The following is a 136,635-nucleotide window of genomic DNA, read 5'->3' on the forward strand; positions in this document are numbered from 1 at the left end:
TTGATGGGTTACGTTGCCCAACCCCGTCCCATCCCCCGTTTTCAGCCCCTTCGTCCTCCGGTCGACGGCAAATCCGATAAAAGGGCGCGTGGAACAATATTGTGTATACGTGCGCAAACATCCAGATATATATGTAGAGTCCACTATGTATGTACGTTGTCGAGAGTATCGTAACTTCGAGTTTCGACCGAAAGACGAAACTCGCGCAACTTGTTGAAGCGCTCGTTTTCAGTGACGTCCACTTGAGAGTTTGTCGAGTTTGCCTTTCAAAAATTGTTACATACATATAATGTTGGTTCGTATATGTGTGCATGTTATATCTTTGAACGTGTTGGTAATGTGAGTGGCGTAGTAATTAGGAGTAAAAAAAAATGTTTTTTGGAGACAAATCCTAACCAAGTTTTTAATGAAGAATTCCGAGCGATCTTAATTACGTGAAATGATATACATAGTTATTTTGAAATATATAATGAAAATATGAGTGATTTTTTAAATATAATATATGTACGAATAAAACACCATTGGCTTTCTTTAAACAGCTTGATAATGAAAAAATAGTTTAATTGAGAAATAAATCGTGTCCGAGATATAAATCGATTTTTTTTTACTGAATTTGGTGGAAAAATTCGTAATTCGTTAAAACGTATATCTACACTAGAAATTTGATTAAATTTATTATTTGGTGTATTTTTGATTTGCTGTCGATTGATTTAGTGTATGTAAAACGTAAAATTTTCATTGAACAGTGATTGATCACTAGGAAAATATCATAAAAGACAGTTTAAATATAAAATATCTTAAAATTTAATTTTAATATACAGAGCGATTTACAGTTCATTTAAAGAATATGCAATGTCATTTGGAGATAAAAGACAGTCAATAGATATCTTCGTTAATATTAATCTTTATTTTATTATCTTCAAAATTTAACTAAACCGTTCAAAATCTTAGTCTTCATTTTTAAAATTGCAGATTTGACATGTTTTAGAATGATTGATGTATTGTGACTATTAAATTAAAATTTTTGTCACTAACTTGATATCGATTTCGTGTGCTCATTTTTCTCCAAATCCTTGTGAATTGTAAATCTCCTGTTAATACAGATAATATATTATTAAAATTACGCACATAATTCTACAAGAGTAAGTAATATGATACTAGCATTACAAGAGCACAACATTGAATAATAAATGAAAACGTAAAGAAATTGTGAATATACCAATAAATACAAGGCAGGATTTAAAATACAAAGGAAACTATATATTATTGATTTTTATTTACTGTGATTGTGCAATTAGGAATGTTTATAAATATATAATAATAAATATTAAGAATGCGATGATAGTCGAATGGTGGACGCCACATTTGCCTATACACCAAAAGGAATACAACATGAGGATATCGTTTATTTATTACTTGTTGGAAAAATACACATTTCGAATCGTTAAATAATCAACTCGATTGTGGCGTGTGTTGAAATCGAATTAAGGTGGTTTATTTGTATGTATTCTCTTTGTTGATTATTGAACGTACGAATGACAATAGAAGAGTTGGATTAAAAATGGATTAATGCTGTTTCAATGCGGAAGAGGACGACAACAATACTGGTGGCAAAAGTTGGGTGCTCCGTGCTAGAATTAAACACCTAGAACAAGGGTGATGTGTGTGAATTTTAGAGAGATATTGGGCATTTTTATTTCTTTGGATGGCTTCTCCTTTGACGTACCTTTAATTTAGAGGAAAAGTGCTAGAAAAATCTGTTATTTTGTAGCCGGAACATGATTTTTGATGAAAATAAGGAAGAGGAAATCGAAAGGAAAAGTAAATGGATTTCGCCTCTGGAACGTATCGTATGCGTTCTGAAAGCCCTTCAAATTCAGTGTAAAATATAATATAAAACAATAACTTTCAATAAGCAATTTTCATTCATTTCATTCTATGCTCATAGCTTTTATTTGCTATTTTACTTCAATGTAAATTATTTTACAATAAAATACACAAAAATAAAAAAAATATTTATTCAGATAATTATTTTATGTAGTTTCAGATTGATTAAATGGAACCAGTGTTTAATATTTTCATTAAAATGTACAGTTAAGAGCATCAAGTTTAGGACGAATAAAGTTAAAGTCAAAGTTAAAGATAAGCGAGTTTGGAATTTGAATTATACTGAGGCTGCTCGTGTTTGTTGTTCGTATTGTTAGAGAAATGTGCATCTAGAAACTTTTGAATATATGCAAGTATATGTATGTACATATGTATATTTAAAAATTTCATTAATTTTTAAATAAAGTACACACTGATGCATATAGGAAATTTAAAATTTAAACACCGAAAATGTTCAAGAGGCGATGATTTGTAGAGGCGATGTGGAACAACTTGGAAGTAAACTGCTAGATGTAAGTCTGCTCGCAGGAGTTTTGCCGAACTTGCTGGATACCGTGTAGAGAACAGTTCGAGTAGTATCTCGATGAGAAGCGCTGAAAAGTTTAAAAATAAACAAAAAATAATAAAATAATAGAACAAAAAAAATTCATACACACACACACACACACATATACAAATTTACAAATCAAACGTGTTCGAAAATCGTTTTCACACTGCAGTTTGAAAATTGGAAACGTACTATTTCGCGACAGGTGGTGTGTGATTAAATTTTGCGTTCGCGGAAAAATTGATAGTCCGAAATTGTATTTACGTATAATAGGTATGAGGCGACGGAAATGGCGGTCAGATTGACGCCGCCGGAAAATTCAGCGGAAAATCGCACGACCCGAATTGCAAATTTTCCTTTGAAAAGTCGTACATACCCCATTGTCTATAGTAAGTTAATAAAATTCCGTGAACCGAAGGCAGAAAATCCTTTTCTGCGAGCAAACAATGGCCGGTAGTCGTTCACGGTCAGAGTCGAACGCAAAAATGGACATAGAATGTGCTCAGTCATAAAACCTTTTAAACGTTGTGTTGTTATTATTTTCACGTTTCAGCATTGTAGACTAACGTATAAATTACACGATTATATGAAAATTTTATATGTGTATAATATAATAATTTCTTCGCTTTCTTGATGTTACTAACTTGCAAGTTGCAACTTAAGAGTGGTGCGCTCTTGATTAACTCAGCAGGATAGTTTTTCCTGTAATGAACTTTATTTCTTGATGCAAAGCTGAACAAGTTCTATATAACTTTAATAAATCTACCAACTGAGAAACGTATCGATTCACTAATTTAATTAATTAAAAACTTAAAATCATAACCCAGTAGCATAACTTTGATATTTGTCATTTTTGTTTGTCAATTAATCGGGTTTCATTGTTGAAACGGTTACTCATAAAATAGGCAAAAACAATCCTAAGCACTATGTCGGTACTACTTGAATATGATTTCAAAATTTATAATGTATAAATTTTATAAAATACAAGTTTAATACTATAGATGTCGCTCAGGAGCAACCCCATAACGGAATCACAAAGTATAAATAAATAAATAAGTTAAAGCAAAGATTAGTATCTTTTACCACAAAACTTTTCTCACATAATTAATATTAAAAATTTTAGACATAAAAGCATTCCAAACATGTATGTACAATATTATATTGTTAGTATAAATATAGATATGTCACAGTTGAAGTGAATCTTCCAGTTAATATATTGTGACTAGTTGGAATATATTCCATCTAACTTAGTACCAAGTTGAAGTGTATTTTCAGTTGTAATATATTTTGATTATACGGAATATATTCCGTCTAACCCACGTAAGTTGATTTATATTGCGAATTACATTCCAATTGAAAATACAGCTCAACTATAAGTTAGATGGAGAGGTTAGGTTTTAGTAAAACGTCACTCGATTAGTAAATTGAGTTGGAAAGTCACATTTTTGTTTTGAACAAATTCGTAGTGTTATCGTAATACGGTACTCATTACCTTTATTCGTAATATCTAGCAAATATTAACGCATTATTGAACTATAAAGCATTCTTAAAAATATCAGAGCTGTCAAAACTCAACTGGTTATATTATAACTGGCGCACATTGTTGAAAGCGTATTTGCGCTTGTAGAGCTATATTTTACCAGTTGAATTGTATTCGAATATGATTACCAGTTGGAATATATTACAACTAAATGTTTATTTGAGGTGTGCGTGCATTCACACGGCACATTTCAGGTATTGTTTCCTAACGCATGCGCGCTTTATGTGTTCATGCGTTGATGTTTATTTTGTACTTGGTTATGTACAGTGTGGTATTTTTTATTAGAACAGTGATGTGGGGTTGTTCTTGTGCGATATTCATGAACAACCGTCTCGTTCTCCGACGAAAGGGTCTCTTAGACTGTATTCGTTGGGGGGGGTGGTGGCCCCATGTTGAGGGCTTTAAGGGTTAAATTCCTTGACCTTTAAAGCGGACTTAGAATAACAACTAAAAATACACTTCGACTGTATCATATACATACAATAACGGTTAAAAAACGTGTCGGTTTTCAAATTTGAAATAAAGTAGGTTACATTTTTTTTTTGGTGCAGGAAATTTATTCAAAGTCCCTTTATTTTATGAACAGAATCCTATTCATCGTGTGTGTTAACTTCTATTCTATTGTGTAAATCAGTCTAGCCATGACTTTTGATTCATCAATATCATCCATCCAAAAATCATCCAAATGTCTAAATTTTGGCTTTGGCTTCCAAAAAAATTAAAACTCGGTCTATTGTATCACTGTAAAATTAAATTTATTTTATTAAATGTTAATATTCATATTTTTATGTAATTGACACACTTATTACAATTCAAAAAATGTAAAAATAAAATAAATTTAAATTAGTCACATGAATGAATTTTAAAGCTGCTTTTCCCCGAGAGCTTAATGCCGTCAACAGAAATACAGCACGCTCTTATTGTACTTTAATTTAACCGAGGAAGTTATCTGCTTTTCATCTGCGCGAGACTTAACACCGCATCCATTTTTCTGTTATTATTATTATTATACATCCGTGTTTTTGTCACACAAAAACAATCCAGTTAATTTATAATTGCACTCCAAGTTTCAAGGCAATTAGTGTACGGCGAGTTTCAACGAAGTTTCCCCCGAACAACATCCCACCCACTGTACCCATCTATGTGGGAGGTTGGAGGCACTCAAGGGGTTAGCGCGTGCAACTTGTAAAATATAATTGCGCTGTACGGTGGTGGTCGTAAAATTCGTTTAACGTCGAAGTTAAACTGTCCGCTTTAACGACAGGTGATAAATACTCAATATAAGTCGAATATCAATCGGCTCGTGTGATACAATTTCATCGCTATTGTAAATTTAGTTTAGAGACCATTTATTTGTATGAGAAGTGAAATAAACGAAAAATAAAACACGGAAAAATCTAATAAAAATTCTAAATACATTGTACATACGTACACCTAATACAATTATTGGAGATAATCAACTTTGACGTCAGCCATTATGCACTTATGTACTCCACTTTGAGCAGCTGTTCTTTTTATTTTTCCATAAAGACTTCAACCTTTCTATATGTATATTATACATCGCAGTATATAGCTTTGTAAAAAAAAAAATTAGTAAAAATTAAAAGTAAAAAAAAATTCTGATGTGACCAACCCACGACTTTATCTACATATTTTAGGAATATAAGAAGTATATAAAACAAAATTCGAAATTGAAACATACACAAATACATGTTCACGCATACCGGCTATGAGAGCATTTTCAATACAAAATTTACTTTTATAGGATTTTGTTTAAAATTTAGCATCAAAACAAATAAATATCAAGAAGACAGAAATAATTTGTCAAATAAAATATTGTTTTAAAAAAAATACTACTTCCGATTTACAAATTCTAGCCAAAACCTTTTCAACTCTAAGTCAGTACATAAAAAATACAAATATAAAATTTTCAGCTTGATAGGTGATAATTCAATGGTGTGGAAAAAATTGTGTGGTTCCAATATTTTTGACTTTTCTAAAAGGAAAAAATCCCACTTTCGTTTGATTAATAAATAAGATAAAAATTTAATAATTATCATCACATGTACATATACATACGTATTAAGATTAAGATAGTATTAGGAAGATGAAAATATTTTTGATAACATCAAAGTGATATTAAATATGTCGAATAGTTTCGTCATACGCGAAGATTCCAATACCGGTACTACTGAAACCAGTTCTAATAGGTTTTTGGTCAAAATTTGACCATTTGTACTACAGGTAGCACCGAAATATAATGAGTTTAATGTTAGTTGAATTTAGAAAAAAAAAAAATCTTTTACCGGCTAGTTTGTATGGATTAGTCAAAAAATGAGTCAACACTGAACATACTTTTTGAGCTGCTATTCAAAGAAGCCGTTAAGTGTATCATAAATTTGAAATAAAAAAATCGTATGCCTGAGAACATGTTCTAATATGTACATATACATATATAGTATATTGATTTAATAACTGACTGTTAACAATGACAAGCCTGGCCGCCTCTCGATTTTCTTCTATTTATTTTTACCCTACTATTGTTTTAATTCATATATAATATTTTAAAAGTATAACCGTTCCTTCCTCATAAATCTTTTTCAAAGCAAGGAGCACTCAAATTTTTTTTGACTTTTTTTGGCATTGGCTTATCGGCGATTCGCGCGGTGTAGAAGGACTTAACACACTATTTTATAATTAAAAAAGTAATTGATTAATTATTAAATTAATTCATTGAAGTAATTAATGATTAACCTACAAATAATTAATTTATATATTTATTGGTATTTCATTAAATATGTACTAATTACTAAAATTAATCATTACAGGCAGACACCAACGGTAGAAAATGTTTCCTTAGATGTCATACACTACATTATATTATATATCCATATAAAGACGGTAATATGTGTGTGTGTGTGTCCTAACGCTAACCGAACATAATGAATGAATCGATAAAAATCGCAAACTTTGTATAAATTCTCATTCGGAGTCGAACCGGCGGATTCCAACACGAACACAAATATCCTCTTATATGTATACTGTAAAATTATCATATTTTTATTCGAAGCATTGGTTTAGTGTAAATATGCACTATAATATCGATTAAATTTCGATTCCATCATTGTATTTTTTCGGCATTTTATTTTCTTTTTGGTCCAGTTAATTTTTCATCGTGTCGAAAGGCCAACAATACACCATCGGAGGCTGGCTGGAGGTGGTGGAATGGTGACGGTTGTGGTGGTGAAAACTTTAAATTGATTTCTGATGACTTGGACAATTTGAAAACTCGAGGAGACTTGTTGATGTATTGGTTTGATCCGACGCGGTTAGGGTTTTCCCGGCCTCAAAGTTGAGCCGTTCAGGCGCGGCCAACCGTCGGTTCGCGGTCGCGCAATTAACTCACCCATAGCTACATACTTCTCTCCCTCTATCACTATACAATTCCCAAACCCCCCCCTCGTATCTCTGTCTTTCGGCCTAACTCCTGTTTAATTTCGACCAAGGACAACGCGAAAGGGTTATCTTAATTTGGCGATCGATGTAATCGACGCACGTTGGTCCTAAATGACCTGATTTTTTCCCCTTTATGTAAGTATTTTTACAAGACATATAACGCTAACATGGAATGGTTTTAATATTTTATTTAAATTGAATTTAATTAAAAAAATTGTCGTTTAGTTTATTTTTAACATACATATTAGCCACAGTGTCATAATAGAGAGCTCTAACGCGTCACCGTGGCTAGTCATACAATCATAACATCATAATAATGATATCCTTAATCATAATAATAAAAACCTGTTATATATTGATCGAAAAATACACATAGAGTGAAAAAAGAAAAACTTATAGGCGTTTAAACAATATAAATCTGACATAGCGAGATGGCGGCGAAATGTAAGAAGAGGCTAAAACTATCGATGTGAATGATGAATATGAAAGAACAATGTGACAGATAGACGTCAGGAAGAAATACGAGGGAGTATTTTCAAATGTGTCTATTACGATGTTTTTTCACCATCGTAATGGCGGACGTCATTTACACTTATATTGATAACCAAACCGAGCAAAATGGCAATGTATGAAAACGATCGGATAAGAGCCCAAATTATTTTGTTTGACTAGTGATTGTAAGTGAAAGTAAGAAGAGATTAGTAAATATAATTGATAAAATCAACCACTGCCGTTGCTCAACAACCATTCAACCAGTTTTGCACTGTTTACATTGAAGAGGACAATTTCACCAACAACCTGGTTGAGCAGATATATCGCTCTAGATATTGGAGAGATTTCCAACATATTTGTGCGAGCCACAGGAAGAGAAAACAAATCACTTAAATTAATTAAGAACCTGGAGATTGTGTACTATCCCATTTAATAGCGTAAAAAGTGCTTTCCCAGAAACATAACACGACGTGACTCCAATGATTTGAAGCCAAATACCCCTAATAGGAATGCCTTAGTATATATCCAAGGATAATAACCATACAATTTCATATAAAGTTATCTGAGAAACCGTTTTTGGATTATCTCAATATTCAATGAATGAGTCATAATATAATGGAAGAAAATTCTAGAATGCTACGTACTAATGATTCATAAAGAATTTTAAGCACCAACGCACTCTGAAAAGGTTTACTAACTCGTAGTAAGAATCCCAGCATTTTTGTGGCCCGCAAACACATATTGTCAATGTACCGTTTAAAATAAAAATTATTTGAGAACATGACCCCCAAACCGCAAAATTCATCCACAAACTTTAATTCAAAACCTCTTAGGTGATAGGGATAAACCAAAGATTTAAAGATCTTATGTGGTGTTTGAACTAATATTTTAATGGTGATATTTTTTGAAATATTTTATCAAATGCCTTTTTTGATCTTAATGTTAGGGTCATAAGGCGTCACATTACATTCTTATATGTATTTAAATTAGTGACACTGCGGGTTTTGCCCCCAAACCAATACCTATGCCCAAATTTGTAAATATGAACACATGTACTTTATATGAATTTATAACGTTATTATTATAAATTTTAAATTATTGTTTTATTTATTTATTTATTTATTTTATTTTATTTCATACCAGGAAGGCATTACAGGTAAACCCCAATGCGCCTTCCTGGCCAAATTACAAACAATACAGCATTTTTTATTATATACATAAGTCGCTAAATTACGAGACACTGACAAACTCGACAATTAACGAGACATCTATGAATTGTACATACATTTTTATTGTAATATTTACATTAATCATACTCAAATAGTGGTGACATAGTGGGTAGGAAGGATTTTTAGCCAATTTTTAATCTGGAATCGTTTCAACAATGAAATCAGAGAAAATTGGCAAACTCTGATAGGAAACGATCAACCAGGAGTCACAAATCCTGGTCTGACCAGCAGCATTACAGATATACTCAGAAAAATTCTTTTTCAATCGAGGTCAGCTCAAGGGATCGAACTCGGCGCCTCTCAGTGTTAAGCAGAAGCTTAACGACCGAGCCACGCTGCTGGCTCGTATTAAATTATATTCGAATATGGTGATAAATGAGATTGGGGGGGGGGGGATAAATAAGGTCAGGTTGCCAATTTGTTTGGAACCGTTTCAATAATGATATCAGAGAAATTGGCACACTCTGATAAGAAATGATCAACTTGGAGTCAAAAATATCCAAGGTCTGGCCAGCAACACTGGGCAAGGGATTGAACGCACGATCTCTCAGTTGATTATACGCAATATGGTAATCACCAAATTATTTTGCAAATTATATTGTTCTATTGTAAGGTATTAAGGCTATTTTTTTTTATATTTGTAATACTATTTTATTTTAGTGCTTAAAAAAGCCCAAAAATCAATTTACAATTTTTATAAATGTTCACAATGCATTGTATACACATACAATATAATAAGTCATAAATTCTTAAATCTTAGTCTTGTAAATTTACATAGTTTACCGTTAGAAAATTTTCATATTTCTATATATATAAGGGAGATCTGTCATCGAATGTCTTGGGTATGTTTGCGTAAATTATGTCATATTTTTCCTCTAAAAATTTACTTTTCTGAAATGGATTGTGTTACGTTATGTATCTATTAAAATTTAAGAATATAAATTTTGTAGGGTGTTTTTATTTCAAGCAGCTATGTATAGTTAAATTTCTAATAATTTAGCAAAAACTTTGATCAAATGTTTTAATTGCAATTGAATATACATATACCTATAATATATAGGTACATACATACATATGTACATATGATAAAATTATTCGTATGTGAGAAGTTAAATGAAATTTTAAATATATGTATGTATGTAATTGGATTCCGCTACATTTTTTTATAATTGAATTCCTCAAATTATCCTTTGTAATATGTTTCATGATCCGTAATTTGCTGAGCATGCTGCAAAGAAAAATCTAGCAATCTAAGAAATTTAATCGATACTACTACAAACATACATACATATACCATTGCTTCTATTTTTTTTTAATCAAATTAAAATACTCATTCAACTCTTAATTTGAGAACAAAAATTTAAATTTAAATATAAACTCAACTGAAGCGAATGAATGTTTCAATGATTTCCAAATATGAACATACATATGTATGTACATTATAGATATAAAATTCAATTTATATTTAAAGTGTATGCTTTCTTTGCATTCATCTGTTTACACTATTTGACAGAAAGACACAACCAGACGTTAATAAAACTCAAGGTGACACTTTCAAAAACGCGTACCTGTTCAAATATGTTATACATACATACATATGCAAAAGTCCACACCCCCGAGAGAAGTGGAAATGTGTGATTTTTATGCGACGTATCAACCCCATTTTTCCATTTTCCCTTTGCATGATATAAAAAATGATGAGACTTTGCACGCGTCAGTGTTGCCAAAGTTTGATTGGATCCGTGATTTATGTCAACGGTTTACGTCAGCACAGAAAATTTCCGACATAATATCGCAGGAACAAGTACATACTATATCGGTATACTTAAGGATTCCGAATTGCCGAATTTAATCCTCAAAAACAGTAAGAAACACGGGGAAAACAAGAGGCGAGCACGTATAAACAATAAACATTTTGATCGGGCAAGGTCGACGGAAAGTCTTAAATTAAAACGGGGGTAAACAATAGGCGCGTTGTGTTCCCGCGTCTTCGGCTTTCCTAACGAGAAAAGAAAACATGGAGAACAATGAGAAAACACGGTGAAACAAAAATAAAACGAATCATCGTATATGTTTCGTCCGTTCGTAATACTATGTATGTAAATATCTAGTTCGAATTTATTACAATAGAGATTCATTCCGCATCAATGACTTTAGAGATCAAGTCAGTGAGTGATCAATTGCTAACCAGTGTGAATTTGATCGATACTGGTTGAAGCTTTACCAAGTTTTCCTGAAGCATATTTAATTTATGTATATATGTACAAATAAAGTACGTCTAATGTCTAATGTTTATTTACATAATTGTATTACAAACATTACATTTAAATATAAGCAGTGAAACAAATTCAAATCATTTGTTTTATTTGAAATAGTTTGTAGTGAATATTTTTTTTATTTGAAAATGAATAATTATTGAAAAAATACATATATACATAGATAGTCATGAAATGTATCAATGACTATTTTAGGTTATAAAAATCAAAGAATTTTTATTTATATTATATTTCAACTAAAAGTAATTAATTTGTTAATGTATCATATCGATTAAACACTTGTTTTTCAGATTATTTTTTAATATTTACGGGTAAATGCTCTGAATAAGCTCAATTTCATAATTTGAAACACGCGCATACAGGGGTACATTGATTCTTTAGACGAATTTAAAGAATCCTTACATTGGAAGAAGTTGTGAATGAAATTTTGATTTCAAAATTGAGAGAATAGAGGGTATATTGCTAAATTTATTTCAGTAAGTTCGCTGTCATCCTCTTACAAAGCTGGGCATCATTTGAAGGGGCATAATTTCAATGGAAAATAATCGCATTTAATTTTAAACCGAAAAATTATTGTTGTAATTATTAGAGCGCATGCTTTGTGAAATTTCATTGAATAAGTGTGCGATTTTCCGTATACGGATGAACATTTATTTGTGACTCGGACACGTTTCCAACTTTCTATTTTAACGCATCTTTACACTCACAAACATACAATGAGGACGAAATTCAATAACGTGAAATAAGCAAAAAAGCAGTACGAATTTCGGTGTTAACTCACCTGGGAAGCTTTGGAACGAAGCGCTGGCTGGTATTTTTTTCGCACTCTCCTGGGACAGCAAACGCAAAGTATCCGAACGAAAGCTCTGAAATTAAAAAAAAAAAAATACAGTTACATAGGATAGGTAAAAATAGTATATAACGCATACGTTTATGATCGATTTATGTGTTTTTATCGTAAATAAATCTAGACTGGTTTTTATACCGTCAATTTTACGTTACGCTTCGACTAAACTCAACAAAATTGAGCAGTAAATAATGTCAGTCAACGAAAATATCTTTCATACTTGATAAGAAAATAAACGAATTAATCGATTATGTTTGGCGGTTTATTTTTGTGACGGAAGATTACAAATTGATTTAAGAAATAAAGGAATCAGGTCAATTTTCCGCCGATGTCCAAATAAATCTCGATTATACCGTGTGAAAATTCTTTTTGTCCTCTTGTTACGCGTGAAAATGATTTTCACGCGATAACAATGCTTCCCAGACGAGTTGAAAGAAATTATGTCAAACGAAAGAAGAGGGGTCGTTCGAAATGTTCTTTGAAACGTTTTCTTTTCCTTTTTTGCATTAAATACTTTACTCCACTCCTCGTCTCATCTCCACCTCCACCCCCATAGTCCGCCACCTGTCGTCTCGGAAAATAACTTAATTTTTGTTTAAAAGGGAAATCATCACCGTTTTAATACAGTGCCGACGCCTTTCAACCCCCACCCTCCCAAGTTCTAATTAAAACAGCCGCATTATAAAAGAAAAACTGTGAGTCGTAGAGTCAAACGAGTTTTTCTTGCAAAAAAAATCTGAAATGGCGTTGCGATGGTTGCCTTTTTAATTTTCCGACCGCTTAAACGATTTTTTATTCAGCTATATATAAATTGAGTCCAAGAAAATATTCTACGAAATGAACGAAACGCTCTTGTGTGCCCAAAAGAAGTAAAACATCTGATACTCGATATGCTTTGACGAAAGATAGAGTATTAAGAAAAAACATATTTGAAATTACATTTGAAATAAAACAAAAAGTTTGTGTAAAAAATAATATGAAAAATAATTATGAAATTAGTAAAATCGTATCTTGAGTATTTTCAAGAAAAATATCGCCTAAAAAATGTACAAAATTGTTGCTGATCTATCGACAGTTATTTTAGCTCCAATAAGGTAAACTTTAAATATGAATTTTCGCTTAAGAAGTGCGGTCAGCATAAAACTTTCAAGTTTTTAAACAGCGTTTACTCCAGTAGAGAAAAATTTCTTAAGATTCATACATACTTATGTATATACATATATACTACATAAATTCAAAGGAAGCGGAACATTACATAACAATAAGAAACATCTACATAATGTCGGCAGATAAACAACAAACTTGAATATGTACATATGTAAAATACATTATATTCAGAAAATAAAGTAAAAATTGAAAAATATGTTTTAAGAGTCTGGTTCGTAAATATAAGTTTAAGTATATTATTAAGATCGTTCGAAAATATATGTATTTTTTACGTACTGTTTTTTTTTTTTACATTTTGAGATTTTTCTTTTCAAAGGTTTTTTCGTTTTCAAAGGAAACGGAAAACTGAAGAATCTTTTATGCTTAAACATTTCATGCGCACATGCATTAAGATCTCACACCTATATGTATGTACATAGTTGCTCTCATACTCTTGTAGTGATGCAAGAACTTAAAACATTCACAGAGTGTGAACTGGAGCATTTGTATTCGTTTGTCGAAAAGACGCTTCACAAAGGACTTTTGAAAACAATCGTTTCACTCGAGAAAAATACATCTCGTGTTCTTCACACATGTCGTGAGTACCACTTTCAGAAATAATATGAGGAAATATACACATTATTTGTATATTTTATATTCACATGATATGTACGTATTTATAACCGTTTCGATAAAGTGTATGTCACTATCGCCTCGTGTGGGTTCGCCAAGTTTATTGTCGTGGAATTTATTATGGTGGTGGCACGTGGAGATGGCCGAATTTTGCGCAGTGCAGCTAGTTTTGTGCAACCAAGGTCCTTTCAATAATTTAACACTTTTTTTAAGCTATTTTCACAAACGTATACGCGGCAGAGTTTTTCCGGAAAACGTCCGACTATTGAATTACAATCGATGGACGAAGAATAGAAGGCTAGATGCTAAGATTTTTACAAATCTCCTTACCATTTCACTTACGATTACAATTCAGGAAAAAAATTGCCTCTTATCCAATCGTTTTCATACTTTGCCATATTGCTCATTTTGGTCATCAATATAAGTAAATGGATCCTCCGCCATTACGATAGAGATAAAATATCGTTTAAGACGCGTTTGAAGTTTGCAAATTTGAAATCAGGGTGACGTCTATGTTGTCCTTAGTTTTATACATAGATGGCGGTAGTAAAATAAAATTATTGGTATTTTTATTCAAAATAATAATTTATATATCTTAATATTATATACAAAACTAAACAGTATTGATTTATTATTTGGATTTTTTTTAATATACATACATACATATGTATGTACATATTTACATACATAGTTAATTTTGTATTTAGACCAGAAATCTCACAATGACGTGTTTTATATGGTGTTAAAACGGCGAACGACACAACTTCCCCGATAAAATGATAACGCGACATAATATGACATTCATATGTTTTAAAAATGAACTTATTAAAGAATTCCATAAAACGTGTGATGAAAGATCTATACACGTCCTCTGACTTATTAATAAATGAGTATCAGATAAGCCAATATAATCGAAATTTTTTAATTATTTTTTACTGTAAATTTTTAATGTCAATGCTTTTCACAATAAACGGAATTACATAATATTAGAGTATGTTCAATGTACGTTCGATTCATCATTTTAATATAATGAGTTATTAAAAGTACCAATATGATCTTAAAGATTTTAAAATACCTAATTTACGCTATTGCTTCGTAAATAAGAAGAGAAGTAAACTTCCTTAAAATTCTAGCTTCATATACTACCATACTCGAGACATTTCAAATTAAAATTAATAACATGTATCGTACATTTTATTTAATTGTAATGAAATCTGCATAATCGAAAGCAACCCATGACCGATTTGTATGCAACAGATAGAAAAAAGTACTTCGAAGAAAACGGTTAATGATTTATTGTAAAGCGGGACTTTGTCGTCTTTGCGATAAAATCAATTATCGTTTCTTCTTAAAACAAAAAAAAATTGCAAGAAATATACATTTACCCACAAAAATTTTGTGGCCTTTATTGCACGTGTTATTCCTGGAATAATTTAAAAAAAGTCTAGATAAGGATTGACTTTGTTTTGTTGAAAGTCAACTATGTATTATGTATGTACATATATGTTTTTCCAGTTATGTACTCCAATTACATAAGTTACATAAAATATCGCGCAAAATTGTTTGGATGGCTTTTTTTCAATGTAGAATGTTCTGACATCGAAGTAATTGTGGTAGAAATACTGATTGCAATCTCATTAATGAGTCGATAATTAAAAAAATAATTGCTGAACCACCAGATAATGTCATTGGTGAATTATAAAAGATGCACCAAAAGGAATTTTAGATGTTACAATCATCACAGATCACGAATCTAAATCGTCTACATATACATACATATCATTATCATTAGCGTTATCATTTAGTTCGTAGTCGTTATGTAGTTCGTCGTTTTGTCCAGAGGCATTCATCGTGGAACCGTTTTATATACTACATATATAATATTATTCTACAAAATATGCTTTATAATCAATAACTATTTGAAATAACTAGTTAAAAAAACTAACTTTATTCTTCAAAGAAGAATCCAAAATAATATATATTTTAAGATTAATTTTCATATTAAATCGTCTGTTTATTTTGATTTGTAAAAGCATTATCTTTCATCAAATATTATATTTTATGTACATAAGTATGTGTGTATATATTTCTAAAGTTTTGCATGTTAGCCTTTGTAAGGCTTTTAATGTGTTATTGTTAAAATATATATACATATGTATATGCAGTGGCGGCTCGTGGATAAAATATCTGGGGGTGCTGCGGTTGATTAAAAATAAAAAAAATGTTTATTTGGATTATATTTTACTATTAACATCAAAATGATGAAAATTAAACATTAAATGTATTTTATTTCATTATAAAATTGATTCTTCTGTCTTTTTTCCTTGAAAAAAGGTCATTTATATCACCTTTTCGTTAAATTTTTCACTGTTCAGCATCATTTTTTTTCAATTGACAGCATAGACAAAGCCGTCAATCTTTCCTGAACCATTGTGTTTCTTATATATATGTATGTCGTATGTCTTTATTCTATTTATTTATGAAAAACACCGTTCTAGCTCAGAGGTAGTTTAAAAATATTAATAAATCATTAATACCTACTATGCATTTCTTTCCTTGAGTAAAACACTTCTAATTCAGTTTGAAGTTTTTCTTTATCTAACATTGGATATGATTCAACGGTTAGTAGTAGATCTTCCATTGGCATTTTCTTTCAGTACTTTTCAAAATTTCCTTTATTAAATAACTGCACAGCTTTTAATTGATTAGAAAAAGTATATTTTTGTTTTATATCCTTAATAATAACATCACACATATTTTTGGCTTCTATAATATGTGCGATAAATATATGCATATAATATATGCATCACATATTTTTGGAATCTCATATTTGTATAATGACATTAGTAAAACTTTTTAAGTTTTCTTTAATTGAAAATGCATCGATATTACTATGAGATTGCATTTGGTTATAAATAATTTCTAGATGCGGCATTAACTTGTGAAAAAGTTCTGACTAAAATAAAAAATTGTATTCAGTGAATTGGTAGAATCTGTTATTGTTTTATCAGTATTTTCGGAAGAATATTTAAGTTCTAAATGAAAACATTGGCTCAGCTTCTCTTGATTTTGATACCATCTTAAATACTTAAAGTGACGTGTAGAAACGTAGAAAGTGTAAGTGGTGTAGAAGGAAAGACAAAAGGTGCAGAAGAAATGACGAAAAGTGACGAGCGTGAACGCAACAAGAAATGTGTATAGTGCTGTTGGGAGTGCAGTACCGACCAAGCTTCTAGCTGCCCCCCCCCGCCCCTCCTTCGCCCACTCGGCATATTCCACCGAAAACCGTACTGCACAAAATCATAAACGATGCCTCACTTTCTGATATTAGTACAGCGATGTATGATCATTATTGGATGTATCGGTGTGCGGGCAGGCTTAATAATACTAATAATATTGATATTTTCATATAATATACATACATAAATTTATGTATATAATAATATTAAATTTTTCTCAATTTCCTTGGGGGTGCTGCAGTACCGCAGTGCGTATGGACGAGCCGCCACTGCATATATGTATGTACCAATACAATAGAAGAAAATTGCTTTAAAAAATTTTCTAATACAGAAATAAATACATAAAATGTGTCTCAAAATATAAAGCAATACATCATACTGGCTACTCAAGATCGAATGAATATATGTATGTTATACATATTACATGAATACTTAAAACAGTGCTGAGACGATATAACACTTAGAAATTCATAATGTGTTCAAGAAGAACAAGGTGAAGGCCAAATTCAGCTGCAATCTGGCTCTCATCCAAGAAACTCAAACTTTAAAACCATTATCGATTACCATTTTTGCAAGTACAAAATCTCACATACTTAAAGAGTGCATACTTCAGAACGAGAGATAACCTTCGTTTTAGAACTTTTTAGGTAATATATTGCAGCACTTAACACTTCACATTAAATATTGAAATATAATTTTACAGCATATGTATTTTTAATCCGAGTGCTAATTAAGAAGTTTTCCAAATGTTCGCAAATGAAGAGTGCGCACAATCGTCAAAATGTCATTAACTTCATGAAAAAAGGGGCGGAGGCTTTCATAGTTAGATTGTGCAGAAGAGTGCTCGGTTTAAACTCACTTCCTCTCTAAACACAATTAATTAAAGCGGTTTTACCGTTAACAATGCGGCTATTAGCCGGTAACAAATAGCCGCTATTGTAACGGGACAATATAGACCGCAAACGTTTGATTTACAAGTGTTAAATGCGTATTCAATAATATCGCTGACTATCCCATTCCTAGCACCTGAACCTTTGTCCCAATGTACATTGAATAATATTATAAATATTCAGAATTTCTAAATATCGAAAATAAAGACAAACTTATATACATAAGTATACGGTGTGTATGTATGTTCGTTGGTATAATACAATATTATTATTATCATGTATGTACATATATACTCTACTAAAGAGGATTCAGCGTTAACTATTGGATCAGCCTTTATGTATTTTTTTTTACATAAAGTACCTACGTAAAGTAATGAAAAAGTACGTACCTATTATTTGTTTCATTATGAGTTTTGTCGTCACTTGTCGAATTTTCCAATAAATAACCGAGTTGATAATTTGTTAGGCGTATTTTCAATCAAAGTATTACTTTCGGCATATGAGAAACGTGAACGTAATATATGATATTACATAATAGATTAATTTTTGGGATTTATTCTGAAAGAGTACATATGTATTATTTGCACGAATGTGTACATTAGGCTGGAGCGAAAAACGCGAATTTCGGATTTTCATCCTTGGGAAACTTGCGTCATATCGTGGAAATGTGAAATAAAAAAAATCTATCTCGAGGGAAATTTCGTAAAAGTGATTTTTTTAATTTGTACATACATATCTTGTTTTTAAGAATAGTATTCATTTTTTGTTAATAAAAAAAATAACGATGAATTTTCACCTATTGCAGGTTGATTGGGTCGACACTAAGTCAATATTAAGCCATACATTCCAAGACAAGATTTCATATTATTATAACTTAACTATTCGGCTAGTAAATATATATTGTATTAAAAATACGAATTCAACACCAGTAACAAGATAGTAATTACTTTTCAGATATAAAAACCAAATGTGACATTACATTTATTGTCGAGTTTTAACACAAAATAGTTTAAATGCCAGAAGCCATTTACATATTTATTTGAAAGGATATTTGAGCCGTTATATTTGAAAGTGGTTCAAGTCATTCACAAATCTTTATCACTTCTTATAAGTCGATATGTTCGAGGTAGACTTAAGCCATTTTCAAATATAACGGCTCATATGTTGTATGTAAATAAAATAAATTGAATTAAATACAAAAAGTGGTTTTATAGTTTAATTGTACTGCTAGATTGAAGTGTGCGGAATATCAACACACTGAATACAAATTACATTTCGGGAAAATAACTACGATTTTTAATTATTTTTCTCAGCTTAAATTTTCATCAAGTACTATGGCAACCCGACGAGATCGTGCAATTTCTTAACCACATTACAAAACTCGTAGCGGAAAAGCGTTTTTGCGAGCATCCAACACGAAAAAAAGATTATTAGTGCAAATTAGACGGCAAGGGGAAAGGAAGGAGACATTTAAAACTCATTTTGATATTCTTCCAAAAGGATAGATTGCAAGGAGGAGACAGAGATTGTAGGTGAGAGAGTTAAGCGTTGATACATAAAGTTTTCTCATTAAAAATGTACAAAATTACTTTTCTCCGGACGATTCGCAGTCAGCGTTATGATTCTACTCGGGCAATAAATTAAATGGTGACTGTCAATGGAACGAAATCCTCTCGTATTTAATACGAATAGGTGTCAATTACACAAAGTAAGCGAAAAAAGATTGTTATTCACTAGAGTTAACTTTAATACAAGTATTTGACATCATTCTCCGAGTACTGCCAAAGCGATCCAAGGAAAAATGTTTCAAAAGACTTATTATCTACCACATTACATATATACATATAAGTACACGTCTAAACATATTATGTTTGTATTGGGGTATTAATATAAAAGCTTATACGCATAAAAAGTTTAATCAATATGTGACCTGTTATATTTGAATGTGGCATAGATCCACTTTTCTTCATTTCAAGAAATATGTCTCAAAACATTAAATATAATCTTTTGCGTTTAACAATATCTAAAAAATATTGGTGGCCTGTAATACGTTTATTATGCTTTTCCGAAATTCTGGACATATCGAATTAATAGAAGTGATAACAATTTATGGATTAAGTCAAACAAAAATAGTATTTTTGAAACTGATATGTTGTCAATGATACAAAAATTTCAGATATTGATAAATATAAGGTTAATTGAATTTGAGAAAATATTGTAATAACATAAATTTTCTAAAAATAATACAAACGCTCGAGTGCTGCTGATTTAAATATTTTATAGGTATTGATTGAAATTTTCTAGAAAGAAAATGTGCCAAATTTAGAAGTAAAATAAATTCCGAAAAAACCATACATTTGCAAATGAGAGAAACGAAGGGTTAATTAGAAACGAATAAATTAATAAATTTTCGTTTGGCGTATTTAAATTCAGTACATTGGAAAACTTAATTAAAAGGTTGAGTTTTCCATATAAAAGTAGACCGTCGAAAATTAAAACGATCGAAACGTCGAACGATTATACCTATGTATGTATGTATATATAATATTGAATTCATTTTATAGCATAACGATGGAAATAAGCAGAAAAGCATAATAAAATGAAAAAATTGTCAGAAAACGATTCAATAAATATTTCACCATCAATTCATTATCTATATAAAACTATATATTCTTCAAAATTGATAGCGTTTATTCATTGTTGATCAAAGGAGAATACTCGTAGAACTTATTATGATCCAAAAAATGCTATACATATATTAAAATTATCAAATTATTGAAATTTATTCAAACTTAAATCGGAATTGAAATTTCGATGGTGACTGGCGAAAATTAAAATGGGAACCTGAAGAAATTTCACGGCGATTTCAAAAATCCAATCAACCCTACTTAAAACTCGAAATTAGTTTCGGTGTCAAAATTGTATTTTAAGACGAACACAAATACAAACCGATGGGGTACAAACGGGGTTTCTTAAGCAAAGTTTCTCTTGTGTCACGCGAAGAAGCAGCAATGGCTCGGATTTGCTTTGCTCAAATCAACACAAATCCACCAGTCCTGCGCGGGGTTCAAAGCCCCAAAACTCTCCGGGGCGCCGAGATTTGTGGACCGGAGAAAGTAAATAAGCAGGATTTGCCGGGAGAATTAAGGATGTCTCTATGCAAAAACAATTTTCGGATAAAATCCCTATCTCTCCCGTCCCTGTGCTCAACGGCAGGTGTCTTTGCTTTCCATTAGCCGTTGTGTATTTTTGCACGTGAACATTGTATTTATAGTAGAGTTAAGATTTTACACTGAATATGTATACATATATAAACATAGGTACATACTAGCATTGGGTTGTGGGATGCGTCTGACAATGGATGCGAGCGTATATTCTAAAGTGGATTAGCTAGATTAGCCGAATTTGTAACTAGGTACATATGTACATACTTACAAATGTACATATATGTACATGTACATATATGTACGCACGCTTGGTTCGTTCTTTTCCCTATTCATTACCGATTACCGGATTTTCATAATAATATAGAAAATAAATTATGAAAATCCGAATTTTTGGCAGGGATAATATGTAATATGAATAAAAATTTTCAGTCAAAAGTTACAATTTTTACTTATTTTAGAGGAATATTTGAGTTTCAAGTATTGAGCACTTGTTGCTTTACGTAAGTTCAATATTCAAAAATGTAATTTTAATAAATGTTTTAACGGAATTTTAATTAAGGTCATTATATCTTTCGATGATTTTACGCGGCGTATAAAATTTTAATTAAATTGAAAAAAACATCCAGTATATGAAAACACTTAATACACGTTATATCATCTCATGGATTTTAATGAAATCATAAAATAAAAAATCTGAATTTATTGCGGCTTATTTTTATGTTATATCATGTATGTACATATGTATATATTTATATATGTATATATATATATATATATATATATATATATATATATATATATATATATATATATATATATATATATATATATATATATGTATACATATGTATATAATATTGCTATTCTGTGTCTGTGTGCGATAATGCTCGCCGTACTATAATAGTCGTTTCGATTCGACATATGTACGTTTAGTTAAAACACTGCCAACAAAATGTACGAATTTTATTTTATTTTTCAATTAATCATGCACACTCGCCTAACAGATTGCTCCAAAGCGGCGAATGTGCTAAACAGATTAGGAATCGATAAATTATATATTACATATATTATTAAATACATAATTAAACATACAGACAAATCGAAACAACACCTGCCATCTATGACAGACATTATAAACATCGTAAACAATACGAATAATAACATTATTTATTATGGAACAATGCGAAGTATTTACTTACGTATATATATATATATATATATATATATATATATATATATATATATATATATATATATATATATATATATATATTTCAATAATCATCCATAGAGACATCTATGGAGAAAATCTGTCGAAACCTAAGAGATAATAATAACTCAAAGTTTTCGCAATAGAAAATTGGATAAGCAAGCCAATTTTACAGGAATCGTTTCAAATCAGATAACTTGACAAATTCTGATAAGAAACGACCGACCTCGACAAACCAAGGTCTGGCCAGCAACGAGACTCCAGTGGGAAGCGAACTCATGACTTCTAGCACGAGAGAATATAACACTTACCACTGGACCACGCTGCTGGTTATAATATGAATATAGTACGAATTAAGAAAAAACCTGTATATATACTGTTTGCTAACAATGTTTCCCCGAGGAAAATGTCACAGAGCATTTAGCGCCATTTGTTGAAAATTAATTAATTTTTCTATTGCTGTTTTATATTGTATATACATATGTTTTTACATATAATACACCCGATTAAATTTTCATCGGGTCTATCACTGTTACCGAGAGTTGGCGCGTTCTCATACTCGAAAGAGACAGAGCGTCTCTTTGACGAGACTTTTATTATTATTAAATGCAGTGTAACAGCATGCTATGCACCTACATACATATGCACAGACACTACACAAAAGCGCATTTGTTCGCGCCAACTTTCGGTGACAGACCTATAATAGAAATTGCTTACGTCATGCCATATAAAAAATACGTAACGGTGATTTGAACCTTTTCTTCATATTATACAATTAAATATAAATATTAAATTAATTATATTTTATAGGTATTTGAAAAAAATATGACCGCGATGGGGATCGAACATATAACCATAACTCATTGGGCACAACACTAGTTATATATTATATAATATGCTGGATTGAATATTCTGATTTTCATACCATACTGAATTTAGTACGGTAAATTAAATGCAACGAGTTAAAAATGCAGTAAAAGCTGCAGATAAAACGAATTTTCCACATTTGTTCAACGACCACTTCCGGTTGACTGGTTGAAATGAAATTCTGGTTTGGAAATTTTAATTCGATATATTGGATTTTATCCCTACATCAGTGCAAATTTGTATATATGTTGTTAATAGTGAATATCAAAAGATAACTATAAATTTGGTAAATAGAGGTATCAAAAAGGTGTTGTATTCAAAATAATTGAAGTTTCAATTAAAAGTAAGCTTTTCGTTAAAAGCTAGACTGGCTTACTGGTGAGTCTAATCGGAGATTATTGGGTATAAATAACGCTAAAGCGATTCGAATTGATTAATATGCTAATAAAGTAAGACCCTTGCTGCAAAATAATATATACCTTGGTACTCGTTTGCGGCAGAGACGCGATTTCATAATTCGAATATGCAAAGCGGGCTCGAAAATAATTGGCACTCGGAATCGCTTCACACGTTCCGCAAAACCCATCCCCACAGTGCCAATTTTTGCGGCGTTTTTAATATTGTTACTGGGGAAAAGGGTGGGTCGAGGCTTTGAAGAATGACGGCGGTAAGGTTGTAATGGACCATTTCTACAAGAGGTAATTTAATATTTGAAAATTTGAATACGCCTCGCCCAACTCAAAAGAATTGAATTCCGTTGAATGGATTTGCCGCACACTGCAAGTACTCGAAACGAGATGATTTCGCATTTAAAAGTGTATGCAATTTGTTTAGACATATGGTCCTAAAATTATAAATTACATAGTCTTTTTTTAAATAAAGATACATACATGTATGTGTGTATGTATAAAAAATTAGTATTGATTATTTGAATGTATTTTATTGTTTTTCATTTTTCACATTTTCATCATTCGAATAAGATTCTATTTTCTCATTTAAAATGTTTAGCTCATCTTAAGATAATTTAAAATACTTAAAATACTAAACTAAAAAATATGTATTTACTAGCTAGCAACTGCTTGGGATATGGAATTAGCTCTTGAAAGTATTTTGTGTTGAAATTCGCGGTAAATTTTCTGTATAAATTATACAAAGACTTTCTTATTAAGCACATAAAACAATGAATCAACATTTTTTAAAACTATTCAAAAATTTTTGTGGTGTGGTGTCTTACAGAAGACAGTCGGAATTTTCAAAGATTAAGTAACAAACAAAAAAGTACGAGATAAAATTACATCTTTCAGTTATTAAAATTACAAAGGAATTTCCAGTTTAGACGTAGACTTTTTAATTTCATTTTAACAAAAGCATATATATATATATATATATATATATATATATATATATATATATATATATATATATATATATATATATATATATATATGTATATGTATATATATATATATATATATATATATATATATATATATATATATATATATATATACATATGTATATACATATATATATTATATATAAAATATAATATTGCAACTTAATAATTAATTGAATTATTTTCGCCACTGAGTGTTGACGCGAATGTTTTCACTTGGACAACTCTCCTTAATCGTTCATGGAACCAACTGTACCTTATCATTAAGATCGTTGCCAAATGATTGAACGAATCGATTATCCAAAATTTTGTTTATATGTGCCAATATATGATCCGTTATATTAAAAAAGTGGCGGAAGTCCAATTTTAAGTTCCGTATACACTATTTCTGTTTGACTTAATTCTTAATTCACAAATTGTTATCACTTCTTTTATTTCGATATGTCCAGATTCTAGAAAAAGCAGAATAATATTTTTAAATATTGTAAAACATTATATATTTAATGTTTTGCAAAATGTTTTTTGAAATGAAGAAAAGTGCACTTATGCCACTTTCAAATATAACGGCTCATATGTGCTTATATTATGACGATATTTGGATTATTTGAATCATAAAAATTATGAATTTTATTTAATATGCTCAAAGTGAGAGTTTTATACGTTATGCCATCTCTCTGCAAATGGAGTAAAGGGGTAATCCGATTCTCATCCCTCACAGTCGCGTTTCCTTTTAGCGAACATGCACAAATGCAATTGTAGGTCGCGCTGGCGCATCTACCGCAAAAAGAAATTTTAAAAATAATTCAACACGTCACTTTTTAGATAAAACTGAAAATATTTTCGTACGAAATGAGTTTCTGAAAAATTAAATTTGAATAATACATATAGTGGAAATTACATTTTAATTTGTAGAGTACCTACAGTGGTAGGGTATTGCATTCAAAGCAAGAGTTGTCTCAGTGAATGCATCAAAAGAGGTAGAAATTCTAAGATTTGAAAACGGAAAAGCTCGCTTTGGTTTTTCATTGGTGAAATACGAGTTCGAGGAAGAAACTTTTCCAAGTGAGATGGCGGAAAGCTGAAGGCGGAACTAAATTACTGTCGTTTGTTCGGTAAAAATCAAAGAAGAAGTAATGAAGTAGTAAATAGAGTGTGTACTAATAAAACGATTCATAATTGACTGAATGTATACTAAACCTGGGATATATGTGGATACCGTGGGATCAGCGTTTAGCAGATTGAATTGTATCTATTCGAGCTAAATTCGTCTGGTGCACAATATGCTAGATAAGAGAATTTCCACGCGGCGTGAAAAAATGACGATAATATCAAAGGAATAAAGAAAACTCTGTGTTTGATGGGCATGAAAAACGTTCAGGGACATCTAAAAGGATCCGAGCTATACGAACAGCTAAAATATGGAGATATTTGTACGTAAGATATATGTATCTATAAAGCACTAAGCGATTTCGATTATATTCATACATTCTATACAATCATGTTCGTGAGATATTTTATGCTTCGCGTATTTCACACAAAGGAAGTAAAAATAACAGGAAGAAGTGGGCACATCTGTTAAAATAAATTTATATTAAAAGTTTACGTAAGTTTTAAAGTCAAATGTGAAGTAGAAGCTAAAAGCAAAGTCGTTAAAAGTTTAAACAGAGTATAAAAACTTATATAAAAATTTTTGATATGAAAATTGTCGTTTTTTATATAATTGCGATCCACATTTTAATCCATTGTTAAAATTTGCGATGTAAATACTTTTTGCGGTTGCTTAAAGCATCGAAAATAATAATTGGAATATATTAATAGTTTCAGTGAATTTTAAAGACGGAAAAAGTAATGGAGAAAACAATGCGAACTAATATGTTTTTATAGAGACCTCGACGACATAGTATGTATTTGCGTCACCATAAAAAAAGTTTTTTTTACAACCAGCTTTGGGTCCCCGAGGCTGGGTTTTCTCGAGAATTTTCATTGAAAAAGTCTCTAAAAAATGGGAGAAAGCTCTAATATAAATTTGCCGCGAGATTGTGTAACGATCTTTGACCATGTACGTGTTATGAGCGCGAATCAGAGCTGACTTTTTTCCTCTTAAACGTTTCCTCGGCTGTCCTCATAAATATTCCTCGGGCGAGCATCCGCAGTCGTCTGGAATTTGATATAAAGTCTCACAAAAAAACTTTTTTGTGTCAAAAAAAAAGATTTTGACACAAAAAACCTTAAAAAAAAAAAACTATGTACGGTAAATATAATGCGTAGAGAGCAGGTGAGAACGTTCGATATCACTTGACAAATGCGAAAAGCGCGGGGCCAATAGACGATGAAAATGCAAGTCATTGTTCGCTAAAAAGTTGCTTATAAATCATTTTTTCTTCCATAATGTGTTGTCAATATTCTCTTGAACGAGTAACATAAAAAATTCTATACTAATACGGTTTGGATTTGAGCAAAAAATTCCAAACATCAAAAATTTACAAAACATTGTGTAAAAATCTCGATTAAGAGGGAACTAACTAATTTTAGAATCTATTAATAAGAATTATTTCATTTTTCCTCAAAGAAAATGACCCTTGAATTTTAGGGTTTAATTATTTTTCCGGAGTAATACGAGCAGAGATTGTTCATTGAGCGCTTAAACGAATTTTCAACATTCATTAGCATATCGGAAAATACAATTCATTATTTTCAAATACTTTACAAATTTAACATAATGATTTGAAAGTTATTGATGAAATTATAATGTTATATTCATAAACTTTACTCACGGTCATATTCGATGTAGAATACCAATAAATTATATTTAAAATTCAATATTATAGAAAGCATCATTTAATGTTTGCTTTTATTTATATATAAATTTTCATCAAATTTACAAAGAAGGAAAAGCAATCAAAACAAAATTCAAAACGGAGAATCGTTTAAGTTCAATTTAATTAAATAAATGATTTTGAAACTCAAAACATCATATTATCGGCGTGTAAACAACAAATAAGTACGCAAAATCAGATTCAAAATAATTCTTATGTACTACAAATCCTTTGTTTGGCCAAGTCACTGCAAATATTTCCACTTTCGTATGTACACATGTATGTACAATATAATATAATATTCAGAAATGTCCTTTGGTGAATATTAGGGCTCCTCGTATTAAGTGGCGAGTTAAAGCTACGCGACCAAGGGGCGCCTCTTATCTCGTAAAGCAGGAGTTTCCAACAATTTCCCAGCGAAAGCTCCATAAAAGCTACATTAAGTTGCGATACCATCTCCCAGTCTCATACGTGAGATCAGACCGTGATCGAAATCGAGAGATATTCGCTACAATTTGGACGATATCGAACGGGCATAAAGATCTCGCGCTAACGACATTAATTGAAAGTGCTTGTACAAGATATATGTATGTGCTTTATTAAAGATATTTTTTAAATTAATTTTAAGCTATTTCGTGAACCATTTTTCCCTATGTCTGGTTACTAAAATACGCCCACAGCAATCGTATAACTTATAGCAGGCGCGTTCGACGACATCGCCCGATAATTTATTTCTAACAATTGATTCATTCTGACCGAATCGAAAATGCTATATTTTAACCTTTCGGTATAACGATTGGGTGTTATACATCACATTTTCACTGTTCTCAATGCAATTTATTAAAGTAATTTAGATAATGGAGATGAATTTCGGAGAGTTCGACGCACGTACATACACACGTGAGCTTTATGCGATTATCTTATATGTATGTACATTTTATATATGTATGTATATATCGATATATGCATGTATACCTTTATGTAATACTAGCTTTATGCCCGTTGAAATTTTAATGGGTGCTTTCGGATTGATACATGATTTAAAATAAAGTTACAAATTAATAATAATAATTAATCGGAATCGGAACTGAAACAGAAATCGGGAATCGGTTATGCCAATTAAATTACCCAATAAAAAAAAAAAATTATAACACCGTAACAGTCGAAAGTCGAAAAAAGTTCGTATTTTTATATCGTGTGGCGTAAGCAAAAAGATTTGTGAACTATGTGTTTAATTTGCAAAACCCAATACCCACAATTATGTATGTATAAAAAAATCCAGGTAATTGAACTCGCAACCTTGAATATTATAAATTACATATATATATTAAATTTAGAACGGTTCCTTTGTCAGCCGTCGTGGTCTAATGGTTTCCAGCGCAGTCGAGCTGGCGGATGGGCCCCAGGTTCGACTCGCAGTCGAAACATGTCGAATTAATTTATTTTTTCGAATATCACTAAAATATAATTAACTTTAATTTTAATTAAAAAATATATATTTCATTGTTTAATATGAAAAAAAATGGTTCAAAGCCTTGCTAAATAAAATTATTATAATTATGAATTTTTACATACATATATGGCGAGAGCGAAAATTTTTCAATTAATCTTTTAAAAATCAGCTGACAACTAAAAATAAAACTATCACTGTTTGATCTGTGTCCATATGTATATCAAGCTTGTATTGGTTAGAAAGTTTGTTTTGGAGGAATAAACAATGAAATTTGAGGTTATGAGTTGCTGCCGGAAATACATATGTATACTCATTTATGCCGGGAACCTTACAGTTTAGAATAGTTTATTAATACTAAGATTTCTTTAATGATTTGCTATAAGAATAGTTTATCAATGTATGACTGTCCATAAATGAGTTTATGTATTAACAAAAATGAACTTTTCAATCATCAGATAAATTAAATCAGCTGATAAAAAACTAAATATATGTAAGCTTATTGTAAATCATATTAACAATTAGATACAACATAACTTCTTATTGAATACTTATCTCGCAGATAAAACTCCGTGAAGAGATATACTTTTAGCCATGAAATGTCAGATCTGACATCTTTGGCCAAAAATCAATATATATCGTGTATTACATTACATGAAGCTAGACGCCAAATTTGAAATTTATATATACATATGAGAGTTAAAACTATAAATATTTAAATATTAGAGATAACGAGAACCTATGGAGCAAATTTTATAAAATATAGAGTGAATTATAGGCGTTTAAACAATTAAAATCTGATATGGCCATATCAAGGCGAAAAGGTTGAAGATACATTATGGTAGCTTGCCGTCACCGTCATAGACGTCACCGTCATAGATGTCACCGTACCCGAAATTCTGGATATTTGATACGCATTGTATACGATATTATATCTCCAACGTAATGGCAGACGATACATTAACGTATATTGATGACCAAAATGAGCAATATGGCAAAGTATGAAAACGATCAGATAAGAGATAAGAGATATAAAAAATGAACACTAACACGAAAACCATGTGAACTGTACATATAAGGGTTAAGTAAAAAGCACGATTTGGATTTCGGACGATGGCAGAATCGGTTAACTCCCAACTCGAATGGGTCTACCTCACGGGACCGAAAGTGAAATGCCCGAAAAAGTAAATATTGGAAGGCAAAGATCGAAAATCGAAAGATCAAAAAAAAAAAGGTGCATGGTAAACAGTACAATGCATATGTATATAATATATATGAGTGGCATGATGTGAAATTATCTCTCTTTTTGTCATACAACTTTGTTTAATGTGCGCGCGCAGGATTCGGGAGGAAAAGCCTGTTCCTCTTGTTCCTGTTGTATCCTGCTCGCGCAAATTAAGTGAGGATGTATGTACGACGGGGAGAGAGAGAGTTTTACCGCACGCCACTGATATACATATGTATATATTATTTTACTGTTTTTCATATGTATGCATGGTAAACGAACATTTTCGACTTTTTAACATTCGGTGCGGTGACGGTCACCCCATTATAAATAGTGTCTGATTTAGTGATCAGTGTCTATTTTTCAATATATTTTTTTGACTAAAAAATTGTGAAATGTAAGGAATGAATGAATGATTTCTTTTATAAAATATCAATTCTGGTTTTTTCATTTACGCAAGAAATTGTAAGCTGGGGGAATTCGCAATGATATAATACATTTAAGCGCAGCAGGAGAATTTTCAGCTCTTGTTGAATATCAGGGCCCTTGTTAAATATGTTAAATAAATCAAACGTTCATTAAAGCAAACCAGCAGTGTGGACCAGTGGTTAGCATATATGCCTTCGAACATAGTGGTCACGGGTTCAAGTCCTACTGATTGCTGCTGGTCAGACATTGGTTTGTGGCTCTGGGTCGATTATTTTCTATCAGAGTTTGGCAATTTATCTAATTTTTATTGAAACGGTTCCAACAAATTGGCCAACCTTTACTCATTTCTCGCAATTTTAGAGTTTTCAGCATCTTGAATTTCGCTAATTTGTATAAAAATACTGCAAATTTGTCCATAAATGTCTCGCATATTTTAAGTTTTTCAGCTTGAAATGCTTTGTTAAAATTATTCTGAAAAATTGTATATCGATGTTTGTTATTGGCCAGGAAGGCGCATTGGGGTTTACCTTCCTGGTATATACATATACATATACGTATATGTTTGTAAAATAAATTTATAATATACTAGTTGTTTTACCCGGCTTCAGTATTTGTAATATAAACAGCTTAAACATGGCGAATCTAATAGTAAATATTCATTGTTTTTTTATTAAATTTATTTAAATCGAAAAAAAAAATCGAATCGTCGTCATAGAAACTTTGAATTGTTTTCGACGTTCCCAACCAAAAATACTTACATACATACATAAATATACACAAAGTCTCTTTCGAAATTATATATTAGCCCCCCATTATGCCATTACAGGTTGCCTATGAGCCACACTTATTGTATTAAACTTGTGCATAATCATATTCAAATAGTGGTGGGATGGTTTCACCAATTTGGTGACGAACCGTTTCGATAATAAATCGGATAATTTGGCAAACACTGATAGGAAACGATCGTCTTGGTGTCAGAAATATTAAAGTCTGACCAGCAGTACTGCAGAAATACTTCCGAATAAATTATTTTCAATCGAGGTCAACTCAGGGCTTGAACCCGGAAACCTCTCCCATTATCGCAACTACCGAGCAATACTGCTGGTTAATTATATTGTTACGTATACTAAAAAGAGCCGCCGGTTAAGTGCAATCGGATTAGGCCGAGGCGCATCCCTGACACTGTGCGACCGTTATAATTGGTTTCAAGGATTACTAAGTGCATGTAGGCTAAACAATGGCCACCGTGTTGGCCGTTATTGGTCCTTTCTCAGAAGTGACCAATACCGTGATACCATGGGACTGGGTGTCGTGGGAATACATATCCGGGTACATGCCTAAACAATAGGGAAGAAACCGGATGCCTTGAGCGACCGACCCGATATAAGGCGGTACTTAGGCGATATCAAGACATTCTGGACGGAGCACTGCCAGTGCGTGTATCTCCTTAATCATCAATAAATGCTGTGACACGACTTTGGCCTTTTACTTGGATCCTCCACCCACCCCTACGCAACAATATGTATTTGTATATAACACCTATAAAATAAAATAAAGTTCTATGCTAAGATTTGGGTCAACTTGTGGAAATTTGACCTTGGCTTATTTACAAGTCATGGAATTAATTATAATTTTTACACCTAACGATGATCCGAGGCAAGATTCGGTACAATGTCGGTCCTTATTTTCTGGGTCGCCAAGCTTTAAGCTCGACTCATCTGGTGTGGCTTTAAGGTCGCACCGTGTCCTTTGAGAACCTCTTCAGCAACCGGCAAGTTAAGAAAACCGATTAGTTTAACCCACCCCATCTACAAACAAGCCCCCGTCAAGTTTTCTCATACAATGTAAATGAAGTTTTCCGCAAGTGAGGGTCATCGTGCGTCGTTGAGTATATTATATGTAACGCCGATATTAAACGTATGCTTTTGACAGCATAATGTATAGTATTTTAATGTTATACATACATATAATTAACAAAATAATAAACGGTATTGATTTTGTCAGTGAACGTTGGATAAGATCATCAAAATGTTTGTGGGAATTTGGCTGGACGGAGGTATAAATTTGAAAGTGTTTGAATCAAGTTTTATCGTCCTACATCTTTATTCACATAAAAGTGTCGTGAAATTCGAGATTTTTACGATTTTTTTCTAAATTATTACCGAGCCGAGAGTTTGGGACACAAATTTTCTTTAATAAGTCTATAAAATTTATCGGGGAATTTACGTGTACTTACATAAAATAAAAACTCTAAGGTAGTTAGAGCATACATATAATGAATTATAGCCATGATTTGTTTTTGATTTATGTATCATTAAAAAAAATGGACTTGGTTGATTCATTGCGTTATTTTGATATATTCAAAGATTACGAGTACGTGCACCAAATTTTTAATATTTTTATTTATGGAATGAGTGAACGTTTTCACTATTTCTTAATAAATAAAAATAAAATACGGAAAACCGGGAAGATTGATAAACCACTCTATTTGATTTAAAGTGAGATATATGTATCTGGGAGTTCGGTCTTTCGTGTCATGTGAGGAGGACGTGCTTCTGCGTTCCTCCCGCTATTACTCGCTTAAACCCGGCTATTGCACGAAATTTAACTTAACCATCTAATCACTTATTTTACTAATTGCATCCTAGTATAATTTAAGTGTAAAAATAAACAGCAAATCGGTCGTAAAAAGCGGTTTTATATCAGTTATTTCGAAAAATTTTGTGCTAATTTTTGTGTCAAATCGGTGTCAAACGAGATACATCTCCCTACCTGAATACAAAAAAAGGGTCCTTCGCCAGCCAAGTCGGTCCCACAGAAGCAATAAATCTTCCACATAATTGCTTCCAGCCAAAAATCTTTAACGAACTTTACTTAATAGAATAATAGCAAACAGAAACGGTGTTTCCCAACTGTCTATCAGTTCTTTTTCATATTTAAATTATATTAAAGTAATTCGTGTAATTTTATATACTTTACTAAAGTTATTATTAAAATATTAAATTGCAAACCGCACTCACATATATAAATCCGTTGTCTCCAAAGAGGCGTCTCACGATAAAGATCTGTAAAAAAGTAGTATAACAATTGCTAATCTATTATTATCATAACTAACTACTTTCACTTACAAAGTAACCCTGTTAAATGGCATGTAATAACTCATAAGTGATCCAAGTGATACCTAGGATGACTATATGTCAAAGCTGACCACAGAGAAGAGTTTATGGCGGTAAGAACTCACTCCTTGAATGGAAATCTCTCTCAAGTACCGCCTTTTTCTCAACACATCTTGGATAAATGCGAGAAAAATAATATCCAAACCTCCAACAAGGTAAGAGTGACGATGGATGATAGCTTAGCTAATAGAAACCTGTATTTAGCCACGTACAATGTAAGAACGTTATCGAGTGAAGGAAGTGTGCTTGCATTAGAGAATGAACTAGAAAGTATCAAATGGGATTTAGTAGGACTTAGCGAAGTAAGACGAAAACAGGAAAACCAAATAATCCTAAAAAGTGGTAACTGTCTCTACTGGAGAGGGCTACCAAATGGTAGAATAGGAGGAGTAGGGTTTCTTATCAATAAGAGAATAGAAAGAAATATTATAGAAATAAACGACATATCGGAACGTATATGCTATGTAGTATTAAGAATCTCGAGCAGGTACACTTGTCAAATCTTCCAAGTGTACGCCCCCACATCTAGCCACCCAGACGAGGAAATAGAAGACTTCTACGAAAAACTACAGGGCGCATACGATAATAGCCGCCACCACTTTAAAATAATCATGGGCGACTTTAACGCAAAAATAGGACAAAAGGCAAACACAGAAAGAGCAGTAGGCAATTTTGGTACCGGCCAAAGAAACGACAGAGGCGATCGCCTCATAGAATTCGCAGAACACAACAGGCTCTTCATCACTAATTCATTTTTCAGGAAAAACACCAACAATAAGTGGACTTGGGAGAGTCCTAAAGGAGACAGAAACGAGATCGATTTCATCCTAACAAATGCCCTGCACTCCGTTAAAGACGTTAGTGTTTTAAGTAAAGTAGATATAGGCAGCGATCACAGATTAGTCCGTGCCAAGATGGCCATTAATATAAATTGCGAACGTAGGAAATTAATAAAAGGATGCAGTAACTCTCCAGATTTCGCTCAACTAAGGTCTAGGAAAAAGGAATTCGAACTCGAACTTGGAAATCGATACGGGAAATTAAACCCAGAAGCAGACATCGAGGAATTGAACACTGTAATTAGTTCGGTTCTAACCTCAACAGGTAAGAAATTAGGTGGTTTCAGGAAACAGATTAAATTAAGCAAAATTTCAGCGGAAACAAAACCTAATTAAGCATAAAAGGAATTTAGATAGGGATAATAATAAGCAAGAATACAATCTAGTAAATAAGGAAATTAAGAAGAGAATAGTCAGGGATGTCAGGGATTTTAACAGCAAGCTAATAGAAAATACCATTAAGAATAACCGTAGCCTGAAAAAGTGCAAACAGGATCTTTTCTTAGGCAAAAACCAAATGATCGCAATCAGATCAGAGAGCGGAGTAATAATTAGGAATAGAGAAGAAATCATAGACAGAGTTTACACGTTCTATGCAAAACTATACGAGAACGACAACGGCCAATTCCCCACTCTGGAATCGACACACGGCCAAAGGGTTCCTGCAGTATTGCCTAGCGAAGTAGAGGCCGCGCTAAAAACTGCAAAGAATGGTAAAACCCCAGGGGAAGATAATATTCCCATCGACTTACTAAAATGTGGCGGCCCCCCCCTAATTAATATCTTAGCTAGGCTTTTCAGCAAATGCATCCAGAACCAAGCTATACCAGAAGGATGGAATAACGCAACTATCATTTTAATACACAAAAAAGGCGACAAAAGCGATATCAAGAACTACCGACCCATTAGTCTACTTTCAGCGGTCTACAAGCTCTTCACGAAGGTTATTACAGAAAGGCTGAAGAATATCCTCGACGAGAACCAACCTATAGAGCAGGCAGGGTTTAGGGCAAATTTCAGCACAATGGACCACCTCCAAGTAGTTGGCGAACTAATCGAGCGCGCCAACGAATATCAACGGCCACTGTGCCTAGGTTTCGTCGATTATGAGAAAGCCTTCGATACAGTTAGTCATAATGCAGTACTTAACGCTCTAAAAACACAGGGAGTGCCGGAACCCTATGTGGGACTGTTAGCTACAATATATAAGAATGCCACAGCTTCAGTTAAAATTTTTTCAGGTACAGATAGATTTAGCATAGGAAAAGGAGTAAGACAAGGAGATACAATCTCGCCCAAGTTATTCAATGCGGTGCTTGAGGGAGTTTTCAGGAAATTGGATTGGGATACAGCCGGAGTAAGCATCAATGGTCGCTTTTTGAGTCACCTTCGGTTCGCAGACGATATAGTTTTAGTAGCTCGTGATTCAGCTGACCTACTTATCAGACTAACACAGCTGGACAGGGAAAGTAGAAAAGTAGGATTAAAAATTAACGTAGATAAGACTAAACTAATGTTCAATAGTTATTGCATGCCTGATAGCATCCCCTTAGATGATAAACCAGTAGAAGTAGTAAATAATTATTTATATTTAGGTCAAATAATTGACATGTCTGGTAGTAAAAATGAAGAGATAAAGAGACGTATGAAATTGGGGTGGAGTGCATTTGGACGGATGAATGCTGTTTTTAAATCAAAAATGCCACTCTGCCTGAAGAAAAGGATCTTTGATCAATGCGTTTTGCCAGTGATGACGTATGGATGTGAAACTTGGACACTGAACGCCAAGATGCAAAATAAAATCCAATGCACTCAAAGAAGTATGGAACGCTGTATGCTTGGCATAACGAGGAAAGACAGGAAGCGGAACACGTGGGTGAGAAATATGACAAGGGTAGTGGACATAGTGGATAGAGTGAAGAGATTGAAATGGCAATGGGCGGGTCACGTAGCTAGGAGGATGGACGAAAGGTGGACAAAAGAAGTGCTTGAATGGTACCCGAGAGAAGGCAAAAGAGTAAAAGGAAGACCGCAAGGAAGATGGGTGAACGAAATTAGGAAAATGTGCGGAATGAGATGGATGAGTGTTGCGCAAAACAGAGACGAGTGGAAGCGTGTTGGAGAGGCCTTCATCCAGCAGTGGATGGCGAATGGCTGTAAATGATGATGATGATGATATGTATCTGCTTCAAGTGGTAGTGCTTGATCCAGATAAATGATTTGTTCATTTTTGGTCATACGCCAGAATTGTTTTTACATACGATATAAATATTATAATTTCTTCTATTCTAAGGAGAATATTTCCCTATTTAGCATAATTCGTATAAAGAGAGAAAATTTCATTATGGCGAAGTTTTTCTGAAGCAATTTTTTTGCGTTGACGTAAAATTGAGCCTATCGTAATCCAAGAAAAAATAATAAGGGAAAGAATATTTTTGAAATTAAATGAAATAAAGAGATATTCTTGATATTTTTCATTTTTAATACATTTAAAATATTATATATAGAAAGTGAATTTATATACATAAATAATTGTAATATATGTAAACACATATGTAATATATATTTCAACTTTCATTACGGTAAGGCACACATAATATTGAAATTTAATTATTCAATGTTTGTTATTCAAACTGTGTATAGTCAAGTTAAAACTTTATTTTACTACATAATTTACATAAAATTCCTAATTATGTGAGATCAAAAATACATAAATCCTTCTAAACCTTAAAAAAATTAATTACTGAGCAAAAGTTGAGCATAAAATTTTATATTGGCATAATATTACATACATGCATACAAAAATGTTAAAAGGTCATTAAAGCACTTAAAAAAAGGTCAATACTTTGTCAAACTTTGGGCATTAGTCGTTTAATGTACATAAAATCGGCACATATGAACAATAAATTCCAATAATTATTTATAACACGATACCACCGCGTAGTACATCTTTTGTGAGACCAACAGAATTTTGAATAGTACCAATAAGACATTCATTGATCGATGTCTTCAATTCTCTTATTTGAGAGTCATTAGTCCGGGATTTCCAGTTGCGGGCTTCGCGGCCCTCATTATGCTGGGTAATTAAGATGACTATAACTGGCAAACAAATAGACAGTGTTTCCGGTACAAACTACATACTACGAGGGAAATTCCCGTCGCGCAGTTTCAAATCAAACACCATTAAGTGTGTGAGAAGACGATATGTGTTAAGTATTGAGTAAATATAAACACCTACTTGCGAGGCGAGCGAACGAATTCATAGGAACAGCTGTTTACTCCCGAAATGTGCTGATTCGAGGGAAAGAAAAATATTCCCTATAATAAGGAAGGGAATTGTTAGTGAAACAACGTGTCTTTGAATCCTTATCAATTGAGATTTTTAATAATTGAATTGGTATCAAAAAGGTGTCCAATTGTTTCGATTGAAACTTGTTAAATTAATTATTGTTTTAATATGTATTTACAATTGGATTGATTTTAAAAGAATGGAAAAATGATAATTTACTTACTCCTGCTATGTCTTTTTTAAATTGAATGTCTAGTAGAGAATAGGAATGGAATAATTAGAGAGAGATATTGATTTAGCGGATTGATATCGGAACCGTTTAGTGTCGAAACTCGAAGCATATAAACAGAATCATATAAATATGCATGTATATGTATGTACATAATCATATAATCCTATAATATATATTTGATTCCATTTTATTGAAATTTATGTCATTTGCGTGATTTTTCATACAGGTCAACAAACTTATTAGTCAACAGAGCCAAATCAACAGTACAAATATTCAGATTTCTTTTAGGAGCTAAATTTCTTCAACTTAAACTATATATGTATGTAGGTACACAGTTCATTAACTTAATAAGATTTAATTAAAGTATTAAGTCTTAATTAAAATATAGGTACACTGAATTAATCTTGATTTCATACTTAATAATGTTCACATTTGCTTTTCTCCAATATTTGCATATCACCAAAAAGACGTTCAAATTTAGAGCTGCAAAATTGTTTGTTTTTTAAATCCAGCAATTGTATTTTAACGTTGCCAATGTTAACATTCTAGGGAGAAAAATTTAATTATGTTACCGTAGCATTAAGAGGCTTTTTAACAAAGGCTAACGTCGCTTTGTAGTTTCTGAATTCCTGAAACCTGTTAAGAAAAGCTTTCCCATATTTAAAATTTTTGTTTTGAAAAAGCAAATGTCAATATCAGAGTTATTTTCTTGGCAATGTTTCAGGAGGCTTGGGAAGTGAATCAAAGTTTCTCTTCCGAGATCTTGAGCAAAAAGGGAAAATTTGTTTTTGAATAACTTCTTCTAGCATCGAAAACACTGTGTTTCCTTTCCCCTGTAGTTTACGATTAAGCTTATTTAGATGAGACGTAACGTCTACCATGAAATAATAACCTTTTCAAGGAGATATGTTTTAATTTATGTTAATAAGGAAGCGAAATATTTTGAAACGTTTCCTCTTGTTAGCCAACGTATGTACTTTGTTATGCTTCATAAGATTTGCGTACTCACTCTCATTGGCGATGATAAAAGCTTTAGCTGTAGTGGGGTTGATAATCTTAATCAGCAATTCCATAACTTTGCAAATTTCTTCTGGAAATTTCTGCGCGCAAAGCGCTTCTTGATGAACGATGCAATGGTCAGCAAATATCTCGTGATATTTTTTTCTTTCAAAATAGGTAGGTCATTTGGGGCAGAGCCGCACTCTACGGGTTAAAGAGTCGTATTTTATTTTATTATTTTTTAATTAATCATGCACATTCACATAACAAATTGCTCCAAAGCAGCGAGTGTACTCGAGAAATTATATATTACATATATTATTAAATACATAATTACATACATACATATCGAAATATACTAACATATCGAAACAACATACATACATATCGAAACAACACCTGACATCTATGTATGTTCAGACATAACAAGCATCGTAAACAATACGAGTAATAACATTTATTATGAAACAATACGAAACTTTCTCCATAGAGACATCTATAGAGAGACAGAAAAATCTGGCAAGATTTGCAATGGAAAATTGGATGGGAAAAGCCAATTTTACAGGAATCGTTTCAAATCAGAAAATTTGACAAATTATGATAAGAAACGACTGACCTCGACAAACCAAGGTCTGGCCAGCAACGAGACTCCAGTGGGAATCGAACCCATGACCCCTAGCACGAGAGAATACAACACTCACCACTAGATAACGCTGCTGGTTATATGTATGTATGAAGTTCGCGAGCTACGCGGACTGTTATATGTCATCATCATCATCATCATCACTTACAACCATTCACCATTCACTGCTAGATGAAAGCCTCTCCAACATGCTCTTCAAGAATACCTCTGCATTCGTCTCTTTTCTACGCAACTCTGACCCATCTCAACTTACACATTTTTCTAACTTCGTCTACCTATGTATTTATTGCGTCTACCTTCGTCTACCTATTTATTGCGATCTTTCTTTCACCTTTTTAAGTTCTCTCGGGTATCATTGTGGCACTTCTTTTGTCCACCTTTCTTCCTTTCTTCTAGCAATATAATCCGCTCGTTGCCATTTAAATCTCTTCACTCTCTCCACTGCATCCACGTTCCTTATCATTCTTCTTAACCCACGTATTTAATTTCCTATCTCTTGTAATGCTGAGAAAACAGCTCTCTATATTTCTTGAGTGCATTGGATCAATAAAATATTTTAGAATATTAGATTTCTAATAAATAATGAATAAACAACGAATACGAATTGTAGAGTTTTGTTTTAAAAATACCTAATGCGATTTAATAAAATTAATATGTACATACATTGTAACTTTGGTATTGATTAAGCTATATGGCATTAAAAGCTTTTGTTCTTCAGGTCGTACTTTTTCAACAATAATGTTTTCTGTAATTGCATTTAAACTCGCCATTGTCTTCGAAATACATCTATGGTTGCAACATTAAGGAATACATGTATGTTTGATACAATTACAAAGTGTAAGAAAATTCTAGAACGCGAAAGTAATAAATATTGAAACGCATTCTGCAGAGATAAATGTCGTCGTTTGAAACTAGAACGTTACCTCCCAACTTCTCGGTCGGTTGGTTTAATTCCAAAATGTATATTTATGGATAAACATAAATGAGTAGTTTTAGGGAAATATACAATCGGTTTTCTATAAGACCGGTGTTTTGATAATCAAAACAGCGCACAAGCATTTTTAAACGAGGCAATGCAAATGTGTTGTTGTTCATTGAGAATGGAAATAAATCATAATAAGCTACGGCTTTATTATTTTATGAATATAAAATATGGTGGAAAAACGGGTTGATTTCAATATGAACTACCCATTGTTTTTGAATTTTACGATGTATTGGAATATTAATGTTGTTTTATGCGTTACTGTTTTTATTAATATTAAAATAAATTTCAAGGAAAATTTTCAGTTTTAAATAATTCATTCAAGGATGTTTAGGTAGTACATATATTACCACTATACAAAATATTAGAATAATATAAAAGGAATACTCAAACGATAAGTTTAGCTTAAATATACAAGCAAAGGTCAAGTATAAAGTTAAATGTCAATCATTAAACACGTCGATGACTGATCGCATTGTCAATTGGCACAAACTTGGCATATTGTTCTATGTATGTATGTATGTACCTATACATACCATTAATATACACGAACTCAAGACGACAAAATACAATACGATGAAATTTGACAAGAGACTATTCGGAATATCCTAGATGACAGAGATGCTGTACGGTCATGAGATGCTGCCAATTTAGCATAATTGAGGATATCTCGTATGCGAAATAGGACAGGACGAATACCGCAAATTAATTAAACTGTATTACAATACCCACATATTCATACATATGAATTATATTTCATGTAAAATATACAAATTCATCGTCACACGCTTGCTGGCACATAAAAGGTTAAGAAATACACATCAATTCTCAATTTAGAAACGAGACGTCCGACATGTGACATTTGACAAAGGTACGCGACATTTGCGACTCCATTACATAGACATTGAAAAAATGGCAATAACCAAAAATAAAGTCAAGGGTACCCTGTAATTTACTTGAAGAGAGGCTCTATTAAACTTAAGATACATATTTTGAATGAAAATGTCGAACGGGTTAAGCCTCCCGGTCATAATTAAAACGCGCTATTAGTAAATATAATATAATTTGAAATAAGTGGTGATAAAATTGTTTACGATGATCTCAAACTAAAATGAAGTAATTTGAAATACCCTCTAAAATCTTGATGTTAGCGTCGAAATTAAACAATAAAATTAGTTATTTGGTGTCCGAAATGGCATCCCCCATATTTGTTCATTACGTGCTTTAAGTGAATATTTGAATTGTATTAGCATACATACAACATGTGTATAATATATCGATATGTTTGTTTGTTTCCAGGTATTGCATCAGATTACTGTATATTTATTGCACATACATACATGTACACATTGTTAGTCAAAAATACATACATATATTTACATATAGTAGCTCATAACTACACGTAGAATCTTATAAATGCAAAACGATGTGAAAAAATTGTTGCTTTCTATTTTAAAGTAATCAAGTGAGTGTATTTTCAGATATTTAATGTATATACGTATGTATAATGTATACATTTTTTCAAGAGACATTGTTTAAACTTTTCGCCCAATAAAATTTTCTGGAAGGTTTTGTACGTATTTTAGGATATGATCTTATTTAATCTAATTGCTTCGTTTATTTTCCATTTTATTTTTTCGGAAGAACGGGAGAAGTGACAGGAAAATTTTGATTGATGAACTCATAAATCCAACTCGAGCGTAACTTAACAGCCTTCTTTCATTTTTGATAAAAATGTGAAGAAAAAAAAAACAAAAAACATCACAAGAATGTATCCGTTTCAAAGCCATTCAAATATATCAGGATACGAAAATGGTATTTTTATTTTATTACATGCAAGAAATTTTATTCGAAAAAACAGTCGTTGATTTGCCGCTTTCTAAATTAGCAATTTTTCGCTTTTTAAACATAGTAGTCTGAAGATCCATGTAGGATACGGGAGACAGCAAATGTGCGGGATTACAACAAATTGAGCTTTTCGAATCTCGAAACCGTTCGTCCTTTTATCCGTTCCAGCAGTACAATCTTGTACAATGGTCCGTGAGAATTTATCCTTTTTCTGTTAATTCCCCGAAAGAAAGCGATAAAATTTGCGTCTCAAGAGAGATTTCACCAATGGACATTTCAGAATTTAACGAAGAATATTTGAGTCTCGAGGATTTCAATTAAAATGTCATCAAGCGTTCAGTCATACCCAATCCTAATTGATATTAAAATTTTGAAATTGTTCCTAATTTTTAATCAGAAACATCACTTTCACCGAAAGATCGGTTGCCTGAGGAGCTTTCTCGTTACTTGTGCTGGAGGATTCGTTTATTTCACTCTGATGATTAGATTTAATGAAAATTATATCTGCTTGTGAAGATATACCCATATTTGGTTGAAAAATTATCAAACTTATTCGCTTCAGAATATTATTTTGTACTTATATCGTATTAAAGAGATTTAATTTATTAAACGTAATGACTAAAATTTGCCTGTGAAAAGTACTTAACATCATTTTGCTTATAAAATAAATTTTACGACAGAAGTTTCTACTCGTATATCTCAATAAATATATATTTTTAAAATTAATATGAATTCGAGATTTTAATACTCTTGAATTGAAAAATACTGCACACAATTGTACATAATATAATGATTCAAAACCTACATTTCATAAATAAATAGGAAAATACATTCCGGGTAATCCATTTAGAAGTACGTTTGATCATATTGAATATGAAATAATAATGGTTTAGAATACCTTAAAAAAATCAAAAAAACTAAAAGTTTTTCGAAAACTATGACATATTGTTTTACCTAATTGGATGACATACTAAAATTTGAAATAATATAAAAATTGATAGGACAAAACTTGATCCGTAAGAGTATTTAAATTTTTAATAAGACCACCTATCGAAGCCTGAAAATTTGAATATCATATGCACTTTTTGCTATTGAATATCTCCTTTTAATTAGATTTTAATTTAAATTAATTGTACTTCACATCAATAAAAAAAATCCTATAGAAGGAACCGAAGCAATAATACAAAAAAAAAAATCATTGTTTCTACAAGAATTTCAATTAATTAAAAACGTCAAAATGAATATAGTAATCAATACAAACAACAACAACAATTGGGTGTGTGATACAGATAGAAGATGGGGGCTCACGAAATATGTTCGATGATAAACACTATGCAAATTTTCCCGATTTTCACCCAAGAGGCGTCCTCATAATCGCACAACCATGTGCGCATTTTCCAAAGCAAACGGCCTGGACGACATCACCTGAGAAATTTGAATCATTCGAAGCGTACGAATAAAGGTGCATATTTCATTAGGCATATCTGGCCAGGTCCAGTAACCATTTAATTCTATTTCCGTTGCCGTTCCAGTCCCTATCGTGACGATAATCTAGCGAATAAGGGAGAACCGCCTTCCATGCTTACGTATATGGGTATGTGTAGATCAGTTCGTATATACGTGAATACATATGTATGTATACACACCCTCGGCGACTGCTTGACTTATCGTGACCTTTTCGTGATCCTACTCTAAATTTTAAAGGGTTGGTCGCGCTCGTCTGCAATTATGCGGCCGCAATATCGCAAATCTCACCGCTTATTTAGGACTATCGAGGGGCGATATTAGAATGCAATGAGGGGTACTTGAGGAATGGATATGAGGAATGGATATGAGTACAACACACTTTGGAGCTTCTAAAAATCATAAGTATTATTTTAAACCGAACGTTAGGTGACGGAATAAAAACATCTACCAAACATGAATACTTGAAATGTAATATTTGAATCGATATTAAATTTTTCAGTTTTTTCATTCATCTTTCAGGAGGATAAACGACATGAAAATATATGACTAGTAAGTCGCTCTAAATCCGAGATTATTACGCAATAATATGTATGTACTTATTTCGTTGAATAGAACAAAACTGATGATCCGTAACTGTAAATAAGTAGTTGCACTAGTGATTCGAGTTAGTCTGTACTACGTAAAAGATATGCAAAATTAATGAAATTTAATGTCGTTCCGTAAATGGCCGCAATATACTAAACTATTGTTAAAAAAATGTACAAGAAAATGTTGAAAATGATGAATAAAATGAATTTTTTTCTAAGCAGAAAATCTGGTATTTTAACTTTCGTAATAAGAAATTCTAAACGAAGGCAAAATCTAAACCCAAACTTAGCAAACAATTAAATAGATATGTATAATGCAAATCAAATAAATGTAAAACAGGATTTTTTTTATTTCTGAATGACCTAATTTATTCATATTCATCCTAATTTAATATGCGTTTTTTATTTTATTGTTACAATCAATATACACTCGCTCGATCATTACAGATCGCTCCAATGCGACGGGTGTACGATAACGAAATACAGAATACAGAAATCAGAAATACAATAATACATATACAATCAGAATACATAGCATATAACAATTAATCAGAAATAATAATCATAGAGACATCTATGGATTATTATTATTTTTTTTTTTAGATTTTGTGTACAATTTTTTTTATAAATGTATGAATATATAATTACTTTTGCACATTCGTACATTGGCAGGATGTATGGCAATTGGTATCATTAATATATAAGATTATCCCTATATTATATTATTCATTTATTAGTTTTATTGAATTCTCACATACATATATGTACATATATGTAGGTATGTATGTACATATATTCCACAACCAAAATAGGTATCTATGTGTATTTGTGTATTAATTTTGTTTATATGTATATATGTACATATTTTCCAATGAAAAAATATAATATATGACAACGGCATCTGTGTCGAATTCAAGCCCACCTTTGTCAAACTGAGAGAACGAACTTTTGCTATTGTATCTTTATATTATGTATATGATATAAATATATCCACATACAAAGGGGGTGCAGATATATCACATTTTTATTCAAACGACTTAACACATCTGTCACGTGCAAACGTACATATATTTATATTATATACATTTTTTCCCCATGTATCAATGTTCGATTTCCACACATTATTCGCGCTCTTTCTCAGCGTCACTCGGAAAAATCACAAAGGGTCGAACCTTCGGCGCGGCGCATTTGTCGCGCAAAAATGTCAAAATATAAATTGCCGTCTCGCACTGGTGTTATTTATTTTTTTTACGACCGTCTGTCTATCGGGCATGATTCTATTATATTGAACCACCCCACCGTCTCACGTTTCAATATTGGTTGATGGATTGAAACCGTGCCCTTACCGCTGACCAGTTCGCGAATTTTCCCCCGAGATGAATTGCGCGAAGACGGAAAGCCGTGAAAAGATACGATTCCATTTTCTGCACATGGCAGCCCTACAGCCTTTTGACAGCGATACTGTATCACAAACTTATAGGTCGATTAAGCTACATACATACATATATATGGTGTATACAGGTCTGTTTCTGTCAATGTCATGTATTAATACAAGCTGAGGCTTCTATTACCATTATTCAGCTTTGCTTGAATGACAAACGTAATTGGATTTACCTTGTTGCTAAATGGTCAAGACGAAACCTTTAATTGATACTTCTATATTTGAAAGTGCAGTTTTTAGTTCCAAAAATTTGTTTGACTTAATTCAAAATTGCAATTACTTATTTTAATTTGATATGCCCAGAATCTCGGAAAAGCAGAATAAACATTATATTTAATGTTTTGCGAGATATTTCTAGAAATAAGGAAAAGTGGACTTATGTCCCTTCCAATTAAGACGACTCATATATAACTATAGACTCAAATATAAGCAGAAGTATTTTTGTTCTTTGAACATATATGTATATATTATATACGAACACACGAGGAACTCAATGCACAGGTGCATGTCACATCCTTGTAGTTAATTTATTGTGGCATTCAATTCGATTAGGGTCGTCTCTGTAACCTACAATATACATATGTTTATATATATATATGTATGTATGGGTAATATACAGTATCCAATGCTCCATATTGGCGTGATCCGGCTCACAGGGAGACTTTCCTTGAGACAAGCGAGCACGGTTACGAATCGAGTTTGGCGTGTTTCCCATTTAGGCGATTTTAAAGTGAGATATATACAGAATTAAATTCAAGAACTTGCGATTCAATTAAAGCTCCCTCTCTCGCTCTTTCTCTTTTGCTCTTCAGAAGGATCCGGGTTGTGGAAATCGCTTTTCCGTGTGCGCGCGGAAGCACCGTGTTGCAGTCTCGACCGATTTTCCTCAGCGCGCTCCTTGCGAATAATTTGCGGCGTCAGCCAACTTTTCTCGACAGATTTATCAACGAAAAACTATTTTATAATTATCGTAATAATTTATACATTGTATAATTTGAAGCACTTATATGTTTATGCAAAAAATATTCAAATTTTATACCACTTGAGTAGAGTAGTAATTGAAATTAGCATTTCCATCAGTCAAAAGCTTCTGATTTCACTTAAATTGGTCATATTTATACATTATTGAAAACATCATCAATCAAAACTAATCTTTTATAGGTATATTTTTGGAGAAAGGTCATATATAATGTTCATGATAGGGAATGCAAATTGGCGTGTTGAAAGATTACAGGCTTTATATATCTATTCATTTGTGTAGTATTATTACGTTGCGTTTGTTTGTTTATTCCAAAAGGTAGTATTTTTTTTTGTTGTAAAATTTAAATTTCTCAACAACGTAAACGCTGTAATTACAAAATAATTTTCAAAGAATCGGAAAAGTTTGATTAATGAGATTCGATTTCGTCTAGCGTACAGGCATCTAATTCAGCCGAAGTTTTCCAATTTCCTTATTGATTCGATGCAAAGGAGTACAATTTCCAGATTCGCTACTTGTCGGATGTTGTCATTACGGATAAATCAACTTGAAAATATGAGCACAGATGCAAAATTATATAAAGTAGAAAATATATGTGTGCAAACTTTTCTCCGACCGGATGGGCCCGTCTTCTTTTGCATCCGTAGGAAAAATGAAGCATTAGATACAATGCGCCACGGCAAACGGATATCCATTATAAACAGAGTTTATTAACAATTTATACGAGCGAGATACTTTAAAACAAATCCGGTAAAAGCTCAACGAATCTTGAAACGAATATACACTGGATTAACTGAAAAAAAAAAGATTCAGCTCGGTGAGTGTTCCTGAAAAACTTTACTCCCCTTTTTTATCTACTTCAGCATATACTTGAGAATAAATTTTAATAAAAATCAAATTTACAAAATAGCCCATATTAACCCGCGTCACTTTTCCTTTTACGTTTTTTGCCTTCCAAATCACAGGTCCGCTATAACGACTAACGTTGAATTGCTAATGGTATTGAAATGACACGGGATATACATACATATACGGAAGGAGAGTAAAAAACCGGAAATTTTCCGGAATATACGTGGGGATTTGATGGATGGTTTCGGAACTGCGTTCAGTTACTAAGCTACCATTGCCAAAACACCACTTTTTACAGACGGTTCGGTCAGAATGTTATATTATACACACCTAGATTGTACAAAAGTATTTTTTGTGTACAAAAATAAGATACTCAATTAAATAAAGTTAGAAAATTAGTATTTTTTTATGATATATCATTATTCAACAACACGCGAAAAGCGGCGTGCGAAACGAAATATGCTGAATTTATAAAGCCGAACGATTACATTGTTTTCGCTTGAAAACTCGTTATATTAAACGGTAGAATTCCGTGAAAATATTTCAGAAGTGGTTGAAAATAATTGAAACCATTTATTAAATTCAGTAACGGGGAAAACTCGCACCCCCTTACTTATCCTGAACGTGGAAAAATCATACGCAGCGTTTATATCTATTATATTTCATAATACGCAGAAATTAAAATTCCCCCCTTATTATAATCTTACTTAATTTTACATACTATACATATAACTAGAAGCATAGACTAGTGATTAACATATAATACTTTCGAACAAATTGGTCACTGGTTCGATCCCACTGGTAGCTGCTGGCCAGACTTTGGATATGTGACTCCAGATCGATCGTTTCTTATCAGAGTTTGCCAATTTATCTGATTTTAATTAAAATCCTACAAATTCCTGTCCTTTTTCTCTTGCGAAATTTGAGTTAATCAACAGCTCAATTTTTTGCTGATTTATATAAATGCTAAAAATTTGTTCATATATGTCTCAGTGGATGATGACCGCATTTTCTTTGTTTAATGCTTACAATGCGTCTGTATAATTTTTGATAGTGTTTAATCTAAAATATATAATTATCGTGTTTAATGTAAAATATGTAATTATGTATTTATAATTGATATTTCTTGATCTGTATAGTACACTCGTCCCATTAGAGCGATCTGTAAGACGAGTGGGCATGATTGATTGAATAAAATAAAATAAAATATGTATTTTATTTTCTGGTTCTGTTAATAAAATGATTTTTTTAGATTTGCTTTTTGTTTACTATATCAGTCGTGTTTTTGTTGTTTCAAATTAGATGAAGGCTCTTTATTTTGACGTTTGAAAAATTACAACGGTAGTATTTTGTCAGTACATGGTCCTAGGAAAAGTTAAGCAACATTAAAAAATCAATGGTTACTGATCAATCAAGCGTGACAACTGACCTCGAAAAAAAAACCGAATAGGGGGCGAAATTAGAATTTGCCTTTCGTGCTGACACTTGAATGGATGTTTTCTACCTGATAATAATAAATAGGATTTAATTGTGTTTACACGAATAAGTGAGCTAAAAATCGACTTGGTATAGTAAATAAGATGTTAAGGGTGTCCGATGAAGCGTATGTTTTCATTAATGCAATGTTATTCTCTGTGGGAAAATTCACGTTGATAATGGTATCTCACCTATGGAAAATTCACCCTCATTGTTATAGAACGAGGGAAAAAGCTTTCTTGGGCAGTTTGCGTTCGAGTCTGTGGAATTTTTTACACATCTTGTTCGGGTATCGTCGTGCGAAGCGCCGCCTGGGGCAGTAATACAGTCGGACAGACGTACGTGTCGGTCGAAAGAAATTGCCTTCGTCTCGGAAATTATACCGGCAAAGCATTTCGTGGAAGATAGATGGGTAAAGAGGGATGCTGCAGGCACCCGCCCAAGATAGATAGCCGCGGATGTGCTTTATTGCCACGACTACTACGACTATGGATAGCTCTACGGAGTCTCGTCGTAGACGCCCCGAAACGCCTAAAATATTCCCGACAGTGTTTTTCCGTCGATCGTGTCACAATTACTCCAACGACGATTGAAAGTCTACAAATTACTCGTTTCAACTAGAGAAAAATAACGAAAAACAAAAAAGTTAAAACGAAAATTCGACATACACAAAGTTTTTCGCCAGAATCAAAGAGAAAGAAAAAGTTAAATTGAAATGAAGTTCACATTCATATTTGCAAACTTTGTATTCAAATTTAGTATATTCATTTTATTTTATATATTCTTTGTTTTAAATGACTACTAGCTTTCTTTCTTAAATGACAAATTCCCCTATTTGACATTCCTCGAAATTCACCATATTTTTAAATTTTCGTATTATTTATTTATCTAATATATAATTTCGAAAGAGACTTTGTATGTATATATGTAACCTTCGTTCGTTGGTTCGTAGATGACACGTTCGATTTATTTTTTTTTCGATTCATAGGCGCCGATTCGATGTTAATATTGCGCTCGTTGATATATCAGCGGGTGTTTTTATGAAATCAATTGCAATATATGAATATAAAATATCTAAATTCTCGCAAGCATTGATGGTCGTAAAATTCGATGTTATCTGACTTGTACAAACCCACAAAAAAATACTGGACATCGGAGAGCACAATATAATTTTAAATATAAATAATAGGATCACGTGAAAATTTTAACGTTTGCGATTAATAATAGATCCCACAAGATAAGACGAAATGTAAATATGGGGCCTCGGTAGAGCCCAGATAGCAGCAAACTGAGAAGCGCCAATTTGGATGTTGCGTTGGCCGCTGCATAAATCAACGTGCTACGACATCAACAACAATGGTGTTCTGACACCGCAGGTAGTACCAGACAAAAGCACCAAAACAACTAAAGCTCGGCTGAAATTTAACGAAGATTATTCCGAAGAAGTCTTCATTTATTCCCTAGCCAAAGCTTCTAGCAATCGTGAAATCGACTGAGCGAAAATGTATCGGTCATGATTTTTTGTTTAAAATTTTGTGATTTTTTGTACAAAATCAAAAATTTTGTAGTGTATTAACCATATTATATAATATTACGTTTTTTTTAATACTAAGCTTTATATCAGCTTTCTGTACATACATACATGTTCTCAAACTCTATATTATCTATTGATATAATACTAAAAGATTACAATCACATTTTAGTACCATAAATTTGGATTAAAGTACCCGATATATAGTACATACTTTTATCTGAGATGAATTTATATTTTAGATCTAAGATTCTAAGCTATATATATATATATATATATATATATATATATATATATATATATATATATATATATATACATATATATATATATATATATATATATATATATATACATATATATATATATATATATATATATATATATATATATATATATATATATATATATATACATATATATATATATACATATATATATATATATATATATATATATATATATATATATATATATATATATATATATATATATATATATATATATATATATATATATATATATATATATATATATATATATATATTACTTACCATATCAATATACATATGTATGTACATATGTGTGTAATTTTCTATAATACACGTTTATAATAATAATATACTAAAAAGTATAAATAATTACAACGTTGAAATCATAATTACTTTCAACAATATTTCAAACGGAAAATTTACTTTAGCAAGATTGTGAAATTTTAGTCGGAAAATTCAAATTTCTGAATCAATTCTAGTGTTAAGGTTGTATTCAAAATTTGTTAATTAATTAATTTATTAATATCTTTATATTGCTAAACGCTATTAATTTATATTTCGTACCCTTAGTATACACATATATAAATATTATTATATGAAATCTCATCTCCTTTTTATTTTTTAATACTCAAAAGTAACCACGATTAATTACACAAATTTAATTAAAGCATTCTACACACATAAAGCCATATATTATCCGATATTTCACAATATAAATATATATTTCATGCACGTCGTCATACACGTCGCTCGCCTATAATATTATGCATTACTAAACCATCCATCCCAAGAAGAAGAAAATACAAAGTCGTCACGAATAAAAACGCAATCTTTATAGTATATTTATTTCTTTCAACGACATCTCATGTGCCATGTACGTATATATTTTATTTTTCATGTATATGTATGTATGTATATCGATTTCGAATAAATATCGTACGTCACTCCGAATGCTAAGCTAGTATCTGCTCGTCGTGAAAAACCAACGACAACCATAATTTCCCCAACTTCTTGTAAGCACGTATGTATATAATTCGACAATCCTTATCTCGGCACTATTTTTTTCTTCCTGATTCCTCTTCTTTGCTATGTCGCAGCGATAAAGTTCGACATATGCCTTTTATACGACTGTTTTTCATTACAGAGTCGGTTATACGGCCACTCACGAATGCGTTATTACTCTTCATGGTATAAAATCTACGACATGCTCTCGTCTAAGTCTAAATGCATGTCAGCGTTCAACCGTAAAAAAGCTATTATAGGGGTTAAGACACTCCATCAATGTCCGTCACCCAGTCCCGAGTTTCCCTGACCCCAAACCCCCAGAACTTTCCACAACTTTCCCTCGTTTCCTAATAGATACGACCCTCGAGGAAGTCGACCGGTCTTCAGTACACGTGAAATTATTCATCCAGACAAATGATGCAACATTAGAGAAGCGTCGGGTTGCATAGTCGGCAACGTTGGCGAATACATTTGTTACAAATACCTTCTGTTTGCGAAATTTATGTTTTAATTTTAATCGTTGTGACGAAACTGCGATGTTTAGTGCATGCAATATCCTAGATGAAACATGGTCTTTGTTTTAATATTAATGTAAGTAAGGTGAAGTGCTAGCGAGCAGGAGACGAAAATTGCAGCATATTCATTAAAATAGATACGCAGTATAATGTAGCATGTACATATATGTAACAATTATTTTGTGATAAATTTAATATCTATATTTAATTTTACATAGTTATTATGGTATACATATATGTATATATACAATAGGTATGTTTGTATTATATGTATATGTATATTAAATATACATATGAGGTCCGAGAGTGAATTAATCTCATGTTTTGAAATTAAATTCTAGTGACAAAAATCAATTTTGAGATATAATGCGTATCCATTAGTGGTAAAAGCTCAAAGATTTTAGTTTAAATTTAAAATTCAAACTAGATAAATTATTTATGAACAAGTAAATTTATTTTAATATTAATAAGTAATTTTGACGCGCATGAATTTCGCTCTCCTCCGAATTGCACATTATATAATATTCACTCCAAAATATAATATAAATTCATCAATCACTGTCTATTAACTTATAATTTATATATTGTATTTTAAATATGAATAATAATAAAAAAAATCTATAAAACTCGACTGTTAATCATAGCCATATTTACGGTGACGTTTTCAAGCGTCTTTAAAATAACGACATCAAAAGAGATATCAAATTATAGTGAAAATAGGGATACGTCTTTACTTTATTTTAGTGCTAATATAATATTCGGAGCGGATCGTTTTCGCGGACTTTTTTTAATATTTAAAGTGGTCTGGTGATTTTATTAATTTTCAAGACAAAGAAAAAATACTTCTCTTTGGTTGAATATCGTCTGAAGTTTTATAAAAATAAAAAAGCGAACAAAAAAAAACCGGATGAAAGCTTTGAAATTTTCTTCAGTTTTCAGTTACCTTTTAATTAAAGTTGCAAGGAAAGGAAGAGAAAAATTGCATATTCTTTAATTAATACTAAGCGGAAATTAACTTCATCGATTTTTCTTCAATCTAAGACTTTTCTAAATTGCGCTCACATAATTTTTTTTAATCTTTTTCTCAACATGCCTTAACCCGAAACCTTAATTTCGTTGCCGTTCCTTTCTTCGATATATATATTGAGTGAATGTACATATATGTAGATATATTGAGTGAATGCGACAATATATATCAATATATATATATTGAGTGAATGCAACAGTTGCACTTCAACCAGATAAAACGTATTTAAAATTGACAAAATCGAGGTTTCGTATTCTCCTATTTTCTCCTTCGAAACTGGGCCAATTTAAAAAAAAAATCATCATCGGTATGAGAAAGATATTTTCTGTGCAACTATGCGCGTATTTTTTTTAAAATCGACCGTTAAATAAGCACGCTGGACTCTTTTCGTGGGTGTAAAAAAGAGGCGATTTTATTGATGTTTGGCGGCTCCTAGCTTCTAGAAATAAAAATAACTAATTAAAAAAATAAAACGATAGATGCAACCCAATGGTTGATATCCATAGCATATTATAAAATAATTTGTCTAGTGCCATAATTGAGGAAGGGAGAAGTCTAATACGTTTGTATGGACAAGGCGCTGGTGTCCAGCCCTCTTAAGTACTATCAATAAAATTAGAAATTAATTATGAATATTAAAAAAATTTTAAAAAGCATGTAAAAGAGATTTTAATCACTGGATCAATATCTATGAATTCTCATAGATATTGATCCACGTTTTAAGATTATTCAATCTTAAGATGAGCTATAATCGTAACAAAAAAAATGATGGCGCCCATTAGAGATTCTTAGTTTGATGATTTAAAAAAAGTAGTTTCACACAACAAATTCAAGTATAGAGTAAGAAAAAACATACACGGATGGCATAAGAATTTTAGTTAATCTTAATCTTTTGAAATATTTATCGAAGTCATATATTTTGGGGACGAAACATAAAAGGGTAGTGTTTTCCACTATAGCACACGCGCAATATTAAAGCGCTCTTCGCGACGGGGTTCCACGACGGAAGTAACATTTCCAGCAAAAATAAATTTTCCCCGGATGGTGGAACCCTCCGTCGCATTGTTGTTGTCCGAGGGAAATATTTTAATTTCGCCTCTCCACGTGGATCATGCGAAAAATTTTCGCGTATTTGGGTCACACACTCACGTCGCAATCGCGCCCTAATAAATTTCACCGCGATAAAATGAATATGTTCTGCGTTATTATTTAAACGAATAATACACCCATACGCTCACACGCGTTTGGGTGCTCGTGTAAACGATTTAATTTATGACATTAATTATTACATTATTTTATATACATATGTACGAAAAATACCCAGTAACGTTGGGAAAATCGTTAAAGTTTCATGGATGCAGTTTGTTTCGTCATATCAAATTTATTACATACTATACATAAATACAAACATTGTATTTATGTATAGTATAATAATTATTATATTTATATTCATAAAGTAGGAAAAGGTTCAGCTTGGTTTAATGATTTTATTTTAGAAATTCAATTAAATTTAAATTTACATGTTATTGAACACACGATTGAAGCTATGGAAACAAATCATATGATTTTATATATTAAGTGTTTTTTTCGCCTCATATGAAAAACCGTATGCGTTATTTCAAAGAGTCAAAAATATTATTTATCTATTTATTATATATATAAAAATGAATGTCTGTGTGTGTCTCGAATAGGCTCCTAAGCCACTAAACCGATTACGATGGAACTTTCAGGATTTGTTGTATGTACATATGTCCATGAAGATTACTGTAAAAAAAATTGTCCAAAAACGGGAACGGAAACGGGAAAAACGGGAATGAGTGTCATTGCAACGCAATAATTTCAAATGTTTTCGCGTCGCGACCAACGTGTTCGCCGCCTGCGTTTTTCCGACAAATGGGAACGAGAACGGGAACGAGAACGGGAACGGGAACGGGAACAAGAACGGGAACGGGAACGGGAATTGCATGCGTTATTGTGGCGTTGCAAACGCATGCCGGGTTCGGCTAGTTTATCTTCTTCTAATCTATAATTTGGAAAGAGACTTTGTATGTATCCTTGGTCGTCGTCGTCCGTAGATCGGTGACGTCATCGAACACGTGATTCGATTTTTTTTTTTCGATCCATGGGTGCCGATTTGTTTTTTTCGATTCAATGGATTTACCCCGCGGGGGCGCAAGGCGAGTATCTTCATGGGGCCCCGCCAGGGGCGCCACAAGGGGCGCAGCCCCGTGGGGCCCCGAAGGGGGCGCAGCCTCATGGGGCGCAGCCCCATGGGGCTCAAAAGGGGGCGCAGCTTTATGGGGCACAGCCTTATCGGCCGCAGCCTTATGGGGCGCAACCTTATGGGGCGCAACCTTATGGGGCGCAGTCTTATGGGGCGCAGCCTTATGGGGCGCAGTCTTATGGGGCGCAGCCTTATGGGGCGCAGTCTTATGGGGCGCAGTCTTATGGGGCGCCGCCTTATGGAGCTTAGCCGCATGGGGCCCCGAAGGGGGCGCAGCCCCATGGGGCCCCAAAGGGGGCGCAGCTCCATGGGGCCCCAAAAGGGGCGCAGCCTCATTGGGCCCCAAAGGGGGCGCAGGGGGGCGCAGCCTCATGGGGCGCCGCCTTATGGGGCGCTGCCTTATGGGGCGCAGTCTTATGGGGCGCAGCCTTATGGGGCACTGCCTTATGGGGCGCCGACTTATGGAGCTTAGCCGCTTGGGGCCCCGAAGGGGGCGCAAGGGAGCGCAGCCTCCTGGGGCGCAGCCCCATGGGGCCCCGAAGGGGCGCAAGGGGGCGCAGCCTCCTGGGGCGTAGCCCCATGGGGCCCCGAAGGGGGCGCAGGGGGGCGCAGCCTCATGGGGCGCAGCCTTATGGGGCGTAGCCTTATGGGGCGCAGTCTTATGGGGCGCAGCCTTATGAGGCGCTGCCTTATGGGGCGCCGCCTTATGGGGCGCCGCCTTATGGAGCTTAGCCGCATGGGGCCCCGAAGGAGCGCAAGGGGGCGCAGTCCCATGGGGCCCCGAAGGGAGCGCAGGGGGGCGCAGCCTTATGAGGCGAAGCCCTAAACGGCAACTGATCATGGGGGCGAAGCCCTTGACGGCATTTAATCATGGGGGCGCGGAGGGGCGAAGCCCTAAAAGGCATTAACTAAGGGGGGCGAAGCCCTAAACGGCAATTAATCTTGGGGGCGCGGGGGGCGAAGCCCTTAAAGGCATTAACTAAGGGGGGCGAAGCCCTAGTCGGCATTTAATCATGGGGGTGCGGAGGGGCGAAGCCCTAAAAGGCATTAACTAAGGGGGGCGAAGCCCTAAACGGCAATTAATCTTGGGGGCGCGGGGGGCGAAGCCCTAAGAGGCATTAACTAAGGGGGGCAAAGCCCTAGACGGCTTTTAATCATGGGGGCGCGGAGGGGCGAAGCCCTAAAAGGCAATTGATCATGGGGGCGAAGCCCTAAACGGCAATTGCTCATGGGGCGTGGAGGGGCGAAGCCCTAGAAGGCAAAGGCTCAGGGGGGCGCCGAGGGCGAAGCCCTAGAAGGCAAAAAAAAAATTTTGATTTTTTTTTTTTTGATTTTTTTAAATTTTTTTTTGATTTTTTTTTGATTTTTTTTTGATTTTTTTTTGATTTTTTTTTTAATTTTAAAATTTTTTTTAAATTTTTTTTTTTTAATTAAATTAGCTTAGTCATGTTTAAGCGGTTTATATTATAAACACTGAGCGAAGCCGGGTAATACAGCTAGTAATAAATAATTGCAACTACAAACTTTTCGGTTAAAGTTGATTACTTATTTGATATTATATAAAAATTCTATTCTATTTACACCTGAGCCGTTATATATGAAAGTGAGGGAAGTCCAATTTTCAGTTCCAACACTAATTATATTTTTCTTAATTCATAAATTATTCAGAAGCATGTCTCAGTGGTTGCGTTTATGTTTAACACCAAGATGTTAGCGGGTTCGATCCCATGCTAATCTTAAATACTGCTGGTCAGACTTGGATATTTGTTGACTCCAAGTTGATCATTCCCTATCAGCGTTTGCCAATTTATATGATTTCATTGTTGAAACGGTTCCTCCATCAAATTGGTAAAAATCACCCTAGCCCCTGTCACAAATATCTGAATTTACAATATGTAAAAATGTATGTACAAGTCTAAGTCCATAGATGTCTATGGATTAATTCATTAATTAATTTATTAATTTCGTGTTCTTCAGCCTCTCGAAATACAGCCTTTCTGGTGTATATATATCTATATAAAATAAAATAAAATATGTGAACAGAATTTTCATCTAATTTGAAACTTCTTCATACACATTAACTCAACAATACCAAGCACTTATAGCAATTCCGGCACACATACATATAAATCTGTAATATTAAAAGCAAACGTGAATATATTATATTCAGATTAAAGCGTGAAAATTGAACACGGCGCATTTTATTCGAATGAAAAATTCGCTTACTGCTTTTCAAAAGCCGATGCTTCAAATGCAGACATATCAAAAGCACATGAAGAAAATTCTATTTTTATTTGTGAACCACGGCTGATCTCTATCTCTATCTCTTTCTAAAAAAAAGAGAATGCCTCTCTCATACCCTTAAAAAAGCCCTCTTTTGGTTTCCGTTAAAAAATATGAAAATACAAAAAAAAAAAACCCGATCACCAAACAAAGCGGTTCATACCAAAGGAACGAAGTGATTCGATAAAAGCGACACGATATAGAACACCGACCTACCTTTCACGGATTAAAAATGAATGAATAAATAAACACAAAATGACGAATTCACTTACTTTTCACCGTGTTGACTGACGTTATGGTTTTTCACGCCGTTTTGCGTGCTGACGATAAAACAATTACCGTGTAATGTACAATCGTCCCTTTTTTCCCCGGTTCGAATGGATGTCGGCCGCAACGTAATATTTACGTATGTTTGCGTCGAAAGTCGAAAAAGATCCTTTTTTCATGTGGCCTAAATGGACCCTTCACCGCCGGGGTCCCGATTCGGGACACGCGCCGAACATTTGTTATTCTTTCTGGCTTTGTTTTGTGTCGGGAATCGAAGTGAACCAAGACCGTCTACGGGACTTACATACATATACATACAAAGTGTTGGGTGCTCGTGTTTTGTCGGAGTGAGTGGTGGGAAAATCCGGAAAATGCTTCACCATTTACTATGAATTTGCTCCCATATCTATACATATATAGTTTAAATATATATTTACATGGTAACTTTTCTTTGGATTTGCTCTCAATGTATCGCAAAATATTTTCTAGTAATAATATTATTTATTATCAAATTAGGTCATAACGACATTATAACTGACTCGCTTTGTTTATATAATTTAAAATATAAACTACCAGTTTTTTTACCCGGCTTAGCTCAGTATTTGTAATATAAACAGCTTAAACACAGCGAATCTAATAGTAAATATTCATTTGTTTTTTTATTAAATTTATTTAAATCGAAAAAAAAAATATTCATACATATCGAATCGTCGTCATAGAAACATTAATTTATTTTTCGATTACCACCAAAACCTTAAATACATACATAAAAAGTCTCTTTCGAAATTATATATTAGATTAATTACATTTGAAAAAGAAAAATAGTAAAAATATAAAATGTCAATATATCTATGTACATACATATGTATGTGTGCATATTAAATATATATAAATAATTTGGAAAGAGACTTTGTATGTATTTTTTTATTTTTTATTTTATTTTATTTTAAAAAATCAATACCACAGAGACTTGACAGGTTGCCCCAAAGCGTCAATGTGATTTTAATACAAATAATAAAAATCATAAAAATTACAAAAAAAACATCATAAAAAAAATAATAAAAATCATAAATAAAAAAAAACATAAGAAAATAATAAAAATCATAAATAAAAAAAAAAAACATCATAAAAAAATAATAAAAATCAAGTAAAAAATATGTACACAAAATAAAAACAAAGAAATAAGATTGAAAAATTTATATCGTGCTATTTAGGATGTGTTCCACCAACTCAACATAACTGGCATCGAATAGGTCCAAGTAATTTGGAAAAAGGAATGTTAACAAATCTTAGTTTTAGCCATACACATTCATGAATGTCCTCAAGATGACTAAGTCTTTCAACCGAAATAATATTTGTATTTTTAACTGCTAGAAGAACACCACCACCTCTGGCAGATCTATCATGGCGATATATATTGAAACTGCTGTCAAGTACTTCGGCATCATGTACAGATGAGTTTAGCCATGTTTCAGTAATAGCAAGGACGAAATAGATCTAGAAGCGGCGTTGTTGTAGAATTCCTTGAGTTTTGTATTTAAACACCGCACATTTTGATAATAAAGTTTAATGTTACGGGTCACGGGTTTGGGCAATCGGTTTCGAAGAGATTTTTTTGAGAAATAACCATTCTCTTATGCCAGTACCCATAGGCCAAAATTCAGGATTGATAATTATATTAAAAGTTTCAGTATCTACACTAATTTTAAATGACGAGCACATGTCAGTTTTAGCAATCTGAGAAACGTTGATTCTTTTATTTTTAATTTTATTTAATATGAACTGTTTCACAGTATCACAAGTGCAGTTATTTGCCAAATTAAAAACGTGTACATTCTTCAATTTCGGAATAGTGGCCACCTGTAAAGTTTTATCAGGTGCTCCAGATCCACGAGTATATGGCAGTCTCCCGGAAGAAGTCCCAGCGACCTGACTGAACGAATTTGAAGGATCTACAGTAGAAGCAGAAGCAGGAGCACAAGAGACAGGAACATAATCAGATGTTGAAGCAGAAGCTGATGTAAGTGTAGCTGAAGATGAAGATGGCAGAGGTGAAGCAGTAGAAGATAGCGCTGCGACCTGACTGTAAGATTTCGCAGGTTTTATAGGAGAAGGAGGAGAAGCAGAAACAGAAACAGTAGAAGCAGAAACAGTAGAAACAGAAACAGTAGCACACCCAGGAGTAGATGCTGAAGCTAAAGCAGACGCGAGTGAAGTTGAAGCTGAATAAGGCGGAGGTGAAACGGTAGAGGATGCCGCTATAACGTCATACGGGCATCTGACAGGTGTTTGTTTATGTACTGTAGTATTGTTACATTCAGTTGACAGTGTGGAGAGTTCTCGTAATGTTACCTCGCCCGATTGCAGAGTTGTAGGTTCGACAAAAACAGCTGGAGCCAGAGCTGCTGGAAAGGGACGACACATCATCCTCTTTATTTCACCGACATCAGAGTGGATAGTCTGGTGGGACTCCACAGCGATTTTTAGCGAGGCCAGGTTATTAAAAGCGACGCGTGCGATGGATACTATATTTTTAATTTCGTCGCTGATGTATCGCACCCTGTCCTTGGTAAGGACATTGGCACCAGATCCTTTTTTTGAAAGGTCCGCGAGTATTCTCTGGCTTATAGTAACAATATCCTCCATGGTAGAATGCGAACGATTTAACACGTCCAGACACAACGATAGCACACGATACAATTATGATATGTAACCTTCGTTCATTGGGTCGTAAATCCGTGACCTCATCGAACAAATAATTAGATTTTTTTCGATTCAAGGGATTCAAAGTCCCCGGGGGCAAAGGCGCCGAGAGCGAAGCCGCCTTCGCGCCAAGAGCGAAGCCCTAGGGTATACATATAATTTTGTATTCATATAATTTTTTATAAGAGACACTATATATGTTTGTTTGTTCGTGAGGGTCAATTTAATAAAGTAAACAAATGAGTATTTAATAAATTTATATAAAATAAAACTATTCAAATAAATTCAATAAAATGTTTACTATTAGATTAGTCATGTTTAGGCAGTTTATATCACCAATATCGAGCGAAACCGGTTAATACGGCTAGGATTAAATATAATGACAACACATTAAGAAGATCAATCAATAGCTTTTGACAGAGGCAAGTATGTACATTAGTTCTGGCAATATGAATAGGTCTATTATATTTCATATTTTTATTCATCATTCTAAAACCGATAACATTTAAAATTTTGTATGGAATTTGTGTACAAGCATTCAAATATAATATTAAACTATATTTTCAGAATTTTATCAAAACCTACATGCATACATGTCAACATTAAGGGTCATATCCGACCTTTCTTCGGATAAATATGGATAAAAATATATTAATTTTAATTGAACAAATTGTTATGAATATATACACATTGTTTGATCTCCAGTTAAAAATACACGTGTTAGAATAATTATACTCCTAAAACGAAAATTAAAATGAATTAAATTATTTTTGAAATACAAAAATTAGCTTTAAATGCTCAAAGATTGTATAATTTTGCAATTATTTTATTTGTCACTGAAACTGATTTAAGCGATTAATTAAAGGCTATATTAATTGATCACAATTTTTATAATAAATAACAATATTTGTAATAAATGTCGACAGATGTCTCACTTAAAATAATAGGTTGGTAGTGGTTTTAGTAATTTTCGACGAGCAATTTTACCATTATTAAGTAGACTCAGCTTTCAAACTATTGCAATACAAGATTGTACAAATATCACGAAATAGACGCATTATCGTTAAACCCGTCACGTCATGATAAATGGTCACAAACCGAAATATTATACACACACGTGTGCACACGCTAAATATAAACAATCAAAAAATACGGAATAAACGCAACAACTTATTTTATGGAAATATATTCAAATGAATGATCGCTTACGAATTCGATCAAACAAGTTCAAATTATTTCTTTTAAGATGAGAGGATGGGTTACAACGTCCGCAAACCCTTCGTCCTCACTTTAGCGTACGTACAGAAGCAAAAAATGATTGATTGAGCTGTGTGGCTGTAGTTCTCTTTTTTCGATTGTTTTTGTGGAAACTTTTTCTTTGTCGATTGAAAATATCCGTTGCGCAGGTTTCACCGATTTTCCACAACATTTAAGCGGGACGCGTCCGGAGGCCGGAAAAATCTGTCAGCTGTTATAACAGTCAAATGACGATGACAACTTTGACAGATCATTCATTTGAAAATCGGTTTTGGGAATGAATACAAACAACTTATGTAAATAACAACTTAAAATATTAATTATGAAGTAACATGTAAGACCCAAAATGCTTTATAGCTAAAAAAGCATTATTATATTAAGCATATACATATATGTACCTTAACACGCAAAGAAACGCCGAGAACTTTAAATTGTATCATTTTTGAGATATGTATGTATGTATGTATGTACATACATATATTTATGTACGTAAACAAACCCTTAAGGCGAATCAGCGCCACCGTAATGTTAATTAAATACATTCAATCTAAATCACGTTCTTATAAAAGCAGTTCTGTTGCCTGAAATAATTAAACCGTTATATTTGAAAGTGGCGTAAGTCCAATTTTCAGTTCCAATGATTTTTAATGATTTTTAGGCACATATTTGTAGTAGAAATATACGAAACTTTTGAGTCATATGATTTATTATACATATATTGTATTTAATGTCAATTCAAAAAATGTACATATAGTTTGAAATATATACATACATACATATATGTACATATGTATTGAATTGTTAAAATTTAATCGCGTAACCTTTCGAATCAAAATCAAATTTGGCGCAAGTTGACGGTTAAACGGCCGTGTCTCGAGTCTTACCTTACTTAGCCTAGAGACCCTACATTGAATTTATGGTTCAACGGATTTTCCACTAGAATTTAAATTCGTTCGCCTCGTATGTTATTATTATTTAAAATGCGTGGATTCATTCGAGAGAAATTTAATTAATGAAAAAAAAATTCCAACAAAGATCTACACTAAAACCAAATCATTTAATTAAATTTGTAGAATATATCTAAATATATTGATATATTTAAACAAACACCCACTAACATACACCAATATTATCACTGAAATGGTACGCTATATAAAAACAGCTCAATCACTAACGTCACAGTGGTAATGGACTTCGTGATAAATATGCATGATGTATAATTTCAATGTATTCTAGATAAAGCCATGGACTATTAAATGGACAAAAGCTATACATACATATATACACGTACATACTTATCGAAAAATCTGGAATATTTTATATCAACTTTTTCATATTTGTATTAAATTAAATTAATTAAGCCAATCGAACCCATATTTACACTACATATACATACATACATATACGTCAAGTTTATGTTGTAAAATTTAATATGTGCTAATGATAAACCAGTCAAAAAGCAACAATAGAATTTAAATTAAATTCTCAAAAACAAAAATACTTATAATTTAAAAAAATAGCTGAAAATAAAGACTCAGATCATTTAAAAACTTTATGATCGTCGTATCATATAACGAATAACACGAGATTATATAACGAATAATCTTCTTAATATAAACAAAGTTTTTCCAGCAGAACATACACATTTGATGAAAACGATTTTATAAATGCATTCGTTCAAAATTATATGTGATAAGTATTAATTTGGTCAAATAAAATTTCAAGTATGCAAATTAATTTTAATTTAAATATAAATTTACAATCAAAACAATAACGTTTTAATCGCTATGTAAATAAAAAACAATAACAGTTCCAAAGTTGATTCACCTGTTGTGTTTATGTATTTGCGTATTTTTCCGCTTTTCAATGATTCATTCCATGAATATCATTGGAATTAACAACATTACGACTTAAATCATTCAAAATTTAATTCATGCTTCGCATACTGTAAACTAAATAAATAACCATACCAACTAATTACTAGTTTCACAAAGCTTCAATCTTACGACAATCAACGATAAAAAGATTACAACGATAAAATCGGATTAATGGAAAATTCGCCTACCACTTAGACGTGTCTTTTTGTAAAAAAAAAACAGTATAAATTCCACCCAAAATAATTATCTTCATTGTAATTTGAACGCATACGTGTGTAATTAGCTTGTAACTCATCGATAGAACCGGATCGATGTAATATTATTAGTACAATACCCAAAGTCGTTACATATGTACATAGGTCGATACATGCCCCGAACGCATACATACATACATACATAGAGTGTGTGAAGTCTCAGTCGTTATTACGGAGACCCAAACGAAGAAAAAACCTTTGACGTGAAATGTAAATAGGCGGACAAATAAAACCGGGCGGCGGAAGTGGCCCGGCTTTGATGTCGGCCGGGGCGGTCATATCCATCGGATCGGAAATAATCAAAATACTCAAGGGGAGGGATGATGTGGAGGAGATCGGTGTGAGAGTGGAGAGGAGGGGTGGGAAGGAGGCGGGGCTGAGACCAATATTTGGGTACCCTTGTGAAACCACCCCCTGTGAAGGTTCTCAATATACGCGCACTTTTCATGTAAATTTCCACAGTACTAACTATTCTCGTGGGCCACCCTCGAGACTGGCGGCGAGCCGAGATCAATCGCCACGAAACGTTGAGGGTGAAAAAGGAAAAGTCGAGAAAAACGACGCATTTTCCGACCCGAAAAAAAAAATATATTACAGTCGCTCTCAGCTTACCGAGTGTTTATGATATTTATTTTATTTTCCGCTTTTTTTTCTTCGCCTTCTAATATAATTTGGATTTTTATCGGACGCAATTCTATAAGTGGGCATGCAAACGCAACCCTTCGACGAAGGAATAAAATCGTTCAAAATTATTTTTGATATGCAATTGTGCGAATAGTTTTAGCACATATTATTGGTATGAGCGACATTTATTTCAATATATTTGGCAATTTATTTTAAGAAAACTGTGTGGTTTCTTATAAACGAAAAGATACCTATGTAATTATATGACATTTGAATTCAGCGAAATGTTTACTTTTTATTTTTGAAATTTAAGTTTTATATAATAATAAAAATAAATCAATTTGAAAGGATTTAGTTGATCTTGACTGAAATATCAGGCAATGATAAAAATACTAAAGATTGTATATGAATTTTGAACTTTTGGCTATATAAGATTTTAATATACAAATTTGAATCAACAAAAATGAAAAAAAACTCAATTGAATAGTGTAATGATATATGTATGTATGTACATGCGTATCTGAATCAGGATTATACACAATACTTTTCATTAATTTCAAAACGTAGTTTCCAAACAAGAACTGTCATTATTTGCAGAAAACTGTAAATATCAAAGCAAAATAGAAATTTAAATAATACAAATTGAACTTTTGTAGAAAAAGGATATATTATGACTGTCTTCCTATAGAGTAGTTTTGAGATACACACTATCACAACTTTCAAAGAGTAAATTGCAAGTGGAGCTTTCATATTAACAAAACTTTCTGCTTGAACTTAAGTATGAAATTTATTTATAATTAACACATATTATACGTATGTATATTCTTACAATAATAGCATAGAATTTTTTTAGTAATATATAACATACAGGTATACAACATTTTGCGCTATTTACAAAGTTCAAATCGACAGGAAAAACACCAAATATCACAGTTATTCCTTATTACAACGAATCTTGAAATAGAAAATAGAAGATCGTGTTTTCGACATTTCTCCCATAGTAATATATTCGCCGTTTTCTCACACTCGAGGAATAAGTTGAAGAGTTATGAAGGTCCGACTTATCGATATCCGTTGCAAAAACCAAAGTCGCGAAGGAGTCCTACTGGTTTTACAAGACGAAATAAAACCTTCGGAACGATATCGTATCTAGTTTTCAAATACGACAGAGCCACCCTTCGAATGGAATACATTTGCGACAAGTGTTACTCATGCCTCATATTCCAACCTATTTTATGTAACGATTTTATCAACTCGCACTCTACATTACACCCCCCCCCCCAAACAATATTATATCTAGATGGAAAAATAGCCCGTCAAAAAATCTTATTCCGCATATTATACGTGTAATATACATGTATCACAGCAATATTTCAACAAAATTGTACATACATATATTTATGTTTGCGTTGCGGTGAACGTGTGTGTATTGCGTACGTGCTACGTTCGTTATGTGAAAAGGTTAATTGGACTGTCGGTTAAACTTGTCAGTTAAAGCACTGTTCAACCCGTTATTGTATTCTTTGCTCGTTGTTATTATTATTAAACTCGGTGCCGAAAATTTAATACAAAACCGCGGTTAAATTAAACCGTACCTTTGCTGGTTTTGATTGCGCAATCGGAAAAATCATGTCGTGGTTTTTAATGAGCGTAAGTGGAAATTTGACCGTTTTGCGCTATTTTGTATTTGCTTGGTTAAGCTGTTTCATTTCACGTTTCATTTTTATGGTAATGGAGGAATCCTTTCAGAAAATTGACGGACAGACGAACCCAAAAAGGGCCTAATGGATGAGTCGCGGCCGCATTCAAGTGTTGTCGACAAAAAAAAGCATATACATACAATGGAGTGTTAAAATTGACGACCGGATGACTTTTAACTATCGAGTGTGCGGCACCATTTATTTGCTTGTCGGAAAAAATTCAAGTGTTCTTTTTGTGTTGCAAATTGCGTTGTTTATTTTGTTTGCAAAATAAATTTCTTTATTAAATAAATACATACATACGTACATTCATATGTATCTAAGTGGAATGATAATTTACAAAATACAAACACGATTTAGTTATCAAACCCCAGAAGAGTGCATGTACATATAAGGGCGAAAACATAATGCACGTGTTTTTTTTTAAATACTTTTGAAAGTGCAAAAAAAACCCAAGCACTTGAGGCACGCAGTCCCAAAAACCACCCCCTAGAGTATTTTCAGTTATATTTTGTCGTTGTATTAGCAACGGTGAATCCCATATTTGAAGAAATGTAGCAGAAACTGTACAAATTAACAATTAACTGGGAACGCCCTTCCTTGACTGGAAGCCACGAAGACGTGCCGTGCCGTTCCTTTCGGTGTGTTTTCACCTTAAATGATAAAGTTGGCATGCTTGACTCAGAAAATGATTGATAATCGCTGAACGAGTATGATTGGTCACCTTCTACGTATCCCTGCACAAATGGAATCATATAAATAAAATTATTTATTGTTTGGAAAAGGTGGCAACACCGATGGCCCAATTTTATATTTTCTATGGTATTAAACTTATATGTAAATATATACATTTATGGATTATAAATTTTTAAATAATGGTGAAATAGAGGGGAAGGAATTTTTGCCAATTTGATGAGGAACCGATTCAACAATGAAATCAGATAAATCGGCAAACTCTGATAGGGAACGATCGACTTGGAATAAATTCTATTCAATCGAGGTTAACCCATGGGATTGAACCTGGGAATCTTTTGGTGTTTAACTTTAATGCAACTACCAAGCTATGCTGTTGACTTAATAAGAACAAACTTATGCATATGTTTTCTGAAAAAAAAAATGCAATAAAAATTCATTTGTGAAAATAGTTAAAAAAGTCCCAAAAATCATATACGTATTTATGTATAATGCTACATATGTATGTACATAATATTAGATGCTCATCTTCAAATCTGATAATCATAATTCATCCAAAGGCCAACTTCTCAATATATAACATATGTACATATGTAAACATGTTTTGAGATTTTCAATTTTAATTTACATTACGAATTCAATTATGCACGCAAGTAAAAAATGCGAAAAACCACAAATAAGCAAATGTAATTTAGAAACAACGATAAAAGTGTAAACTGTTGTAATTTAGTCAGACATAAACAAATTCGAGTAAGTAGATTGATATTAGTGGGTTCAGTTCGCCGGAAACTTTTCCGAAGCACCGTCCGCACAAGTTTCAGCTCAATAATACCGAGGAAATTTATTTTCTTGTCGTAGAAATTTTCTAAAAAAGAAAAAACGAAACGTATGAAAATCACGGAAAGCGAGCGCAACAATACAAAAAAAGGCAGTCACGTCCAAAAATCATTTCTATCCGAGGCAGTTAGTGTAAACAGAGTGCGCTTTTCGCAAATAGATTCTCGCCAGTGAAAAGCAAAGACGAGGGGTGGAAAGGACAATGTAGAAAAACTATAAAGGAAAAGTGTATGTGGAATAATCTAGCCGTGTCGCGGTTTCAACTCACTTCACACGCTCGACTTAAAGATTTTTCCTTGCACGCTTTGTTCTCACGGTGACATGAATACTAATTTTTCCGCGTCAGAGAAAAATCTTCATTCCGCTTTCATATTATCTACTTACATATATTATATTTTGTATGGTATCATATACGCCGAGAACGTCTCGATAAAACGCGCACGTACCAGCATCCGTTGTTAATTGAATCATCTCGCATATCGAATCACGTTAACCCGCAAAAATACGAACACTCTTATCTCTCGCCTGTCTGTTAATGTGTCGAGAAAGTGTCTCCAGCACGTTATAACGCAAAACCTAATCGAATTCAATCATACTTATACATTTTTAATAATACAAAATCTAATAACGGAAAATACCGAGAATCATGTGGCATGTCATACAATATACATAGATAATTAGAATACCTCATTGGCTTAAATCAATTTAAAATTACCATCGTAAATCCGAAGCAGTTCGAAGTTAACCATTATATATTTAAATCGAATTAAGCTTGCATACATTAAGTAATACTGGAGCATAGAATCTATTAGGGCCCATTCACGTAGAGATCTATGTATAACGATACAAGTGGTGACACATGATCTGAGATTTGTATCAATTAACAATGTTCCCATCTATTTTATAATATAGATACTGAGATGGTCAAATACACATTCAGATTTGTATCGTGATGGGTTACTTACGACATGCATATATCGGTACATATATGCACATATGTTATTCGAATGTTATTCATATGTATGTTAAGCGATCGTTTGCCAATTGAGAAGTCATGGGATGAGGTCCCGGCCGAAATCTAAAAATATCATCGATTTTCTTAATGAATTTGTTTATCGTTGTTGGTGATTTCATAATCTGAATAATTCTTCATCATCATCATCTGAAGCCATTCGCGAACCACTGCTGGATGAAGGTCTCTCCAACATGCTTCCACTCTTCTCTGTTTTGCGTAACTCTCATCCATCTCATTCCACACATTTTCCTAATTTCGTCTACCCATCTTTAATGCGGTCTTCCTTTTACTTTTTTGTCCATTTTTCTAGCCACGTGGCCCATCCATTGCCATTTAAATTTTCTTACTCTATCCACTATATCCACAAACCTTGTCACACTTCTCCCCCACGTATTCCGTTTCCTGTCTTTCCTCGTTATGCCAAGCATACAACGTTCTATACATCTTAGTGCATTGGTGTAGCAATTTGACGTTCAATGTCAAAGTTTCACATCCATACGTCGTCACTGACCTAAATATAAATAATTATTTACTACTTCTACTGCTTTATCATCTAATGAAATGCGATCAGGCATGTAATAACTATTATGAAATCTAAATATGAGTCCTTTTCCTTACATACATATATTGGTTTGTTTTGTCTGAAAAGAACTGTCGAAACGGTTCCATATGAAATTGGCAACATTAAATAAATAAAAGCTCTTAAAAACCTACCCACCCGCAAAAGTTATAATCAATTCCCACAGACAAATTCATGAAATATGTATGTACATATGTATTATATATGTTAATAGAAATGTTTGACACTTAATTCTGCTACAATAAAAATCGAGTATGCAACAAAAAATCAAAGCTAAAAATACTAATTTATGTAATTTTATCATGCCTATGTATTTATTACATATAATAATGTTTCAGTCCAATCCATAAGGCGGCTTAGGAGATAATTGATTCCAAAACCATCCAAAAAGAGGAGACCTACATATAATGGGATGTACCACTTCCGATCAACCGCAACTAAGGTACTAAGTTTTAGTTTGATATTAATAACGGTGTTCAAATTATTTCCAAAATACAAAAACACACACATTTTTTATCTACACCTTAAAAACGTGACCGGTGATCGATTTCGAGTTCATCAACTTAATCTATTTTTACTATCTACATTAAAAACTATTTTATTTTAAATATAATACGACTGAAATGAATTACACATTGAAAGACCCGATGTAGAAAATAAGACTATTTCATGCCACAGTTTTTCATTCAACAGTTTATCAATAAATAGATTTTAATATGAAAAAAAGTTATTTTATTACAAAAATTTAAACCAAAGCTTATTAAATAAATTATTTCGTATAAATTTAAACATTAAGTAACCAAACCAAACAAAAAGATTTATATTTTCAATTCAAATAGATTAGATTCATTGAAGCGAGCCGATTTCCACCGTATTGCCAGACCGAAGTTTTCCATCCTTTTAATACACGTCTGTGAATTTTTTACAGACGACAAGCATTATTTTCCACAACGGAAGTCATCGGAGGAGAAATTCGTCTTCTTCTCAACAATGCCGTTACGACGCTCGAACGGAGAGAACGGTCCCTTTAATTAATTTAATTTATATCAATCCATTCCCGAAATACAATAAATACGACATGGCGAAATGCGCGATTTACGTCGTATTCGTACAGAAGTCAACCCTTCCGACGGCCGGCGATTGTCCCCCGATACAGCGGGGGTTATTTTAACCCAGAGCCACAGACGGGGGCGTTAAGCGAGCTGTAATTTATTCGATTATGGCCGGCCACGTGATTGCACCCCCGGCTATAAATAATTTATGAAATGTCTCCTCCGACACCGGGGGCGAATCGATTTATAAATACGGGCACCCTCGATTTTCGGTATTATTAGCTCGACGCGATGAAAACCGTCGCCTTTCCCCGAGTCGATATTTGCCTCTGCAAGAAGACGACGAAGGTTTAGTGAATCTATTGGCCCTCCTACTGTCGCATCTGTCAATTTTGCTACTAATGAAAATCCCAAGACCTATTTTTGTTGCGACTGTCCGTTTCAATTGGAGCGCAACAAAGGTGGCGTGTCCGTTTCGCAGTCAATGCCGACTGAATTTTTGATAGTCGGCTTTTGTAAACATTTAGATGGTGTACATATTAATATGTGCAGATTTAAGTTATTTGGTATTCTTATGATTGATTTTTAATAGAACTGATATGTATTTCGTATTGACACAAAGTTATTGTGATATTGGATAAACAACTTAATTAGTTGTACCTATATACATATGTATATCGATTAAGCTACATATGAGCCGTTATAATTGAAAGTGACGTAAGTCTACAATTCTTCATTTCGAGAAATATTTCGCAAAACATTAAATATGTATATTTTGCGTTTAACAATATTTAAAAATACTGGTAGCCTGTAATACGTTTATTCTGATTTTCCGAGATTCTAGACATATCGAATTAAAATATGTCATAACAAATTGGGAATTAAATTAAACAGAAATAGGGTTTTTGGAACTGAAATTTGGACTTCCCCAACTTTCAAATATAACGGCTCATACATATGTAAATATGTATGTGGATCACCTGACGTTGCTCAGGTGAGTTCAAGTTTATATATGTATGTAGGTGCATCTCAACCCCTTTCAAAGACTAGCCACGGTCTAATTTCAAGTACCATGACAATATGAATGAATTTTTCAGAGTATGCTGTTGGTCAGACCTGGATTTGTGACTCCAGGTTGATCGTTTCCTATCAGAGTTTGCCAATTTTCTCTGATTTCGTTGTTGAAACCGTTCCCGGAAAAAAAAATTGGCTAAAAATCCTTCCTACCTACTATGTCACCACTATTTGAAGTATGATTAATTTGTTAATTTGCGAGTTTTTCAGTGTCTCGTAATTCAACGACTTGTAACAATCCTGCATTTGTATTTGTAATTGTAATTCGTAATGGGCCAGGAAGGCGCATTGGGATTTACCTGTAAGGCCTTACTGGTATATATGTAAAAAAAAAAAAAAAAAAAAAATTATTAATACAAAATTTGGCGGTTTTGTATTGAGGAATGTGGAATTGTGTGGCGAGTAAATAGTCACAGGGCATTTTTTTATGAGAAATTTTCAATCCATGACATAGAGCCCTTCTAAAATCAACTAATGTTTTAAACTTCAGATAGTAAATCAAATTTGGTAATCCCAAATTGTTTTATATATATTAAATATACAAAATACACCTCTGTGAAAAGTATCGTTTACTATAAATGCAATTTTAAATTGATGTATTTTATTTAAATGAATTTTTGCTAAAATTATCAAATTGGAATATAGACAAGATTACACTTAGGTTTAATTTATTTGAATAGTACGTTACTTATTTAAAAAAAAAATGCTATACATACATATGTTTAGAAAGAGTCCAATGAAGAATTACAAAAATGATTTTCGAACTTGAATCACTTTCATATGATGTGAGATTGAAAAGAATGAATCTCCACACTTTGGAGACGAGAAAAATAAGGGGCGACCTAATTGCAGTCTATAAAATTAAATATTTCCCGAATATTCGTAAATTAATAAATAATTGTTAAATTAACGAAAAATTACTATTTATGGCTATATTCAAATAATAACAATTTCACAATACATATATCAATCAATTTTGATTAATTTTATATTAAAATTTAAACAGTTTAAATTGAAAAATTCCATTTAACGAATAGTAATACATACATATGTATTTAGTTCGTATAAAAACGTAAAAAATAATCGCCAAGAAAATACGTGCATTGAAACCATGCATAAAATTTTATTCACATTGAAACTGGTTTACATAATTTTTATTTTTCATTATTATTTCATTTGCAACTGAAAAATGCTTTCCTTCAGATGAGCCTACGCAAATTGTACGTTTTAATTACGTTATTTTCGAACGATGAAAACCCCATTTCAAACAATGGCCGAATATTTATCATGGGAAAAGAAGCTTGCAGGTTTTCTTTCGTGTCATCATTTCCACTCCGTTTTAATTGCGAAATGTATTTATATATTTTTTTTCGTTTCACTTTTCAGAAATCAGCCTGAAGCTATGTTTAGGAACGTTTCAGCATGTGAAACAACAAGGCAAAATATGATTACGAATATGCGTGTATGTACTCAAAATTAGGCAATGAAGCGTTTTATATTATAACTTCGTTACGACCAAAATTTCGACATCGTTGCGATAGCAGTGCTGAAAGGCTTAATGATGTATGCAAAATAAATGACTAAAATCTTGTTTTACCCTAGGATGCAAATTAACACGCAATAGTATTTTTATTTAACTTACAAACATACGCATAAATACTATTGAGGTACATATTTAAAATGAAAATCAATTCATTCGCATTGTAATGGGATTTAAATTATTTTGGTGGGGCAATAAAGGAGCTAACCCTACAGTGGAATTAGTTATTGCCCCCTCCGCGGTTATTATAAAGCCTTCGAAGGCAAATTGACCCGTTTTGTAAACGCTAATAGGCTAATTTCGTTTGAAGCTTTCCAACTCCCGATCCCTACAAGGGAAATCACTTAGCGTGAGCCTCGAGAAAATCGTTTAAAATTATTCATATTTCAATTTAAACGAATTGACGACGAAGAAAAACTGAAATGACTATGGCATATTAAAATTAATGATTTTTCATTTAATCTGAACCGGAACGAGATAAATCCAATCCAGTACATAATATAGGTGCATATGTATATATATATGTATATATATATATATATATATATATATATATATATATATATATATATATATATATATATATATATATAAAAGTTGAAAGCTGGTTAACGTGGGTTTAGCGAAACGCGGGGAATCCTTTCATACCTTTTCGGACACACCGTGCCTAATCGCGGCAGAGGATCTAATAATACTAAACGAGAAGCAATAAGTCATTTCCATTCAAAGCGTTTTATTCAAATTAGTATGAAAACACTTTATGAATAATAATTTTGAAGTGGAAAGTGGTAGCAGCGAGAGGAGGTTCGCCGAGCACGCAATTCGCGCACAACTAGCACATCGTGAATAATAAATTCGTATTAGGTGCTTCTTCGGCCAAATATTGGATTTTTGAGAATCTGAAGGTTTGCCGAAAAATTCCTCATTGTAGAACCCGTGTTCTGAATTGAATAGAATTCCTTTGTAATTAAACGATGCTAAAACCCGTCCGTCGAGTAAAGAATATAGACAACACGTTTAATACTCGAAATTCCGCTGTAAATGAATCAAGTTAATAGTTTATGAATAGTTAAAAGTGTGGAAAGTGTTTTGAATAGTTTATAGTATTGTTATAATGAGAATTGTTTAAGATTTGAAAAGCGGGAAATGTAAGAAGAATTTATAGAACACTCTTTCAAAGGAGATTATTCAAGAATTTTTATTTATAAAAAATATATAACGACAAAAACTGAATTGTATTCGACGATAAATTTGAAATGATTTACTTCAAATAAAAATCTGAATTTTATCTTTTTTCCCTATTTTTTTCGGTTTGGTTAAAAGTTTTCCCATATTTTTGCGATAAGCGGTCGACGAATTCCCAAAATTTTGCGACCACGAAAAAAGTCGAAGAAAAAGGGTTAAAAGAAGTTAAATACGACTATAATATAGACGACTCGACTTACACCGAGAATGAAAATGTATTTTTGAGAGTTTCTCTGAAAAACGAGAACGGTTAAAAACACTATCACGGAGTACTTGGCGGAAGATTCTTCGAAAGGGAAAGACATTCTGGCAATAAATCTCCTTTAAGTGAAACATCATACGGAAAAATTCCTAGGTACATTACACGAGCTAGTGAGTGACTCGGTTTGTGTAATGAACGCGAGTGGATCCACATTATTATTATTGTTACATACGTCATAAAAAATTCCATGATTCATTTAGGTGTAACGTGTGTTTGTAATAATTAAAATGTCGTGGGTGAAAAAAAATGGATGTGAGGGAGCTACCGAAATAACTAAACGCTAAAATATTTCACAGTTGGAAAAAAAGGTCTGATTTATGGTTAAAAAACAAGGAAAGCCCGAGCAAGATAAAACAATAGATATAAAACGCTTATACGAAAGTCTTCTGCAGTGAAAACTGTTCTGTAGTTCTTTGACTAAGAACAAAAAGCATGGCTGGTTGTATTCAAATGTTTCCGATCCTCCGGACAGATTAAAATTCATTTCCGAATCGAATTAATTTAAGTAAAAAACTAAAAACCATGTTCAAATAACAAAATGTTAAAGAAAACTCTTATGAGAGACGTCGTCCTATGCGATCACATGTAACTGAGACATTTGGCAGCCGTTTCCACACATTTTTTTATTTTTCGTATAAAAATCACATCGTGTACCGCTCAAATATGTAGAAAACGGAGAGTTTAAGAAAACTTTAGCGATGATAATTTTCGTTTAAACGTTCCGACGGAATTCTTTTCGGAAGTCTTATCGTTTATTTCTGTGACAAGTTGACCTTAATCGACGTTACGAAAACGTTGAAAATTCACCCCAGAATTATGTGTGAAAAACATCAATTTCCATGTGGAAAACCGAACGATGCTTTTAGGTCACAATTTTACGATAGTGAATAAACAGCCTTGAACTAATTCGCGGCTGAAAGAGTGTTGAGTGAAAAAGTAATGAATGGATTTTCAATAACGTGACAAGTTGATGGTAATGTAATTTGAAAATATCATTTATAGACATTTTCAGTAGAACGGGCGTGTACTAGTGTAATAAAAGAGCAAACTTTTTTTTTATTTGTTGCATACAAAAAAATTGGATGTGATCACGACTTTATCTATGTATTTGAGGAATTTAAGAAGGTCGAAAAACAAAATTTGATAATTAAACATATGTACATGATATATATTATACGGGTTCTTTTTTTACAAACGGTACATACTCACTTAATTTGCATGGTAAACGGTACATACTCACTTAATTTGCGCGAGCAGGATACAACAGGAACAAGAGGAACAAGATTTTCCTCCCGTATTCTGCGCGCGCACATTAATACGGGAGAAAAAGCCTGTTCCTCTTGTTCCTGTTATATCCTGCTCGTATGTACCGTTTACCATGCACCATTTTTTTTTTTGATCTTTCGACTTAAGATCTTTCGATTTTCGATCTTTGCCTTCCGATATTTGCGTTTTCGGGCGTTTCATATTCGGGCCCGTCACGGAGACCGATATTATACACATGATATAGTCTAAAATTAAGTAATGAAAAAATCGTGTGGTCACAACATTTTTGACATTTCTAAGAGGAAAAAATCCCACTTTCGGTTTATTAAATTTAGTGATTTGTTTTTTATTTTCATCACATTGATACAAGGATTATACTTGATATTTTTTCGAGAAGAGCACACATGTTTAAGGGATCAAAAAAAAAAATAGTGGAAGAAAAATCAATCGAACAAGAGTAAACTGCCATTTACGGCTGATGGATGCTCACCAAATTTTATTTATGACTTTGGTATTCAGCTTAAGCTTTTAGATATGAAATTTTAGTTCAATAAACCAAAAGATTTCTGAGAACAACCTAAATAACCTAGATTATCTAGAGTAAAAGTACTGCTTCCGGTTGCGATAAAAATATTTAAAAAATATTAGGGATAAAATTTATAATTTCTATAACATGTAATTTCATTTTCAGTCTGATTCAATTAGCGGTTTGGAAGATGATTGAATTAAAAAACTAATAAAATATAGAGTAAAAAAAGAAAAAAATATAGGCGTAAGCAATTAAAATCTGACAGCGAGATGGGGGTAATAAGAACCGTCTTAAACTACCGATGTGAATATACCGAATGAATGTGACAGATAAGCGTCACCGTGTAATACGATGCAGTATTTTCAAACGTGTCTATTACGATTATTTCACCATCGTAATGGCGGATTACACTTCCACTTATATTGATGACCAAACCGAGCAAAATGGCAAAGTTTGAAAACGATCGGATAAAAACCCAAACTTTGTCTCACGACCAAATCGTTTGCAAACTAAGAAGAGGTATGTAAAAAAAAGACACCTATAAGGGGAGGTACCATTTCCGGTTAATCTAAAAATTGGAACAAAATTAACGTTGTACCGATAAGAATTTCAGTAACCGATACTAAGTTTTAGTTTGATAGGACGAACGGTGTTCAAAACATATTCAAAATACACAGACTCGCAGACACACACAGCCCCAAACAAACACACACACACACACACTGTGAAAATGGCAAACTAAGAACCACTAAAAAAACATGTCAATCAACAATTTCGACACTTAATCTACAATATTGACGAAAGTTCCGATAAGAAAATTCAATGTGGTATTTGAAGGCCTGTACGTCATTAAATAATCATTCTACGGATATGAGTGAATTAAATTTTATATTTTAATGTATTTCGTTAATAATGCAGCAGAGTGTATGCTTTTTTTTCAATTTGTCTATTTCTTTCATATAATATTTATTTCAAACATGTTAATTACATACATATGTTACATATTGTTGATAAAAGTTTGCATATAATTTATCAAATGCAGACATATTAATTTTATATGCCTAAAAGGTTTCGTTCAGCGCACATTAAGTCCTCCTCAGAATCACCCACGCGCAAAAAACATAAACGTATGTAATTAACATCGAGTGAATTTTACATATGAAGACGTTGAACGTATGTATGAACGTGCGAATAAGAGTCTCCCCAAAGAGATTTCTGTTCGACAAGACGGTATCGTTACGCACGTTTTCCCCGGTAAAACCCTTTGTCACAGACACGTTGCCGGTACACGGTGTGAGTAATGATCTCGATGATTAATGGCCTACGGGCACCATTTTCTCGTCTCGGTCGAGCCAAGAAGCATCGCCGACGAGGCCTAATTTCTTCTTATTTTCAAAAGTAATGGCAGAAGTAAGTTCTGGAACATGCGTACATATGTTCATATAAGATATGTGGAGAGAAAACGAAGCAAGACAGTATCACCATTACGATAAATCGAAATTTGAGTAACGAACCGAGACGCCATTTGTGTCGCTTTAACGACGATGTTTTTAATAAGAAAACGTTATTAACAATACACAACGTGTAATGAACCTTGATTGTCTTTTCGCGGATTATATCAAAACAAGCACGTATGGATTTTTTTGACAATTATTATACATACCTCGTAACTCGAGATATTATGATATAATCACACAAATGAAGGTGAAAAATGATTCACTCGTTTTGAATGTAGGCCATTTCAATTTTGAATATCGGGTAAATATACATATATACTATTCAACACGCGATTGAATCTATTATACAACTTTGTTGACCCACGTGCTTACACGCTTTTTCGATTAACGTCGTTTATTTCTTTCTTTTTTATCAGGAAAAATTGAAATAAGCCAAATATAACCGTTGATATGTTTTTGTGAATTAAAATAAAAAAATATTATCATGTACGATATCTATCAACTAAGCAATTATCATCTCATGGAAAATATTTCATTTGAAAACTCCATTAGGTATATTAAAAAAAAAAAAACACATGTATTCACTAAATATAGTATTCTTATTAAAACCATTTCAATTATATTAAAAAAGCACTTGCGTATTTATTTATTTATGTAAGATGTAGCTCAATAGCTAATTAATATTCAACTGCACAAATACACGAATGCACACAATAAATAAAAATACCTACACATTCATGTAAAATGTACATATGTACATATGTAGGTTTTGCCTTACAGCTACTAGAAATCGATCAGTATTACTCTATCACCAGTCTAAAACTAACATTCATCAATAAATCACTAACATTCATCAAATTTAAATCAGCTAAAATTTATCTTATACAAGTATATATATATTTACAACATTCAGTAACTTATATTTAATTGAAAAATTCATCAAGTATATAATAGAGTCAGAATACATAAAATGTGGTCGGACAATGAATATTAAGATTTTAGCATTGTTTGACAATTTTTTTCTTGATATACAAATTAGTCCTACTTTCTTAGCTAATTTTTTACAATAAATTCCCAATGTAATTTAAAATCTAACCTATTATCTAATATTATACACAAGTATTTCATGTTACCGAAAAATTCTACAACTTGTCATCTATCCTCACTCATCCACACCACATCCACGTTATTTTTATTTTACTAATATTAATTTTCAATTCATTTACACATTACCAATTATTTATACTGCTCAATTCTTCATTTAATACATCACATCACTCTTATTTTAATACCTATGATAAATACTAATATATCATCCGCAAAAAGATGAATTTTACACATATTAACTACCTTAGCAATTTCATTTATATATAGGATAATAAATTAATTGGTGTAAGCAAAATAAAATTTTATTCATTTTTAGCAATTAGTACGTGTACGACTAGCACCAAAATTCTCTTAATTTCGTATTTTCAGTCATTTAATTTATATATTTATAGAGAAAAATACAAAAAGATTTAATACTTTAGATTCAGGGTGGACGAACGAATTTCCATTTTATATGGAATTGCGCATAAAAGATTCAAAAAGTTCCACGAACCACAATAATACTCATTCGGGTTTGTTCCATCAGACAAAATTACGTTCAAATGTTCGATTGAGTAATGTAAACTCACTTTTACAAGACCACTTATTTTACTTCATTCGCCAAACCTGCAGCCAGATTGAAAATACGCCACTTCTACAAAATTATTTGAACAATCTTCTAAAACACACTCTTGCGATATCCACAAACTGAAACGTGTATCGTATAGAATAATCTAATATATATGTAATTTTGAAAGAGACTTTGTATGTAAGTATGTTTATATCTTTGGTTGGGAATTTCGTAAACAAGTAAAAATTTCTATGACGATGGGTCGATTTTTTTTCGATTCAAATAAATTTAATAAAAAAATAAATGAATATTTACTATTAGATTCGCCATGTTTAAGCTGTTTAGATAACATATACTGAGCGAAGCCGGATAAAATAGCTAGTACATTATAAATTACTTTTTAATTTGTTTTCCTTATATTTATCTTTTTCATTTTTGTAAAAATCTATTATTGGACTCGGGTGTTACATATATTATTTATTTACTTTTTGTGTTTTTTATACCTATCTCTGTACATCCTGTCTGTTGATTTTTCAATTAATAAAATAAAAAAAATAAAATAAAATAAAGCAGACGACAAGATGGCTTCCAGAAAGTCTTTGAAACTGAATGTGCATAAATAATGAACATGTTTACATCTCAGAAATACGTGTTGTGGAACAAATTACCGCTGAAAGATTCTTCCAACTACATGAGAAGATTCTCCGACACGGAATATCACGCGTCGACTATAAATAAGGGAAATTTTCCCGGAAATGCTTCTAAATGCAATACCCATCTTACGGTTTACACTTTATAGTGCATATAAAACGCAATTTCTAACAGAAACGCTCGCTTATAATCCTCGAATCGAATGCAACCAGGAATGCCGTTCGCATGCAATATTATTGATGCTCAATTGCAAGTGCACTACCACTCGAATAGATTGAAATCCTCAAACTGCACGTAATGCAAAAATATTATATTTTTTTGAATTCTCATTAGACCAGAGCAAACTTTGCAAACACAATATATCTACCACTCATTTCAAAACGCGTACGAAAATATATTTACATACATTCATAACATAATGCAGAAATTAATCAACTCGAAATTACAACAAACTTTGGACTCGAACTACCCATACTAAACTGGAGAAGAGTCATTATTCGACGAGATGAATAACGAACGTGCCAAATGTGTGATATCGAGATAGAGAGAAAGAGAGAGAGAGATAGAGAGAGAGCGTCGATAAGATCGAACGATAGATGCAATGCGATAAGAAGCTTTCGTCGTTCGAGGAAATTGAACGAATTTCATTCGTACATCTAAAATCTAACACAGAGATAGATATTACAGTTCGAAATCCAAAGGTACGAACATAATCTGGATGATGTATGCTTAAATATTTAGCCGGGTCCGTTAGTGAGCGTTGCGGCCGTGTAGATAAATGGCACGCGACAATAATGGGCTAAGATTTATATGTATATGTACATATGTATGTACATATACGTATTTACAGATACGGTTTTCCTACCCTTCAAACACTAGAGTGTCACACCCATCCCTGTGGGCTCGTTGAAGAGGTGTGCGATGTGAGGTTGTATAGGAGGAGATGTACCTAAGCTGACCCTGTTCTACAGACGGTTAACTGACTGTTTATTATAGCGTAACAATGTTGAACGAGCCCCCTCAGACGTTTGTACGGTGACAGTGTAATTGACTTAATTTGTATTCAACTGGAAGTCCTCTCAGTATTTACATTTATAATAAACGTCCGAAGTGTGGATGCTGCCCTTCGTTTGCACTGTTGTAAAATGTTACAGAATCTCCGAGTCGTAGTCGTTAACGGTGGCTCAACGTTTTGTAGTATTTTAAAATAAGTTGTTCCCATTTGTTTGTGTTCACATACACATAATATGAGAACATATAAATTATGCTTTATTATCTGGATCTAAAATTTTCTCAAGCACGATTTTTTTTAGTTACGATTGACGATTATACGACAGTTAACAATTCCATACAATATTGGAACTATATTATGGCATTCATTTTTACTCATTTTCATTTAACCAATTAACTTTGATGATTGGAACCGAGACATTGCTACAATCACTTTTCGTCTCGGCGATGTCTTCCAGTTGGATTACATGCTGACGAAGAGATATCAGAATATGTATGTATGGTTATAGCTTATATGGACATATTATATGCATACGTAATGTATACAGTTTTAGTTTCACGTACGTACTTTATATCAGCTTTTGATATGTCCTTTTGAACGATTATCTGACACCGTATAAAATTACAAATACACATTCTAAAATCTCTAACACGAGGAATACATACATATGAACATATGTATGTATCTTTGTTTGAGCATATGTACGCATATAAAGCTTTATTTTACAACATATGTTTATTAGTTATATCATATTACATTTCACGATGCATACTCGTACATGTATTAGATTAGATCCAAATTTGTACAATTTATAACTGTAATATCGTCGTTTATTCGACCGTAAAACGAACAATAAAATAGAACATTGCAATTCATTCACAAATACCCCGCATTACCATCGGGTAATAAAACGCCTATTACGAAACGGCAAACTAAACGCAGGATTGCGGTTTAGCAACGATAATAACGAATGAAACGCGTACACGTTGCAGTCAACGAAACCCGAAATTTCCAATCCACCGAGGAGAGATAAAATTGTCTTTACGGGCAAAAGAAACAGAGGGGGGAGGGGGAGAAAATGTTTGAATCCGGTACCGGAGATCTAAACAAAAAAATAGAGAGAAAATCGCAATAAAAAACAGATCGTTTCGGATTCAACGGGGTAAAATTGTCGGAATGACGTACCGAGAGCGAGAGAGATTTCCGCGGAAAATCCTCGTGGCTTATTCCCGCGAATAAATCGCACAATAAGCGACCTGGAAGGGTTGCCTCCGATCAACCGCGCCAAAACAGATTTATTTTAATGCTTAGTCATCGACGTTGCGACGAACGAACGATGCGTGCTCAGGGGCTGTGCCCGTCGATTTAACCGGTTCGACCGAAATTTTAACCGTCTAATTGTTGTCATCATCCCGAGCGAATCGCTCACGCAATCGAATTTATCCTGAAAGATAAAAGATTTAATCTTGCGAATATTTGCTAAATTTATCGCTCGTATGCACGAGCATGTTTGTTCGAAAGAATTGAAATTACAGCTGTTATACGTATATTTTGTACAAAAAATATTGTTTAAAGCAGTTTATCACAATGAATTTAACGAGCCATTAAATTCACGTATATGTCATTAATTTTATACGAAATCTTCCCTATCGCCATTAAAAACTTTTGTTTGTATTGAATAATAAACAATAATAAGCAATAATAATTGGAACTGCGAATATTCGCCCCATTAATATAAATTATAAACATATGTATATATATGTACATATAGTAATAGTAACACTGGACAACAACAAAAAACACGCCAACAACATAAACACACTTATTTTATTATTATATCTGTGATTTATTAAAAGCTTCCACTTAGATTATTTCGCAAATATGTATGATTAAAACTAAATTAAATTTATTATTTTGAGATCAAAAGAAAAATAAGCTCAAAAACCAATTTACATTACATTACATTCTTATAAATGCTCATAACACATCTAATACATAATATTAATTAAAGACTCTCTAAAGTCGATGACCTAAAGCAGATTGTGTTTAGGTAATCTGTGTGTATACCTGAAGGGTATAGACAATTTGTTGTAATCACCGATAACTCCACAAGTGGGTTGGTATGGTTATTAGTGATTCTGTCATAGAATCTACTGGTTAGTTTGTTATTAATGTCTGTAACTAATGGAATATTATATGGGCCATGCAATTTTTTCAAGTTAGTATATATTGGTTTATTATAAATTATTTTTAGGGATTTCTTTTGTATTATTTGGAGCTTGGAAAGGTGAGTATTCGAGGCGTTATTCCATACAGGTGAAGCATAGGTTAATTATGGTAATATGAGCGCGCGATATAATTTTATTTTATTTTGAGTTGATAAAGAACTATGGCGATTAAATATTGGGTATATTGAGGATATACCCCGCATCGCCTAGCATTTCGCTACCTCAATGTGAGGTGCCCATCTCATTATCGAACGTTACTCCTAAATATTTTATTACTGACTGCCATTTCAGACTTTCTCCAAAGGGGAGCATAATTTCATTCAAATGGTTCAATTAATGTGAAATTCTAGACTTTATTTTGTATCGTGTATTTGAGGTGGATTCCCTTCACGATACGATAGTTTCACCCTCATCCTAAAAGGTAATATATAATTAACCGCGGTTATCAATTTCATAATTAATTGACTTGCGTACATAAATATCAATAGGTTGATTAAGATTTCAGAGAGGAAGGCAGATCAGGGAGGCTTTCAATTTCCGACTAAATGCATGGTTTGATTATCGGTTCTAGACGCTGTGAGCTGGTAGATATGAAAAACATAATAGAAATGTAGCTTTTAATAAATAAAATTTATTTTAAATTTAGGCTAGGTTTTAGAAGTTAAAAGTTGTGTGAAAAAAAAATTCGGATGTGACCAACCCATGAATTTATCTATGTATTTGAGGAATATAAGGAGGTCACAAAACAAAATTCGATATTGAACCGTACAGACACATTCACACATACCGGCAGCATTATGAAATACTAATAGCTATGACAGCATGTTCGATACAAATTGAGCGCAAATGTATGGAAACTTGCACAAGGCAAAAGTTCTATTTCAGGTTGTCGGATTTTGTTCGTAAATTTGAAAAAAAATAACGTAGTATCGATAAAAATTTCATTCACCGATACTTAATTTCATAGGACGAACGGTGTTCAAAGAATCTCCAAAATACACAAACACACAGACACACATTTTTTTCTAGATCATGAAAACGTGATCAGTGATCGATTCTGAGGTCGAATCAGTCAAAATCTCGAGTTCGAATTTTCGCATGATCACAAAACTTCATCTATTGTTACTACGTACACAGATAAAGTAATAATGTCATATTCGAATTTAATGGCTCAAACTTAGTAAAAGTTGACTAGTATTTATTTATCTGCTCCGGTATTTATTTTCTGTTGCTCAGAATAATTAGAATACTCTCACGGCGTACATACATATGTAAATTAGGTTAAGTAAATAAAAATTTAAATTTTTAAAAATGTATTTTGACAGGTGGCACATATCATGAAATATGATTACAATAGCTTGTAAATCACAAACTTGAAATTCAATATTTTCAGGGAAGAATAAAACTTTATTTTTAAACTTATGGTTTTTTTTATAGTTTCCCACAAATTTGGATTTGGAATAGTTATAAAAATGTCTAGTGAAAAAAATGGTATAAAAGCTCAAAAATTGATAAATCTGAAAAGTCCGAAAAATGATTATGCACGGGGTACATTTATTTCTTGCGTACAAAACCCAATAATAGATAATTATCCAATAATTATAAATCGATGAAATAGTTTGATAAATGTCCGAAATGAAAGCATTTTCCGGACCTCACTAAAGGTATGGTAAATGTTAGGATTAAAAAAAAACCCAGTGCGTACCAATTTTCATGCATTTTTATATAGAGTAACACACATAGGACGTGGCTACAAGAATGGACAAAAGGTGACAAAAGAAGTGCTGGAATGGTATGTGAGAGAATGTAAAGGGATGAAAAGAAGGTCGCGAGGAAGATGGATAGACAAAATTGGAAAAATGTGTGGAGTAAGATGGATGAGAGTTGCGCAAAACAGAAACGAATGGAAACGTGCTGGAGAGGCCTTTATCCAGAAGTACATAGATGATGAATGCCTGTAATGATGGTACACACAAAGTAACATTGTATGATAATTAAAATTTGATTAGTTTCTTTAAATATTTTATTATTTTTTTATTTTAGTGTTTTTTCTAATTACCTTGCTTAATTTATTACCTATTTTCGTACTTCGAATCTAATTATTATTATAACTGTAATCTAGGTTATTATTTTTATTATTATTAATATTATCATCTTACGACTATCACTGGTACTATATTATTGTTATCTCTTTTTTTATTTTTAATGTTTAAATTTTTTTTTCTCTTACCTATCTATTTACATACATACATATATATATGCAAAAAGTTTAAAATGGTTTATCTTCAAATAATTATTATCATTTGTAATAATTTGTTAACATTTGTAATTCAATAAAACTGTAAATTTTCGAAACAAAATAAAATTATAATTAAAAAAAATAATAACAAAAAAAAACTTTTTTTGACAAATTAAGCGACCGATGCAAAATTATAAATACTAAATTCAAGCTAAGCATTAAACCATTATTCCGCATAATGCTGTGATATGACATTTTGGAAAACCTGTAATCTGAACCCTTCCTAGGAATTTATCGCCGTATATTGCGGTATTTACACTGGCAAACACAAACACGACGCTAAAAATATATTAAAGCGTTATAGAGAGAGCGAGAGAGACCGCTTCCATTGTGCTCGAGCGAAGAAAGGACCCAGTCTGTTATGCTCCAACAATTTCTCAGTGTTATAAAATGAAACACACACATGTGAACATATCTACAAATGTACATGCTCATCGGTATAAACGGACCCCGGATCATTGTCACCGTTTGCACTCTATTGTATCCCACAATCGCTTTACACACTTATCAAATTCAACTTTCATCTAATATTCAATTCTCATCACTTTTCACGCAAGCACGCACGCACGCCAATGAGAAGTGTACTTGCCAAATGCACGAGACTAAGAAAGGACCTAGTTTAAACATCCTTTTAACCCGTTCGCGCCGTGAAAACGGTCAATATTTGCATTGGCCACCAACGTGAGTCGCGCTTCCCGACCCCTCCCATTTGCTTCCCTTTAAATGGATTTTCCAGGCATTCCGTAATGGGATATGAGATGTACGATTTTCCGTGTATCGGCTTATTGCCCCGCGTGTGTAAACACGTTTTACGGGCCCGAACCCTTCCTTACACGTCCGAGCGAAATCACGCAACATCCTCTTAGAGACTTTGCAATGACAACATTTACTCGCGACGATCAAATGTGGCGCTCAAAAAACAAACATCGGGGGGGCTTTTCACTTTCCACGTATGGAAACTATGTACCTATGTGTGTAAATGAATCGTAAAAATGACGATATCCAGCATAATATTGTTTAGAGGCCTTTCATCAAAACTTTTCAAATATATTTTAAATTTACGTTCAGCACTCTCTCACCGAAAAAGACCGTCTCGTGGAAAACCTTATTTTTTCTTACGACCAACTAGAAAATTGGATTTTTTACTTCTCCATATCCTTTTATAGTCTGTCGTTGTGACTGAATATTTAATACTTTCAGCAAATGTGTAATAGTTTTACGTACAAAAAGTTCAAGTTTCCCACCATTTTTTAAATGATTTTTCATTACATATATAAAAAATGGGTCTACCTCACGGGCTCGAATGTGAAACGTCGGAAAACGCAAATATCGGAAGGCAAAGATCGAAAATCGAAAGATCTTAACCCTTTGGCTGCTACGAGGTTTTTCAATGTCCAAGCGAAAAATGCTAACATTTGTAATTATTTTGAAAAAAAATATATATAATATTTTTTTTTACATACTTACTTCGCCGAACACTCGTAATTTTTATAATACTTTATATACATTTTTAAGAAGCAGTCGTGGACTCGTGCTCTCTCTTTCTGTCTTGCTTTTACATGTGTGCGTGCGGAAGAGATACCTACATATATACACTAAATAAGTTTTGACGATTGTTTTCCGACGCTTTATTTTTTTCAATAATCTATTTTTAGACATCGATGTATCCTTACAACATGCGATATATTCGAAACAGGTAGCGGTCTTTCTCTCTTTCTTTCTTGGTTTTAATTGTGTACGTGTGAGCGAGACACACAAGGATGCGAAGTTTCTAATAATCAAATAATTTTTCAACATGTATCATAAACATTTTGTATGCATTTCAGTTGCATTTGATTGATTGCACGAATTCGTGACGTCTCGTGACCTATATAATTGAAAGCGGATTTCTATTGTTTTTTGCCATTTATTTTAACTCTGCAAAATGATATCAGACAGTGAAAGTGATTAAAGCGAAATAATAGCTCCTCGCCGAGGAACTCGACAAATCAGCAGCTCTACTGATTCTGAAAATGAATTTATCGATAATAATCAATTCCCAAGTAATAACTCCTTATATGACATTGACAACGAACCCGAAATTTACTTTGATGATGAACCCGAAATTGATTGATTTTATATAAAAAAATGATAAATATTTATAAAGCTTGATTGAAAAATAAATATAAATACGTATATAAAAAAATGTTTCGTGCCACTGATGCGCTGGTGGCTCAAAGAAAGTATTGAAATACGACAATTAATGACGACAACAACGATCGTCGTAGCAATCTTCACCGATTTCAAAACAACGATTTATCGTTGTTGTAGCAGTCAAAGGGTTAAGTCGAAAGATAAAAAAGGGTGCATGGTAAACGGTACATACTCACGTACATACTTACTTAATTTGCGCGAGCAGGATACAACAGGAACAAGAGGAACAGGCTTTTACTCCCGTATTCTGCGTGCGCACATTAATACGGGAGGAAAAGCCTGTTCCTCTTGTTCCTGTTGTATCCTGCTCGCGCAAATTAAGTGAGTATGTACCATTTACCATGCACCCTTTTTTTTTGATCTTTCGACTTAAGATCTTTTGATTTTCGATCTTTGCCTTCCGATATTTGCGTTTTCCGGCGTTTCTCATTCGGGCTCGTCACGGAGACCGATAAAAAATACCTACTCGTGAAAAATTCAAAACACATATACAGCTACATATTTATATAGATTTTTCAAGTTTCATAATTTTCAATACGATTACAGCACTTAGTATAAATGTCTATATGAAACTGTATTTGGACCAATATTTTCATTACATTAAATTTTTTTGCGATTTTATTACAGAACGACTTAAAAATAATAATACTGAATAATTACCATTTTAATAAACATAAAAGCATTCAACAATTTTATTAAATCAGGGAAAACGTTCAAGCAAATGATTCACCAATTTGTTTTTATTTACATAAATATATAAATCAATCAAAATGTAATAAATTAGTAATGGGAAAAATTTCCGAATATTTCAAAAATTTCAAATAGAGTTGGCAAAGCTCGGCGAAGAAATCTACCCATATTTTATATGATCTGTCATATACATACATACATATATTACTCAATTTTCCGTTGGAATACAAATCACAATTTCGCTCCGTAGTTTAACAAATGGACATGCTTCGCTGTTGAATTAAACGAATGGTACAGCACAAGAGTGTTCACACAAGTACGTAAATACGTACATACAAACTTGCGCGTAAAAATATACATATATATTATAGAAACGACTCTGTTTTTCTCTCGGGAGTAATATTCAGCAGTCGAGAGACCTCGGGCACAGGGCACGGGGATAAAAAGAAATGGGCAAATGTAGCAAACAAAAGACATTTAATCATTCCCTTTTAGAGGATTCATTTACAGTACATAGAGGGTCAACGCGGCTAACCGAAATCTCTGAGGGTAACGAGGGGTTGCCGCCCATAATTATTACACATATGTATAATGTATGCCAAGACGTTATCTATACAATTTTTTTTTTGCACGAACTAATTTGATATTTAATTTGGACTAACATGAAACGTATCTTCGTAAAAGTTTTACAACCGCACGTGATCTTAGAGCTTTCAGTTAGCCACGTACATGCTACATATTTATGTATGTACATATATACATTCGTATATGCATACATATGTATATACTACATACAGTACCTAGAGGCCAAGGAAAACGTCACCGTCTTTAAAAATTTACTCATATTAAAACAAAAAATAGTAAGACAGCTTATTAACTTTAAACTTTTTTATTACTCTCAAAAAATTGAAACTCGGAAGAAAATTTTCACAAAAAAGGATTTTAGAAGATTATGTTTAGAGCATTTTTGTTGTGCAATTGCTTGAAGATTTCGAAGCAATTATAGTATGTATGTATGTATGTGGATTCATATTAGCCTATTAAAAAACTGAGGATTTAGATTAAAACTATTATATCGTGCTAAAGAAAAATAATTTTACTATTCCTTATCTCTCGTTTCCTAAGCTATTACATAGTTTAAGAGATAAGAGGTCTCAAATACATAATGTTTTGTTCTCAACATCGTGTCGTTTTTATTTGCACACAGTGCCTATCTAATATACAAACGTACATATGTATGTATTATATATTTTCGTAGGAAAATTTAGCGACGAGACGGAAAGACGAATTCGATGAAAAGCTTCGTCGCCGGGATGATTTTTACAACTGCGTGTGTCAACTCGAGGGATTTGCGAAATACGAAAGGGTTTAAATTATTCACGAAGTTCTTCGCCCGAGGCTTTACCGGGATGTTGAGCCTCTTTTAGCGTCTGTTGATATATTTTCGCAAAAGTTACTATACGAGCCTTGAGCGCATTTTCATATAATCGTTATGTTGCAAAAAATGGAATCCATATGATATTCCATTCAAATATTAAGGCATGCATTGGAGTCGGTAGATTATAGCGTTATACGTATTATTCAGTATCGTTTTTAACACACATGGTATCAAGAAAATTGACATCGAGACAACTATGCAAATTATATGCTAATTATTTTCATATTTGTATTTTCTTTTAGAAAAAATATCAGATGTGAACAACCCACGACTTTATCTATGTATGAGGAATATAAAAAGGATACAGAACAAAATTCGATAATTAAACATACAAAAACTTTCACATATACCAGCTATGAGAGAATTTTCGTTACAAATCGAGTGCTAATGTAGTGAAACTACATTTGCACTCGATAAATATAAAAATCATCTAAAATGACAAAATAAAATAATGAAATATTTTTTAAAATAATAAAAATTGCTACTTCTGGTTTACCAATTTTGATCATTAGTAAATACATTAAGAATACAAATATAAATTTTCAGGTTGATATGTTCAGGGGTGTGGAAAAAATCGTGTGGTCACAAAATTTTTGACTTTTCTAAGAGGAAAAAATCCCACTTCCGGTTTATTAAATTGAGTAATTTTTTTTTTATTTTTATAAAATTAATACAAGGACTATACTTGAATTATTAATTATACTTGACTATACGTGAAGAGCAAACATGGTCAAAAAAAATAGTGGAAGAAAAATAAAACAAGAGTAAACTGCCACTTCGAATTGACGGATGCCTACCAAATTTTATACATAACGTATAAAACTTAAACTTTTAGATATGAAATTTCAGTTCAATAAATTAGATGGTTTCTGAGAAAAACATAAAAAATAATTTTTCTGAGAAAAACATAACGTTTTAATACACAGACATGAATTCATATTGGTTTTTCTTCGTGAAAGTGATGAAAATGTGAAATGATGAAAATCCCTTTGAACAATACTAAGCAGAGAATAACAGGAAATTTATGATGCACACCAAAATCAAAACATTTTATAAAAATACGTATGTTCTCCAACCTTATTGAGGATTTAAATAAAGCTGTAGAGCGAAAATCACAAGATTCAAAACTTAAAAAGAATGTTCTCTAATTCTAAAGGTATACATACATATGTACTTATATATTAATCGATAGAATTTTTTCCACGTTAGAACGTTATTTTAAAATGAAAATATACGTTAGTTCTAATATAAAAGGGCAAAGCCGTAAGCCGTGTATACACTATTGGCTATTATTATCGACAAGCCGATTTAATTAAGTAGCTTAGTATGTCGTCTTGCTTGATATCGCGTAACTTTTACTGAAGATGAGAGGGTTTTGAAACAGACGGTTCTTTCGTGTTTTCAATGAAGATTTTCGTGCCGTCGTTTTGATATACAGCCTCAAAAACTCGTTAACAGAAAAACTTATAGGCGCTACTCCAGCCCGGTACACGGAATCCCGACGAGGCAGAGAAGACGAATACGAAGAAAAAAAAATGGAAGAAAATCTTCTTCATTTGCGCGGTCGTAAAAAATAAATTATGCTGTCACCTACGACAGCAAACTTTCGGAGCTTTCATAAGTTTCGTTCGAAACTTTAGGGTCTCTCTCTCTCTCCCTGGATAAAGTTTTAACAAGCCTATGTAAGCACAAATTCTTCTACATCATCGCTCAACTTTTCGATCGTACTGAATCGTCTCGCGAGGCAATTGTCTACGATCGTTTACCTGCTCACAAATACGACATAAATAATTAATACGAAAGAACATTTACATATGAAATTAAAAAATAAAACCTACACATCCTTAGATAATCGAGAAACATTTGTACTTCGAGTTACTATACAATACTTAGGCACTACGAAATAGTAAATAATTTAAAACTACCAGGTATGGTAACCGAATCGCACATATTTGAACGTGGGGAGCCGCAAACGCGAGAAGTGTTTATAAATATTTCACGAGGAGTTCCAAGGGGATTTCTGAAGTGCATGCATTGTTATGGGATTAGGAAAATAATTTTCTCTCTTGAAGGCATAAAAAATTTATATATACTATGTATGTATGTACATATGTATGTAAATATATGTGCATATATTTATTTTTATTTCTTATCTATTAACTTTTAAGAAACGGAAGAGTTCGGTGGCCAATAAACATAAACTACGTTTATGTTCGATAAATATGTTATAACAACCTTACCTTAAAAAAAAGGTTAAACATGCATATGTATGTGAAAAAGACAATTTTTAAATTTTTTTATCAAAAACATTGAAATTCGTACATAGATAAAGTTAAAAAACAGCACCAATTGTCAATAACAAGCTCGACGCAAAATGATTCGGCATAACAAAAACCTTAACTGCAAATGAGAAAACTTTAATATTTTACAGCCACACATACTATATATTTATATACATATGTACATAGAAATAATAGTACATACATAAGCGGGCATATCGTAATATCACTGTCGATTTAGCCGCTCTGAGCCGTCGTAAAAGTGGAAAAGTCGAACGCTCCAAGCACGCACCGCTATCTGGGACTGTTTTCAGCGTGATCTCCAGCCCTTGATAAAATAATGAGGGGTCCGTAGAACGGGGAAGGGGGTCTATAGAAGGGACATGGGGTCCCTCGAGGCACAATCCGTAAAACTCGTGTCGAGTTTGAATGGCGTTTTAAGTGCGAAAAGTTTGCTCGAACGAGTGCGCCCGGAGGAGTTGGCTCTTATCGGCGATCCGCGACAGGGTGTGTCGGCGATAATTTACAATGGCGCCTCGTGCACCGGTCACCAATTTATCATGTGATATACATACATACGTATTTATATATAATTAACAAAAATAAAACGGACATTTAGACGATCGAAGTGGTCGAGCACACCGGAAAAAAATTGCGTTAATTCAATTAAATTTCAAAGGTTAGTGATAGGCACGCCTTACGTATCGTGTACATATAACATAGCTCAGTGGTAGCGTGTATGTTTAGCACCAAGTGATTATTGGGTTCAAGCCCGCTATACTGCTGGTCAGTGTTTGGAAGTCCAAGTCGATCGTTTCTAATCAGAGTTTGCCAATTTTATCTAATCATTATTGAAAATCTTAAGATCCTTAAAATTGGCAAAAAAAAAATCGTCCTACCCGCGGTCACAAATCTTCTGTATTATGTATGTACAATTTGTAAAAAATTATGTACAAATTTGAAATCCATAGATGTCTCAATGGATTAATTATTTAATTAATTAATTAATTGCTAATTTCATGTTCTTCAGCTTCCCGAAATACAGTGATTTATGTAATAGAAATGCTGCATTGTTTGTAATTAATTGTCCAGGAAGGCGCATTTTGGTCTTTCTGTCAAGCCTTACTGGTATACATATAAATATGTAATATAAAATAAAAATAAATATATATACATATGTATATATATATATATATATATATATACATATATATATATATATATATATATATATATATATATATATATATATATATATATATATATATAAATATATATATATATATATATATATGTATATATATATATATATATATATATATATATATATATATATATATATATATATATATATATATATATATATATATATATATATATATATATATATATATATATATATATATATATATATATATATATATATATATATATATATATATATATATATATATATGGAGTTCGGTCTTTCGTGTCATGCGGGGAAGACGTGCTTCTGCGTTCTTCCCGCTATTACTCGCTTAAACCCGGCTATTGCACGAAATTTAATCTAAAAACTTAACCATCTAATCACTTATTTTACTAATTGCATCCTAGTATAATTTAAGTGTAAAAATAAACAGCAAATCGGTCGTAAAAAGCGGTTTTATATCAGTTATTTCGAAAAATTTTGTGCTAATTTTTGTGTCAAATCTGAGCAAAAGAATATACGAACGAGATACATCTCCTTACCTGAATACAAAAAAAGGGTCCTTCGTCAGTCAAGTCGGTCCCACAGAAGCAATAAATCTTCCACATAATTGCTTCCAGCCAAAAATCTTTAACGAACTTTACTTAATAGAATAATAGCAAACAGAAACGGTGTTTCCCAACTGTCTATCAGTTCTTTTTCATATTTAAATTATATTAAAGTAATTCGTGTAAATTTATATTCTTTACTAAAGTTATTATTAAAATATTAAATTGCAAACCGCACTCACATATATAAATCCGTTGTCTCCAAAGAGGCGTCTCACGATAAAGATCTGTAAAAAAGTAGTATAACAATTGCTAATCTATTATTATCATAACTAACTACTTTCACTTACAAAGTAACCCTGTTAAATGGCATGTAATAACTCATAAGTGATCCAAGTGATACCTAGGATGACTATCTGTCAAAGCTGACCACAGAGAAGAGTCTATGGCGGTAAGAACTCACTCCTTGAATGGAAATCTCTCTCAAGTACCGCCTTTTTCTCAACACATCTTGGATAAATGCGAGAAAAATAATATCCAAACCTCCAACAAGGTAAGAGTGACGATGGATGATAGCTTAGCTAATAGAAACCTGTATTTAGCCACGTACAATGTAAGAACGTTATCGAGTGAAGGAAGTGTGCTTGCATTAGAGAATGAATTAGAAAATATCAAATGGGATATAGTAGGACTTAGTGAAGTAAGACGAAAACAGCAAAACCAAATAATCCTAAAAAGTGGTAACTGTCTCTACTGGAGAGGGCTACCAAATGGTAGAATAGGAGGAGTAGGGTTTCTTATCAATAAGAGAATAGAAAGAAATATTATAGAAATAAGCGACATATCGGAACGTATATGCTATATAGTATTAAGAATCTCGAGCAGGTACACTTGTCAAATCTTCCAAGTGTACGCCCCCACATCTAGCCACCCAGACGAGGAAATAGAAGACTTCTACGAAAAAATACAGGGCGCATACGATAATAGCCGTCACCACTTTAAAATAATCATGGGCGACTTTAACGCAAAAATAGGACAAAAGGCAAATACAGAAAGAGCAGTAGGCAATTTTGGTACCGGCCAAAGAAACGACAGAGGCGATCGCCTCATAGAATTCGCAGAACACAACAGGCTCTTTATCACTAATTCATTTTTCAGGAAAAACACCAACAATAAGTGGACTTGGGAGAGTCCTAAAGGAGACAGAAACGAGATCGATTTCATCCTAACAAATGCCCTGCACTCCGTTAAAGACGTTAGTGTTTTAAGTAAAGTAGATATAGGTAGCGATCACAGATTAGTCCGTGCCAAGATGGCCATTAATATAACTTGCGAACGTAGGAAATTAATAAAAGGATGCAGTAACTCTCCAGATTTCGCTCAACTAAGGTCTAGGAAAAAGGAATTCGAACTCGAACTTGGAAATCGATACGGGAAATTAAACCCAGAAGCAGACATCGAGGAATTGAACACTGTAATTAGTTCGGTTCTAACCTCAACAGGTAAGAAATTAGGTGGATTCAGGAAACAGATTAAATTAAGCAAAATTTCAGCGGAAACAAAAAACCTAATTAAGCATAAAAGGAATTTAGATAGGGATAATAATAAGCAAGAATACAATCTAGTAAATAAGGAAATTAAAAAGAGAATAGTCAGGGATGTCAGGGATTTTAACAGCAAGCTAATAGAAAATACCATTAAGAATAACCGTAGCCTGAAAAAGTGCAAACAGGATCTTTTCTTACGCAAAAACCAAATGATCGCAATCAGATCAGAGAGCGGAGTAATAATTAGGAATAGAGAAGAAATCATAGACAGAGTTTACACGTTCTATGCAAAACTATACGAGAACGACAACAGCCAATTCCCCGCTCTGGAATCGACACACGGCCAAAGGGTTCCTGCAGTATTGCCTAGCGAAGTAGAGGCCGCGCTAAAAACTGCAAAGAACGGTAAAACCCCAGGGGAAGATAATATTCCCATTGACTTACTAAAATGTGGCGGCCCCCCCCTAATTAATATCTTAGCTAGGCTTTTCAGCAAATGCATCCAGAACCAAGCTATACCAGAAGGATGGAATAACGCAACTATCATTTTAATACACAAAAAAGGCGACAAAAGCGATATCAAGAACTACCGACCCATTAGTTTACTTTCAGCGGTCTACAAGCTCTTCACGAAGGTTATTACAGAAAGGCTGAAGAATATCCTCGACGAGAACCAACCTATAGAGCAGGCAGGGTTTAGGGCAAATTTCAGCACAATGGACCACCTCCAAGTAGTTGGCGAACTAATCGAGCGCGCCAACGAATATCAACGGCCATTGTGCCTAGGTTTCGTCGATTATGAGAAAGCCTTCGATACAGTTAGTCATAATGCAGTACTAACTTAAACACAGGGAGTTTGTAGAGCGTTGAAAATGTGAGTGAATTGAAAATGGGAGTGTTGCGCAAAACAGAGACGAGTGGAAGCGTGTTGGAGAGGCCTTCATCCAGCAGTGGATGGCGAATGGCTGTAAATGATGATGATGATGATATATATATATATATATATATATATATATATATATATATATATATATATATATACATATATATATATATATATATATATATACATATATACACATAAGTATGTACGTACACTACATACATATGTAGCCTACTAGAAATTTGTTGCTCCTAGATTATTATAAATTTAACAAACAGTTAATATAAATAAACAGGGTTCAAATTGGATTTTGGGCGACTAGACAATGACTAAACTAAATTAGATTTATTCAATGTAAAATTCAATTTATTTTTCAAATATACTTTGAAAGTTATTATAATGCTAGCTAGTAATAAAAAACTCAAGTAAAAGAAAAGCTGCAGTAAAAAAATAGATGTATTTAAAATAACTGTAGAAAAAAAATAATGTACAAAAAATAAATAAAATAAAAACGCAATATAAACATTATTAAATTATTATTCTTTTAATTCAACATCTTTCAAAGAGTATAATAAACTTTTATAAAAGTTGTACAGTTTTTGAAATACATATGTATGAGATATAATTTAAGATTTCAAACTGTTAAGTTTAAATTTTAATTGGGTCACATTTATCAGAACCATGTTAAATATTAAAAAAAATATAAATATGTACATATGTAAATGCAGATACATATGTACATGTACAAAAAAAACCAGAAGTTTTTTTATAGTATTTTGTACATGTAAGTATACATATGTATACACATTCATACATATATTGTATATACTTATATGTATTTCAAAAAATTATGGAATCGTTTTAAATATCGAATATTTTCTGGGTGAAATTAATTTAGAAAAAAAACTATTTTCCATCAAAAAATGCGTTTTCAAAAAGTTAAAATGAGACAGAACAATAAAAAAAATGTATTTAAGAATAATAGTTTTCGTCTAATTTCCTAACTTCGAATTCGTGGGATTTTCTGTACTGAGATACGTAACGCTATCTGAGAAATTTATTATCGTATTATTATGGCGAAGTACGGGGTGAAAAAATAAATGACAGTGAAATCCAATGACCTCAGTCAAGGTCGCGATAGTGGGGTCGCAAAACATCTCCCGCAGATGGAACTATTTGCAAAGTCGGTGATTTTTGCCGGTCGTCATATCATTTTTCGTTATTTATCGCTCTTTCATGTTAATGCCTCGCCCTTTTCCCCACCACGCTACTACGCTCTGCCCGAAATGCAAAACCGATAGATTAAGTGTACATACATACATATATACATGTTATATATTTTTGCGCGAAATTTGCCAAGTTAAATCGCCCTCCTCTCCCTCGCTCACAAATATGTACAAAAAAAGCGATAAATTTCACTTAAATCGATAATGTATATTTCCAAATGGCGACTATCACGTTTACGTTTTCCCAACAACGTTTATATCCAAAATATGTACATAAAAATGAATATATACAATCGTATGTATACGTTTTATTAAATAATTCTTTTAAAAATAAAATATACCGATTATATTGCCAAAAGTTTATCGGTGTGTATAAATTATGGTTAGGGCACGTTTTATGTGTTATATTTATATATGTAAGTACATACATATATTTAATAACATTAGTATGTATATAAAGCGTATAATGGATAGAAATTTAGAATAGAATAACCACTTCGCACCCACATATTGATGTACATATGTATGATACATGGACATCTCGACAAGCGTGAAACCTGGTTGAGGAGTACAAATATCACTTCAGTAACTTATATTTAAACCAATTTGTCACATACTTTTAACAAAAGCTAATTGCACCGTAATTAATAAAATAATGAAATTTTCAAGGCGTACATACATAAATTCGCATACATAATTATTATTAAAGATATTAAAATACAATGATATTTCTCAACAAAATAAATAGGATAGGTTAAAGTGGTAAATATTTCTTTGTACTCTTTATATGATGTAAATATGTGTAATTTACAATTCATGAAATTTTTTTAATGAGATATTTTGTATAATGAATCATATTGGTCAAAAAAAAACTTGCACATTATATAAAAACAAATACAAAACAATGGTTTTAAAGTTAAAACATTGAAAATGTTTTAAACACACCCATGTACATAAATATAAATGTTTTTCGAAATTATTCAGCATAGCAGATATCGAATAAATTCATCGTCTCAAATCTCGTATTATTATTATTAAGAGATATCATTTGCATTATGAAAAAAAAGCACCAACCTTCTAAAATCTCTGCTCCAGCACGCGTATATGACCGGATTCATTGAAGAATTGATCCATCCCAGCCACGTGACAATCACACTAACAATCTCTTCGTGGGCGATGCACTGCACACAAAACCCGGATAGGAGATTCACAACAAAAAATGGCAACCAACACACAATAAAAACCCCCATCACGATTCCCAATGTCTTGGCCGCCTTCTTCTCCTTGGCGAACTTGGCCAGCTTCCTGCTCAGTGAAAAGTTCTTCGGAAGATGCTTCGTGTGGGTGGTGTTCATTATTCTATTGGAGGCAGTCCTCGACAAGCCATTATTCTGCAGAGCCGTCAGTGGCTCGTGCAAATCGGAATGCTCTTCCGGAGTCGAATTCGCCGTATTAGAATGATAAATAGTCCCCGGTCTTTCGCGCGTCGTGCCACCTCTGTGAATCCGAAGAGTCAGCTCCAACTCTCCAGATGCCCTCATCACCTGCTTCGTACCCATTTTGAGAGACCTCGTCTGGATGGTGGCCGCTCTATATATGCGATAGTAAGTGAAGACCATCACGAACAGTGGCAGATAGAACGAAATCGTCGACGAGAATATCAAATATCCCAAATGTTCCGTGAAAGGACATTTAAAATCGGGCACATCTTCAGTCCGCACGGCCCTCCACCATACGATCGCAGGGAAGGATATAGTACCTGAACAGACCCAGACGGCAGCTATGAGGAAAGCGGCCCTCCTTCCACTCATCCTCATAGGATACGTGATCGGATCCGTTATCGCCCAGTACCTATCCAAGGATATGACGCACAAGTTGAGTATCGAAGCTGTGCTGAACAGGACGTCTAGAGATCTCCACACGTCACACCAGTCCATTCCGAAGAACCACATGTGTTCTAGCACTTCGTACAGCGCCGAGAAGGGCATAACGACCAGTCCAACCAAGCAATCGGCGACTGCTAGAGATGTAACGAAATAGTTCGTAGCGGTGTGGAGATATCTCTCTCTGACTACTGCCATTATAACGAGCATATTCCCGAAGACCGTAGTGAGGGAGAAGAGCAGGAGGAAGCTGACGAGAGCCGCCCTCTCCTGCACCAGACTCACATAGATCTCCCACTGGTTCACTTCCGTTTTGGTCGAGTTCAACTGGGTTGAATTATCACCTAGGTAAGTCCAGTTGGGGAGTGCGGTTTCTAGAGCGTTGAACGCGTAGTCTGCCGTAGCTCCGTAGTCGGAGATCTCTGGTGCATTGTCGTCGCCGTAGGGGTCCAGGGCGTAGTAGAGATCTATCTCGCCCGGCGGGTTCACCTGGCTCTCGGCCATGAGGAAGAATGCCTCTGTCGTGTTCATTTTTCATCACCTCATTTCCGGTGGTGGAGTACTGAGTTCCGGTGGGCCCTTCCGCCCACGCGACACTGCATTTTACGCTTTTTTGGGTTCGGGTTCGGTTGGGTTTCGGTGTGGTTCTGGAGGAGGAGAGCCCTTACGTCACCCAGGTGCCCACTACTCTTAACGTTGATATACTGGCGAATGTTCGTGGCGTTTGAAATATCGTCGTACACATCGCGACGTACAGTATGACCATTTTTGTTCCGATCGAACGGTGTCGTGGTCCGTCCTACTTTTCCGCAATTTATAATCCCGGAGCACCTGAAACAAAAAAGATAGCCTTTTAACAAACAATCGTGGACTAATTTATTAATTTATTTAAGTTTAAGTTTGGATCATTGTGGCATTAAATGGGTCCCTAATGCGCCACAATGGTCGAAAATATACAGAGATGAGAAGAAAAAAAATATATACATATACAGACAATAATATATTTATGCATAATCATATAAAACATTAGCAGGAAAAGTAAAAATATCAAATAACAAAATGCATAGTAGGGGATGTGTTGCATCACAAGCCAGCATCGATATATTATACATACATATAAGAACCAGCCGCAAATACAAAACATCCCTGCGAGGCCCAAATGGAAGCGAGAGGATCAAAATTCCACTCATACATTACATCCAATTATGAAAATAACGATAGACAAATAGGTTAAAATAATCTTCGATAACCTTCGTTCACTGAGGTGGAAAATATCACATTCAGGCATAGTAGCAACTATTTCATTAAGAAGTTGGATAGCTCTTGGAATAGGAGCCATCCGATACATCTATCAAATGATGTTGTCTACCACGCACATAATTATTATATTTATAAGTAATATAACCAAACTTTTATATAAGTGAATGTCTCGTTATAAATAATTAATGAAAATAAGATTTTTAATCTATTTTTACCATCACACCAACTTATGAAATGAATGTGGGAAAAAATAAACAAAATAGTATAAAAGAAAAAAACAAACGAACAAATATTTAAAATATTTTTTATTCGAAACTATTATAGTACATATTTTTATGTTTGTACAAATAATGCTCGTATATTTATTGTTTGATATAAATCACTGAATCTAATGACAAAGAGCTAATGATGTTTTGAGAGATAAGTCATCTGGAATGTGAACAGCTTATTTTCAAATACTTTCTTTCATTTTCTGTGTATGTATGTACAAATATAATTTTTATTGAATATGAAAAATAAATTGGGCGTGTCTAACTCGTGTCTTCATGTAGAAAAGGTTAGTACTTCATACTTATACAAAATTTCATTGATGTATTTAACGACGCTCGAATTATTCGCGAAATACTCAAACTCTTATTATTCTTGATTATCAATATGCTTATGTATAAATGTATTTATGTATGTTTATATTTAAATGTATTTATAAATTTTTTTATGTACATATAATTGATTAGTATATTATTTTCGGTATGTATTAATTTATGTTCAATTGTTATTTTGTTTTTTTTTGTGTTATATTTTTTGACCATTGTGGCGCATTAAGAATTCCTGTAATGCCACAATGGTCTGAACTTTAAAATAAATAAATATTGTAGCAGACATTCATACAAAGCTTTAACCCTATTTAATTTCGTAAAATTATTGTCTTTATTGTCGAGCATACCTAAAGTTAATTAGATTTTGCGCAATCGTAAACACAAACGAAAGAGCGGCTAACGTTATTTTGGAGCTTTCATTGTAACAACCATTCAAATTTTTTTCAATCTTACAAAACCTTAATTTGTCAAGTAAATAAATGAATAAAACCAACGCTAATACGGCGAAGATTTTATCTGAGAAACTCGGCCAAGTATATGTATGTATATGTTGTTTATTCACTATACATACATACATGTGATTGCAATCTAAAATGTTAATCTGAAAGTTAGTTATCCTCTCTTTTAAAATGTAGCCAGTATTCACAGTAAACATCACATCAGCGAAATTAATTAGCATCCGTCGCGAACCGGTGATTGCAACGTGCAATGTCATTTTCGTGCAATCGCCTGCGTTACCGGTTTACCCCATTGGGAAAATACACAAGCGCGAAATTTCCGCGGGAAAATACGATATAAATAAAACACGAAAACAGAAAAAATACACACAAACACAAACAAAATCTCAGTGGTAGCATTCTGACTGTGAAATTCGATATTCAGTTCGTGTCTCGCCTATATAACCGATTTCCTCTCACCGGCACTGTGGCGAAGTTAAGCGTTAACACGTTAACTTAACCACTATGTACCCCCACAACTAGCTGGGCCCGTAACTTTCAGATCTGTGGCAGTGCGTGGTAGTACTTTCACGGAAACTCGTTCTCGAATTTGGCAAATCCTCCGAGGTGAAAGAAACACTTTTACGCGTGTCTTAAATGCGCGTGGGGTATCTGCGAGAAGTTCAATTTCGCCACAATAAATTCGATTCATTCAACCCCATTAGATTCAGACGAGAGTGCGTGGCTTAAATTATACGAAGATGTAACCGGTTTCCAAATATCTCTACATTTAGGTATTCATTCGAATAATTTACATTACATACATACATATACATATAATAGTGAGATGGTTTCTTTTATTCTATTTGACCTTGGTTTGTCCTATAAGAGCATGTTCGATATTGCTTTTTGTTTTTTTTTCTCGATTCTCAAGATTCAAATATTTCGAGAAAATGAGATTCTCAAATCTCGAGATTCAAATATTACGAGAAAATGAGATTCTCGAATCTCGGGAATCAAAAAAATCGAGAAATCACAACCTTGGCACATCTTAGAGATGTGCCAAGTTTCGGTTTTAGAATATTTTTTGTGTCATAGTTTGAGATTAGTTTTGACATCCATACATATGTATGTATGTACCTGTTCAATTCAAAAACTGTCAAATATATATGCAATTAAATCATATTGTACATAATTTGCTTTTCGATTTAAATTGTTGTGTCAAAAAAGTATGAATAAAAATTGAAAAGTAAAAATTGTAAGTAAAAAATACTGTACATATACATAATTACATATATAAAAAATCTCAATATTTAAATTAATTTTCCATATTCAATTTGGTGTTCCAAATCTATTAATCGCAATTTTTTCATCGTAAATATATTTCTAGGTGTTGTTTAGTATATGTATTATATAATAAATTTATAATAAAAAATATAATTTCGAAAGAGACTTTGCATGTATGTGTGTTTGTTTGTTTGGTTCGTAGAATCCGCGACGTTAAATTAAATAAAAAGCAAATAAATATTCGAATAAATTTAAATTAAATACACTTTTAATCAAATGTTAACTATTAGATTAGCCATGTTTAAGCGGTTTATATTACAAATACCGAGCTAAGCTGGGTAAAACCACTAGTACAAATAATGAAAAATTAAGGTTGTCTTAAAGGTAATTTAAAAACGTACACTATCCCACAAATAACATACACTATCCCTGATACACTATTCCACAAATAACTCACAACTTCTTGTCTTGTCTCGTCAATTACTGCCCAAAAATATTGACGCCAAATGCCCTTCAAGCCTTGTCGTCTGATCACATCCCGATAATTTTCTCAATCGATGGGAAACCCGAGGAAATCATCAAGCACGGTTGTGATTACGGGAGAGCTAACTGACGAGAGTTCAAGTCGTACATAAATTATCACACTATTCTAACATCTACCACACTATTCGAACATCTACCACACTCACAAACAAAACAAACATTTACAGCTTCATAATACACGTGACGGAATCAATAACTCAATCCAAACACCTTCACATACCTAAGACACAACACATTGAACACAAACTAGACATAACTGACTTTGTTACAAATCTAGTAAAAAGTCAAAATAAACTCCGTAAAATTTGGCAAATATCAAAAAATCCAGCATTGAAAACATTAATTAATAAGCTCACATAACAAATTAAAATTATAATGAAACCAATCAAAAATGAAGCTAGGTTTAAAAAATTAGAAAAATTAAGCTCAGTTGATAGTTCTCCATGGAAATTAGCTAAAGCATTTCGCAGGAAAAAAAATCGATTCCTCCATTAGATGATGGAGGAATCACAGTGACGCGTGATTGTAACAAAGCATAATTATCAAAATCATATTAAATCACAATTAAAATCACATACCAACAAGACAATTAAAATCAGAAGTCAACCGGTCCATTAAAATCATCAAAAAAACTCCCACTAACAGTATTAAATATATATAAAATTGGTGCATCCGTGTGAAATCCAAAATATAAAATGTTATTTAAAAAATAAAAAGGCACCTGGGCGCGATTTAAAAGATAACATCATAATCAAACAAAGCCCTAATTAAATCATCTAAAATATTCAACGCATTTACTCGCCGGGTATTTCCCAGAATATTGGAAAACAGCCAACGTAATTCCCATACCTAAGCCCGACAAAAGCCCAAAAACCCGGCCAATTATCGACCCATTACCTTACTTTGCACGCTCTCCAAAATTCTAGAACAAATAATCTACACTCATTTAATAAACTCACTCATTAAGTCGTAGATAAGAAATTAATAAGTTAGCAGTTTTAATTTTCACACTGGACATTCCACGACCTAACCACAAACAAGACTAACTGAACACGTGACGAAAAACTTTAATATGAAATACCAAATACCAAACTGCCTAATTCTCATCATCAAATCATACCTAACTCGTAGAAAGCTATCGTCTATAAATATTATCGTCTCCGAAAATAGTCGCAGCTGGCGTTCCACAGGGGAGCTTGCTTGGCCCTCTTGTTCTCTATATATAAATAACATAACTATTCCAAATAACTGTCACATAGCCCTTTATGTAAATGATACCGCTTGCTCCATAAGTAGCAAAAAACCAGACACCATTCGTAAAAATCTTGAATTTGCAATTAAAACAATGACGGAACTCTTCACTAAGTGGAAAATTCAAATTATTTAAACCAAAACAGACGCGATATTCTTAAGTGCTATAAAGCAAAAGCCAACTTCAGATCTGAAAATCCCCTCAGTAGAAAGTCTGAAATGGCAGTCAGTAATAAAATATTTAGGAGTAACGTTCGATAAAAGATGAGATGGGCACCTCACATTGTGGCAGCTAAATGCAAGGCGATGCGGGGTATATCCTCAATATACCTAATATTTAATCGCCATAGTTCTTTATCAACTCTAAATAAAATAAATTTATATCTCGCGCTCATATTACCACTATTAACCTATGCTTTACCTGTATGGAATAACGCCTCGTATACTAATAATAATTCCAAGCTCCAAATAATACAAAATAAAACCCTAAAAATAATTTATAACGCACTCATATATACTAACTTGAAAAAACTGAATGCCATAACTAATATTCCATTAGTTACAGACATTACTAACAAACTAACCAGTAGATTCTATGGCAAAATCACTAATAACCATAATAAGACACTTGTAGAGAGATTACAACAAAATGTCTATACCCTTTAGGTATAAAAACAGATTACCTAAATACGATCTGATTTAGATTGTCGACTTTAAAGAGTCTTTAATTAATATTATGTATTAGATGTATTATGAGCATTTATAAGAATTGTAAATAGATTTTTTCCTATTATGCTGTACATTAACATTAGAATAATATAATGCTACTAGCTGAACCCGGCATGCGTTGCAATGCCACAATAACGCATCCTTTAATAATTCCCGTTCCCGTTCCCGTTCCCGTTCCCGTTCCCGTTCCCGTTCCCGTTCCCGTTCCCGTTCCCGTTCCCGTTCCCGTTCCCGTTCCCGTTCCCGTTCCCGTTCCCGTTCCCGTTCCCGTTCCCGTTCCCGTTCCCGTTCCCGTTCCCGTTCCCATTCCCGTTCTCGTTCCCGTTCCGGTTCCCGTTCCCGTTGTCGTTCCCGTTCCCATTTGTCGGAAAAACGCAGGCAGCGAACACATTTGAAATTATTCAATTATTTGTTTATATAACATCTAAACAATTATTATTATTATGTATAACATCTAAAAAATTATTCAATTATTTGTTTATATAACCCTAAAAAACATTTGAAATTATTGCATTCCCGTTTTTCCCGTTTCCGTTCCTGTTTTTACACGAATAAAGTAGATGGTTTTCCGCGCACATTAATACGGGAGGAAAAACCTGTTCCTCTTGTTCCTGTTGTATCCTGCTCGCGCAAATTAAGTGAGTATGGACCGTTTACCATGCACCCTTTTTTTTTTGATCTTTCGACTTAAGATCTTTCGATTTTTGATCTTTGCCTTCCGATATTTGTGTTTTCTGTAATTTAACATTCTGCCTCGTCATGGAGACCGATAAAAAATAATTATCTTGCCTCTATTGTTTTTTTTTCTGTTGACACAGATAGTTGTATTTGCTTTCATTTGATTGAATAAACATGAGAAAACAAAAAAAACAATGATTTACGAACACACTATTTGGTTAGTATTAACAATTAACTGTAAAATTTTGATATCTTAAAAACATGATAAAAAAGAACTATAAGACTTTTTCCTCAAGTATGTGTGACTCAAAATTTTCTAAATTATGTGAGCTATCATCTCGCTAAGGTTTTGCACTTAGCTTCATAACACCCTGCATATATAATATAAAAAAAGCGTTAATGCCGCACTAATTCAATACAATTATAAAATTTGATCTAATTATATTCAAAATCGCGAATGTGGTAGGTTTATAAAAAATTCACGTACGTTATTACATATAACAATTTCACGTACTGGCGAAGAATCAGGAAAGGTTAATGCATTTTTGACGATGATTATTCCCAGAGAGGAAAATAATACGCGAGATCGATGAAACACAACCTTAGTCGTCGACGAAGCGATTACACGCAGACAATATATGTATGTAGCTCTGTTCCAACTGAAATTAATACTGATACCATCCCCAACCCATCGAGAAAAGGGGTGTATTAAATAAGGGTCGAAGGGCGGCACGTTAGGCTGATTCTTCCGGGGGAAAATTTTAATTAACTTAAAATTCACTTTGGCACACTAGACGCTGACGGATGTATCATCACGCCGTATCTACCGCGTAAATATTTCGCAAACTTTGCAGAGAATTAGCCACGGGGTTACAGGGTGTGGGTGGGAGGAATCCAATTTATCTCGAGGATAAAGCGAAAGCCTTTTGAAGTTAATCTCAACTCGGATATCTTCAATTAGGCCGCGTTATATTAGTGGTTGGCTAACGGCTGAGCAATCGCCGCAAATTTACCCGTAAGCTAATGGGAAAAATTTACATAATATTCGCCACATATTCGTTAACATTTCAGCATTAAAAACACGGTGAAATTTTACCGAACAAACACGGAGAGATTGCACTGATTGCAATTTGCCACGACGACCGCAAATATCAAACCGAAGCGACTGACGAAAATTGATGTTTATTTTCCGGGATTCAGAACTGTGAAAATATAACTATCACAGTAACATTTTCCTGCTTTTAAACTTTCAATGTGCACATACAAACATAATTGGATGTGTTGTTCAGGCCAATGTGCCAGGTTTACTTATTTTGAATTTATATTCTACACTTTTTGGACGTGGAAAGTTTGTGTGTGGTTTTGTTTGAGGTAAATAGATGTAGCATTGAAAACGAGACCTTCGAACAATGATAATATAATAATAATAAAGGCGAAAACTTGAGGTACTTTTGTGACGTTTGACAAGATACAAGGTCCCTTCAGGCGCTCGGCGCGTCGGCGTTAACTTTCAACATCGATCATTTTATTCGGTTGAAAACTTTGAGAAACGTTTATTTTTATGTACGAGAAATTTATGACGAAAATTTCGCGTAAAAGCCATATATAATGTCCTTGAAAATTTAAAATGTTCAAAATTATGCAAACATGTTTCTATTTATTATATCTTACATATGTACTTCTTAGCCATACCGTAGTCGTGGTGCACTGGTAGAGTTATTGCATCCCAGTCGGGGGTTCAAGTCCCGGCCATATACGCTGCTGGTGAGACCTTGTGGTTATTACAACACAGATCGACTGTTTCCTGTTAAAATTTTCCGATTTTTCTAGTTTAATTGTTGTGATGGATCCAATAAATCGGTACCCTTAATTTCTAGCTAATTCGAGTTATTATATCTAGAATTTGTTGAATCTTATAAATGCTACCTACATAATGTATTTTATCACAAATTTGCCGTGTAATAAAAATTTCTGATTGTCCATAGATGTCTCTATTTGGATTCTATATATTTTTATGTTTGAAAATTTGTAATTACTTACTTATGTGTTGCCTTGGGGTAATTTCAGTCATGGCACATACTATGATGTATGTATGTATGTATGTAAAAATAAAATAAAATACCTATAGTCAAATATACAATACATAAATTAATGTCCATATAAGATTGCAACCTGCAACGATTTATCAAAATCAGAGAGTAGGTAAATATTATATAAATAAAATGAAAGACGCAATTTTTATCAATTTCCAGGAAAAGTGGGTTTGAATCAAAAGTATAATTTAATTTTTAAATTCAAAGGAATGATATTTATTTATTTGAATTTTTAATGAAGGAATGTTTAAGTTCAATACCACACGCATGTATATTCAATAGCTTAAAAGTTACTTATATGAAAGGAAATAATATGGTTACTTTTGTGACTACACAATGAGTATTTGAAGTTTAAAGTCAACTTCGTCTTGTATGAGTCAAAGTAATCTTATAAGATAGAATATATAAAAACTGTATAAAGAGAGAAATGTTATATCAAATTAGTTGATTTTCCAGAAAAATAAACCATGAGAAAGGTTCTTTACAAAAGTAAAATAAAGCCATTTGAAAAAACTCTAGTACTATTTTGACCTATTCATTTATATTGCTCGGATTTGCAAGAATCTCAGCAGACTTAGCTTTTTGAATAGACTTAGAAAGGAACAAAATATAAAAAACAAGTTTGATACTTAATATAATACATGTATGTACATACATATGTAAACAAATAGATGATTCGAAAGTAATAAATTTGCAAAAGATAAAACTTCACCGAATCTAGAGTCGACACGTTGATCGAAAATTGAATTATTCGATTCGGCCAAACATACAGACGAACGTTTCGACAAAAGGTTAATTACGCGTTAACCCTTAAATGCTATAATCGACCGCAAAGGGCGAAAGGTAAGCCGGTACGAAACGGAGGCGCAGAGTGAAGCGCCTCGAGTGGCGCTCGGTCCTTTGGTTTTTCCCCAGTTTTCCCCGGGCAAACATACGTAGTCGTAGTCGTTTTTCCGATGCCGTTCGTAAATAAAGGGGCCCCATTTGGGGCCCCCTTAATACCGTTAGGGGCCGGCGTTGCGTGACGATCGAACGAAACAGCCAGCGTTGCAAAGCGGTCGTTGTGGAGTAGCCTCACCGGTTCCCCGAAACCGGTATAAAAACAAAAGACCCAGTCTTAATCAACTTAGATTCCCGTCCGGAAATGGAAGGATTTTCCGGCCGTCTAATGGCCGGAGAGCCCTAAAGTGGCTATTTTTTTCTGTTTTTTGTTTTAAAATTTATTCAGAGATTTCATGCTCTTGAACTGTTACATATTCATGACGGATTGCAATTGAACCACATGCATATATATATATATATATATATATATATATATATATATATATATATATATATATATATATATATACATATATATATAATCCTTTATGAGCCACAATGGTCGAAAATATACAAATGTATGAGAAAAAAAAAATATATATACATAATCATAAACAATAATAATAGCATTATAATAATAGCAGATAACGTAAAAATATCAAATAACAATATACATAGCTAGCACCAATATATAAGAACCAGCCATAAATTCAAAAAATCCCTGCGAGGTCCTAATGGAAGAGAGAAAATCAAATCTCCACTCATACATCACATTCCATTAGGAAAGTAATGATGAGTGCAGGCTACCAGACAAATAGGTTGCAATAATCTCCGATAACTTACACTATCTGAGGTGGAAAATATGTTATTTTGGCATAATAGTAATGATTTCATTAAGAAGTCGGATACCTCTTGGAATAGGAGCCATCCGATAAAGAACTATGCGGGCAGGAGGTAAAGCCATTAAATTATGATGTCTTCTACGCACATAATCAATAGAGACATACAGTTCCAACTGTTTCAGAAACGACAGGGATGACGTATTACCACGTTGGATAACACAACGAATTAAGAAGCAGTTTCTCCGAAGTTCAAGGGAATTATACCCAAGCATGCCCAAAATGAAAGGATTAGGATAGAGATATGGGTAATCTTTATAAATAACCATAATCTGTTCCATACAGGAAATGAAGAAATGCCTTTTGCACTTGATACAATATGATTTAAAAATAAAATAATATCGACCAGGGATCAATAATGAGTAAATCTGTAAAAAATGATTTATATATAATGTGTACTTTTTATATACTAACACATGTAAATACATCGAGTAAAAGTACTGGGCATAGAGTCAATTTAATTGCCATATTTAAATGTAGTAATTTGTATGCTTTTAATTGAAGTTTTTTTGTGGAAAAGAAAATTCCAGAGTTGTTTTTTAACAAAGATTTATATATTTAATAACATCGTTGTTACCATTGTATTATTTCGTTTTAATACTAATAAATTTGGAAATTCAAAGATGTGTCAACAAAAAAGTTAAGCAGTTGATAAAAATATAAACATATTTTTAAACAACTCTGGAATACAGTTGATAAAATATAAACAAATAAACACACGGATGTATATATGGAATAAATTAAACATTTTTTGTTAAAATAAATTTTGAATTCAATTTTTCGTAATCCAACTAATTGTGTTTACCCGTACTTTGTAGAGTTAATTATTATTATGGATTTTATTTTTGTAAGCCGAAGCTTTTCGGTTTATTTTGTGCAAGCTATTTTTCATTAGCGAACTCGAAAAATATGAAGCTTAGACGTATCAATTTTATCATATTATATTATAAAAGCTGTATTGATTCAAAATGTTTCAAATAATATAAAAATATATATGAATTATTATTATGCACATGTTGACATTATACTAGTGAAACAAGCAAATATTTAACAACAGCTCCGATGCGATACAGTCTATTTTCCATTTGTATCTATTTATCGTTTATTTCGTGCCCCGTTAGTGCCGGAAAGACCATGCAAATCCAATAAAACGTCTGTTTGCGTTAGTCTGCACAAAATTTGTTTACCCTTTGATTTATCTCGTCCCACCCTCTGTCGATGATAACACAACAAAGAGCGTAAACAATTTCCAACATCGTCGTGAAAAGCTACATTTTCTGTCAAAGCGGTGATATTAGAACAACTCGCCTCGTACATTAGAGGAAAAAAACATTGATAATATTTTTGATTTAAGAATACGTAGCGCTTCAGCTAATGTACATACATATAAGTCGTCGATGAGTTATTTATGCAAATTGAACGTTGGTGGTGAACCGTTTGCCAAACGCTCGGCTAACAATTAATTATAATTTACGTAAAACGCGGCATAATCTATGTAAATTAGACATATTTGACGAGAAAATGTCACGATGTGATGGCGTAGCATAACTTCGGACAAAAAGTTTGACGTCCTCCCCGGTAAAAAAATGATGTATTAAAATTAACCCTCGTTAACGAAATGAAGGCAACCTTTTTTTGACAGATTTTATAAATTATTTGTGTGCAAAGGGATTTCACTATGAAACTTTAATATTGTAATTAACTCCAATTTTCTTCCCCCGTTTGTAAATTGAAAAAGAAAATGATTTTGGTAGGTGGTGATTTATAGTTTGCTGATTGAAATTTAAGCCAAACATGATTGAATGCCTAGACCTTTTCATTTGACACTAATTGTTTCGTTTTATATTACTTCTTGTTATGTAATGATTCGACTATAATCTGCTGTACCTTTATTTAATATGTATGTGAATTATTATAAACAGATTTTTATTTTGATACAAAAATCAGAAATATACCTACATACTATGTGGTAAATATATTTAATGTTATCAAGCGTGTATTCAATTTTTCCACCTTACATCTTAACAAAAATATATAAATCTTTTATCAACTCTAAATTAGAATACGCTTTTAGTACCAACATACATATGTATATGGAATCCTCATTTTAAAAAATATCTTAAATGTAAAAAAATATGTTAAGCTTCAGCCAACTAGCTACTATTAAATACAATAGCTCGGTCGATAAGCATCTGCTTAGCATAGAGGGGCGCCGGGTTCGATCCCATGAGCTGACCTCGATTGAAAATAATTTTTCTGAGTATATCTGTAGTGCTGCTGATCAGACCTGAATATTTGTGACTCCAGGTTGATCGTTTCCTATCAGAGTTTGTTGAATTTTCTCTGATTTCATTGTTCAAACAGTTCCCGGTAAAATTAGCTAAATACCCTTCCTACCTACTATGCCACCACTATTTGAGATTGATTAATGTACAATAAAATTTATGTAACATTCAAAGATTTCTCGTTAATTTGCGAGTTTTTCAGTATCTCGTAATTCAATGACGTGTATAATAAATATGCTGCAATGTTTGCTGCAATTGGCCAGGAAGGCGCATTGGGGTTACCTGTAAGGCCTTACTGGAAAATATGTAAAAAAATAAATAAATAATACTCTAATTATTATAAATTAATCGAATTGATAAAAAAACACCCCCACAAACAATTACATATTATATGTATGTTAAAAAATAAGAAACTGTATGGATGTTGTATTCATTATCCAATATTAACGGGAATTGATAATAGAAAGATCCTCAAAAATTTACATATTAAAGGCGTGAATTTTCCCCCCAAAGTGCACAAAAGAGAACGCCTACACATAAAAAAGCCGTCAAATCTACGGACGCGTGGTCGTAAAATCTCAACCATAGTCAACTTTGAACCGAGATTTTTTTACGCCTAGGTCATGTTAAAATTAAGCGGGTTAATGGTGCCCCCGAACCGTAACGCAACCCCACATTTCACACACCGCACCTCAGGAAAATACGAGGAAAACCCAACAGTACATCGCAGTCAGGTAAAGGGGGTCGTTTGACGGCTGCGGATTGAGAACCCCTGTCACGGTCCTCGGACGTCCCCAAAGTCGTAAAAGTGAAATCGACGCCAAGTGGCCGAAAACCCACCCCTATTTGCGGGCAAGCAATAGAGGCGATATTAGCGCCACTCCGACCCGAAAACGCAAAAGGTCACATTGAAACCGAGGAACGAGTGCCACTTAACCACACACAAAAAAAAAATATTACATACATATTCAACTTTTCAAACTGGCAACTGTGGAAATTTACATGCGTAGTTCACTTTGCGACCGATTTGTCAAAATTGAATATTAATTTATCGCCGGAGTAAGGCTTATTTATTATGTCAATAAATTGGATACTTTTGCATACGTAGTTAATAATGCGATTTTTTTTGCTCAAAATTTATACAAAGCAGTTAGAGGCGAGCGGTTGGTCGGTTAGCAATGGGTTGAATACTGAGTAATTAATCACCGTGTGACTGATGGCCGCAGTACGGCTTCTGTTCGTTAACCCTAACTATGTACAATTGGGTGGTTAAGACATAACTGAGCCATTAAGCATACTAACTATAACCTAAAATAGTATAGATAGCTTTGAATCGTGTATATGTATATACCTACTTTTAAATTAAAAAGTCTATTGAAATTGCGATCCCGAGCTAAAAGCAACTACGAGTGTAATTAAAAACTTTGAAGATTGTCAAGATTGCTTTTCTTTTATATTTAACTAACGTCATAGGTAGAGCAAGCAAACAAATTTCATTCAAATATCTATATTGTACTTTTTTTCCTTCATTTTATACAGATTATTTGCATTCCAATAAATACAAGCTGTATATAGTACATGACTGGATTAAAATATTTGCAAAGCACATTTTTAAATTGTATCAGCCTTTAAATCGTACTATTTCTAAATACTTGAGACACATAAATAATTGCAATACGTATTCTAGACGTCTAAAATGACATAATCAAACTACGCAATTTTTATAATGACATTTGTACCTACATATCTGAACATCAAAAAATCAATTTTTTTTTTATTGAATTAAGGATATGCTTGCTATAAGAGTCTCGATGTCGCTTTTCTTGGTAAACTATAAATATAAACAATAAAATAGTTATTGAATAATTAAGAACCATAAGAAATTGGTTTATGTATTGTAAATATTACATCGTGTACAAATATACAATGTATATTTTGGACTTAATATTAGATATATAAACTATGTGCGGGTCATGTAGCTAGAATAACGGTCGAAAGATTGACGAAAGAAGTGTTCGAATGTTACCTGAGAGAATGCAAAAGGGAGCAAGGAAGATTGGGGGAGTGAAAGAAGGAAAATTGGTGGGATGAGATGGATGAGAGTTGTTCAAAACAGAAAAGAATGTAAGCGTTTTGTAGATGCTTTCATCCAGCAGTGGATGATGATGTTAATATAAATAAAATAAATTAAATTGATATTATTTTATTTTAATATAAATTTTACTAAATAAAAATATTCATTAATAGTTCACCTTTTTTATTTTATGTACATATATGTCCATACTAGGGTTTCTGTATCCCCGGACTTTTTCAATTCCCGGGTCACGGGACGGAGCCCGGGATCGTTCCCGGGATTCCTGGGATCCCGGGACACATGTAAAAAAACATTTTTTTTCAATTTAATATATTTTTTATTAATAAGAAAAATATTTATTTATTTACAAAATTTAAAAAAGTAAACAATACATAATATATCTATTAACTGGAAAATATGTAATTATAAGTAGTTTCTTACGAATTTTAAAATATTTAAATGAGTATCCGAAAGCCTATTTCTAGATTTGGTACAAAATTTCTAGCGATAGAAAAAAATCTTTCAGTTTCGGTCGAAGTTGGTTTTATTGTTAAAAGGGACAAAAACATTTTTTTTTAATTATCGGTTTTTTCTCCTGTTAGCATGTATATTTTGATTTCTTTTTAAAGTCGAGGTTATTTTTATTTACGTTATTTTGTATATTTGTCTTTGATAACTCCGTATTTAATTTTTCATTAAAAGAGTTTCTTCCATTGTGGAATCGTCAATACAAGATGGATATACTGGCTTCATAATAATTTCACCGATACACATTACGTTTAATTACAAAATTTAAAAAATGTTTTGTTCGGTATAAAATTAGAACTATTTAAAATTTGTGTTAAAAAATCAGTTTTAGGCTTCTTTTTTCTTCGATTTTAATTCTCAATTCTCGAGGTCAAGTCCTTCGGTATTGAGATTTTTCAAAAATTGAATTACAAGAAACGATTTTGGCCAATTAGCACAAAACCATTATGCTCATAAAACTTCCACGTTTGGGGAATTCGCAGTACTTACTGCTAAACAACAAACCTTTGAGATTATTTTACGATTCCTTGTGTAGTTGATTTATTATTTCCATTCTTGCAATCGTGAAAATGTTGTATATTTTCAATATTTTTTAAAATCCAATTCCCGGGATTTGAGATAAGAATTCCCGGGACACGGGACAACAAAAATTCCATAAATTCCCGGGAACGTTTAACCTCAATATAAATACAAACCACATTTTTAAATTTCCATATGAAAAACTCCATTCATCCAATATGAATTTTTACACGAAACAAGAAACATGAACGGACGAATAAACATCCTAGCAGTCGAATCGTTCTCATGTCAAATAAAATAAAATAAATACATAAATATGACAAACAAAACGTGTCGCACAACGACGTACATATGTACTACCATCACGAATGACAATGTCACTCCATTTCCAGAGAAGAATAATAACACCTACTACAGCACGTACACCCGAAAAAGAAAAACAGTATGTATATGTATAACACAGATTCGGTATTCACGCGAAAGCTCGCGTGCCGACCCACGGCAAAAGCTCACCCGTCGAGCTTTCAACTTTAACAGGTGAGGCTAAATTTGAACACATCTAAAGTTAACGACTTTAGCCTGGAATCCACAATTAATGTGAGCGTCTCCTTTTGTGCATAATGTTACTTTAATCTTCCAACCCTGTCCCATAACCCACCCTTACCCCTGGATCCCTTACATAGGTAACAGTATCCCGGTGTAAAATCTCGGCAGCGGTCAGCAAGTTAATAATATTCCTCCAGTTTTATCGCTCGTTTAACGGCCACAGGGTATTGTATTACATAAGTGAGTTGAAAAATTGCTCACTTTCAAAATTTACCCTTTGGCTGCCTCCGCCATTATTGTTATAGTTTAGTTGGTGGATAGTTTGACTCGTACAATTCCTTACTTGTTCCCGATGGATTTGTTAAATGAAAAATTTCAAAATAGTTGGTATATGTATATGTACATACAGTAGCGGTCATGAAAAGGTGTTCACCTCCAAAAAATCGATATTTTGTTGAATACTGATGTATATATGTTTTCTAATATATTTATTGTACATCAATATTGAAATCAATGTATTTATGATATTTGAAAGTGATTCAAACTTTAGTATAATTATATATATTGAAATTATCATCATTCTTGTAAATTAGTGATTTTGGGAAAAAAATTCGTAGTTCAATGAAAAATTTTTTTCTGCCAAATTAATTTATTGATATTTCGATATACCACACATTTTCCAGACTTGAATGCAGTTCTAGTTTGCTACTGGGCTTCTTATAATTGATTTTAGAACCCATTATGGACCAGAGATTCTTGATAGGGTTCAAGTCTGGACTGTTACCTGGCCATTCCAATGACAAAATGCCCTTCTTTGCAATACATTATTTCACCTACAATTTACAGAATAAAATTAGCTTGATATTCTTAATTTTAGTTATTGATTATGATATGAGGCAGTGGAAAAAAAACATCTTACGGATTTGGCACGATGGCACGGTGCCGAATCGTCCTGGAAAATGAACTTCGATTCGTGCAATGAATTAAAGACGACATCTATGGTCAAAAATTATACAAAAGTATTGTATGTATGAAGTATACAAGGCAAACACAAACATCGATTAACATCCACAGAGAAATCTATGGATAAATAAATATCATTTACACAAATCAGCGAAAATTGGGATGCTGAATAATTCCAATAGAACAGGGTTGCCAATTTGTTGGAAACGTTTCAATATAATCAGATAAACTGGCAAACTCTGACAGGAAGCAATCGACCTTGGAGTCACATATCTAAAGTCTGGCAAGCAGTACACACCAAGAATAGAACCCGTGACCGTACTATTGAAAGCATTACATGCTAAGCATTGGTTGATATATATATTTGACATTAAGGTATGTAGTTGCTTGTAAATGAAGCTGTTGTCTTCATTTGAATGTTGTTTTGTTCACTGGATAATTTTCATAAATCAATCATAGAGATACAATAAAGATTTTCGATGTTCTTCCATAAAATACATATGTTTATGTTTTATTTAAGCACAATTTCCGATTCACCTTTAACACACACACGTAACATTGGTTGGAGTCCATAATTCTTACATATCGTTTGCGAATCAAATCCGCGACGTTGTAGAAAAAAAAGGACACTTTGATTAATGAGCGTTCGTTTTGTGCAAAAGAAAATTTAATAAATGACTCCTGATGCGCCATATTGAGTATTCAGGCTTGGCACGGAGATTACGAAGAGCGCCATATCGGTCTAACCGGGCGTATTTTCTTTATTTTCTCCTTTCTCTCCATTTTTTTATTTTCCCGCCGAAACATTATGAAATATTATCGCCCATTAAAAGGTATTAATGTCGTGTTTTTTTTCCTTTTTTTACATTTTTAATGCCGAATTTTACTGTCTTCAAATTTTCTATCCGATTAGTTCGGCGATAAAGGAAGCCCTTGTGTTTCTATATTATGCAATAAATATTTTTCCGATACTTTAGAAGAACATTCAACGCGAAAGACTTACATAAAGTCAAACAAGTATGAAATATTTATTCACAATAAAATTACTGCATTCCTACTTTTGTATTAAAACAAGATAATCAAAATGTTTAATGATTAAAAGGTTCCTTTTTGCGGATGTTTCAGGTATTTTTTCTTTTAAATAAATTTGTTATATAAAATGATTTTATTTTCATTCTTTCAGAGCGAAATATTAAATAAAAGTAAGGATAATAATATAAGGTACATTGTATGATTACAAGGAATATCGTTGGGGTGAGCTGGATATATCAAATATATTAAAATTTATTTATTAACCGCATGTTCTCTTACATATCATAAAAATTGCACAGCATACTCTAACATTTTCCTCTTTGTTTGCGTATATTCTTGAATTGCTTTATTTTTCTTGTTCGAATTTTTAACCATTGAATACTTTATATATTTCGTGGAAAAGCTGTCGACCTATCGGTTATTTAAAGGTTTTCGCGTGGGATCGAATTCGGTTACTATCCCTGGAAAATACCCAGTTATCCTTTTGTTTTTTTCCTATTCAGAAGCGTGGTCGCCCTTGCGAAGAATATTCAAAAACCTGACCGTGCGTGAGCACATGTGATTCAGATGATGAAATTTGATCAAACGGAAAATATGTTTAAGTGAGAAGAAAATGATGAAATTATTTAATATGCACCAAATTATTTTCATTTAACACAACATACATATTTAACGGAATAAACACAACAATTGAAACAGGATGCTTTAAAGTACATATTGTAAAATCTGGAACATTTTCTGGAAGTTAATATTCATTGATAAGGGTGTGATTATAATTTAAAATTAAGACACCTTTGATTATCGTATTATCTGAACACTTAAATCAATCTTAAAAATAATTTCAATTATATAAAACATTTTTTAACAATGGCCATTTATACAATAATCAATTGTTCGATTCAATTATATTAAAATATAAAAGTTTAACCTTCAAATGTTGAAAAAAATGAATTAAAACACCACCAAATGTGTATGAGTGAAATATTAAAATATTTATTAAATTTGCATATATGTACATATATATATATATATATATATATATATATATATATATATATATATATATATATATATATATATATATATATATATATATATATATATATAAATATATATATATATATATATATATATATATATATATATATACATATATATATATATATATATATATATATATATATATATATATATATATATATATATATATATATATATATATATATATATATATATATATATATGTATATATGTATATAAATATATATTTGTATATTCTTATGTGTATGTTTGTGGATTTTTAAGAATGTAATATTTACGGTATTCTACAGTATAAAAAAAAAAATATATATATATATATATATATATATATATATATATATATATATATATATATATATATACATATACATATACATATTTTTTTTATACTGTAGAATACCGTAAATATTACATTCTTAAAAATCCACAAACATACACATAAGAATATACAAATATATATTTATATACATATATACATATATATATATATATATATATATATATATATATATATATATATATATATATATATATATATATATATATATATATGTATATATGTATATAAATATATATTTGTATATTCTTATGTGTATGTTTGTGGATTTTTAAGAATGTAATATTTACGGTATTCTACAGTATAAAAAAAAGCGTTGGGAATAAATCCGGTTCAAAGGTAAAACAATTTGAATTTTCAAATATTTAAACCTGCTCATAGAGTGGATACGAAACATTTGCATAACGGCACAAAGGAACATTCTACTTATACATACATACATATATACTTACATACATTTTTCACTTTATTTAAAAAGTTTTCGTCGAAATCCCGTGGCAAATCACGAACGAAAGCACCAACCAAATTTCAGATCTCCCTAAGGTGTGCGACAACTACTTGCACGCCTAAGGTTCCTATGAGATATCTCGAAACTTGGTCATCAAGAGTAATCCTCGCCGTCATGTAGTACAGTTTCCTTTCGACAGGTGACGTCTCATCATAAATCACCCGGGGAAATCTCACCCGATGAAAACACCAAGGATGAGACCAGGGAAAAGCGGGAGAGAGGGGGATTTTCCGGTTATAAACTTCCATGATGGCCTAATGAGAAAATGTCGAATGACCCGCTTCATTTATTTTTTTCTGTCTACATTATTTCACGCGAGCGTACCGATAAAAAAAATCGCGAATTTTCCCTTCCACTCTCGAAATGGCGCGATAGTACCGTGACAGGTTTTTCAATCAATTTTCCGAGGGAGTGCTGCTAATGTACGGGCAAATTGAATATTACGCCATTTAATATGTACCCACATGTACATATTATACCGGTACATGCATACATAAAAGCATATTCAAATGATTTTTTTTAGTCAGCAATGATCAATGTTGATGTAAATTTAAATAATTTAATTGCAATGCGTAGTTTAAAGTAAACGCAAAGCCATTACTTATCATGTTTATGCAATGAGATCTTATTTTATATGCCTATATGCTCACATTTTATTGAAGCATTGTATATATTTTATTTGATATTTGTAAGACGCTAAAAAATTATTCCGTATTCTAAGTATAATTTTATTATATGTACCTACAAACAATGTACAAGTAATATTTGAATGACGTGTCAAAAATTACAAACGACCGATATTAAAATATTAGCATTTTTCATATTATTTGAATATATTTTTAAATAAATTATAACTGTCACTAATAAATAGATACTTTTTCGTTTCGTCTGGCGAAATTTCCTCAAAAATTATGTAAATGAAACAAGGCTCCCGACCATTATTAATCACATCCATTTTCAAAAAAAAAAATTTTGTATAAAATCTTCAAAAATTTAATTAATGTACCAACACTATTCATAATATATGTATAATCTAAATAAGTAATTTTTATGATTTTGCATGCTTAAATTTACATTGCTACAGTTAAAAAATATGTGGACGTGACTATTTAAATTTTATACGATTTTTAAAACACGCGATATTTTTCCATGTATTTTAATTAGTAATTAACCGTATGGAACCGATCATCTATTAAAGGAATCGTTAAATAAATCGTGCTTTATTTAATGATATTAAATATTATAAATGGCCGCTAAACCACACCTCTGATATTTTTGATTGGGGTTTATTTTTAATATTTTCAAATAATGTTTGTGGTTGGAATTAAACTGAAAATTGTTGCCTTTTGGTCCCAATTCGACCCTTCGCTCGAACAAGTTCATTGAGTTCGCACTCGCGATCAATTTGCAAGAATCAACAATCGATCAAATGCCATTTTTTTTTCAACGCTATGTTTTTCCACTTAAAATCGAACAGAGGCTGTTGGCCGTTAATTTAATCGCCGTGCGAGCGCGTCCAATCCATTTCCACAAGGCAAGGGTGGATTTTTTCCCCACTTCTGCGCTTATGTTTTTTTGACGGCAAAATAAAATTAAATAAAAAAAAATCTGCGAAAAAAATTCTCTCGCGTCGGGATTCAATTATGAAAGTCAGTCGGCCAGGTGCACAGATATTTTCCAATTAAATAATCCTATAAATACCGCTAGGGAGGCTTTGACTTACGAACGTATACAAAATCTTCGAAAACTACCTTCGTTATGTATGCGAAAAAACCTTATTCCTCTTTCAACTAATTGGACTATTGTTTACGTGATTGAATTTCTTCGCCAAAAAAAAAGAAAGAAAGAATTTGATTATAAAATACTCTCAGAAATAGCCGAACCGCAATAAAATTCTTCCACGTATTCCAAAATCTAATGTCTACATATCTTGTCGTATGATGTATGTTTAAATATGGAATTTTTTTTCATTTTTATTGCATTTACTAGGAATTTTACTAATGAAATTTTTCATTTTAGAATGCAATCCAAAAACATGAGCAACATTTAATATGAAATATTTGCGTGAAATATGCAGCTCTTACACCATTGTTTCATTTGATAAGTTTTAATTTTAAACTACATCCAAAAAGACAATAAAGAAAAGGACTAGTTTTTAGTAAACGGTTTGGAATTTAGTATTATACCTTTTTTTATTTTTTTTTTCAATTACCTTAGCACTTGATATACACATGCCACAATAACGCATGCAATTCCCATTTCTCGATAAGTAAACGTTTCAGTTTCTAATTAATACTTCATAATCAAATTAAATTACAGTATTGATAATTTTTCAGAAAAAGTCAGGTGGCGAACATATTTGATGTTATTCAATTGTTTGTCTATTTTACCTTTTTCTTTTTTAACAACACAGGTGGCGACACATTTGACACATTTGAAATTATTGCATTGCAATCCACTCATTCCAGTTTTCCCGTTCCCGTTCCCGTTTTTGAGCGATTTTTTTACATAAATCATCGAGGTTATACACACAATAACTCGATAAGTTTTATCGCAATTGATTGAATGGGATAGGAACGCATACGTGACAGACAGACAGACAGAAAAACATTGATTTATGTATGTACATATATGTATATTTAATATGTAACTTTTAAAATCAAAACTAATTTTGATAAAAACTCGATTCTGAACGGCACTATGTACTTAAACACTTTTCTTTTATTTGCCGACTACTGAGATTGATAAAAAAGAAAACGAAACGTTTTAATGTCAATTTTTGATTTTGACAATTTCTCAATGTAATAGAATCAAATTGGAAAATTAAATTGAAATAAAATCAAAGCACTAAATATTCGTCATGCTACACGCGCATGCATACGTATCTACATTTGTATAATATAATACATACAATGATTTATTTTGCACTTAAATTTACACCGGTCAACTAGCGTGACACGCAATTAAATAAAAAAATAAACATTCATACATTCCTAACAGGCAGGCAAGTACTTTTTGAAATCAAGAAAGTCACTCTAGCTTAAAAAATTAACATATAGATAACTTTCACCACAACCTAGATAAAAGCAGAACTCACGCTCAGAGGGCTGGAGGGGGGAGGGGCGAAATTAAAAAAGGTCACACCGACATGGAAATTCCAGGAAAATAAATAAATTATTTATAATTAATGTTAAGAGAATTATGGGATGTCGGTTTTCGGTATATAATACGTTACGCACCGGTTAAAAACAGTCGTTGAATGTGTTTCGACCTGAGAACGACAACAGTAATCCGTCCGAAACGTTTTCACCGAATAGACGACGAGTTGTCTTGAATATTCATGGACGTGCGTGTACATTTCCAATTAAGTTTCAAGTTTAAAGCGAAGCCTACGAGACGAAACAGGACCCCGTACTTTGTCTTTGAACGGGGATGAGAGGAAAAGCACCGGAATTTTTCTACATGCTTCTCAGTCCCATACAAACGCTCGACAAGCTTATTAAATTGTTTCATTAAATTGAAGACGGTTTTATTTGTTTTAAAGAAAATTTTAATGAGAGACGTTTACAAATACGATGGCTCAGAAAAAATCAGAAACAATTTAATTAGAAGGCCGATTATCATTCCAAAAGAGGGGAAGGAGAAAAGCTTTAAGCGACTTTTCATCGCGAAAACAAAGAAGTCATAATCTGATCAAAAGCTTTTATTTTTCATTACTCGTATCGGCGAGTGGAAAAGGTCGCCGGTCCTACCTATCCTTTGCTGGTGCTTCTCAAAACGTTGTGTATCTTTTTACCGATCAAATTGGATGGAAGGGTTTTTCTTTCCCTACCCCTCCTGTTTTTTTTATCCTTTTCTATATCGTTAAAAGTTTTCTGGGTGAGGTCGTTGATTAAAAGTAAAGAAAATAATGGTGAAGGATTACAGGTTCGGGAATAATGCTATCGATTATATTAAGATGCAAGTAGGGCTTCCAAACCGGTTTAAACCGAAACCGAAAAGCCGGCTTTTTGGCTCGATCAACTGGATTTTTAAGGTTTTCTTTAATTAATGTTTTTTTCCTCAAAATTAACAATAATGAATTTTAAATTTCAATGAAAGATCAAAATAAATGTGTATAAACGCTCTTAGGTAATAGGCGTATATTTCTTTGAACAAAAAAAAAGTTACAATACTTTCTTTTCTGAGCGGTTTCTTTGAGATTTAGTAATGGACCAGGTCATAAACCAATAAAATATTATTGAAAGTATGTTGTTTCAATGACCTACCCAACTTCAGGTAAAGAAAGCATCCTTATCTATCGCAAATCCCACACTATCGCAAATCCTTGTACTTGAAAACATCAAAAAAAGTAGTCAAATGATTTATGGCAAAATGCATAGGAATTTCCGAAATATAATTGATTTTTCTTCGAAGGAATTGCCCTTTAAATATTGAGGCCACATACCTACTTTTATTATGGATTTAAAATGTTCGTGATCAAATGAATTTGCCGTTTCAGATGAATATGTTTCCGAAATTTGCAACGGTTGCTTTTGGATTTTTTAAGCTAAAACAGATGCGTAAAAACAACTATGAAATCTCTGTATCTATAATATATCTAGCTTATTTAAATCATTTAATTATATGAGCGTATTTAGGATCTGCCATTTTACGACTGTGATATATGTACATATAATACAAATTTTATTATTTGTAATATTTGTAATAATTATATAAAGTAATGATCTTATGAAAGTTCATAATGTTTATAACTTAATTTAATTTATAAAAAACTATTTTTTTTGCAAAACATAGATATATATTGTGCAAATATATACATATGTTATTTACATTTTTTTTTCGATTTTTATTTGTAAATAAACCGAAAACCGGCTTTTTATTTCGGGCGGTTTTTTGGAACCCCTAAGATGGAAGTATCGTTCAATATCGAAGGGATAATCCTATCGATATCGTATGTTGTTTAAATAATTCATACAACTAATTATTGCTAACAAATATGAAATAAATTGTTTGGTATTTCCATAATTAAATGCATTAAGTCAAAAAGCACTGCAAAAATTAACACGACATTATGCAATTGATATCCAAATCAATCTTAAATATTCTGAAATAAATCGTCACTGTATAAAAATAATTATTTAATATACCGTAATTTTTTAATACACATTTTCATCCAAATAAGAATATTCATTTATTTGTATAAATTTATCACAAAGAGTGAATACAATTTAAGTGCACGACCGAATTCCAAAGACCCATACACATTTTTATAAATTTGTAAGCGACGATCCGTGAAATTGAACTTTCGAGGGATATGAAAATAATACGTCTGTTTTTCACCCTTCGGAGACTTCGAAAGCGATCATGAGCCGTCTTGGATGCTAATTTCGTAAGTATATAAAAAAAATTAGCTTAAACGTCTCAAAGCAGGGGTAGGTTCTATAATTGCACAACGTTTCGTACAATTCGGATCGCTTATTCTTCGTCAAATACAAAAAAAAATCAATTGATTTTATTTTGTGCCTACATTTGAACCTTTTGAGTAATCAAGCGAAAATAAATCGCACGAGTATAGAAACCCGCATTTGTTATAATATATGTAAATATATATACACATATGAAAAATAATCGAGATGTTAACTTTGAATAAAAGTCCAAGAAAAATAGAGAGCGAAAGGGAATGAAACAAAAATGATAAATTCAACAGTATTGACACAATTTATACCACGAAAGCCATTTTGTAGAGTGTAGCTTCTAAAATTTGAATTTGTAATTTATTAAAAGCTTCCACGTAGAAGATTTCGCAAATATGTATGATTCAAATTAATTTAAATTTATTATTTTGAGATGGAATTTTGTGCCATCCAGAAACAGTTTCTTTAAATTTGTAACAATGTACATAAGTTTATATATGTAAATAAGTAAATATTATGATAAGATGATACTTAGGGATAATATAATACAACAAGGTGCGTAAGTAAATATTATCATATACACCAGGTTTTGACATTCCTTTAGCAAGCTCTTGTAATTACTATTTCCGACCAGAGCGTTTGAAATATGCACATATGTATGTACGTTGTCACGACCATATAGCATAATTACATTTAAATGGTTCAATTAGTGTGAAATTCTAGAATTTATTTTGTATCATGTATTTGGGGTGGATTCCCTTCACGATACAATAGTTTCGCCCTCATCCTCAAAGGTAATATATAATTAGCCGCGGTTATCAATTTCATAATTAATTGACTTGCGTACATAAATATAAATAGGTTGATTAAGATTTCAGAGAGGTATGGAGATCAGGGAGGCTTTCAATTGCCGACTACATGCATGGTTAGTTTATCGATTCTAGACGTTGTGATATATGAAAAACATAATAGAAATTTAACTTTAAATAAATAAAGTTGATTTAAAATTCAGGCTAGGTTTTAGAAATTTTAAGTAATAATAAAAAAAATCGGATGTGACCAACCAACACTTTATCTATGTATTTGAGGAATATAAGAAGGTCAAAAAACAAAATTCGATAATCAAACATAAATACACGTTAACACATACCGGCTATGAGAGCATTATCGATATAAATTGAGCGCAAATGTAGGGAAACTTAGACAAGAAGAAAGTTCTACTTCCGGTAGTTGGATTTTTTTCAAATTTTTGTTATTACTTAAAATCACTGTACATATTATACACATTAAATATCAAGAAAATAAAAGTAATTTAAAATGTCAAATAAAATAAATAAATATTCTTAATAAATAAAAAGTTAGTACATAAAAAATACAAATACAAATTTTCAGCTTGATACATTCAGGGGTGTGGAAAAGATCATGTGGTCACAACATTTTCGACTTTTCTTAGAGGAAAAAATCCCACTTCCCGTTTATAAAATTTAATGATTTTTTTTTTATTTTCATCATATTGATTCAAGAATTATGCTTGAATTTTCACGCGAAGAGCACACGTGTTGAGGGAACGAAAAAAATAGTGGAAGAAAAATCGAACAAGAGAAAACTGCCACTTCCGGTTGACGGGTGCTCACGAAATTTTATATATAACTTTGTATTAAGTTTAAGCTTTTAGATATGAAATTTCAGTTCAATGCGCCGAAAAGTTGCTGAGAAAAACATAAAAAACCTCTATCCTCCAGAGCAGCGGTTTCCAAACTGGGAGGCGCGGACTATTGCCAGGGGAGGCTGTCTATTGATTATTCTGTCTATTGTAGTGTTCAGTATTTTTTTTTAATAAAGGTTTATTATTTAAAACGTTTCTATATTATTATATCTATTAAAAAATAAAAGGTAGGGAGGCGCGGAAAAATATTTTTTTTTTAGGGAGGCGTAGTAGCATTAAGTTTGGAAACCGCTGAGTTAGGGTGAAAATAATTAAAAAATAAAAAGGTATTAAATTTCTTATTTCTAAAAAAAAAAAATAATAATTTAATTTAATAAAATTTTTAATTTATTAAATTATTAACATAGTTTCTAATATAAAAATAAATCAGTCTGATGCCGTTAGCAGTTTGGGAAATAATTTAATTCAAAAACTTAAAAAAAGAGGACACCGATAAGGGGAGGTACCATTTCCAGTAAATGTAAAAATTTATATCGTATCGATAAGAATTCAGTTCAATAGAACTAACGGTGTTTAAAATCCCCAAAATTCACTGACACAGAGACATACACACACACACACACATTTTTTCTAGATCATGAAAACATGATCAGTGATCGATTCAAATCAGTCAAAATCTGGAGGTCGAATTTTCAAATGATCATGAAACTTCATCTATTGTTACTACGTAAATAGATAAAGTAAAAATCATCATTCAGTGGAAGAACGAATAATTTAGATAGATTAAATTTGAACGTTTAGTTCCGGCTTGAATTTCATAATTTCCAAAAATAATCGACCGAAAGGAAACCATTCTACGAAATTGTCAGACTTTCCAAAATTAAAACAAATTGAACTGAAACGAAAACTTCCATTAAAAAAACAGATGTTTCAGTTAAACTTTGTTCAAATAATTATGAATTATAAACGAACTTGATTATCAGTCAAATTAATTGTAAAATTTGAATTGTGCAACATTTGTTGTTTGTTGGTACGCCAAAGGGAACACTAATTGTTTACAACAGTGTACAATAACAAAGGTCTGCAAAAAGCAAACAGCACTCCATTTTGTTAAAGCACCTGTAAAATCCCACTTAATTTATACAAGCGTCGTTATCGTAGCGTAATAATTGCGTTCATTTCAAACTATAAAATTTTACCTGTGTACAAACGAACGGGCGAGGGAACTTTTGTTGCCAAAATAAACGAAAGAAAAAACGTAAACGTGCAAAAATTCGGAGACACGGAAGCAGAGCGGCAAGTAGGAAATTATCGTTCGAACACAATAACAACAAAACACCGAACAATCGTTATGGTTAATTAAGTCGTTAATTTGCCCGTTAAATAAATAAAACGCGACAAAAGCGCGCCGACGACGATTATAAATCTATTTGCAACGAGCGGATTATTAACCTGAAACGACAACGATTTACTTTTTACCCACACTTCCAAACTCTTGAATTTATTTTAAATTTTGCAAACAGCTGACGCACATAACGCGAAACATGCAAATAGCCCCAAGAAAGTGTCAAGATGACGCGCTACAAACATTTGATGAGATTTTGATGTTAACTTCGCATTACAAAAGCGTCATAGATGTTGAATATGTATGTATGTACGTTCGATCAAAGCATTCGAAGGGCAAAAGGAAGATTGATTACTGTCTGTCAGTGATTAAGCTCACGGACATATCCAAAGGACACGGGCAGCATCTTGTATACGAGCAGATTGGACCCTCCGCTACTTACTGGAGCGAGCTTAACTCATTGAACGTAACCAAAAGCGGCTTTTGATTTATGCCACACCACAATAATATATTATATTATTATATAATGTAATTCGCAACGCTTCAACGACGATGATGTGCCGTGCAAATTACCTAGTCCGTTGTTTCGTAGGCGTGTGACGCGTTTTATCGTCCGGCGATCAAATGTTTGGATTTTAAATCTGAGACTAACTTAGCGGTTAAACGCCGTGTGAAAAAGCGTAACACGCGCGGTGCCTTATCCATGATTTATCGAATAGATTGGAGTTCACTAAAGCGATATAAAAATTGGCCTCAAATTTGGACGTACATATATAGATTAAAATCAACTAATAGACATGGACATATTTATGTGCATACATATGCATTTGTATGTACATATGTACGTATGTATTTTTATAAACAGATCCATTTGCATTTAAAATTTATCACAAGTAATATAATAAATGCAAAAATATCCAAATTGAACTAGATAAAGTCCTATATTCATATATAATGTAGTACATATGACACCAAAGCGAAAAATGCGAATTTTAAATTTCTATTAGAAAAACTATCTTAACTTATCAAAGGTACGTAAAATACAAAAAAGAAATATTGATTTTAAGCAATGTTCTGTTCCTCGAAATTTCAAGAAAGTGGGTTTTTTAAACATATACAGGCATAATTATTTCAAGATTTTCTCATTATTAAAAAAATAATAGCCCAATGCTACGTATTGCGGCTAAATCGGGTCGATTATGATTGGTTTTAACTGATTAACAAGAATCCAAAGTCACCGTTTTTCCAGAAACTTCCATATAAAGCGCGCCAGACTTATAAATGTACAACGACCATTTTTATGGCGAAAGTGGTTTTTTTTTTCAAAAATGCGTATTTTTTCTCATATTCTCGTCATTATTTTGAAAATAAAAGTTGTTGAGAGCTTACTACTTACGAGCTTGCTATACAAAAATTTGTTATATGTAAAAAACAAACGAATTTTGCGAAATATGTATAATCAAGCCATATTTTGACGCAATACGTCATAGTTTTCGATATACTCCGGCCCATATATATATATACATATGTACATATGTACATACGTACATGAGATACTACTATATGTAAATATGTACATATATCGAGATATGATCTGGAATGCCGTACAGTTGGGTCAAACTAAGGACCCATTAAGCTCAACTAGTCAAAATTGGCAAGGAAATATCAATCTCATTTAGTATTTAGAAAAATATTTATATACACACATACATACATATGTATATCACATATAAAAACCTTGTGATTTTCCATAGACATTAAATATACCTGTATATTATGTATGTAGTTCACGTAAGTATCCATATTTATATAAATTGTACAAGACATTTCGAAAAACTTTTACATAAAGATCTCAAAATCTATGTCTAGAATAGACTAGATATATAATTGAAATATTACGTATATACCTATATGTCCAGTGGTGTAGTCGGGCCAGGTCACCGCCCTGGCACTTTGATTGATATAAACATTGTTATCCGAGTACAATTAAAAAATATTTTGGCTTATATTTCATATAAAATTTTGTATACGAAATATTGTGAGCAGACTCTCGTTCTATCATTTGATGACCACAACCGAATAGTAATCTGAGCATGTTCAAAACTTAAAAGACGTCTAATGAAATGTATGGGCTTTTTTATCTAAAACCACCCAAAATTTGGAAAGAAAACATTCTTTGAACTATTGACCATGTGCACATATTGAGGATAGATAAAAAGAGGGAACTCAGCTTAAATAAATAGTCATCTCTAAATTGTTAAAATTTTATAGTTTTTCGACATATTTATACATATATGTATGTATGGTTTGAGCATTGCTAAAAGCAAATATTGCTGTTGACACACAAACATGGGTTTGCAAAATCCCCAAATGCCTAAAATCCCTAAATAAAATGTTGATTAAATGAAGAAGATGATGCAATGTGGAAGTATTTATAAAATATAAAAAAATACATCATAATTTCAACAATTAAGAATATTTGTTAACTAGCATTTGTTTTATAAATATTTAAACTACCAATATTAGGATATATATTTTTTAATTAAGGAAAAGAACCGGGGGGGGGGGGTCTTTAAAATTAAACACCGACCTGGTTCTTTTTTATTTAGCAATACACCACTGTATATATCCATGCTCGTATATATTATTTACATAGTAAAAACTTTTTATACCATAATAATAAGCATTTACATATAACATTTCCACTATTAAAATAGTTTTCTCAGTAATCTCCAACAAAGCGATGCCACTGAATAGGTTCAAGTCTACTCAGATATTACACGATCGGTTATGTATTCCATTCCGTGCGTACAAATAATTTTAAACGAACAATATATGTAGTTTATGAGTAAATACTACGAAACGATCGCTTTCGAAACGGGACGACAGATGAGACGGACCGACGAACAGTTAACCACCCAGGTCTTTGTCCAGATAAACGACAAAGTTAGAGGTAGCTATCTACTACAGTGATTCAATTAGCGATCCTACGACACGTCGAAGCACCTGGGGACCGCTTTGTCAATTACTCGCACCTCCACCATCCGAATCCGCACAAACGCTGTATATTCATATAGATTGAGATTCGCTGGAGCGCAAAACGGTCCGAAGGCTGTGTGAGTAGTTGTGTTTGTATTATACATTTGTATTTACACGTATACGTAATAAGGTATGTACATAAACCCAATATTGGTAGAACATACAAAGTTCAAAATCGTCTGAAACATCCTAAGTAGATGTAAGCCTATGTACTACGGTGGGTGAATTCTCAAATTGTGTACACTTCTGTCGGCGATGCACCGATGATTCCTTTGAAATACGTGATTCCTACGTATGTATGTGGTGTTTGGTTCCATTCCTGAAACGGTGATTGATAAGTTGTGTTTCAATTTGAAAATATCCTATTTATGTAGTTTTGATTGAAAAATAAGAATTACAAAGAACGAATGTCAACACGTTAAAAGTACAACAACGACAAAGTAGATAAAGCTTGCTTGAAAATTTTGCGTCAGAATTGTTCATAACTGGAATCTTTCATTTTAATTATTTTCATAGCGTACTTACTTTTACAAATAATACAAAAAAATACGAATTTTATGAAATATTAGAAGGCCAAAATGATGTTTTATGTCAAAACAGATTATTGTGACCTCCTTACAGATCATAAAATCTTTTTTTGTATTCAGATTAAAGGTATACTTAATGAAGCTCTCAATGACTTTTTTTATAAATAATCACGGGGACGCTAAAAAAAATAATAATTTTTTTCTGAAAATAACGCTTCCCCCATACAAACACTCATTGCGAACGCAATACGGTTTTATTTTATTTTATATGCACATATACCAGGAAGGCCTAACAGATACAACCCAATGTGCCTTCCTGGTCAATTACAAAACAACGAAATAAAATTTATAAATCAATTTTAACAGAGCAACAAGATTTTAACGAAACAGTGGCTTTGAATGCTCGTTTATCAGTCAAATCTTATCATAATCGACCCGAATAAACTTCAATAGGTGAATATTAAAAGGTAACTTATATTTTAAATATTAAAAAATTCTAAACTATTCTCGAAAAAGAGATAAACCTACCTTTTCGAAATTTTTGTCGAGATAAATCGAGTAGATGGAGGCACAGGACATTGTTTAAAATTAATACAATTTGTTATTTAACGTTCCCTTGATATGACAAAAGTTTTCCATTAGGTCCATCGACGAAAATCCAAAATTCGCATTTTTCGCTCCAGCATAGTGTATATATGTACATATGTACATACATATAAATATGTACATACCTATGTATTAGATGATTATTATTGGGCAATGTTAAAATGTATGTTTTTTTTCATTTATAAACTTGCCAAAATACAGAAAAAAAATATACAAAGAAAATCTTATCTGGTATCATGGCATGTACAAAAAAGTTCCGCATGGAAAATGCAAAAATAAATATTATATTACATCCAATTAATTATTATATATAAAAATAAATAAACACAACATGGCATTAAAATAATACATGTATGCAGTAGCAGATCATCCCGCAGGCGATCCCATCCCATATCCAATTCCCTGTATATAATACTAAATTGTATAATCTTAACCAATTTTTTAAAATTCAGAACATATTTATTAATTCACTGTTTATTTGTCGTGGGGGGAGGGAATCAAATTGTGCCTATGATCCCCAAACGAGTCAATCTACCACTGCATTTTTTAGAATATTACTTAATTCATAGAATATCAATAAGTAATTAAAATAAACGATTAATATGTATGTGAAATGTTTTAATTTTATACCTAACGATTTAAAAATCATTTTATTTTTTAATGTTAATTCCAATTGTACATTCCAACATTCGTATGTACGTTGTATTATCCTCTGATATTAAAAAAAAGTTAACTTATGATCTGTCACAGTGACTTTGGTACACGAGAAATATTCGAGAAGCGCTTTTCTATAAAGTGAAGCCAAATAGTGTATATAAATAATATTTTCACGAGCCACGTGTTCGCATACTATACAGACACTCGTTCGACGTTCACGCAATGTATCATTTTGCCAAATCGCAAATTGTTTTCCCGCGACAAAAACATTCGAACGAAAATATATGTGGGATATGCCGAACCTTAGGCCAGGGGTAGGGAGGTGGGGTGTAAAAAAGGCCTAAAAACCTCGACTGCCATTATTTATGAACCATAAAAAATACGACGCGAAAAGAGAACGTCGACGCAACTTTTCCCATTCGCCACTTTTCCACAACACTCTCCTCGTATACGCGCGAAAGAATGCCGATGGCAAGTCTCGCAAATTTTTTTTTTAGACATGCGTGTTTATAAAAGTGAGTAGGTGGCAGCCAACGTACAATTTTATCTGCATGGTATTTTAAAACCTCATTCGGGATTTCATATGATTAAATGTGAATGCATGAACATTGTCTTAAGTGGCGCACTGGAAGATTATTACCTTTTTCCAGGATTTTCTTCTCTTTTTTTATGGTCTGCCGATTTTAATGGAATATTAATATTTTGCGTTTAAAAGAAAATTGTGAGTACGACAAAATATATTTTTTCTTTTTTTCACTTTTTTATTCAAATTTGAAATAATTATAATATATTTTCAAAACAATATTAGAAAATCTTATATATGTGTATATAAAATGCATATTACATACTCGCAAATTCAAGTTTATAAGCATCTCGAATTTGCCGATATCATAAAATGTTTCCCATTCCGTCTCTACGATACTGTATGAATAATCGTGTGTAATTGGCCAGGGAAGCGCATTGGAGTTTACCTGTTAAGCTCTCCTGGCTTAAATGTACATACATATATGAATAAATAAATAAATTGATTAATGAAACCGACTCATATTAATAATACTTTTTAGACATCTGCTACTTCATGGATTTATTTAATAAAAAAACCATGAAAATTTTCTTATTGAATAAAAAAACCATGAAAATGTTGTTATTGAATAAAAAAATTATATTTTTAGCTTATTTTACTTTAATATATTCCCCAAGTGAATTCTAGTGCAATTGAATGAAATAATAAAAATTCATTTGATTTAATTTTATTAGTTATAGATTATTATCTATAAATTTATAAATACACTATACGTTTGAAGATTTTGGACATGTAAATTCACCATTATAACTAGGGATTGCAATTTACCGTCAAATTTTATAAACCGGTAAACGGTAAATGATTTTTTCTACTAATGGTATACCGGTATTTACTTGTAAATGATTTTTTTTTTGTGTATCTTTATCTAAAAATGTGAAACTAGATTAAATCGTAAATAATTAAAAATAAATCTCAGGTGAATAGTGACATTTAGGTGTGTATAGGTACATTAAAGTAAATTCGTAATAATTAATGGATCTAATTTTTTTTAACCAATCATATTTATTTCTTTAACCGAACGCATATATTTGATTGGTCTGTGTTGTCGGTGAATGTATCAATTTGAAATTGCCAAATTTAATACTGAAAATAAACAAGTTCAAGACAACCTAATCCACAATACGCCATTTGCGTCGATATTAATGTAATACTATGCAATTATATGCCTATATATGTATGTACTTATGTAATACGCGATAAAATTGTTGCTGGTAATTACCATTAAATTTTAAAAATTACTGGTATTTAACTATAGAATTTTTTTTTCAATTTACTGGTATGAATATCAAAGGAAATCTGCAAAGATAATTTAGTGAGTCTGAAAAGTTTTGCAATTTTTATGTACCTACACATAATGAGGAAACCACCAGTAATAGGGAAATAATCCGTAAAAACAAACGACAGCCATTATAGGTAAATGGTGACGCAAGGTATGTAGTTTATAAAATGAATGGAAGATCAATAAACATAATTTTTGAAGCTAAAAAAATAGCAAGCATCACATGGCCGCTGGTCGGATTGTTTGAACAGCTGTCAAACTTAACAATGACTGTCATAAACATTCGAATTAAATCAATTTCCAATCTTGCAATTCTGAACAAAGACCATAGAACAAAAATGCGTCAATGAGTAGATTGAAACCTTGCGGACAAAAGTTCTAGTTTCGTTCATATTAATTAATCTTAGTGTAATAAGATAAATTATAGGTTATCTGAGCTGACGTTCATCCATAAATCAAACCATCTCACGACGCAGACCGCGAAATACAATTTGAAAGATACTCTCTCGGCTTTGACCGAACCGAATGATCGATAGACACGGTTTTCGCCTGCGAGAAATCAAAAGGGCTCCAAATTGTATTGTATCCTAAGCAGATTAATGATCAGCCAAGGTGTAGGTAATAAGTTTCGAGCAATGCGCGATAATCATAAATGTTGTGACAATATTTTAACATTTGAAAATGATTTATACATATCTGTGTTATTTCATTGTGTGAGAAACGCTAG

The 136,635-nt window shown here is 32.5% G+C and overlaps 1 protein-coding gene across 1 annotated transcript; it reads right to left on the reverse strand.

Moving 5' to 3' along the window:
* Positions 1-2,393: 2,393 nt before the first annotated feature.
* On the reverse strand, positions 2,394-100,865 carry LOC143910272 (dopamine receptor 2-like). The gene is made up of 3 exons (XM_077428671.1): positions 99,553-100,865; positions 12,209-12,293; positions 2,394-2,480 (listed from the first exon to the last, which is right to left on the reverse strand). The coding sequence occupies exons 1-3, from the start codon at positions 100,863-100,865 to the stop codon at positions 2,394-2,396; spliced, it is 1,485 nt and encodes a 494-aa protein (XP_077284797.1).
* Positions 100,866-136,635: the final 35,770 nt, after the last annotated feature.

This window comes from Arctopsyche grandis, chromosome 4, assembly GCF_051622035.1.
Source record: "Arctopsyche grandis isolate Sample6627 chromosome 4, ASM5162203v2, whole genome shotgun sequence".
Taxonomy (NCBI): domain Eukaryota; kingdom Metazoa; phylum Arthropoda; class Insecta; order Trichoptera; family Hydropsychidae; genus Arctopsyche; species Arctopsyche grandis.

Coding starts and splice junctions, on each gene's coding strand:
- LOC143910272 (XM_077428671.1), bottom strand. CDS start 100,865: ATGGCCGAGAGCCAGGTGAACCCGCCGGGCGAGATAGATCTCTACTAC. Junction 12,294..99,552: donor TGGAGCAGAGATTTTAGAAG/GTTGGTGCTTTT, acceptor TTTTAATTTCAG/AGCTTTCGTTCGGATACTTT. Junction 2,481..12,208: donor TTCGTTCCAAAGCTTCCCAG/GTGAGTTAACAC, acceptor TAAACTTTTCAG/CGCTTCTCATCGAGATACTA.